The sequence below is a fragment of the Mastacembelus armatus genome, chromosome 21 (genome assembly GCF_900324485.2).
Source record: "Mastacembelus armatus chromosome 21, fMasArm1.2, whole genome shotgun sequence".
NCBI classification, from domain to species: domain Eukaryota; kingdom Metazoa; phylum Chordata; class Actinopteri; order Synbranchiformes; family Mastacembelidae; genus Mastacembelus; species Mastacembelus armatus.
In genome coordinates this window covers 3724090-3853973 of record NC_046653.1, presented here as the reverse complement: position 1 = coordinate 3853973, position 129884 = coordinate 3724090, and the positions used below count along the sequence as shown (strand labels likewise).

Sequence of the window (129884 nt, the reverse complement as noted above, 5' to 3'; positions counted from 1 at the left end):
GTCACAGATCCTATGTTATAGGCAAGCGTGGTAAATGATGCAATGTTTGTTTTAAGGGTACTTTGAAACATAATATAGTTTATAGTTAGGAAATGTTTGTGCAGTGGGTGGGTAAACTTTTTAGCAGACAGGAAGCAGGTTTAAGTGACCATGTCATGAGGTGGATTTCTTAGTTCTGGTTTTGGACTCTTATTTTGGTCAATTTCCTGTGTTCCTTGTGTATTGTGCTTAGGTGGCTTTATGTGATTAGGCTTTATCATTGTCACCTGTGTTAATTAGTCCTTGGTTCTCTGTCTATTTATACCTCATGTCTTTCCTTTGTTCTGCGTCGGGGCATTAAAGTAATGTTTGTTTGTTTGGTTAGAGTAGTGAGGGGTTTTTCTGCCTGTCCGCTGAGTGGTGGAGATCTACCCGTACGCCGAGTGGCATTTCCGTCTGTCTGTCTGCCTGTCTGCCGAATGGCGGAGATAATTTGTGTTTTGTGCCCGTACCCTGGTAAAATAAACCTGCTTTGTCCTGCACTTGGGTCCTACCTCTCCTCCTTCACCATCACACACCATCCTGTTCATGACAGATGAAGGGGATTCCAACATGGAAGACAATGTTACAGCAATGTTTTTATGAGTTAAAATCAATCAATATGTGATTAGACAGAGTAAGGAAACATCTACTCAAAGTTATGAGGGTATATTTGAAAACATTCAACTGAATATGAGAAGACAAACAGCTGAACTGAGAAAGCTTGTTTATCTTGTTCTCTCATAAACATAAACACGGAATTTACTACCATTTACTTTGTCACTAGTTTACTTGCCAAGAGGTTGATTTGAGCCATGCGACTCTGGCCCAGCAATCTAATTTTGTTGTTTGCTCTACCACCAGGACCTGTCATCTTCCTGTGGACTAAATAAACATGAAGACAGTCTTTGTAAGAGGTTAGTTACAGTGTTACTCTTTAAATGTATTAAATTCTAGTGGGCACATCTGAACACACTGCACAGTATTTATATGTACTGATACAGAGAGAATGAAGGTAGAGCTAGACTTGTATGCAGAGTGGGATCCTGCTTACCAAAATAACCTTTGGTATTACAAAAAACAGTGATTGCTCAGTTTAGGCAAATGTTTGCTTTATAGTGTCCGAGCTCAAATAAATAGGGGACTCAAATGCAGTACTCAGAGACACTATGTACAAGTTGAAACAGCTCACCTTTATTCAGGCAGGGTGAAAAAACAGGAACAAAGGCTTCACAGGCAGTGACATGAGGCCCTTGATGGCTCAGGAGGCTGTGCAGGTGATACAGATAAAAACTTTCAATGGCTTTGTTCTTGCGGGGACAGGGAATAAAAGTGACCCTTGAATGGAGAGGCATACTCAGGCACAGGGCCTGAGTGATGTGTCATGGAACAGAAAAGTGCAGTACAATATAATATGGTAATTCAGTAGTGCCACACTCCTATAGTACAAGCTCTCCAAAGAAGCAACGCTGCTGGGTCCAGGGAACCTCGGCATGGACAGTGGGCTATCTAGCCATTTCTTTGTAGACTATCCAGTGAGTCCAGCTGCATAGGTTCAGGAGTGAAAGAGACAAAGTAAGTGCCATACAGACAATGTACAGTGGGTACGGAAAGTATTCAGACCCCTTTAAATTTTTCACTCTTTGTGTCATTGCAGCCATTTGCCAAAATCAAAAAAGTTCATTTTATTTCTCATTAATGTACACTCAGCACCCCATCTTGACAGAAAAAAACAGAAATGTAGAAATTTTTGCAAATGTATTAAAAAAGAAAAACTGAAATATCACATGGTCATAAGTATTCAGACCCTGTGCTCAGTATTGAGTAGAAGCACCCTTTTGAGCTAGTACAACCATGAGTCTTCTTGGGAATGATGCAACAAGTTTTTCACACCTGGATTTGGGGATCCTCTGCCATTCTTCCTTGCAGATCCTCTCCAGTTCTGTCAGGTTGGATGGTGAACGTTGGTGGACAGCCATTTTCAGGTCTCTCCAGAGATGCTCAATTGGGTTTAGGTCAGGGCTCTGGCTGGGCCAGTCAAGAACGGTCACAGAGTTGTTCCGAAGCCACTCCTTTGTTATTTTAGCTGTGTGCTTAGGGTCATTGTCCTGTTGAAAGGTGAACCTTCGGCCCAGTCTGAGGTCCTGAGCACTCTGGAAGAGGTTTTCTTCCAGGATATCTCTGTACTTGGCCGCATTCATCTTTCCTTCAATTGCAACCAGTCGCCCTGTCCCTGCAGCTGAAAAACACCCCCACAACATGATGCTCCCACCACCATGTTTCACTGTAGGGATTGTATTGGGCAGGTGATGAGCAGTGCCTGGTTTTCTCCACACATACCGCTTAGAATTAACGCCAAAAAGTTCAATCTTGGTCTCATCAGACCAGAGAATCTTATTTCTCATAGTCTGGGAGTCCTTCATGTGTTTTTTGGCAAACTCTATGCGGGCTTTCATGTGTCTTGCACTGAGGAGAGGCTTCCGTCAGGCCACTCTGCCATAAAGCCCCGACTGGTGGAGGGCTGCAGTGATAGTTGACTTTGTGGAACTTTCTCCCATCTCCCTACTGCATCTCTGGAGCTCAGCCACAGTGATCTTTGGGTTCTTCTTTACCTCTCACCAAGGCTCTTCTCCCACGATTGCTCAGTTTGGCTGGACGGCCAGGTCTAGGAAGAGTTCTGGTCGTCCCAAACTTTTTCCATTTGAGGATTATGGAGGCCACTGTGCTCTTAGGAACCTTGAGTGCTGCAGAAATTCTTTTGTCACCTTGGCCAGATCTGTGCCTTGCCACAATTCTGTCTCTGAGCTCCTTGGGCAGTTCCTTCGACCTCATGATTCTCATTTGCTCTGACATGCACTGTGAGCTGTAAGGTCTTATATAGACAGGTGTGTGCCTTTCCTAATCAAGTCCAATCAGTTTAATTAAACACAGCTGGACTCCAATGAAGGAGCAGAACCATCTCAAGGAGGATCAGAAGAAATGGACAGCATGTGAGTTAAATATGAGTGTCACTGCAAAGGGTCTGAATACTTATGACCATGTGATATTTCAGTTTTTCATTTTTAATAAATTTGCAAAAATTTCTACATTTCTGTTTTTTTTTCTGTCAAGATGGGGTGCTGAGTGTACATTAATGAGAAATAAAATGAACTTTTTTGATTTTGGCAAACGGCTGCAATGACACAAAGAGTGAAAAATTTAAAGGGGTCTGAATACTTTCCGTACCCACTGTATGTTTGACTTACTAACTGCTGCCACTGTTCTACTTCCCTGACACAGATTCAACAGGCCCCATGATATTTTCCTTGACTCAGCTTTGAAAAACCCAACAGACGTTGCAAACCACTTTGCAGCTCCCCAGGCAGTAGCCAGTAACACACAAGAAAAATATTGGCAAAAAGCAAGGAAAGAGCCAAAAGCAGGAAAAACGGACAAGACAAAAAATGGGAACAAAAGCTGGGAAGCAATGATATGATGGCACGATATACAGTCTGAAACAAGTTAAATAGTACTTGACCAGTGAATACATAAACTAAGAGGCTAATGAGGGAATGTGGAACAGTTGAGCAAGTGTGAAATTAGGTGACTTGAAAGGCAGAAAGCCTTGGGAAAACTGCATGTCAGGTAAGAATGGCAGTCTGAACTGAGGAGAGTTAGTGTAATGGAACAGAAAGCAGGGCATGACTAAATGAATGAATAAAAATAAAGTGTGAGTATAAACAGTGGAGAAAGTTTTCACATATTGCACATCTAACTTAAAGGGTTTCCTGCAGAGTATTTGACCATAGCATGTTGTCTGTGAAGATTTTCAGTCATCAGGTGAAGTTATCTGGAGGTTGAGTCATGGTAACTGGACTTCTTGTTTTTAGGTTGAAACATTTCATTACTCATCTGAGTAGCTTCATCAGTCTAAGAGAAAGCTGGTATGGAAACTCCAATTTATCTTCCAGGTTGGTTTCACTCCACCCCTAGTCCTATAGTCTCATTAGGTGAACTATGTAAATCAGGTGAGAGTCGTTAGACTCACACTCCTGAGTTGGTTTCCCTTCACAACTGGTCTGAATAGGCTTGTGATGAACAAAGCATGTGAGCTTAGGTGAGGGTCATTAGGATCTAATGGTGGACTCATGTGACCCCTCTGATTCACCAACTGGCTGCAGAGTGTGTCCTCCCTGGAAAACATTTAATGTGTTCCTTAATTTTCTGGGAACAGATGAAAGAGCAGCCTGGTAGATTGAAGACAGGTTATGTCTGAGTCCTCCACCCCTGTTAAGGGAGGGTTTTTCCAATTGGACATATGTAGCTGTCCTGTTTCCTTTAAATGGAGGTGCACAGCTGATTGTGGTCCTGAGGAGCTGCTCCTCCTGTGCTGGACCATCCTCCTGTTAAGTGGTTGTTAGTTTCTCCAATGTAGAGTTCTGAGCATTCTTCCTGACACTGGGCGGCATATACTACATTGCTCCTCTTTTGTTTTGGTGTCTGGTCTTTAGGGTGAACCAGTCTCTGTCTCAGTGTGTTGGTGGGTTTAAAGTGAACTGGTATCTGATGCTTCCCAAAAATCCTTTTAAGCCTCTCTGAAACACCTGCTACATAGGGAATGACCAGGTTTTTCCACTGTGGATCTCGAGGCTCAGATGTGTCTCTTGTTTTCTTGCCTGATGTGGATGTTGCTTTGTTGAAAGCCCACTTAGGGTAGCCACAGGTTTTGAGGGCTGTCTTCCTTTCCCTTGGCCTCTATGAATGTAGGGATGTTGTTTGCTCTGTGGTGCAAAGTCCTGATGACTCCTTGTTTGTGCTGCAGTGGGTGATTGGGAGTCAAATAGCAGTTATTGGTCTGTGTGTGTGGGTTTCCTGTAGACTTCTATATCTAGATTACCGTCAGACCCGATGACGACCTCACAGTCCCAAAAGGCTAGCCTGTTCTCTTTTGTGTTCTCTCTGGGGAATTTGATGTTTGCATTTATTGCATTGATGTGTGGTCTTGATTTTCACCCAGGTGTCATCCACATATCTGAAACAATGGGTCGGTGCCATCCCTGTGAAGGAGTTGAAAGCTGTCTTTTCCACTTCTTCCATGTACAGACTGGCAACAATGGGTGACACAGGGGAGCCCATGGCACATCCATGTTTCTGTCTGAAAAATTTACCTTTGTATGAGAAGTATGTGATGTTCACACATAGGTCCAGTAGCAAGCAAATTTGGTCTGGGTTGAGGCTGCTCTGCTCCTGGCAGAGAGGATGCTGTCCTCTTCTAGTCTTCTCATAACAGATGTTAAAGCATCGGTGGTGGCGATGCTGGTGAAGAGGGGTGTAACATCAAAGGATACCATAGTTTCATTTCTATCCAGTTTTAGATGTCTGACCTTGGAGGCAAAATTCGTCAGAATTCCAGTTGTGGTGGTCTGTGTGACCTACCAGTGACGCTAAGATGGTGACAAGGTGCTTGGCAATGTTATATGTTTCTGAGTTTATGTTGCTGATGATGGGCCTGAGGGGGGCTCCTTCTTTGTGTATCTTAGGACACCTTTTCCAGGAAAAAGATAATGCCATTGACAGGACTACCTACTACAGCTGTATCCAGGGGAGACCACCCTCTGTCTGTAGGGGTTCCCTAAAATACTGGCCCATTCCATACCAGCTTTCCCTTAGACTGATGAAGATACTTGGATGAGTAGTGAAATGTTTCAACCTAAAAACCTGAAATCCAGTTGCTGTGATTCACCAAAACATATTTTGTTTATATGAGGCTGAACACATGCATGGGTGACATGATACACATTCCTGTAGCTGGTTTCACACTATTTAACTTATTGACAATAATAAAGCACAACAAACTGTGGAAATGAGCATAGAACAGCAGGAAAGAAGATAACATGTATACTGATGTTAACTATGCAGGACTTAAAATACATCTATCCATTATCTATACACGCTTATTCCTGTTTAGGAATCTGGTGGAGCCTATCCCAGCTCTCTTTGGGTGAAAGGCAGGGGTACACCCTGGACAGGTCACCAGTCCATCACAGGGCCACATAAAGACAAACAACCTCACTATTCCCCATCCATGGCGCTATTTAAAAAAAAAAAACGTTTGATGTTATCAGCTCCAAGAATGATTTATGGTGAATGCATTGTTTTGTTCCCTGTACCAACACTGTGGTACAGGGAACTCTTTGGGTGAAAGGCAGGGGTACACCCTGGACAGGTCACCAGTCCATCACAGGGCCACATAAAGACAAACAACCTCACTATTCCCCATCCATGGCGCTATTTAAAAAAAAAAAACGTTCGATGTTATCAGCTCCAAGAATGATTTATGGTGAATGCATTGTTTTGTTCCCTGTACCAACACTGTTGTGCAAGTTATTAATAAAAGAAGAAGGATTTCCTTTTTTTGTGTCCAACCTTTTTAGTTTTGTGGAGTTATCAAAAGATGTATTGTGTATCATTAATGGCATTTTTACTTTTTTACTTACTTTTACTTTACTTTACTCAAAGGAATTGAGTCAGTACTTCTACAGTCTTTTTTCACACTTTTTTCTGTACTTCTACTTAAGTACTGTCATGGAAATTTCTTTAGGTTGTGAGAATTGCTAATTCTTAAGAACAAACACAAATGTGATGAATCATCTCAGTTTAATTCATGCGCATGGAGAGGAGACCTACAGTGTTTCTCTGCTTCTCCCCTACAATTGGTGGACTCAGCTGCAAAAGACCCCAAAGGTTTTCATAGCTGTTATCTAACTTCAGGCATTTAATGGTACTAAAACAAATGTTGGCAGTTATTTACAGGCATCTAAAACACTAAAACCCCTATACCCTGCATTCTTTACCCCAACACATTTAAGTGACCCTTTGACCACCTGTTATAATGAAACCAAACAGAAGTAAGACCTTCATGCTGTGTAAACAACCACAATATAGAATGTGAGTATTTTTGTCACCTATTTATTTGACAAAGCTTTTAAATTTGATAAGCAAATCAATGCTGTCAATAAATCCAGCTTTTTCCACTTGAGACTTTTGGCTAAAGTCAAGATAAAGTATGTCTCTCTTTTAAAGACCTTGAGAAAGTCATCCATGCCCATATATTTTCAAGACTTGCCTATTGTAATTCCTTTTTATATAGGGGTCTGCCAGAAAGCGCTGTCATGTCTGTAGGCAGTCCAAAATGCAGCAGCTATAATGCTGGCAGGTACTCAAAAAACAAGAGCACAATTCTATTTTCCCTTCATTGGTTTCCAGTATGTTTCCAAATAGAATTCAAGCTTTATTGTTAGTTTTTAAATCACTAAATGGTTTGGCACCTCCTTACCTTGCAGATTTTCTTAAATGAGACACGCCTGCTAGATCTCTTAGGTCCTCTGATCAGCTGCTTCTAATTGTTCCTAGGTCTAGATTAAAATTTAGGGGTGACCGTGCTGTTTCAGTAGTTGCACCTAGACTGTGGAATCTTTTACCCCTGTATGATAGGGCAGATCCCACTATATTTACATTTAAAACTCTGTTAAAAATAAATTTCTCTTAGACTTTCAATTCTACTAGATATTGAGGGCTGTCATTGAATCTTTTGTGTTTACCTTGAATTTATCTCTGTATGTTATTGTTTTTATTTACTTTACCTTTTTGTACAATCCCACTTCAATTCAATTTTATTTGTCCATCCATCCATCTTCCACCGCTTATCCGGGGCCGGGTCGCGGGGGCAGTAGCCGAATCAGGGATACCCAGACTTCCTTCTCCCTGGACACTTCCTCCAGCTCTTCCGGGGGGACACCGAGGCGTTCCCAGGCCAGCCGGGAGACATAGTCCCTCCAGCGTGTCCTGGGTCTTCCCCGGGGCCTCCTCCCGGTGGGACATGCCCGGAACACCTCCCCAGGAAGGCGCTCAGGAGGCATCCGAAACAGATGCCCGAGCCACCTCAACTGACTCCTCTCGATGTGGAGGAGCAGCGGCTCTACTCCGAGCTCCTCCCGGGTGACCAAGCTCCTCACCCTATCTCTAAGGGAGCGCCCGGCCACCCTGCGGAGGAAGCTCATTTCAGCCGCTTGTATCCGCGATCTCGTTCTTTCGGTCATGACCCAGAGCTCATGACCATAGGTGAGAGTAGGAACGTAGATTGACCGGTAAATCGAGAGCTTCGCCTTCTGGCTCAGCTCCTTCTTCACCACAACAGACCGGTACACCGACCGCATTACTGCTGCCGATGCCCCGATCCGTCTGTCAATCTCACGTTCCGTCCTTCCCTCACTCGTGAACAAGACCCCGAGATACTTAAACTCCTCCACTTGAGGCAGGATCTCTCCCCTGGCCTGGAGATGGCACACCACCTTTTTCCGGTTGAGTACCATGGCCTCGGACTTGGAGGTGCTGATTCTCATCCCAGCCGCTTCCCACTTGGTTGCAAACCGCCCCAGCGCACGCTGGAGATCCTGGCTCGATGGAGCCAACAGGACAACATCATCTGCAAAAAGCAGAGATGAAATCCTTTGGTCCCCGAACTGGACCCCCTCTGGCCCCTGGCTGCGCCTAGAAATTTTGTCCATGAAAGTAATGAACAGAACCGGTGACAAAGGGCAGCCCTGACGGAGTCCAACGTGTACTGGGAACAGGTCTGACTTACTACCGGCAATGCGAACCAAGCTCCTGCTCCGTTTGTACAGAGACCGGATAGCCCCCAGCAAAGGGCCCCGGACCCCATACTCCTGGAGCACCTCCCACAGGATGTCACGAGGGACCCGGTTGAATGCCTTCTCCAAGTCCACAAAACACTTGTGGACTGGTTGGGCAAACTCCCATGAACCCTCGAGCACCCTCTAGAGTGTGTAGAGCTGGTCCAGTGTTTCACGCCCAGGACGGAAACCACATTGTTCCTCCTGGATCCGAGGTTTGACCACCGGCCGGATCCTCCTCTCCAGCACCCAGGCATAGACCTTCCCCGGGAGGCTGAGGAGTGTGATCCCTCTGTAGTTGGAACACACCCTCCGGTCCCCCTTCTTAAAAAGAGGAACCACCACCCCAGTCTGCCAATCCAGGGATACTGTCCCTGAATGCCACGCGATGTTGCACAGGCGTGTCAGCCATGACAGCCCAACAACATCCAGAGACTTGAGGTACTAGGGACGGATCTCATCCATCCCCGGTGCTTTGCCACCGAGGAGCTGCCGAACTACCTCAGTGACTTCAGCTTGGGTGATGGATGGATCAGCCTCCGAATCCCCAGCCCCTGCTTCCCTTATGGAAGACGTGTTGACGGGATTGAGGAGATCCTCGAAGTATTCCTTCCACCGTCCGACAATATCCCCAGTCGAGGTCAGCAGCTCACCACTTCCACTGTAAACAGCATTGGTAGAGCACGGCTTCCCCCTCCTGAGGCGCCGGACGGTTTGCCAGAATTTCTTCGGGGCCGACAGGTAGTCCTTCTCCATGGCCTCACCAAACTCCTCCCATACCCGAGTTTTTACCTCCATCACCGCTTGGGCTGCAGCACGCTTGGCCCTGCGGTACCTGTCAGCTGCTTCGGAAGTCCCACAAACCAACCAAGCTCGGTAGGACTCCTTCTTCAGCTTGATGGCATCCCTTACCTCCGGTGTCCTCCACCGGGTTAGGGGATTGCCGCCACGACAGGCACCCGAAACCTTAGGGCCACAGCTCCTAGCCGCCGCGTCGACAATGGAGGTGGAAAACATGGTCCATTTGGACTCAATGTCCCCAGCCTCCCCCAGGATCTGGTAGAAGCTCTCTCGGAGGTTGTTATTCACGTCGGCAGCAATGACACCCGATTACGCCAATCGGAGGTCACTAAAATTAATGTTGAGTCGGTGTGTAACTTTGCTAAATTAATGTCGGACTCCGTAGTTTTCTCTGGACCCCTCCCCAATCTGACCAGCGATGACATGTTTAGCCGCATGTCGTCGTTCCGTCGCTGGCTGTCTAGGTGGTGTCCAGCAAACGATGTGGGCTTCATAGACAATTGGGCCACTTTCTGGGGAAAACCCGGTCTGAGAGATGGCATCCATCCCACTTTGAATGGTGCAGCTCTCATCTCTAGGAATTTGGCCGAGTTTCTTAGCCGACCTAAAGCCTGACAATCCAGGGTGGGGACCGGGATGCAGAGACTCAGTCTAAAACGCTTCTCTGCAGTTTCCTTAGAGCCGCCGCCCCCTTCAAACCACATAGAGACTGTGTCTGCCCCTCGAACATATAAATCAAACAAATCAGAAGTTAACAGAAGAGGAGTTATTCATAAAAACTTAATAAAAATTAAGACCACTCCTCTTATTGAACAGAAAAACAGAACTGTCAAATGTGGATTATTAAATATTAGGTCCCTTTCTTCTAAATCTCTATTAGTAAATGATTTGATAACTGATCACCAAATTGACCTACTTTATCTTACTGAAACCTGGTTACAGCAGGATGAATATGTCAGTCTGAATGAATCAACCCCCCTCAGTCATAAAAATTATCATGTTCCTCGAAGCACAGGTCGAGGTGGAGGAGTAGCTGCAATCTTCCAGTCAAACTTATTATTAAACTTTCATCCTCAGAACAGTTATAACTCATTTGAGAGCCTCACTCTTAGTCTCTCACATACAAACTGGAAAACACAAAAACCAGTTCTACTTGTCATTTTGTACCGTCCACCTGTTCCTTACTCAGAGTTTTTAACTGAATTCCCTGACTTCCTGTCTGATTTAGTGCTTAGATCAGATAAAGTCATTATAGTGGGAGATTTTAACATTCATGTAGATGTTGAAAATAACAGCCTCAGCATTGCATTTAATTCTATATTAGATTCAATTGGTTTCATTCAAAACGTTAATAAACCCACCCACTGTTTTAATCACACCCTTGATCTTGTTCTGACCTATGGCATCGAAATTGAACATCTAATAATTTTCCCCCCAAATCCTGTTTTGTCAGATCATTCTTTAATAACTTTCGAATTTAAAATGATGGATCATGCAGCGTCTGGAAGAAAATTCCACTACAGCAGATGTTTATCTGACAACGCTGTTAATAAATTTAAGAAAATGATTCCATCTTTATTTACATCTATGCCAAGTATAAACATAATGGAGGGCAGCTGCCTTAATCCTACTCCCTACCAAATTGATCATGTTGTTGACAGCGCTGTAACCTCACTGCGTGAAACGCTTGATTCTGTAGCCCCTCTGAAAAAGAAGTTAGTGATTCAGAGAAGACTAGCCCCATGGTATAATTTACATGTTCGTACCTTAAAGCAGGCATCACGAAGGCTGGAAAGGAAGTGGCGTTCCACAAACTTAGAGGAAATTTTTCTAGCCTGGAAAAACAGTCTACTAACATATAAAAAAGCTCTCCGTAAAGCCAGAACTGCATACTATTCATCACTAATAGAGGAAAATAAGAACAATCCCAGGTTTCTTTTCAGCACTGTAGCCAGGCTGACAAAAAGTCACAGCTCCGTTGAGCCCAGTGTTCCCTTAGCTCTCAGCAGTGATGAATTTATGAGTTTCTTTACAAATAAAATCACAACTATTAGAGATAAAATTCAGCAGATGCTTCCTATACCTGCAATAAATGAATCTTTTACTACAGTAGCTCTTGAATCATCTGTAGGACCTCAGTTATGTTTAGACTGCTTCTCTCCTATAGATCTCTCTGAATTTACATCAGTAGTTGCTTCATCGAAATCATCAACGTGTCTCTTGGACCCCATCCCGACTAGACTGCTTAAAGGCACCCTGCCATTAATGAACTCATCTTTATTGGACTTGGTAAATTTATCTCTAGTATCAGGCTACGTACCACAGGCCTTTAAGACTGCAGTAATCAAACCTTTACTCAAAAAGCCTAGTCTTGATCCAGGTGTCTTGGCTAATTATAGACCAATATCCAACCTGCCATTTATTTCTAAAATCCTAGAAAAAGCTGTTGCTAAGCAGCTATCAGACCACTTACACAGGAATGAACTATTTGAAGATTTCCAATCAGGATTTAGAGCACATCATAGTACAGAAACAGCACTGTTGAAAGTTACCAACGATCTTCTCTTAGCCTCAGATAATGGACTTGTTTCGATACTTGTCCTCCTAGACCTTAGTGCAGCATTCGACACCATTGACCACAACATCTTATTACAGAGACTGGAGCATGTGATTGGTATCAGAGGAACAGCGTTAAAGTGGTTCCAATCCTATTTATCGGACAGATTCCAGTTTGTTCATGTCCATGATGAACCTTCCACACGAACAAAAGTTAGTTATGGAGTTCCACAAGGTTCTGTGCTAGGACCGATTCTGTTCACCCTGTACATGCTTCCTTTAGGATATATCATTAGGAAGCACTCTATTAATTACCACTGCTATGCGGATGACACTCAGTTATATCAATCTATTAAACCTGTTAACACAAACCAGTTAACCAGACTTCAAGCCTGTCTAACTGACATAAAGGCCTGGATGACCAGTAACTTTTTACTTTTAAACTCGGAGAAAACAGAAGTCATTATATTTGGGCCTAAAAATCTCAGAAATAACTTTTCTAAAATTATAGCTACTCTAGATGGCATAGCCCTGGCCTCCAGCACTACTGTAAAAAACCTTGGAGTTATTTTTGACCAGGACATGTCCTTTAACTCACACATAAAACAAATTTCTAGAACTGCATTCTTTCACCTGCGCAACATTTCCAAAATTAGGAACATCCTGTCTCAAAATGATGCAGAAAAACTAGTCCATGCGTTTGTTTCCTCAAGGCTAGATTAGCAAGAGAGATCATATTTCTCCTATATTGGCTTCTCTTCATTGGCTCCCTGTAAAATATAGAATAGAATTTAAAATCCTTCTTCTCACATACAAATCCCTTCATAATCAAGCTCCTTCATACCTTAAAGACCTCATAGTACCATATTATCCCAATAGACCACTTCGCTCTCAGAGTGCAGGCCTACTTGTGGTTCCCAGAGTTCTCAAAAGCAGAATGGGAGGCAGAGCCTTTAGCTATCAAGCTCCTCTCCTGTGGAACCAGCTCTCAGCCTGGGTTCAGGAGGCAGACACTCTCTGTACTTTTAAGGCTAGACTTAAAACCTTCCTCTTTGACAAAGCATATAGTTAGGGCTGGCTTCAGGCAACCCTGAACCATCCCTTAGTTAGTTATGCTGCTATAGGCCTAGACTGCCCGAGGACCATTGGTGCACTGAGCTCCCCTACCCTACCCGCCCCCCCCCTCCCCCTTCTCTCCGACCTCATGTATATTCCACCATTGAATGTTACTAACCTTGTGCTCTCTCTCTCCCCTAGTTTGTGCTCTCTCCTTCCCTCTCTCTCTCTCTCTCTCTCTCTCTGTACCTTCTGCAGGTGTCCCTGGTCCTGGAGCTGTTTATCGCTGATGTGCAGTTACTGGCCCCACCAACTTGCAGTGTCTATTTGTTGTTTATTGTTGCTGTTCTTTTCTCTCTGCTCTATCCACTCACCCCAACCGGTCGAGGCAGATGGCCGCCCAAACTGAGCCCGGTTCTGCTGGAGGTTTTTTTCTTCCGTTAAAGGGAGTTTTTTCCTCTCCACTGTCGCCAAGTGCTTGCTCATAAGGGAATTGTTGGGTTTTTAGTTTTAGTTTTTGTAAAGTGCTTTGAGATGATTTGTATTGTGATTTGGCACTATACAAATAAAATTGAATTGAATTGAATTGAATTGAATTGTGAGTTAAAGACCCCTCTGACAGTGGGTTCGGCCAAACATTCCCAACAGACCCTCACAATACGTTTGGGCCTGCCAAGTCTGTCCCGCTTCCTCCTTCGCCAGTGGATCCAACTCACCACCAGGTGGTGATCAGTTGACAGCTCTGCCCCTCTCTTCACCCGAGTGTCCAAGACATACGGCCGAAGGTCCGATGAGACGACTACAAAGTCGATCATTGATCTCCAGCCTAGGGTGTCCTGGTGCCATGTGCACTGATGGACACCCTTATGCTTGAACATGGTGTTCGTTATGGACAAACTGTGACTAGCACAGAAGTCCAACAACAGAACACCACTCGGGTTCGTATCGGGGAGGCCGTTCCTCCCAATCACGCCCCTCCAGGTTTCACTGTCGCTCCCCACATGAGTGTTGAAGTACCCCAACAGAATTATGGAGTCCCCGGTAGGAGCACCTTTCAGCACCCCCCCAAGAGACTCCAAAAAGGCTGGGTACTCTGCACTCTTGTTCGGCCCATAGGCCGAAACAACAGTGAGAGACCTATCCCCGACCCTAAGGCGCAGGGAAACGACCCTTTCACTCTGGGGGGAAAACTCCAACACGTTGCGGCTGAGCTGGGGAGCTATGAGCAAGCCCACACCAGCTCGCCGCCGCTCACCGCAAGCAACTCCAGAGTAGAAGAGAGTCCAGCCTTTCTCAAGGAGCTGGGTTCCAGAGCCCAGGCTGTGCGTGGAGGTGAGCCCGACTATCTCTAGTCGGTTCCGCTCAACCTCCCGCACAAGCTCAGGCTCCTTCCCCCCCAGTGAGGTGACATTCCATGTCCCTAGAGCCAGTTTCAGCATCCAGGGATCGGGTCGCCGAGGTCCCCGTCCTCGACCACTGTCACTATGCACCGGCCCCTTATGGATCCTCCTGAGGGTGGTGGTTCCACAGCAGGGCGGCCCCACGTCACTCTTTCGGGCTTTGCCCTGGCTGGGCCCCATGGGGGGAGACCCAGCCACCAGGCGCTCGCCTACGGGCCCGAACCCCAGGGTGGGGCCCCGGCTTCACCATGCCCTGCGACGTCACGGTCCTTGTTTGTCTTTCCATGAGAGGTCACTGAACCGCTCTTAGTCTGGTCCGTCACCTAGGACCTGTTTGCCTTGGGAGACCCTACCAGGGGCATATAGCCCCAGACAACATAGCTCCTAGGATCATATGGGCACTCAAACCCCTCCACCACGATAAGGTGGCGGTTCAAGGAGGGGAATTTTATTTGTATATCGTCAAATCACAATACAATCATCTCAAGGCACTTTACGAAAAAACAAACAAAAAAACAACAAATCCCTTATGAGCAAGCACTTGGCGACAGTGGAGAGGAAAAACTCCCTTTAATGGAAGAAAAAACCTCCAACAGAACCAGCTCAGTTTGGGCGGCCATCTGCTTTGACGGGTTGGAGTGAGTGGATAGAGGAGAGAAAAAAGAACAGCAACAATAAACAACAAATAGACACTGCAGGTTGGTGGGGCCAGTAACTGCACATCAGGAATATACAGCTCCAGGACCAGGGACACCAGCAGAAGGTACAGAGAGAGAGGACAGAGAGAGAGGGAGAGAGCACAAACTAGGGGAGAGAGAGAGAACAAAGTTAGTGACATTCAATGGTGGAATATACATGTGAGGAGGGAGGAGGGAGGAGAGGAGGAGAGGGGAAGGGAAGGGAGGGCAGGGTTAGGGTTAGGGGAGCTCAGTGCACCAATGGCCCTCAGGCAGTCTAGGCCTATAGCAGCGTAACTAAGGGATGGTTCAGGGTTACCTTTATGGAGATACTGGGACATCCAGATAGTAGTAAGTGCAGTTACAGTTACAGTACTCTAGCCTTCAGGTAACAAATGCATGGACTAGTTTTTCTGCATCATTTTGAGACAGGATGTTCCTAATTTTGGCAATGTTTTGCAAGTGAAAGAAGGCAGTTCTAGAGATTTGTTCTATGTGTGAGTTAAAGGACATGTCCTAGTCAAAAATAATTCCAAAGTTTTTCACAGTAGTGCTGGAGGCCAGGGCTATGCCATCTAAAGTAGCTATAATTTTAGAAAAGCTGTTTCTGAGGTTTTTAGGCCCAAATACAATAAGTTCTGTTTTCTCTGAGTTTAAAAGTATAAGTTACTGGTCATCCAGGCCTTTATGCCTGTTAGGCACGCTTGAAGTCTGGTTAACTGGTTTGTGTTATCAGGTTTCATAGATAGATACAGCTGAGTGTCATCTGCATAGCAGTGGTAATTAATAGAGTGCTTCCTAATAACATTGCCTAAAGGAAGCATGTACAAGGTGAACAGAATCAGTCCTAGCACAGAACCTTGTGGAACTCCATAACTAACTTTTGTGGGCATCGAAGGTTCATCGTGGACATGAATAAACTGAAATCTGTCCAATAAATAGGATTGGAACCATTTTAACGCTGTTCCTCTGATACCAATCACATGCTCCAGTCTCTGTAATAAGATGCTGTGGTCGACAGTGTCAAATGCAGCATTAAGGTCTAGCAGGACATGCATTCGAGTCCATTATCTGAGGCTAAGAGAAGATCATTGAAAGTGACTTATATGGTGAAGTATGGTGGCCCATTTGTGCTCTGCATTTAACCCACCCATGTGCACACGTAGGACCCACATGCTGGACAATCACAAAGTCTTCATTTTCATATGTCAGTTTGGCTGCAATGCTAAAAAAAATAATTTTGTATGTTGACAACTAGCAGAGATAAGGTTGGAGTAGTAGGAAATATGCATAGAATGCAAATATTTAGAAAGAATGGGTGAAATAGTTTAACCCAACCACAATTTAGATCAGAATTTTTATTGACCAGTCATCATTATGTGGTTTTGGCTACTCCTTGTCTGGCCTGATTTTCTTCCCCTATAGACGATTAGGCCCTTCTAGTGTAAGCGTTTGCTATGATAAGGGCATGCTGATTATCCCTTCCTGGTCTATCATGGGTGCTGGCCCTCTTCTCCGGGAATCACTGCAAAACAGGAAGAGGGCATGTTTTAAAGGTTATAATGAAGCCATAACAGGAGGAAATGGTCACATTCCCCACCACTCCAAAAACCAGCACAAATAGCCAAACCATCCAGCAGCTTTTTCACTACACAGTCCATCCCAGTGTTCATTCAGTATATACAAATTCCTTTTTTCATAATCCTAACAGTTTGTGTTTCATTACATGGTAGGTGGAGACTGGTTTCTTCCATAAAATTTTCGAAATTATTGTACTCGTATAATGCTTTAAAGTGAAATAAGGCTGTGGGCTAGAACATAAGTGTTACATGCAAAGGTTCTTTGTATGTTGTGTATTGGGCATTATAGTGCCAGTAGTTTTCTGCAAATCCCCTAATTATACAGAAAAAGTTTCCTTTCCCACTTCCAGCTGGGCACTGCTGGCTGTCAGTGCATTTTCTTTCTGATGTGAAAGCTGGACCAATGGACAAAACATATCATATAAGATAGTTTTATTGATATTTTTAGAGCTGAGACTTACTTTATAAATTCTAACTTGTTCCATACAACAGTTGAAAAACAACTAAAACTTTTTGCATTACAAAGACTGAAAAAGCAACAGGGAGTCTTCATTAGCCCTCATAACTTGAAACAGCCTCATCAGTTGACGCTGAGCCGTATGATGCTGTTTCCTGGTAAGTGAATTCACTTCCTGTTGCAAATGTCACAGTGTTATGCTGTGTGTGTCATATAGCTTGTCTATGGATTAGCAACAGACTAGTTTTAGTCTAACACACCTAAAAACTAAACTCTCTGAACAATTCCTTAACTGTTACATATTCCTGTACTAGTCAAGTACCTTTCTATTTTGTCTGGTATTTCTTGCTATTTCCAGACTTAATGCTCGTTAGCTTACCAGTTAGCTTACCTAGCTAGTAGCATGGCTTCTTTGTCTCCCTCTCTCTCCTGCTTGGTGTGCCACATGTTTACTTATTTCTCTGCCTCCTTTAGTGATAATGATACCTGTAATGAGTGCAAGGTTCTGGTAGCTTTGGAGGCGAAGATCACAGAATTGGAAGCATGGCTCCACATCTATGAACAAAAGCCAGCTAGCCTAGTCCCATTAGCAGGTGTGGAGCCACCGAGCTCAGGGTCTGTCTCATAAATCTAACAGTTTGTGTTTCATTACATGGTAGGTGGAGCCTGGTTTCTTCATTAAAATTTTCAAAATTATTGTACTCGCATAATGCTTTAAAGTGAAGTAAGGCTGTGGGCTGGAACAGAAGTGTTATATGCAAAGGTTCTTTGTGTGTTCTGTATTGGGCATTATAGTGCCAGTGCCAGTAGTTGCCAATGACGGACTGTAATATTCTCTGGGCTCCCTCCCCAATCTGACCAGCTATGACATGTTTAACTACATGTCGTCATTCCATCTCTGGCTGTCTAGGTGGTGTCCTGCAAACGATGTGGGCTTTATAGACAATTGAGCCACTTTCTGGTAGCGAGGGTCAGCATCCATCCCACTTTGGATGGTGCAGCCCTCATCTCTAGAAACCTGGCCGAGTTTATTAGCCAACCTAAAGTTTGACAATCCAGAGTGGGGACTGGGATGCAGAGATTCAGTCTAAAACGCCTCTCTGCAGTTTCCTTAGAGCCGCACCCCCAAACCACATAGACTGTTTCTACTCCTCGAACATCTAAATCATATACAGTGGTGTGAAAAAATGTTGGCCCCCTTCCTCATTTCTTATTTTTTTGCATGTTTGTCACACTTTGTTTCAGATCATCAAACAAATTAAAATATTAGTCAAAGATAACACAAGTCAACACATCATGCAATTTTTAAATGAAGGTTTTTATTATTAAGGGAAAACAAAATCCAAAACTACATGGATTTTCACACCTGTGAGAAAAAGTGTTTGCCTCCCTGTTAAAACATAACTGTGGTTTATCACACCTGAGTTCAATTCCTCTAGCCACACCCAGGCCTGATTACTGCTACACCTGTTCACAATCAAGAAATCACTTAAATAGGACCTGCCTGACAAAGTGAAGTAGACCAAAAGATCCTCAAAAGCTAGACATCATGCTGAGAGCCAAAGAAATTCAAAAACAAAGAAAAAGTAATTGAGCTCTAAACAGCTTCTCTAAACATAACTTAACTGTGGTTTATCACACCTGAGTTCAATTCCTCTAGCCACACCCAGGCCTGATTACTGCTACACCTGTTCACAATCAAGAAATCACTTAAATAGGACCTGTCTGACAAAGTGAAGTAGACCAAAAGATCCTCAAAAGCTAGACATCATGCCGAGAGCCAAAGAAATTCAAAAACAAAGAAAAGGTAAATGAGCTCTATCAGTCCGGAAAAGGTTATAAATCCATCTCTAAAGTTTTGGGACTGCAGCAAACCACAGTGAGAGCCATTATTCACAAATGGCGAAAACATGGAACAGTGGAGAACCTTCCCAGGAGTGGCCGGCCGACCAAAATTACCCCAAGAGTGCAGCGACGACTCATCCAAGAGGTCACAAAAGACCCCAGAACAACATCCAAAGAACTGCAGGCCTCACTTGCCTTAGTTAAGGTCACTGTTCATGACTCCACCATAAGAAAGAGACTGGGCAAAAATGGTCTGCATGGCAGAGTTCCAAGACGAAAACCGCTGCTGAGCAAAAAGAACATCAAGGCTTGTCTCAGTTTTGCCAGAAAACATCATGATGATCCCCAATACATTTGGGAAAATACTCTGTGGACTGACGAGACAAAAGTTGAACTTTTTGGAATGTGTGTGTCCCATTACGTCTGGCGTAAAAAAAAGTAACACTGCATTTCATACCAACAGTAAAATATGGTGGTGGTAGTGTGATGGTCTGGGGCTGTTTTGCTGCTTCAGGACCTGGAAGACTTGCTGTGATAAATGGAACCATGAATTCTGCTGTCTACCAAAAAATCCTGAAGGAGAATGTCTGGCCATCTCTTCGTGACCTCAAGCTAAAGCGAACTTGGGTTCTGCAGCAGGACAATGATCCAAAACACACCAACAAGTCCACCTCTGAATGGCTGAAGAAAAACAAAATGAAGACTTTGGAGTGGCCTAGTCAAAGTCCTGATCTGAATCAGATTGAGATGCTGTGGCATGACCTTAAAAAGGCGGTTCATGCTCGAAAAACAATTTTGCAAAGATGAGTGGGCTAAAATTCCTCCACAGCACTGTAACAGACTCAATGCAAGTTATCGCAAACGCTTGATTGCAATTGTTGCTGCTAAGGGTGGCCCAACCAGATATTAGGTTTAGGGGGCAAACACTTTTTCACACAGGGCCATGTAGTTTTGGATTTTGTTTTCCTTTAATATTATAGAAAGAAAACAGAAAAATAAATACTCAAGTAAAGTACAGATACCTGAAAAATCTACTTAAGTACAGTAAATAAATCTTCTACTACTGTAGCTCTTAAATCATCTTTAAGACTTCACTCATGTTTAGACTGTTTCTCTCCCATAGATTTCTCTGAATTCACGTCAGCAGTTGCTTCATCTAAATCCTCAACGTCTCGTAGACCTCATCCTGACTAGACTGCTCAAAGACACCCTGCCAGTTGTCTCATATTCATCTCAGACTTAGTAAATTTATCTCTAGTAACAACCTACATACCTCAGGCTTTTAAGACTGCAAGTAATCAAACCCTTACTCAAGTCTTGATCCAGGAGTCTTGGCTAATTATAGACCAATATCAAACCTACCATTTATTTCTAAAATCCTTGAAAAAGCTGTTGCTAAGCAGCTATCAGACCACTTACACAGAAATGAACTATTTGAAGATTTTCAAATCAGGATTTAGAGCACATCATAGTACAGAAACAGCACTGTTAAAAGTCATAAACGATCTTCTCTTACCCTCAGATAATGGACCCGTTTCTATACTTGTCCTGCAAGAACACTACTGACCACAGCATCAAACAATGATGACACTCAGCTGTATCTATCTACGAAACCTATACTAGCTTCTCTTCATATCAAGCTCCTCTCCTGTGGAACCAGCTCCCAGTCTGGGTTCAGGAGGCAGACACTCTCTGTACTTCTAAGGCTAGACTTAAAACCTTCCTTTTTGACAAAGCTTATAGTTAGTTATGCTGCTATAGGCCTAGACTGCCTGAGGACTCTCCATCGCTGCACTGAGCTTCCCTGCCCTGCCCTAACCCTCCTCTACTACCTCCTCACATGTATATTCCACCATTCAATGTCACTAACTTTGTGCTCTCTCTCTCTCCTAGTTTGTGCTCTCTGCTTCTCTCTCTCTGTTCTGTCTCTCTGTACCTTCTGCAGGTGTCCCTGGTCCTGGAGCTGTATATTGCTGATGTGCAGTTACTGGCCCCGCCAACCTTCAGTGTCTATTTGTTGTTTATTGTTGTTGTTCTTTTCTCTCTGTTCTATCCACTCACCCCAACCGGTCGAGGCAGATGAGCCTGGTTCTGTTGGAGGTTTCTTCCATTAAAGGGAGCTTTTCCTCTCCACTGTCGCCAAGTGCTTGCTTATAAGGGATTTGTTGGGGCTTTTTTTTGTTTTTTGTAAAGTGCCTTGTATTGTATTGTGATTGTGACTTTACAAATAAAACTGAATTGAATGGAATTGAATCAGTCATTTAAACGTATGCCCACTAAGTGATCATAGACATTATTGCTGTTCACTACCTACCAACAGTCATCATTAGTTTCTCTGGGCAATTATTTAACCAAAGTGATGACACACTCTGTTCTGTGATATGGTATGATAGAAAATCTGAAGCTTTTTAATTTATTTTCCACTGGGCCATGTGAAAAAATGGCAGTACTAGCTCACACAAGATAGGAAAGGGATTTTTGATAGTAACAGAATGCATCTGGAATAAGGGAGAGGAGGCAGTGAAGACAACACAAACAAGATTGATTGTGTAATGGATTTGCAGTGACACACTTAAGAGTCAATTAGGAAAATCGTTTATATGGCACAGAGTGGCCAAAGTACAATCATTGAAATCCAGTTATCCTAATTAAATGGTGACCTGCTGACCTGATGTCAAAACACCCTGGTGAAGTTGCTGTACTTTGTTAAATACAAAACTGAGCACAAAGTCAAATGTAGTGCTGCAATATAGCAATCCTTTCAAAGTGGTGTTTGCTTTCCTCCCATGTTGAAGTGTTTGTCATGCCACTGCCATTACGTAACAACTGCTCCCCCAAGTGAACCTGTAAAGCAGAACATTCAAAGTCTTAAACATTATTCCACTCTGTCAGACACATCCCCTCTACCACACTGTAAACTCTGCTGCACTGTTATGGCTTTTTTATCATTACGTTACAGCTTATAAGATATCGTTTGTGTCATGACACTGAGTTGGATGCTCTTTTTTAAAATAAGTCATGTTTTACTGCAAATGCTGTCCACTTGCAAATACTTGGTTTAGTATCCATGTTCCCTTAAGTTTAATCTGATTTAAAGCACGAGTATGAAGGCACACACCATATTTTGCACATCAGCGAAGTCACATGGGGGAACAAAGTCTCTAATGCTGCAGATAGTTTCATAACTTCCAATCTTATACAGTACATGTCAGCAGTAATGTCTTGTTAAATAGCTCCCCTTAACAATTCCCTTGTAAAACAGCCCTGTATGTGACATTAAGAGAGATGCAAGAACAAAACTGTGAGCCTAAAATTATTTCCAGATGTCAAGCAACTCATTTATCCAGATTGTGGAAATTATAACTTCTCAAGGTAAATACCACTCATGGAGGGGTGGAAAAGGCAACAGTGTAGTGAGTCAGTTCCTAAACATCTGCAAGTCAGAAAGTCCTTTTCAGAACAACTGAGGACTAAGACAGTCCATTTTGAGTCCTGTTGAAATATATTCTTATTCACGAATATGTATGTATGTAATTTATTGTGTAGTCATGGCTACTGGCTACACTATTAATAGATTCCAGTTGTCAATTAAAGACGCCCATTGAGAGTTCAATGGTTTGCATTGTTCAGTTTGACTTGTGAGTCAGAGAAGCAATGGAGGGGGGACTATGTGGCTGCACTTGGCAGCGTGAGACGGAGATGTGATACACCAGTAGCGAGTTACAGCAACAGTTAAATTTTGGACAGACATTTAGTCCCTGCCTCTATTGTGGATCTGGGCAGAAGCCAAAAACTGCATTTTTTTTCTTGCAGAATAAACATTTTGCAGCTTGCATAAAAACCCTTGATTTATCAGAGCTATAACTTTTTCTCTGAATGCAAATATACTACTGAAGAACTCCTGATAATGCTTCAAAGCATAAGCAGTCTTGAGAGAAACTTTGTTCTTAATTATATCTGGTTTGTGTTCCTATTTTGAGTTTACCTCCTAGTGAGCTTGGATGGGTGGTGTGAAGGGTATGTTATTCCATTGTTGTCATGTAGGAGGAGGTGTAACAGGGGCCTGAGGTTGGCCATGGGAAAACTAAGGGAGGAATATTCCAGAATGACTTTCCAAACCCAAAATGGGTATGGAAATATGTGTGCATCATGTGACTGCCCATGTTAGTGAGCACTTTTTGCTCAAAGCAGCCTGTAAAAAAAAGTAATGACACTTGGATAGAAATGTTCCTCCACATTTAGTATTTTCTACACCATTAGTAGTTTTCTCATCCAATTGAAAGTCCACACAAAAGACATATAAAACTGAATTACTATTTTAGATCATGGCTTCAGTTTTGATATTGATGGTTTTGTTTTTTGCATACATATGTAGTTACTGAACTGTTGCAATGTTCTAAATGGGTAAGTGTCATATACAGTAAGTGCTAATCATGGGGTTGCTTCATATGTCCTTGAAAACATGTGATTATTATTTTAACTAATAGTAATATTAATATTACCAATATTACTAATACTAATTATTTGCTGTGTAATGCACTAGCACCACAGTCATAAAAGAATCTGTTGTGAATATGTGCATCGACTAAAATCGACTTAATTTGTTACACGTGCTTTCAACAAAATCCCAGTGATGATATTTGAGCTTAAGATGATGACATAACATTGTTTGGTTTGGCCTTCAGACAACCAGAGGTGGACACATAGGTTTTGGTGTTTCTTTTTCAAAGGCTGAATGGACTGTTTGCAGTATCTGCACAAATCAGCCAGACCAGATGAAGCTCCAGGTATGAAACTAAAAGGCCACATCACTGTAATGTCCACTAGTGGTGTCATTCCTCAGTGTCAGTGTTTAATCTTGATAAAACTGAAGAAAATCAAAGGAAATAGGTTTACTGCAGGATGGTATGCAGCTGTGTTCATCACGTGTGCAACACATTTCCATTTTATAACTCCTTCTGGGCCTCCTTCTTTTGCTTTATTCCATTTTGGCCAGCTGCTATGCCTGTCTGCTTCCTATTTAGCTTTTCTCTTGCAAAATCCCCCTTTTGTTATTGTCCAAATATAGAGTGTCAAGATGAATGGAAGAAATCATTAGGTTAGGCTCAAATGACAGATACACATTTATTCCTCTACGTCATATAAAGAACATTCTTAAATATTGTAGTTCTCAGTGGTGAACTATACTTTTTCCTTTTATTCTGCTTGACTGAACTACATCTGTGAGTTGTTCAGTTTGTTAATTAAATAATACAATATAATTTAATAGATAATGCAGTACTGATGCCAGTTTCTTTTAAATTATGCTTATCTCCTCCGATACATCAAATTAAGACCATTTAGCCACCAAAAACATGGGCCTCTTTCAAATTATGGTTATCTTAGTTTATTACACAAAGAAAACAACAGACCCAAATAACAGACATTATAGCCCCAAAAAGGAGGAGCCTCCCACTGTGCAGAAATAGCTAAATAAAAGGCTTTCCACCTACCTTAGTAATGACTTCATGTTCAGTGTTTGTCTGTGACTTCCTCAGAAAAGCTGAGCTTTGAAACTCCAGATGAATCAGAGGAAAAGAACCAATCATAGGCTCCTTTGCCTCGTGCTGATGGTCACCACTGATCTGAAGTAACACAAATAGTGGTGATAAAGAACAGCTTTTGGAGGATATGTGATTAAACAGATGCACAGTGTGATGAGTACGTCTACAGCAAAATCAAGTTTATTTAGTTAGAGTTAAGGGGCTGGGTTCATCCCTGTGGAGGAAATGGTCTGTATAAATAGTTTGGCCTTGTTTCTGGACTTGTCCCTTAGCAACATCTCACACAACACGACCACTCATCCAGATGCATAGCATGCAAAAAGTACACAAATTATGCACCTACACAGATGGCTTTACAAACACTTAAACATGCTTGTACTTGTATGCTTGTTAGGACCATGACTAACATAATGCATTCTCTGTCACTAACATTAAAGGGATAGTTTGACAATTTGGGAAAAAATGCAAACGTTTTTTTTCTTTCCAGAGAAAATTAATACCACTTTCATGTCTGTTCGCCAGAAGCCTGTTAGTTTAACACAAACACTGGAAACTCCTGCCTGACTATATACAATAAGCCTGACTCTGTCAAGAGAACAGCCCATTTACAATATAAATTCAAATTAAATACAATTTTGCTGAGCCTGCACATGAATGTGAAGTGTTTACTTTCACATCATAGTTTAAATGACATGGGCCTCATCCCAGTTGGGATGACAAATCAAGACTATTAAGTTTTACTTAATTCAGGACTTCCTAAACCAAAAGTATTTATCTTTACTTACAAGGTTCCTAAAGGAGTGGTAATAACCATAGGTATTAATCCACAGTTTCTGAACAGCCTTTTAGTGACATTTATCTTGATATGTCTTATAGTTTCATTTTCAACCCTAACACCACACCAAAACCTAATGCCTGGCCAGAATGACCTCACCTAACAAAAATTTTTATGGTCTAAATTTCCAATTGGTTTACACAAGGACAGAAGATGTTCATATAAGGTTCAGTGCAGTGTAACATAAACAAACAGCCTTATTTGCACTCACAAGCACATACTACAGTTTAAGAAAAACAAAACAAGAATGCAGTGGACTGTGAAAAGCAAGCTTTCAACAAATGCGTTTGGCAGGAGAGATAAGTTTCTGTTTCCTCGCTCTGTGAGGACGAGTGCGTTCCACTGCCTTCCTCCCCCAATCCCCACGCCGCTCCTCCTAAAAATGTAAGCAGTTTACACCTGAACACACATGCACACACACACACGCGCACACGCACGCACACACACACACACATGCACGCACGCACGCACGCACGCGCGCGCACACACACACACACACACACACACACACACACACACACACATCTGGTACATCTGTCAGACTTAAGAAGTAAACCTAATTCTGTATGAAATGCATAATGAGGATAGCAGCTCCAAATTCTGCAGCAGCATGGGATAACTGAGACCGCATTAAGAACATTGATCTAATAACACTAATAATTTATTAATACTACTATTTCCATTACTACTACTAGTAATAATAATGATAGTCATTTGTACTTTATAGCACTATTTTCTGGTTTTATTCACATTATTACAATTTTATAATGTGTATTGCGATTATTTGAGTCTCTCTTGTATGAGAAGTTTGTTTTGTTTGTTATTTAAATTGATTCCCAACCAAGCCCTAAAATAAAAATGGTTGCACCTTATATCCATTAATTTTTGTGGCAAACATCTCAGGGAGAAGGTCTTAGAATAGAAAAACAGATGTCAGTACTGTATATTAGTTTGGCTTTTCCGTGAAGACAACTGAGGACAACATTGAGGGCAGTAGATTGAGGGTAGTTTGTGGCATCTAAACAACAGATTGAAACTTTCTGGCCCCCGAACTTTTGTTTTCTGTCTCTTCATTCATTTTGAAATCCTAACTTCATAATGTAGGCTCATCTTTTGTTGTATTTTTGTCAACTTCTAATTACAATTGTTTGAAGAAAAAAAAAACATTTTTGAGAGTGAAAAATACCCTGACACTATTAGCTAACATTATTAGCTAATATTAAAATAGACACTGTGTAGTGACCCAGTGCTAGGGATATCTGTTCCTCAGGTGAGAGTGAGGATTATGAGTTTTGTTGGTCTGCCTGTGTGTTTTCTCTCTCTGCCTCCCTCTACAAATAGGGGTGAGAGAGAGTGGGCTGAGCTGCTGATGAGGCAGCTGCACCTGGTCTCTAATGAGCAGCTCTATTTAAGGCTACACTTTCTGGTTCTTGTTTATCAGAAGATTGTTTGTTTTCCACTAGATTAATTCAGTCTTCATGGTGCTTGTTGCAGTTTTGTGTTCTAGCTCAGTGTTTTCATGTGTCATGTGTTTCATGATAGATTTCTCAGTTTCCTGTGATTCTCAGTTCCTCTGTTTTTTGTAAATAAATCATTTTTGTTCTTACTTGATTCTTGTTGTCTCTGCATTTGCAAACCCAAACAGGGAGACCAAGTAAGGTTACACACACATATGCCTATCTGGGGGAAAAATCACTTCTTGGTGAAAGTATATGAAGCTGGTTAAACTTTCCATTGTTTTCTGGTCACATTGGGGTTTGTAGCCACTAAAATACTACTTTTTCCAGTTCAGTCCCACACTGAATTCATGTGATACATATCACCTGACATTCCATAACATTCCTTGCTCTCCCTGCACCGGACTTGCATGTCATGGACCAGTTTGCACAGAGAGGAGATGACTATCAACACTCCAGCTCAGCTCACATATTTGTTAATGAAATAGCCTGCTGGTTTGAAAGATAAGAAATGACATGAAAGTTGTTATACTTTATTAAATCTTGGAAAAGAAATGGATGTTTTCCATGTTTGTGTAATGGAATGTTTCCTTCATATCTCTCAGTGCATCAACATGTTTCAAAAGCTGACCAGATGACTCCAGATGTGACAACATAGTAGCTGAAATTCTATGATTTGATATAAAGCAATAATTGCACTTTACCGGGAAAACATTACAATGACTACATAAATCATCATAGGGTACTTGTCATTGCACATTATACTTGAATTGTGTTATTAAAGTGTGGTAGATAAAGTGTTATTCTATTTGCAATGGCAACAATGCAAATTTGTCTTGGTACATTTAAACATTTTTTGGTACATTTAAATCTTAATGATGTGTACAAGCCTGTAATAATGTGTAAAATAATATTCATAGAAATACGACACAAATTCTGTAGAGGGTGAGAATCGCAGCTTTAATGTCTCTCAAACTGCCAACAACTAGAACGTTTCTAAGCATCAGTTTGTCTTTCATTACCCTGTCAGGCAAACCTGGAACAGTGACACAGCATAGCACTGTGGAATAATAAACCTATAATCTATGTATTTATGCCAGAACTCAAGAATTGTCTTTAGAAAAGTTCCATATTTAGGCTTATGCTTTGGCTTGTATGTCCAGATATGATCTTTATATTCCACTTCAGGGAATGGTACCTTGGCTTTTGGAGATGACTTGCTGGAAACACAGGAAAAAAACTCTTTAAGTCTCACCCTATCTGCTTGTTTATAGTGCAGATATGTACCAGAACAGGGAATGCTACTGACTATACTTTTGTAATACACTGGAAATCATGTTGGCTTGAAGAGAACGTGGAGCCTTGTGTAAAATAACAGAAAATGCTTATTTCATAGGACTCATGTTCATGAGTCATTGTGTGGTACTGAATGAAAGTTGTTCCAAGTGGAAAGTACAGCATATTTGCCAGTCAGTGAATCTTCTGTGAAGCACAACAAAACAGTATGATTACCCACACAGTTAATAAAGCCATTGTAAACTATTTTTGGTTGAAGCAGACATAAGGCAGTGCCTGGTATCTCAAACACTGTCACCTTATAGGAGACTTTATAGTAATTCTATGATCCAGCTCAAAAGGTCTCTGTCACTTCACTTATTTTGATTTACATTCACTTTTGAACTTGACCAAGCCTAAAACTGAATATTAGGCACTTTGACCCCCTGTTCTGAAATCTGTTAACTCCTCACTACATTCCTCTTGTTTCCATTGCATGCCAACTTGTTAGTCATGAATGGTTTAGTCAGGCTGTTCAGTGGATCTTGGATTACAGAGGTCTATCAAATAACCATAATATTCTTTCTGAACTGAATTAGATATGCAGTAAATTCAAACCTTTAACATGCAGAACGTCTAGTCTCAGATTAATACAAAACACTGTTGCACATGATAGCTGGTAAAGTAGTGTGCATTGTTTTAATTTAATAACAAAACTAGAATAACAGCTTAATTTACAGTATTTTATACATTTTAAGTGTAACTTGCAGAAGTTATTTTCATGCTTGATTTTAATGGAGATTAATCAAATTGATATAACTTTAATTAACTTTAGAGGTGCTAGTAACTGGATTTTGGTAGCTCTATCGATCTATCTATCTATCTATCTATCTATCTATCTATCTATCTATCTATCTATCTATCTATCTATCTATCTATCTATCTATCTATCTATCTATCTATCTATCTATCATCTATCTATCTATCTATCTATCTATCTATCTTTTGTATATCTTCTGTATATATTACTTCCCTATTTGTGCCTACTTATGTTGGACAGCTACTGTTATTGTGAACATAAATACATCAGACATGGTAGGCCTGAGTTAAGTCCCATTCATCTACACCCATGCTTATGTTCCAGTGGAAATAAGTGTGTTGGTGGAATTACATCTTCCTCTCAAGCTGGCTAGTCAACAGTTTGTTCCTAACTGTAACGTCTTCACAGGCGAAAACAACTTCCAAAAACAAAGTGAATACTCTAGTTTTGTGGAGGGGAGTCCCATGCTTTTCTATGACATCACAGTTTTACATGGCTGAAAAACACATTTCCTGTTTTATGTTTTCCACGTACTGTACAAACTTGATGACACTACAGCTACGCCCAAAACATCATCTCTGTGCAGACGAAAATGGCCATTTGTTCCAGTTTATATGTTTAATCAAAAGTTTAATTACTTTTATTTGTTCTGTATCACATTTCAGTGTTCAGCTTCAGTGTTACAAAAACTGACAGTTATCAGTGAGATAATCAAGATCAAAGCATCACAGGAAACCAATTGTTACAAGCAGTGAGTGTAACATTTACATAACCCAACAATATAAATAGTAGTCCTTCTAATACGAAAGGTTCTAATTTCAAAAGGTTAGTTCTTACTCATAAGACAGTGTATGTAAGACATGTTTCCTATGTCTATCTGGTGGGCCTGATTCTTTTGATTTAATGTCAACTCACAGCATAAATAAATAGTTTCAATAAAAACTGATTTACACAGTTAATATAACTATCTATTTTGTCTGGTTGCTTATGAGATTTTTTCTCTGTGAACATACAGTGTAACAACTTGTACTGTATGTGAATGGACATTACAACTGTGGTTGCCTAGCACTGTCATAACATGCAGCAATGCTGGAAATATTGGTGGTGTCAGGAATGAATAACAGACAATGGAGCACTGATGCATTGGGCCAGTGCTTTAAGTACTTCCATATGGCGTATTTTGAAGTCCCTTGTACTTTGCATTTGATGTATTAAGAAATAGAACAGAGGTACCTCAATGGAAAGCATATATTACCAGACTTTCGACTGCTGTTAGAGCTCAACTTCCGGCTCACACAGATGTAAGGGAGTGAAGTTCATTTCATAGTATTTTGACCTCTAGGAACAAAGCCTGTTTTAACTCACTGACAAAAAAGAATGCTGCAGAAATCCTCCCTCCATTTGGCTTGGAGCTTGGCATTTTTTTTAGAGTACAACAGCAAAGTGCTGCTGAAGGATCTTTCCTGTTGACATTTAGTGCATTTGTGTAGTTCATTGTATTAGGCTATTATAAAACATCCAATGCTATATACTAATGGTTTAAAACATTTTTATACATTCATACATAGCAAAATCTATGTTAATCTGGAGACTGTTTCTGACAAATGTATGTCCATATTCATTCAACTTTCATTTAACTTTTTTTTAAGTTCAGCAGCTAGTTCCAAACATTGCATTGAATCTGGACTGGTTTAGTACAGTAAGTTGATCAGAAAGTTTTTCACTGAAACTGGTCTGGCTTTTATTCAATCAGAAACAGAAAATCTAAATAATGGCAAAGCTACAGTTGTAGTAAAGTTGTAGGGCTGCAGGGAACTGCAGTTAGGTGTTAATATTGTCTGAGTTTGTCCATACAAGCAACATCAGATATAGCCATTTGATTAATTGTTGAAGTGGAATTTTTTCGCCATTTGGAGGCAGTGAAACATGCTGTAAACCTTAACATGGTAAATGATATATATGGTATTACTTCATCAATTTTTTTTGGTGATTGCTTTAGAAAGCAGTTACTTACCACCACATGTAGAAAGCATGTTGGTCCAGTTTGTATAAGTGGTAGCTAGAGGAAGGAATATACCCCATCAAGCAAATTTCAGGTGAATGAAATGGGTGTCATTTTATCAACACTGACAAGGTTTTTCACATGCATATTCATTTTCCGTTTAGACTTGAAGTGAGGTTGATGAGAGCAGTGAAATTAAACCAAAACAGGAAAGTTGTTAGCCATAAAAAAACAAAACAAACAAACACAGAAACAGTAAGGTACTAACACCGCCCTTGGAGCAGTGGGGGGCTGCAGAGTTACTGTAGTTAATTCTTACTATAAGGAAAACTTTAACATCACACAGCCATCATGATATCCATTGCGTTTATAATAATACTTAGTACAGCTTTCAAACATATTGCTATTTTATTTTACATACTGTAACAAGAGCTGTCTACAACAAGATACCAATGATACAATTAATACTCAGCTATTTTTAAAATAATAGATCTTGCAATTTTAATTATACTTACACAGTTTAAAGTTTTGCTTTTCTCCAATGCGAAAGTATTTTATTTTTGTAATATCCAGCCAGGACGCAGAAACATTTCTCAGGAAATCCTACAAACATAAAGAATGTATTTCTTCCATTTGCTACATCCACTGTACATTCGGTTTGTGTGCCTCTGTGGAGAGCTCAGAATTTGAAAAATAACTCATAAGCATTATCTTTATAGGCTACAATTGCTGTGCAACTTTATGGTTTCATTTTTTTTTTGTTTCCATGGAACAATTAAATCCATGGCACTGTGACACTGCTCTTCTTTACAGCACATCTGCCAGAACACTGTCTTGCACATTCCTTTGTAGGAGATTTGTGAGTTTATTTGTGTTATTTTATGAGACTACATTTCAAGCTTGCCGCTGCACAATACATCACATTTATTAATTGCTGAGATAGGGGGATCTAAATTGACACAGTATAAAGTCATAGTCATTAAATCATCAACTTATTAATTAACAAACTAGCTGATTAACACATTTTCTTTATCTAAATCACTTTACTAATGGATTTTACAGTAGTTACTCAAACTATATTATGCTTTTTTTCAAGGCTGAGAAAAATATTGTCTACCATTTCGACAAAGGGTCCTACAAAGGTCGAGAGAGAAATGGCAAAATGTAGGCAAAGGTAAGGATTTAATCCTCCAGTTTTGTGACATCATTCTCACCACTGCTCACATCCAGACCAAACAGGGCTATGTGTCTGGTTTTCATTTATTTCTCTCTCCCCCTCCTTGCTCACACTCTTCTCTCTTCCCCCCTTTCTTTAGAGAAAGTGGGAGGAGGAAGAGAGTGGTGGCAGAACTCCAGGACTTTGGAAGTTTGTCCCATCCTAGCCTTGAACCCAGCACCACAGCTTCTCTGGTTTGAGACTGGGAGGTTGTCTGTTTCTTGTCTGCCTCTTTGTCTCAACCATTTCCCTTTTCACTCAGGACCTTTCTCTCTCTATCTTTCACTGCACTCTCTTATTTCTCACCACTGCCCTGTTCAGCCACCTTCCTTCGGGAGGTGCTGGAAAAGGAAGCAAGGAGAATTTAACAGGACGATAATGACCAAACGTCCAGCTTGCACATAATTGAAACTATCATTTTTCTTCAAAAACAAATACAGTGGAGTACAGCTGATTCAGTTCAGGGTAAGTTTTAACTTTTGAATCTGCTATATTGGTGAATGTTGCACAAAAAAGTTGCTTCTTGCATACTTGTTTCATTTCTTAGTTTTTGTCATACAATGTATCCTTATGTTGTAATCATTGGATTCTACAGAGTTTTTGCCTTATAGCTCACAAATATCAGACAGGCTGTGTTTAGCAGCATGACTGAAACCTATACTTTAGTGGTGAAAGTACTGCAAGCGCAAGAAGTAAGCCACAGTTACAATGAAGGAAGAGACCTCAGAAATGTTATGTATGATGCATGTGAGTGGAGAGGGGTGTGTGTGTGCTTTTTTTATTTGCAAAAGTCTTGTATGACACGCTTGGTTCCTGCTAAAGCACCATAAATGCTGCTAAAACACTATCAAAATGCTACTGTTCTTTTCAACAATGTCAGTCTAGTTAAACTGAATTTATAGGTGTCATAATTGTGGTTAGAAAGAAAAATCCTTGAGATACTGCATCTGAGGTCTGAGGCTCAGTGTTAGAGTAGTGAAGTTGTGAAGAGTTGATTTGCACTAAATAGTTTGAGTTTTGTAATATACTTTCTACGGCTGAATGCATGATGGAAAAAGCAGGTTACGTCTCTTTTAGCAGTCACCTATTAAATATTTTGTAACTTATGTAAAAAGGAGAGATATGTAGTGAAGGGGGACATGAGGATAGTTGGTGTGGGTGAGGAGGATACAGAGGATAGGGTTAAATGGAGGCAGATGATTCGCTGTGGCGACCCCTGAAGGGAGCAGCTGAAAGGAGAAGAAGATGTTAAAAGGAAAGATGTCATCAGTAATTGTTTGATAGAAAATTTTTTGCATTGCAACTATTTTGATGTACCTTACAAATTCACAACATGGTAAAACATACACATATTTAAATTTCCACACCCGCAGAGAGAGCTCTAAAGAGGAGTAAGTGGATGGGTACATGTTTCCACTGCAGCGGTGGCTCAAAACCACACCCTCTCTGAAATGAATGCAAGAGCGGAAAAGTGTGAAGAAAATATTTTCCAAACTGTGGGCCAGATGAACCGGCAGAACCAAGGAAGAGGCTCTATCCATTGGACAAAAGAGATGGGGTGGTGCGAGTGGTGGTGCGGGTGGTGGGCTTCAGGGTTTTGTGGACCAGGTGCAAGTCATTAATATTGTGCATCTCTTACATGAATGTCCAGGCAAAAACAGAGGAATTCAACACTTTGTTGTGTGCATGTGGGATATGATGCACAAATTCCATTATTTTTCTTTTTTGAGTCATAATATAATACAATTCCAGTGGAAATTTGTCATAACTAATTCTCATGAGCTACTGCTTCCACGTAGCTCATGTTTGCATGTAATTCGTTGCTATGACAGATCCAGAAAGAACTTGGTCACTGTTCAAAGCGAGAGGAAACTTGGTGTGCACTCCACATTTGGCTTCATGTGTTTGAAGCATTTTCACATAAATTACTACCAGCATTATGACAATACTAGAGCTCCTCTTGGAAGTCTGAATTCGTTACTGGCAGGGTTGTGTCAGGAAGATTCGTAATAAGGAATTACAGCATAATTCAATGTTAGTATGTTTAATGACTGCACCACTTTCTGCACATTGTTGTCTTTTTTCATGTCTGGAAGGGTGGTATATTTTTCAGAAAAATTATGTTTCAGGGTACTTTTGCTCCAATGTTTTTTTAAGGCGATACAGTACAAGCAAACAACAATTACTGCAAAGGTTATAAAGTTCTTACAAATGAAGTCACTAAGTGTCCATCATTTGTTGAAAATAGATGTATAGATTCTTGCCACTTTGTCACATATATCTCTTCTCATTCTAACCAGTGCTGCATGGGTGTCAGGCTTAGTATTTGAACTCTACATTGGCCAACAATGCTTGAAAATACATCTGCTAGATGTCAGACAGGCTAATACACTCCAGCTGTGTGGAACTGGCCGCATAGCCTGCCTCCTCCTCTCTCTCTTTTAACTTAATCGATCCTCCTCTCATCTGTGCCACACATGGCATGTCATGAGAGATGGGTTGGGTTTGTAGGTCCACAGAGCTTGATTCATACATGTGGAGGTGTGATGGAACGTGTATGGAGAAAGGATATTTCCTCATGTGATGCCACTGAGTGGCAGTGTAGAGTTTCCATAAACTCCAAAGCAGATCTATTGGTCTGAAATTAGTCCTTGCTCTCTAACTCAGATTTGTCAGCAGTTTGTTAAAAAGATGTTGTTTACACAAACTGGTCTTTAGTATTAATATATGCATATTGGCATAAATAATTGTTGTTGACAGTATAATTGATATGTAATTTGTTTTTAGCCTGTAATAAAGTGTTACGGGAGCTGAGCCAGTTTTAAATGCAACCCATTAGGCCCAGAGGATGATTGTGCGGTTTCTTAATAGATGCATATAATCTTGGACAAATTTATAATGCCTAGTGCAAACTAAGCAAGGCCCTCTATTTATGCATATTGGTGTATGTTTGATTTGCAACAGTATTTATAAATAATGATAGAATTGAGACTAAAATGAAATACAGCCACTGCAAGTGGGTGGGTGGTGGGTGATGAAATTGAGTCGTGCGGAGTGGGATTTATAACTGCTGATACACTGTGGCTAAATGGTTAGTTGCTAAAAGAAATACAGCTGTGCCAGCGTGGCAGGATGTACAAGCAGTTACATGCAACTTTTTTGCATTGGAAAATTTATTTATTCATCCATCCATCATCCATACCTGCTTATTCCTAACCAGGGTCACAGGGATCTCCTGGAGCCTATCCCAGCTCTCTTTGGGTGAAAGGCAGGGGTACACCCTGGACAGGTCACCAGTCCATCACAGGGACACATAGAGACAAACAACCTCACACACTCACAATATTTTTGTAACTGCCCTAATGTTAGATACTTTTTTCAAAGTATCAGATATATTAGATTGGTTATAGTCTACATGTCAGTTTTGACAAAACATTCACTATATGCAAAAATAGGTTTAAACAATGAGTTTATATTTTTTAATGAATGAATTCATAGAATCTGGGCCACTTGAGGGCAGTAGTAACAAGCTGGACAGATTGCAGTGAGATCAACCTCTAGGGTGATATGGTTTTAGCATTCATTTAGAGTCATGTGCCCTCCTGATAAATGTAAGTCCATAATTAGCTTTCATTAAACTTTGCTGTCCACTAACTTCTGAATGAAATATCTCTAGCTCCAGCAGTTCTAGTTACTGAATGCGCTATCATGGTCACCAGCTACATGCTAACTTTGTCTGTCAGATAATGTAAAATGCTTTTTAAAGGACCTTTTAATATCTCTTGCTTGTGTGAAGTGATTGAGGTCTGTATGTGTTGAGGGTAAGAGTGCAGTTGATGACAATGCTATCTGTTGCTGGCAGCTGATGGATCCGTGTTACATTGAGCTTATGTATGTTTACATACATGCATATGGGTGTGTGGTCTTTTTTAAATATGAATGTGTGAGGTCTAGCCTGCAAATGTGTTAACTCTAAACAATGCCAATGAGAGAGGCATACAGAGCAGTATGTTCTGCTCACTGGATAATATAAACTGATCTCGACGTTTTTGGTGGTGACTGAATTACACATTTAGCTGAAGTGATGACTCAGCTCATCACAGAGACACATTTAACAAACATCACAACAGGTCAAAACTTGTCAACTTTTTTTAGTAGACAACGATGGTGTTCAATTATGGATGAATAAAGCTTTTAGCAACATTGATGCACCTGGTGAATTAATGAGAAATTAAATTAAATTCCTATAAAAGAGAAATGTGTAGGTTTTGAAAATTTTAGACTCATAGCAGTGGTGAGGCAGGAACTTTCTTGTTGTGAGGCAACATTGCTAACCGCCATGCCACCCTGCTGCTCTTTGCTTTATGCAATCAGACTTAATTTGAAATCAGATAGGGGGTTTTAAACTTAAGTTCTACGCACAGTCTTTCCACCACCAAACAGCAGGCTGAACATTGTGAGTAGCTGGTGAACATAACACTGCATTCAGCAGTTAAATAGACAATATTTCCTTCATGAGTTAGTGAAGAACAGTTATTGCAAAGATCCATCCATCCATCCATCTTCTATACCCGCTTTTCCTGGCGTTATTGCAAAGATACATTTCCCAATTAGGTAATCCAGTGTTGCTTATTTTGTGTCCAGTATTTTCTAGCTTAAATGGCAAGAACCAAAAAAACAAACAAAAACAAAACAAAAAAAGATTAATATTCTCTACTTATTAATATTTTTTATTTATTAATATTTTTATTAATATGTCTTTCTAAATATGCCCTTAAAATAATTTACCTTGCTGCCATTGTTTTGTCTTGTATCAGAGAAAACAGGACAGGGGAAAAGCTACAATGTTGACACATTAGCTGGGCTTGGTAAATAGAGAAAGAAAGCAGAGAAGTGGCTTCTGGGTGACTGAGTGACCTGAAATCACATGAGCATGAGTGAAGAACACAAAAATCTCTCCAAAAGAGTCTAGATTTCCCTAAAAAAGGAACTCACTGGTTTAGGCCCCTTGTGTGGACAGTGACACCATTGGGGGACCCCAGATATATATACACTTCTCACTGTGTTCTTTTTTTCCATACATGTTTACACACAGGGCACACAACAAACTATGAACATGGTAATTCCAGTGCTGTCCATGCTTGCTGTGTTTTATTAAATTCTGTACAATAGCCATGTTTCTATTAATTCATTATAGACAGTGAAATTTTAGCTGTGTTTTAGTGATGCAGTCTATGTGCCAGAACAGATTTTTCAGTGCTGCTGTTTGTGCTTTTTGGTTCATATCATCTTTTTTAAAATTTTTGTTTCTTGTTTCGCAGGTTTCCCCTTTGTTTCTTCTGAAAATGAGGAGGCATTGGTTGTTACCGCTATGCGCCCTTTTGGGTGTCCTGTTTACAGGACTCCTCCCTAAACTTAATGCTCAGGAAGGTAAGTTGAACTACATTTCAGCTGCAAAAAGCAGTCACTTTGCTTATTCTGTCATGATTTTTCCAGTTTTCAGCAATGCTCAGTGGAATATGAGGTTTTTTTCATACATTTTTGTTCTCCCAAAAATACATAATCTACTATGTAATCTACATTTGAACCTGTGGGATACATATGCTCATGATGCTCTAACAAAACCAAAAATGTAAGTAGCTTATATAGAATATTTTCCATCCTAATGAGCATTGTTGAGCCATTTTCCAATACTATTTTTACATAATATTGTTTTTAAAAACATCTGACTTGAAAATCTCAAAATAAAAAAAAACTCAAGACCTCAAAAGTGTGAAAGTGCCAAGTTCGATCTGAAGCTTTAAAGGTAGAATGATGCTGTCAAACTTAGAATTACATTAACAGCTGTATTGTGCAAAAGTATTATAGTTTGGTACCAAAACAATACACTTTGATGCCAGCTATCAAGCATCATTTCACTGGTCTTCACTTCTGTCCCCTAAATGCTCTCTTCTGAAGACTGTGCACAAGGGTTGGCAGCTGATATGTACTTTCTAGTGGATTCATCCTGGAGTATGGGAGAGGAGAACTTTGAGCATGTCAGACAATTTCTATACAGCTTGATACAATCACTGCACCAGGTTGGAGGGGGCAAGTTTAAATTTGCCCTTCTGCAGTACAATAGCAGGCCTAAAACTGAGTTCCAGCTCAACAGCTACCCAACAACGCAGGGAGTCCTGGCACACATCAAGGCTATGTCTTATCGTGGTGGGGGCACTCGGACTGGCCTGGGCTTGGAATTCCTGATACGTACACATCTGACCACTGCTTCGGGCAGTCGTGCTGTGGATGGAGTGGCCCAGGTAGTGGTGGTGCTAACAGATGGGCGCTCCCAGGATGACGTGTCCGAGCCAGCTCAGGTGCTGCGACTGGCAGGAGTCGAGGTGTTTGCAGTTGGAGTTCAGGATGCAGTGGACTGGGAGCTCAGGGAGATGGCTAGCCTGCCCCATGACACTCATGTGTTCAGTGTAGACTCTTTCCTGGCCTTGCGGGATATAATCCAAGATTTAGTAGTGGGGCTTTGCGGCGCAGTGACTCGGTCAGGGGGTGCTTCTATGGCAAATGAGGCCCCTGTGACTGGAGGAGGGACAGGTAATGAAATGGGACCAGTGTCTCTACTATACTAATATGTCTACATGTGCAGAAAGAAGCTGCTGCATATGTGGTCGTGACTGGTATTTATTTATTAACACAAATATTTTTAACCACAATAACCTTTTACTATTCACCTGCAAAATTAACATCACTTTTTGTCCATATTAAATAGATCAGTAATGCTTTAAAAATCTAAAAATGATTTGCATGTGATTTACACCCTTAGTGCATCTCAGATTAAGGGTGTTCAGGTCATATATGGCACAAATATGTTTGTGCACTAAAGATGTGAATTAAGTGAAAGCTATTTAAGCAATGTGAACATTCTGTCCCTGGGGCTGATAATTTAAGACATATTTTAAGTCATTATTTAATACACTATTATAATGACTGTCTTTATTAGACATGGTTATAAGTGAGCGGACACACAGTGTTAAAATTCATATAATGGCACCTTAGTTTAAAACCATATGTCTATAACACTTTGGAAAAAAATCATGGTCTTGATGATCCCATACCTTTTAAAACATTGCATCTAAAAACAATCACTGAGCTTTTAACAATAGCTAACCATGCACCATTGCTTATGTGTTTGCATATAGTGTTTGTCTTAGAATTTGTGCAATATTCTGTATTTGATACAGTGATGAACCTGCCTGGACCCATCCTTGACCTGCAGAAGAAGTATACTGACAATGTTTTAATATGTGGACGTCTATAAATCGGTCACAGTATCCTGCTGAAATCAAAAATATGAATTCCAGTAAAAAGTAGTTCATTCAAAAAAAGAAATAGTCAAAATAGAAAAAAATTCAAAAACAAATATTCAATGAAGAAATTTTTATTATTGTTCACATTACTGTTATAAATGTAGGCTACATGATTCAAAATTAAGTTGAATTATCACCAAAACATCACTTTACTTTTTTAATATGGAGTTCCATTTATTATATTCTCAAGTACTGGAAATCTATAAGCACCAAGGATGGGCACAGGGTCATGACTGGTCACTTGATCTGAGGTCTGTAACAAGAGTCTGCATGGGATGGCTGAACTCAGTGGAGTTTCTCTAAGGCATATAAATAGTTATTCATCATTACTGTATTAGACTCAGTCCTTTAGTTTTTACATATATCCATTTTCCAACTTTCCCATCTTATGTCCAAAACCATTTGCAAAACTGTATGTTTTTCTCAGTTTGAGTACCAGTCACATTAATTGCCCGGTACTGTGCCTGATCAGGCATCCTCATTTCCCTGTAATCTCTATGCAATCCAAATAACCATTCTATAATAGAGGAAAAACATGTTTCACTTATACAATAATGTTTGAACATTGCAAAGCTAATTGTAGGAGAAAAAACAAGTCACAACATTTTAGGAAATCTCCTTGATTCAGCCTACATGCAGTATGGTGTTTTAGCAATGTTGTTATTGATTTGTTCACTGTGAATGTTACTGGACACATGCAATCATATGCTAGCACGAGTTCTTTGATTAAATCTCCTCTCTACCTCACTATGTTAACACTTTCACAAGTTCCATTTTGTTTGTTCTCTTTCTCTCTCTTTAAAGCTCAAGAGTCAGCTGACCTAGTATTCTTAATTGATGGATCGCAGAACGTTGGAGCAGCAAACTTCGCCGTTGTGCGTGATTTCGTGTTGAAAATCATTGAGCGCCTTGAGGTGGGCAGGGACACTGTTCAGGTGTCCTTGGTCCTGTACAACACCAGCCCAGAGATAAAGTTCTATCTGAATAGCTATGACAGCAAATCATCAGTGCTGGAAGCTGTCAAGGGCATCACCTACTCAGGGGGCGACAAATCTAACTTGGGGGCCGCCTTGGAGGAAGTGGCTGCGAGCATTTTCAGCCAAAGAGCTGGGGGCAGGGCAGATGAGGGTGTGCCCCAGACGTTGGTGGTTATCAGTGCTGGCCCATCCACTGATGATACTGGTGCTGGTGACCAGGCCCTTAAGAGGGCTGGTGTTATTACATTCGGTGTGGTGATTGGTGACACTGCCACTGCAGATCTGGAAGCAGTTGCCACAGATAAAAGTTTTGTCCTGTCAGCCCCTGATTTCAGTGCAGTAGCAGAAATGAGTGACCAGCTGCTCCCATACATTAATGGGGTGATTCAACGCACCATTACAGTTGAAAATGAAATCATAGAAGGTATGTAACTTCTCCGTAAATGTTGGTGGGCTATTGGGATTTTGGAAAGGGATTTCATAAATAAACAGCTTATACAGAATCTAATACATTGTACAAGGTAAGGTATGCTTGTGAAATTGCTGTATTTCCAATTGTAATGAGTTTTTAACAGAGGGAAAAACACTACACTAAAAGAATTAAATCTTGTTAGTGTTCTTTATTTAGAGTGAATTTGACTCAGCTGACAAATCTGTAGCAAATTTATAGATCCATAAAGTTACATTCATTTATTGTAAAGGTAAATAGCCAAGTGGCCAACCTTCTTTTGTACTAGGAGAAGAGGCTTCATCACCTCAGGCTGGGTACACACTAGACCATTCTTAAATCTGTTTAAAAATGTGGGAGACCACAGACATAAGGACAGTTTCAGATGATTTCTAATATGATAGTAATTTTGAATGCACAAACTAGATCATCTGACCAGACCACAAGACCACACACCTGCTGTTCGTAGTAAAAAATTCACTTTGGCAATTCCACAAACATAAGATCTCACAGAAACTAATGTGATCATCATCAGACAGTACAAACACTTCAGACAGAACGACCTGATGCATCCAGTTGGAGTTCATTTTTTCATCATTTGCCCAAAAATCAATAATCACAAAAGCTGCATATCATTGCAGTATTGGTTGTGCCCATATTATATCTTATATCAAGTGTCACTTTCAGGCTAGACTCTGCAATGTGTTTCATTTTAATAAAATTACATAATATCCATACTGGGCATTGTTATACTTTAGTACTTACTTACTTTAGTACTTCCTTTAGTACTTATGTGATTTCTCACAATTAGCTTTTATACTCATATGAATGTTTTTGTTATCCTTTCAGTTGTAGCATCAAGTCGAGACATCATTTTCCTAATTGACAGCACAATGGGTGCAACGCTCATCAACTCCATACGAGAGTTCATAAAGAAGTTTGTTGAAACCATGCCAATTGGGCCAGATTCAGTCCAAGTGGGTGTGGCCCAGTTCAGCAGTACCCCTCGGCTTGAGATGGATCTCAACTCCCATGGATCCAAAGAGGAATTAATTGCTGCTTTGGGTGCTATCAAACCAAGACCTGGACAGACAGTCAATATTGGAGCAGCCTTGGACTTTGTACGTTCTAACATGCTGCGTCCTGAGAAGGGAAGTCGTATTCAGCAAAAAGTACCTCAGATTTTACTCTTATTAACTAGTAAAAAATCCAGCGACAGTGTGGAAGAACCTGCTAATGCACTGCTGAATATGGGAGTATTGATTCTAGCTGCAGGCTCTAAGAGTGCTGATGAGGAGGAGCTGAAGCAGATTGCTTTTGACAGCAGTGTTGTGCACATGCTGAAGGACTTCCGCAGTTTGGCCCGCAACCCAATGACAATTGTCAATGCATTATCTACTCTAGCTGGAGTGGTGGTGACCGAAACACCCACTGAACCAGGTGATTCTTTGTCTTCTAGCAGTCAAAACATGTATTAATTGAACTTTAATGATATAAAATAGATAAGTGACAAATTAAAGGAAAACTTTGATTAAACAAGTGGAAAATCAAGAAGTGCAGAAACAAGTGTGCTTAATTTACTTCTAATGTGAACCAAATTTTCAGTCAATTATTCACAACCCAACTCACGAGTATCTCCTTCTACCATACACACCTAAAATGGACATAGTGCAGCATACTGATTCTGTTTTTTATTTGTCTGTCTACTATCTAAACTTCATAGCACTTAAAGATAACAGTTTAAATGCAAATCATGTAACCTGTAATTTTTTGCTAAGTAGTTGATTTTTGTTTGAGATCCTGGTAGTACCTGATACTATGTGTGGGTAATTTTTTTTTGTTTTTGTGCTTTTCCTTAGTGGTGGAGATAACCACTGTGCAGACTCAAAAAGTGGTCCGAGACATTGTGTTTCTTGTGGATGGCTCAAACTACATTGGCAGCACTAACTTACCCTATGTGAGAGACTTCATTATTAACGTGGTCAACCAGCTGGATGTACGTCCTGATAGGGTACAAATTGGCCTCCTGCAGTTTGCTGAACGTCCAAAGATTGAATTTTATCTCAACACTTACCAAAACAGGCAAGATGTTGTGAATGCAATTTCTCAACTCAGGCTGACCGGAGGCTCAGTTTTGAATACTGGAGCTGCAATGAACCATGCCTTCACTACAATGTTCCTGCCATCAGCTGGGTCACGCAGGATGCAGGGAATCCAGCAGGTGCTGATTCTGATCACAGGTGGTCCAGCCCAAGATGAAGTCAAAAATGTAGCAGATCAGTTGGCCCTGGGTGGGGTTTTGACCTTCACAGTCAGTTCTGGGCAAGCAGATGCAGAACTCCTTAAATCAGTTGCCTTTGTTAAGGATTTGGCCTACCATGAAACACGCTTCTCAGATTTGCCAGCTATGGCTGAAGTAATCATGCCAAAGTTGACAACAGTGGTTGGTGATACAGATGTGACAGTATTCCCTGAAGGTACAGGTACATTTTATGTTTCTCTTTTTCTGTTAATTAATATCAAACTATAATGAGGAATTTCTTTAGTAACAGCTAATTTTGTTTATTGTTTCTCCTCAGTTGTTGGGGGAAATGAAAGGGATGTTGCCTTCCTCATTGATGGCACAGACAGTGTTCGAGGAGATTTTGGATACATCCGGGATTTTATTATTAAAGTAATTGAACCACTTGATGTTGGAATTGACAAAGTCCGAATTTCTGTGGTTCAGCACAGTGAGAGACCAACACCAGTTTTCTACCTTAACACCTATCAAACCAAAGATGAGGTGAAAAGAGCTATCAATGGTATGACACTGGCTGGTGGACGAAGTCTGAACACAGGATCTGCTCTAAGATTCATGAAGGACACGATCTTATCTGAAAGGCATGGTAGCCGGGCTGCCCAGAAGGTCCCTCAGTTTCTGATTGTTTTGACTGGTGGCAGGTCCAGGGATAATGTGAAGGAACCTGCTGGTGCACTGAAGACAGAAGGAGTTGTACCATTTGGTGTTGGTGTCAAGGATGCAGACCCCAAGCAGATTGAGGCCATTTCACACAACCCTTCCTTTGCCTTCACTGTGAAGGAATTCAGTGAGCTTAGTACACTACCACAAAGGCTGAACAACTACGTGAGCCTTCCTAGAGAAGAGCTAACCACTGTTCTACATCAAGGTAAGAAAAATCTTCATTTCATTGGTGTGTTAGACCTGTTCTAAGAAAAACACTTGTCTGTGGGAATTTATCACAGAAACAGATTTTTTGTGTTGAATTTATTGTGTTTTAGTACAAAGTGAAGGTATAGATATTGTGTTCCTACTTAATGGCTCTGAAAACACAACAAACAAATTCCAAGAGATAAGCTGTTTGTTAAGAGCATAGTGGAGACCCTCTCACTCAGTGAGGACCAAGACAAAGTGTCAGTGGTTCAGTTTGCTTATAACTCTGAGGTCAGCTTTTATCTAAATTCTCACAAGACAAAGGATGACATTATAAAGGCCATAGATATTTAAAGCACAAGGGTAGGAGAGGCCTTAATGTTGGAGGAGCTCTCCAGTTTGTGAGACACAGTGTCTTCACTTCCTCCATGGGCAGTACAAGACTAGCAGGAGTGCCCCAAATTTGAAATTTTCTATATAGCAAACCATCCACTAATGATGTAAGAAGCCCAGCTTTTGCTTAAGGAGAATGAAATTGTGTCAGTGGGAGTTGGAGTGGGAGAAGCCAATTTTTCAGAGTTGGAGCTGGTTGCCTTTGAACCTAGTTTTACATACAAGTTCACTGATTTCTTCAAGTTGCCCTCAATCCAATCACAACTTATTGCTACACTTAAACAAAGACACAGGGGAAACCATGACGAATCTTAGATTCAGTAGGTAAGAATTACTCATTTGAATCCACATTTGAATTTTTGCATAGGGTTGAAAAACAGCATTACATTGATTCAGAATAACTCTTTCTCAACATGCAGTAAATTTTTAATGATTGATGATGAATTGATAAATGAGTCTGAATTGTTTTGCTACATTTATTTTGCATGACTTTTATTGTTGGGTTTTTTAAAGTGCCTTGGGATGATTGTATTGTGATTTGGTGCTATACAAATCAATAAGAATTTAATTATGTAGAATCTATCTATCTATCTATCTATCTAAAACCTATTCTGTTTTTCAACTGGTCTCTATTAATGTGGCTTTCCAGAAGGTAGCTCTCCTTTATACTTATTTCCCATTGCCCATTTAGATGATACTTCGAAAATTCATTGACAGTCTTTCATACATCTTTTTGATAAAAAGATGGCTCCTTAGCAGTTCTGCTTGAAATAATTCTTTCAGAGCAACTGTCTTTTTTCTTTGAGCTTCTAACTTGCTCATGCTGATGAAGCCGCATAAGTGTGAAAGGAAATTCTTCAATGTGCAGTCCATGAATTCTCTTTTTATCTATCCATGTGTCACCTTGTGATGCAGGGAGCAGTAAGAGGGACATAGTGTTTCTCCTTGATGGGTCGGATGGCACCCGAATTGGACTTCCAGCTATTCGCGTGTTCATCAGGAGAATGGCCGAAGAGCTGGACATTGACCAAGATAGGGTTCGAGTGGCTGTTGCAATGTATAGTAATGACACCACAAATTACTTCAACCTAAAAACTCACAACTCCAAAAAGGCTATCATCGATGCTGTAAAAAGTCTTCGCCATAAAGGAGGAAGACCTCGGAACACAGGAGCTGCTTTACAGTTTGTACGAAATCACATTTTTACACCTTCATTTGGAAGTAGACACCTCGAAGGAGTCCCTCAGATTTTGTTGATACTGACTGCAGGCAGATCCAGCGATGATGTTTCTGGACCTGCATTAGATCTGAAACAAATAGGTGTTATTTCTTTTGCCATTGGAATGAAATATGCTGACCAGGAGCAACTTGAAAAAATTGCCTTTTCCTCCAGATTTCTTTACAAATTGCGTGTCTTTGGTGAACTTCTGTCAATTCAGCCAGAGATAGCGGCATTTGTCCGGACGGAAATACAGACTGAGCCTCCTACTTTTGTAGGTAAGAAGTGTAATGGATTGGTTTAACCTGATTATATTTTTGCACATTTTCTCTTTGATAGTTTGACCTGCAATGAAACTGCATTATCTTCTGAAGAATGTCAGGTGATCAGTTTCTCAAACTATCACTAGATCACTAGATCTAAGTTATACTTGGTTGATTATACTGTTTCTTGTTTGGCTTTCAACATTTTCCTTTTGTCCCTTGGAGAATTTTTTCTTGACAGCCCCACATCAGCAAATGTCATTTTGTTCTATTATTCTTCAGCTCTTCCTTGAGCCAATGATATCCCCTCATTGACTGTACATTTAAGTTAAAACATTCTGAAATCTTCTTTTTATAGGTTCACCTTCATCTTTCATTTGTGAAAGAGGAAAATGTCCTTTTTCTTATATTTTTTCCATGTTTATCAATAGTCTCTTCATCTACCAGTTTTCTTAAGTGTTCTGACATCTAACAGCTTGTTTATTGTCATGATTAGTGTGTAATGAATATATTTCATTGTACTACATGTATGATGCTTAAATAAGGTTTTCCTATTCTTTTCTAGTTGAATTAGAGTCAATTCAAAGAGACATAGTGTTTCTATTGGATGGGTCAGATGACACACGGCGTGGCTTCCCAGCAATGAAAGATTTTGTCCAAAGAGTGATAGAAAAACTCAGTGTTGATGAGAACAAAGACCGTGTTTCTGTGGTCCAGTATAGCAGAGAACCACAGACCCATTTCAGTTTGAAAACCTACACAGAAAAACAAGATGTTCTTAATGCTGTCCAGGAGTTGAACCATCAAGGGGGAAAACCCCTCCACACTGGGGCAGCTCTGGACTATGTGAGAAATAATGCTTTTGCTGACTCCTCAGGGAGTCGGCATCAAGAAGGTGTCCCTCAGATTTTGATTCTCTTGAGTGGGGGAAGATCTCAAGATGATGTTGCAAGTGCAGCTGTGGCTTTAAAACAGGACAAAATAATCCCATTCTGTGTAGGCATGAGAAATGCAGACATACTTGAGCTCCAAATGATTGCACATAACCCTTCCTATGCTTTCACTGTGCTGCGATTTGATGATATTGGGAATGTTTCTGAACAACTTGTGTCATTTATGAGAAGGGTGCCTCAACAGCAACCAAGACTAAAACCACAAACCGTTTTAGGTAAGACTCTATCTATCTATCTATCTATCTATCTATCTATCTATCTATCTATCTATCTATCTATCTATCTATCTATCTATCTATCTATCTAGGAGATTTAATGTGTAACTCTAACTGAGCATCATCCTTGTGTCTGCAGATCAAACTGAATCCATTCAACGTGATGTTGTGTTTTTACTGGATTCCTCAGATGACATGCAAAATGAATTTCAGGCAGTGCTTGGCTTTGTTGAAAGAATGGTAGAGAAACTCAATGTGGATGAGAACAAAGATCGTGTTGCAGTGGTGCAGTACAGCAGAGAACCTTATGTTGAATTTTTTCTGAACACACACAAAACACATCACAATGTTGCAGACAATTTGCGACGTCTGAGGCATAAAGGAGGCACACTGCTGAATACTGGTGCAGCCCTGCAGTATGTCAAGAATTATGTTTTCACTGCCTCTTCTGGAAGCAGGCATCAGCAGGGTGTCCCTCAGATTTTACTTCTGTTAACTGGCGGACGGTCCAGTGATGATGTCAGTAATGCTGTAGAAAACTTGAAAGGAATTGGTGTAATGCTCTTTGTGGTGGGAACAAAGAATGCAGATGCCTTTGAGATGCAGTCTGTTTCACAGGAAAGAAGTCAAGCTTTCTATGCAGCAGATCCCAGTGATTTGGCAGGCATTGAACAACAAATATTATCAGCCATCGACCAGGGTGAAACTCCTGCTGTCACACTATCATCAAATGGTAAGACTGTGATGACAGGATTTTACACTGCGTGCGCAGCATTGTAGATTGTCAGACTGAGATGCTCTAGACTAGTACTCATTCATTTCAGTTGAAAGTGAATGATGCGCAGTAACTGACCTGACCCCCTCTTGATGCTGTTGGATCCATTGCACATTAGATCACAGATATGTTGGATTTTTCCAAATGAAATGATTCACAGGATTCCCATTGTAAACAAAATATTTTAGATGCACCTAGACAAAAGAAACAATCTTTAGTTTTTTGTTTTTTTTTACCAGGGAAAATGTTATTCCCATAGAAATGTAGCAATGTAAGGGGGCTTTGCCACTTACGATCACATAAATACTCAATGTTAAATTCACCAGTACACTAACAATGAGACCCAAGCTGTAACAGCTGTAGAATTTGCTTCACGTTGTTTTGGTGGCATCATCCAATTCTGCAATGCAAAGATTCACTGGTTTCATGAAGGTTCACTGTGCTGTTCTCAGGGTATACATGCAGTGTTAGTGATCTGTGGCAACAAAACACTTTATCACAAATGTCATCATCCACCCATTTGCTAAAATGTGTGCGTGATTACAGATAAACGAGATGTTTTTTTTTACTTAACTCTGATGATTCTAAGATATTAAGTACTTTGTGCAGAGAATAGTAGCAGACCTAAACATTGGTGCAAACAAAGATCGTGTGGCTGTAGTTCAGTACAGCAGCACAGCTGAAATGATTTCTAATTTGAGACGTTACTCAACAGAGGATGATATTCTTGATGATGTATATGTCAAAAAGATGGTTATCCCCCACAACATTGGCGCAGCTCTCCAGTTTGTGAGGTACCATGTATTTATTTTTGAGGCTGGAAGTAGATTCCTGGAGGGAGTTCAAAAGATACTCATGATACTGACTGATGGAAGATTTGGGGATAACATAAGAACCCCAGTCACAATGCTGAAAGAGATGGGTGTCATCTCAATTGCCATTGGAACAGTTCATGCTGACACACTAGAGCTACAAACAATATCTCATGCAATCAATTATGCACTGACTAAAACTGATTATCAGGAAATACATACTACTAAGCACTATGTATTGTCACTGTTAAGTGAGGCTCCTCACCAGGTAGAGCAAACTACTCCAATTAAGGGCTTTGGTAACTAACCAAAAAAGAGTATTTAGAAAATAGAAGAGAATGGGAAGTTATAGATCACTGTCACTGTAGCTGCTTACCTGCTGCATGCAGAAAATCACACTGACGTTTTATTTTTATTGCAGATTCCCAGAAAAACGATGTAGTGTTTCTTATTGATGGATCAAATGACTCACAAAATGGCTTTGAAGTGATTCGAAGCTTTATCGAAAAAGTTGTTGAAAGTTTAAATGTTGGTGAAAACAGAGACCAAGTGGCTGTTGTTCAATACAGCCGTGATGCCACAGCCAATTTCTACTTGAATTCCTATTCATCCAAGAATGATGTGCTCAATTCCATTAGAACAATGAAACATAAGCTAGGGCGTCCGCTCAACATTGGCAAAGCATTGGCATTTGTCAGAGACAATGTCTTTGCTGCTTCAGTTGGAGGCAGACATGCAGAAGGAGTCCCTCAATATCTGTATGTATTTAGCGGTGGAAGATCAGGGGACGATGTCAGAGGACCAGCACAGTCACTCAAAGAAAATGGAATAAAGACTTTTAGTATTGGAACAAATACTGCGGATACCTTGGAAATGCAAACCATCTCTTTCACGCCAGCACATTATTTTCATCTCACAAACTTTAGCAATCTGCAAAGCATTCATCCATCGGTTGAAGCCACATTGAGGGGTGCTCATGAAATATCTACTTTTCCAACTGTTATTGGTAAGCAATAGAACAAGCTGCATTTTAACATTTTAGAGATGTCTTCTTTATGGACATAAAAATATAATTTTTATACCATGTATATTTTACACTAACAATGTTGAACTATCTTGGTTTTGTACAATTTTTGTTTGTTTGCAGAATTAGAACTCCAGAGTGCTGATATTGTGTTTCTCCTTGATGGATCTGATGATATGCGAGCAAGTGAAAGCAAAATTTTGGATTTTGTCAGAGAGTTTGTCAAGCGAATAGAAATTGGGCCAAGCAGAATACAAGTAGCTTTGATTCAGTACAGCACAGAGCAGACTACTGAATTTATCCTGAACACATACTCTCTGAAAGATGATGTTTTGAGTCATTTGAACAACATAAAACTGAAAGGAGGCTTTACTGTGAACACTGGTGTAGCTCTTGACTATGTGAAGAACAATGTGTTCACTGCTTTATCTGGAAGCAGAGCCAAGCAGGGAGTCCCACAGATACTGATTCTTCTAAGTGGGAGAAAGTCAGAAGATGATGTTATAGGCCCAGTGGGCAGACTGAGAGATGCTGGAATTGTCCTTTTCAGTGTTGGCATGAATGATGCAGATATGTCAGAGGTGGAACAAATAGCACACAATCCTAGAGCACAGTATTTTATCAAAGAAATGTCGGACTTTCCTCTTGTGAGAGAACAGTTGCTATCATCCATTGCATCTCAAAAAGATGCTGTCATCCCTGATTTGGGTAAGTAAAAAGAAGTATTAATTAATATGAACATCTTTAATAAATGTTGGTACTTAACAAAATTCATGGAATATGGAATTTTCTAGGGTCTTTCTCCAGTGTGAACAGAGATATTGTCTTTGTCATTGATGGATCTGACGATGTCATCAGTAGATTCACTGCTATACGTGAATTTGTTGCCAAAATGGTTGAAAGCTTTGAGCTGGACGAAGGAAAAGATAAAGTCGCTGTTGTACAATACAGCAACAATGCTGAAGTCAATTTCAATCTGAATACATACATCAGAAAAGATGATGTTCTCAAGCATGTTGCAGGCCTAAAACCGAAAGGCGGAAAGCCACAGTACATTGGAGAAGCACTGCAGTTTGTGAAGAAAAATGTCTTGGTTTCAAATGCTGGAAGTCGACATCATAAAGGTGCAAAACAGATACTTGTCATATTGGCTGGTGGAAGGTCAAGAGATTCTCCAAGAGGCCCAGCAAGTATGCTCAAGGCTGCAGGAGTTGTAACATTTGCAGTTGGAACAAGAATGTCAAATTCAGCTGAGATACAATTCATGTCCTCTGACCCAAACTATGCTTACTCTGTCCCTGACTTTGTAAATCTCCCACGTATACAAAAAAATCTGATGAGACAACTTACTCAAATAAGAGTTGAGGAGGAATATAAAGCAGGTAAGAATGTATAATGTTTGAAATATTATTAAAGAAAATCAGATTTACCTTCTGACTCTAAATATACTTAAGATAAATGAGATGCAAATCAGAATATGACATATAGACTTTTAAAATGTGTGTCTTTTGGACGGATTTATTTGGAAATTTAATATTGACTTAACGATTTTTGATAAGATTAGAAAATGAAGTGTTTAGATATCTCACCAAATGAAATCAGAGTTGTTGAAGTCATCTCCAATAAACAATGTGTATTTTTTTGAAGTACTGACTTTCAAAACTACACTGAGTGTTATGAGTAATGCTCATTGCACCAATACTCGAATTTCAAGGTGAAAAGCACTTGATTAGAAAAATTTGTCAAAATGAGAGCAAATACTGTTACTGACTGCTTTCAATTGATAGTGTTTGAAATCACAGTAGCTAGTACTAGATGCTTTGAAAAATAGAAAACAAAAGCCTGGCCAGATTGATGGTTAGTTCACAGGTGTACTTCAAGTGTCCGACACCTACTTAAGTCCACTCCAGATATTTTCTTTATGGAAATCACCCCAGAATCACCAACTATACCTGGTATGTTACTTTAACAGATCTGAAATGTTACCTGGTTTGTTAAATCTGCACTGATGTGAAGAATTTAAGTGTATACTAGTTTAGCTTTGCCTGTTGGAATTATAAGTGTTGTACTACTAAAGCAGTGTTTGAAATCACAGTAGCTAGTACTAGATGCTTTGAAAAATAGAAAACAAAAGCCTGGCCAGATTGATGGTTAGTTCACAGGTGTACTTCAAAGGTTCTCAATTGTTGTTTTCCTGTCTGTTTTCAGTTGACACTGCCAAAAAAGATATCGTTTTCCTTCTGGATGGTTCTGATGGCACAAGGAATGGATTTCCTGCCATGCTTGATTTTGTCGAGAGAGTGGTAGAGAAACTGAATGTGGGAGAAAACAAAGACCGTGTCTCTGTGGTCCAGTACAGCATAGATGCAGAGGCCCATTTTTATCTGAACACTTACACCACAAAAGACGATATTGTGGGTTCGGTCAGAGGGTTGAGACACAGAGGAGGCAGAGCCCCGAACACCGGGGCAGCCCTCCAGTACGTCAGGGACAATGTCCTTACAAGCTCCGCTGGGAGCAGGCACCTGCAAGGTGTTCCACAGATTCTGATCCTGCTAAATGGTGGAAGGTCTTCTGACAATGTAGATACCCCAGCCTCTACTCTCAAACAGCTGGGTGTCTTGACCTTTGCAATTGGAACAAGGGGCTCTGACAGCGCAGAGCTGCAGAGGTTATCATCTGACCCTAGTCACGCTCTATCAGTGTCTGACTTCACTGACCTCCCCAGTGTCCAAGAACAGCTCTCCTCTGTAATGAGCAGAGTTCTAGTGAGATCCACGCCCCGGACACCAACAGTAACTGGTAAGAAAGTGACTGATTTTTACATTCCAAAATCATGATAGGACATCAACTGGACCATAGTAAAATGTGTTGTACCAAGTTCAGTGCCAGTTGTGCCTGCATTGATAGAGTAGTTATGAAAAAGCTGAGATTAGCTATCAACATCTGACTTTGACATGGGAAACCTTTGAAAAATGAAGTTAAATATGTCTCAAACTTTATATTTCCTAGCGGAGAAAAAGCCTGCAGGACGAGATTTTGTGTTTTTGTTGGATGGATCTGATGCTACTAGAAGTGGATTTCCAGCAATGCGAGACTTTGTGCAAAGCGTAGTACAGACACTCAGTGTGGATGACAGCAAAGATCGTGTCTCAGTGGTTCAGTATAGCAGAGAGCCAGCTGTTCAGTTCTATCTGAATACGTACACGACACAAGGCGAAATTCTTGACAGTGTCAGAGGTTTAAGGCACAAAGGTGGGAGACCCCTCAACACTGGAGCAGCTCTCCAGTACTTGAGTGATAATGTTTTCACGGTCTCTGCCGGAAGCAGGCGCCTGGAAGGAGTTCCACAGGTCCTAATATTGCTAAGTGGTGGAAGGTCTGCGGACAATGTGGATGCCCAAGCCGCTGCTCTCAAACAACTGGGTGTCTTGACCTTTGCAATTGGAACCAGGAACTCTGATAGTAAAGAACTGCAGAAGATAGCCCACAGTCCCACTTATGCCCTATCTGTGTCTGAATTCAATGACCTTCCAAGTGTCCGACACCTACTTAAGTCCACTCCAGATATTTTCTTTATGGAAATCACCCCAGAATCACCAACTATACCTGGTATGTTACTTTAACAGATCTGAAATGTTACCTGGTTTGTTAAATCTGCACTGATGTGAAGAATTCAAAAACCTGGCCAGATTGATGGTTAGTTCACAGGTGTACTTCAAATGTTCTCAATTGTTGTTTTCCTGTCTGTTTTCAGTTGACACTGCCAAAAAAGATATCGTTTTCCTTCTGGATGGTTCTGATGGCACAAGGAATGGATTTCCTGCCATGCTTGATTTTGTCGAGAGAGTGGTAGAGAAACTGAATGTGGGAGAAAACAAAGACCGTGTCTCTGTGGTCCAGTACAGCATAGATGCAGAGGCCCATTTTTATCTGTAACACTTACACCACAAAAGACGATATTGTGGGTTCGGTCAGAGGGTTGAGACACAGAGGAGGCAGAGCCCCGAACACCGGGGCAGCCCTCCAGTACGTCAGGGACAATGTCCTTACAAGCTCCGCTGGGAGCAGGCACCTGCAAGGTGTTCCACAGATTCTGATCCTGCTAAATGGTGGAAGGTCTTCTGACAATGTAGATACCCCAGCCTCTACTCTCAAACAGCTGGGTGTCTTGACCTTTGCAATTGGAACAAGGGGCTCTGACAGCGCAGAGCTGCAGAGGTTATCATCTGACCCTAGTCACGCTCTATCAGTGTCTGACTTCACTGACCTCCCCAGTGTCCAAGAACAGCTCTCCTCTGTAATGAGCAGAGTTCTAGTGAGATCCACGCCCCGGACACCAACAGTAACGGGTAAGAAAGTGACTGATTTTTACATTCCAAAATCATGATAGGACATCAACTGGACCATAGTAAAATGTGTTGTACCAAGTTCAGTGCCAGTTGTGCCTGCATTGATAGAGTAGTTATGAAAAAGCTGAGATTAGCTATCAACATCTGACTTTGACATGGGAAACCTTTGAAAAATGAAGTTAAATATGTCTCAAACTTTATATTTCCTAGCGGAGAAAAAGCCTGCAGGACGAGATTTTGTGTTTTTGTTGGATGGATCTGATGCTACTAGAAGTGGATTTCCAGCAATGCGAGACTTTGTGCAAAGCGTAGTACAGACACTCAGTGTGGATGACAGCAAAGATCGTGTCTCAGTGGTTCAGTATAGCAGAGAGCCAGCTGTTCAGTTCTATCTGAATACGTACACGACACAAGGCGAAATTCTTGACAGTGTCAGAGGTTTAAGGCACAAAGGTGGGAGACCCCTCAACACTGGAGCAGCTCTCCAGTACTTGAGTGATAATGTTTTCACGGTCTCTGCCGGAAGCAGGCGCCTGGAAGGAGTTCCACAGGTCCTAATATTGCTAAGTGGTGGAAGGTCTGCGGACAATGTGGATGCCCAAGCCGCTGCTCTCAAACAACTGGGTGTCTTGACCTTTGCAATTGGAACCAGGAACTCTGATAGTAAAGAACTGCAGAAGATAGCCCACAGTCCCACTTATGCCCTATCTGTGTCTGAATTCAATGACCTTCCAAGTGTCCGACACCTACTTAAGTCCACTCCAGATATTTTCTTTATGGAAATCACCCCAGAATCACCAACTATACCTGGTATGTTACTTTAACAGATCTGAAATGTTACCTGGTTTGTTAAATCTGCACTGATGTGAAGAATTCAAAAACCTGGCCAGATTGATGGTTAGTTCACAGGTGTACTTCAAATGTTCTCAATTGTTGTTTTCCTGTCTGTTTTCAGTTGACACTGCCAAAAAAGATATCGTTTTCCTTCTGGATGGTTCTGATGGCACAAGGAATGGATTTCCTGCCATGCTTGATTTTGTCGAGAGAGTGGTAGAGAAACTGAATGTGGGAGAAAACAAAGACCGTGTCTCTGTGGTCCAGTACAGCATAGATGCAGAGGCCCATTTTTATCTGAACACTTACACCACAAAAGACGATATTGTGGGTTCGGTCAGAGGGTTGAGACACAGAGGAGGCAGAGCCCCGAACACCGGGGCAGCCCTCCAGTACGTCAGGGACAATGTCCTTACAAGCTCCGCTGGGAGCAGGCACCTGCAAGGTGTTCCACAGATTCTGATCCTGCTAAATGGTGGAAGGTCTTCTGACAATGTAGATACCCCAGCCTCTACTCTCAAACAGCTGGGTGTCTTGACCTTTGCAATTGGAACAAGGGGCTCTGACAGCGCAGAGCTGCAGAGGTTATCATCTGACCCTAGTCACGCTCTATCAGTGTCTGACTTCACTGACCTCCCCAGTGTCCAAGAACAGCTCTCCTCTGTAATGAGCAGAGTTCTAGTGAGATCCACGCCCCGGACACCAACAGTAACGGGTAAGAAAGTGACTGATTTTTACATTCCAAAATCATGATAGGACATCAACTGGACCATAGTAAAATGTGTTGTACCAAGTTCAGTGCCAGTTGTGCCTGCATTGATAGAGTAGTTATGAAAAAGCTGAGATTAGCTATCAACATCTGACTTTGACATGGGAAACCTTTGAAAAATGAAGTTAAATATGTCTCAAACTTTATATTTCCTAGCGGAGAAAAAGCCTGCAGGACGAGATTTTGTGTTTTTGTTGGATGGATCTGATGCTACTAGAAGTGGATTTCCAGCAATGCGAGACTTTGTGCAAAGCGTAGTACAGACACTCAGTGTGGATGACAGCAAAGATCGTGTCTCAGTGGTTCAGTATAGCAGAGAGCCAGCTGTTCAGTTCTATCTGAATACGTACACGACACAAGGCGAAATTCTTGACAGTGTCAGAGGTTTAAGGCACAAAGGTGGGAGACCCCTCAACACTGGAGCAGCTCTCCAGTACTTGAGTGATAATGTTTTCACGGTCTCTGCCGGAAGCAGGCGCCTGGAAGGAGTTCCACAGGTCCTAATATTGCTAAGTGGTGGAAGGTCTGCGGACAATGTGGATGCCCAAGCCGCTGCTCTCAAACAACTGGGTGTCTTGACCTTTGCAATTGGAACCAGGAACTCTGATAGTAAAGAACTGCAGAAGATAGCCCACAGTCCCACTTATGCCCTATCTGTGTCTGAATTCAATGACCTTCCAAGTGTCCGACACCTACTTAAGTCCACTCCAGATATTTTCTTTATGGAAATCACCCCAGAATCACCAACTATACCTGGTATGTTACTTTAACAGATCTGAAATGTTACCTGGTTTGTTAAATCTGCACTGATGTGAAGAATTCAAAAACCTGGCCAGATTGATGGTTAGTTCACAGGTGTACTTCAAAGGTTCTCAATTGTTGTTTTCCTGTCTGTTTTCAGTTGACACTGCCAAAAAAGATATCGTTTTCCTTCTGGATGGTTCTGATGGCACAAGGAATGGATTTCCTGCCATGCTTGATTTTGTCGAGAGAGTGGTAGAGAAACTGAATGTGGGAGAAAACAAAGACCGTGTCTCTGTGGTCCAGTACAGCATAGATGCAGAGGCCCATTTTTATCTGAACACTTACACCACAAAAGACGATATTGTGGGTTCGGTCAGAGGGTTGAGACACAGAGGAGGCAGAGCCCCGAACACCGGGGCAGCCCTCCAGTACGTCAGGGACAATGTCCTTACAAGCTCCGCTGGGAGCAGGCACCTGCAAGGTGTTCCACAGATTCTGATCCTGCTAAATGGTGGAAGGTCTTCTGACAATGTAGATACCCCAGCCTCTACTCTCAAACAGCTGGGTGTCTTGACCTTTGCAATTGGAACAAGGGGCTCTGACAGCGCAGAGCTGCAGAGGTTATCATCTGACCCTAGTCACGCTCTATCAGTGTCTGACTTCACTGACCTCCCCAGTGTCCAAGAACAGCTCTCCTCTGTAATGAGCAGAGTTCTAGTGAGATCCACGCCCCGGACACAAACAGTAACGGGTAAGAAAGTGACTGATTTTTACATTCCAAAATCATGATAGGACATCAACTGGACCATAGTAAAATGTGTTGTACCAAGTTCAGTGCCAGTTGTGCCTGCATTGATAGAGTAGTTATGAAAAAGCTGAGATTAGCTATCAACATCTGACTTTGACATGGGAAACCTTTGAAAAATGAAGTTAAATATGTCTCAAACTTTATATTTCCTAGCGGAGAAAAAGCCTGCAGGACGAGATTTTGTGTTTTTGTTGGATGGATCTGATGCTACTAGAAGTGGATTTCCAGCAATGCGAGACTTTGTGCAAAGCGTAGTACAGACACTCAGTGTGGATGACAGCAAAGATCGTGTCTCAGTGGTTCAGTATAGCAGAGAGCCAGCTGTTCAGTTCTATCTGAATACGTACACGACACAAGGCGAAATTCTTGACAGTGTCAGAGGTTTAAGGCACAAAGGTGGGAGACCCCTCAACACTGGAGCAGCTCTCCAGTACTTGAGTGATAATGTTTTCACGGTCTCTGCCGGAAGCAGGCGCCTGGAAGGAGTTCCACAGGTCCTAATATTGCTAAGTGGTGGAAGGTCTGCGGACAATGTGGATGCCCAAGCCGCTGCTCTCAAACAACTGGGTGTCTTGACCTTTGCAATTGGAACCAGGAACTCTGATAGTAAAGAACTGCAGAAGATAGCCCACAGTCCCACTTATGCCCTATCTGTGTCTGAATTCAATGACCTTCCAAGTGTCCGACACCTACTTAAGTCCACTCCAGATATTTTCTTTATGGAAATCACCCCAGAATCACCAACTATACCTGGTATGTTACTTTAACAGATCTGAAATGTTACCTGGTTTGTTAAATCTGCACTGATGTGAAGAATTCAAAAACCTGGCCAGATTGATGGTTAGTTCACAGGTGTACTTCAAATGTTCTCAATTGTTGTTTTCCTGTCTGTTTTCAGTTGACACTGCCAAAAAAGATATCGTTTTCCTTCTGGATGGTTCTGATGGCACAAGGAATGGATTTCCTGCCATGCTTGATTTTGTCGAGAGAGTGGTAGAGAAACTGAATGTGGGAGAAAACAAAGACCGTGTCTCTGTGGTCCAGTACAGCATAGATGCAGAGGCCCATTTTTATCTGAACACTTACACCACAAAAGACGATATTGTGGGTTCGGTCAGAGGGTTGAGACACAGAGGAGGCAGAGCCCCGAACACCGGGGCAGCCCTCCAGTACGTCAGGGACAATGTCCTTACAAGCTCCGCTGGGAGCAGGCACCTGCAAGGTGTTCCACAGATTCTGATCCTGCTAAATGGTGGAAGGTCTTCTGACAATGTAGATACCCCAGCCTCTACTCTCAAACAGCTGGGTGTCTTGACCTTTGCAATTGGAACAAGGGGCTCTGACAGCGCAGAGCTGCAGAGGTTATCATCTGACCCTAGTCACGCTCTATCAGTGTCTGACTTCACTGACCTCCCCAGTGTCCAAGAACAGCTCTCCTCTGTAATGAGCAGAGTTCTAGTGAGATCCACGCCCCGGACACCAACAGTAACGGGTAAGAAAGTGACTGATTTTTACATTCCAAAATCATGATAGGACATCAACTGGACCATAGTAAAATGTGTTGTACCAAGTTCAGTGCCAGTTGTGCCTGCATTGATAGAGTAGTTATGAAAAAGCTGAGATTAGCTATCAACATCTGACTTTGACATGGGAAACCTTTGAAAAATGAAGTTAAATATGTCTCAAACTTTATATTTCCTAGCGGAGAAAAAGCCTGCAGGACGAGATTTTGTGTTTTTGTTGGATGGATCTGATGCTACTAGAAGTGGATTTCCAGCAATGCGAGACTTTGTGCAAAGCGTAGTACAGGCACTCAGTGTGGATGACAGCAAAAATCGTGTCTCAGTGGTTCAGTATAGCAGAGAGCCAGCTGTTCAGTTCTATCTGAATACGTACATGACACAAGGCGAAATTCTTGACAGTGTCAGAGGTTTAAGGCACAAAGGTGGGAGACCCCTCAACACTGGAGCAGCTCTCCAGTACTTGAGTGATAATGTTTTCACGGTCTCTGCCGGAAGCAGGCGCCTGGAAGGAGTTCCACAGGTCCTAATATTGCTAAGTGGTGGAAGGTCTGCGGACAATGTAGATACCCCAGCCTCTGCTCTCAAACAACTGGGTGTCTTGACCTTTGCAATTGGAACAAGGGGCTCTGACAGCGCAGAGCTGCAGAGGTTATCATCTGACCCTAGTCACGCTCTATCAGTGTCTGACTTCACTGACCTCCCCAGTGTCCAAGAACAGCTCTCCTCTGTAATGAGCAGAGTTCTAGTGAGATCCACGCCCCGGACACCAACAGTAACGGGTAAGAAAGTGACTGATTTTTACATTCCAAAATCATGATAGGACATCAACTGGACCATAGTAAAATGTGTTGTACCAAGTTCAGTGCCAGTTTTGCCTGCATTGATAGAGTAGTTATGAAAAAGCTGAGATTAGCTATCAACATCTGACTTTGACATGGGAAACCTTTGAAAAATGAAGTTAAATATGTCTCAAACTTTATATTTCCTAGCGGAGAAAAAGCCTGCAGGACGAGATTTTGTGTTTTTGTTGGATGGATCTGATGCTACTAGAAGTGGATTTCCAGCAATGCGAGACTTTGTGCAAAGCGTAGTACAGACACTCAGTGTGGATGACAGCAAAGATCGTGTCTCAGTGGTTCAGTATAGCAGAGAGCCAGCTGTTCAGTTCTATCTGAATACGTACACGACACAAGGCGAAATTCTTGACAGTGTCAGAGGTTTAAGGCACAGAGGTGGGAGACCCCTCAACACTGGAGCAGCTCTCCAGTACTTGAGTGATAATGTTTTCACGGTCTCTGCCGGAAGCAGGCGCCTGGAAGGAGTTCCACAGGTCCTAATATTGCTAAGTGGTGGAAGGTCTGCGGACAATGTGGATGCCCAAGCCGCTGCTCTCAAACAACTGGGTGTCTTGACCTTTGCAATTGGAACCAGGAACTCTGATAGTAAAGAACTGCAGAAGATAGCCCACAGTCCCACTTATGCCCTATCTGTGTCTGAATTCAATGACCTTCCAAGTGTCCGAAAGCCTACTTAAGTCCACTCCAGATATTTTCTTTACGGAAATCACCCCAGAATCACCAACTATACCTGGTATGTTACTTTAACAGATCTGAAATGTTACCTGGTTTGTTAAATCTGCACTGATGTGAAGAATTTAAGTGTATACTAGTTTAGCTTTGCCTGTTGGAATTATAAGTGTTGTACTACTAAAGCAGTGTTTGAAATCACAGTAGCTAGTACTAGATGCTTTGAAAAATAGAAAACAAAAGCCTGGCCAGATTGATTAGTTCACAGGTGTACTTCAAAGGTTCTCAATTGTTGTTTTCCTGTCTGTTTTCAGTTGACACTGCCAAAAAGATATCGTTTCCTTCTGGATGGTTCTGATGGCACAAGGAATGGATTTCCTGCCATGCTTGATTTTGTCGAGAGAGTGGTAGAGAAACTGAATGTGGGAGAAAACAAAGACCGTGTCTCTGTGGTCCAGTACAGCATAGATGCAGAGGCCCATTTTTATCTGAACACTTACACCACAAAAGACGATATTGTGGGTTCGGTCAGAGGGTTGAGACACAGAGGAGGCAGAGCCCCGAACACCGGGGCAGCCCTCCAGTACGTCAGGGACAATGTCCTTACAAGCTCCGCTGGGAGCAGGCACCTGCAAGGTGTTCCACAGATTCTGATCCTGCTAAATGGTGGAAGGTCTTCTGACAATGTAGATACCCCAGCCTCTACTCTCAAACAGCTGGGTGTCTTGACCTTTGCGATTGGAACAAGGGGCTCTGACAGCGCAGAGCTGCAGAGGTTATCATCTGACCCTAGTCACGCTCTATCAGTGTCTGACTTCACTGACCTCCCCAGTGTCCAAGAACAGCTCTCCTCTGTAATGAGCAGAGTTCTAGTGAGATCCACGCCCCGGACACCAACAGTAACGGGTAAGAAAGTGACTGATTTTTACATTCCAAAATCATGATAGGACATCAACTGGACCATAGTAAAATGTGTTGTACCAAGTTCAGTGCCAGTTGTGCCTGCATTGATAGAGTAGTTATGAAAAAGCTGAGATTAGCTATCAACATCTGACTTTGACATGGGAAACCTTTGAAAAATGAAGTTAAATATGCCTCAAACTTTATATTTCCTAGCGGAGAAAAAGCCTGCAGGACGAGATTTTGTGTTTTTGTTGGATGGATCTGATGCTACTAGAAGTGGATTTCCAGCAATGCGAGACTTTGTGCAAAGCGTAGTACAGACACTCAGTGTGGATGACAGCAAAGATCGTGTCTCAGTGGTTCAGTATAGCAGAGAGCCAGCTGTTCAGTTCTATCTGAATACGTACACGACACAAGGCGAAATTCTTGACAGTGTCAGAGGTTTAAGGCACAGAGGTGGGAGACCCCTCAACACTGGAGCAGCTCTCCAGTACTTGAGTGATAATGTTTTCACGGTCTCTGCCGGAAGCAGGCGCCTGGAAGGAGTTACACAGGTCCTAATATTGCTAAGTGGTGGAAGGTCTGCGGACAATGTGGATGCCCAAGCCGCTGCTCTCAAACAACTGGGTGTCTTGACCTTTGCAATTGGAACCAGGAACTCTGATAGTAAAGAACTGCAGAAGATAGCCCACAGTCCCACTTATGCCCTATCTGTGTCTGAATTCAATGACCTTCCAAGTGTCCGAAAGCTACTTAAGTCCACTCCAGATATTTTCTTTACGGAAATCACCCCAGAATCACCAACTATACCTGGTATGTTACTTTAACAGATCTGAAATGTTACCTGGTTTGTTAAATCTGCACTGATGTGAAGAATTCAAAAACCTGGCCTGATTGATGGTTAGTTCACAGGTGTACTTCAAAGGTTCTCAATTGTTGTTTTCCTGTCTGTTTTCAGTTGACACTGCCAAAAAAGATATCGTTTTCCTTCTGGATGGTTCTGATGGCACAAGGAATGGATTTCCTGCCATGCTTGATTTTGTCGAGAGAGTGGTAGAGAAACTGAATGTGGGAGAAAACAAAGACCGTGTCTCTGTGGTCCAGTACAGCATAGATGCAGAGGCCCATTTTTATCTGAACACTTACACCACAAAAGACGATATTGTGGGTTCGGTCAGAGGGTTGAGACACAGAGGAGGCAGAGCCCCGAACACCGGGGCAGCCCTCCAGTACGTCAGGGACAATGTCCTTACAAGCTCCGCTGGGAGCAGGCACCTGCAAGGTGTTCCACAGATTCTGATCCTGCTAAATGGTGGAAGGTCTTCTGACAATGTAGATACCCCAGCCTCTACTCTCAAACAGCTGGGTGTCTTGACCTTTGCAATTGGAACAAGGGGCTCTGACAGCGCAGAGCTGCAGAGGTTATCATCTGACCCTAGTCACGCTCTATCAGTGTCTGACTTCACTGACCTCCCCAGTGTCCAAGAACAGCTCTCCTCTGTAATGAGCAGAGTTCTAGTGAGATCCACGCCCCGGACACCAACAGTAACGGGTAAGAAAGTGACTGATTTTTACATTCCAAAATCATGATAGGACATCAACTGGACCATAGTAAAATGTGTTGTACCAAGTTCAGTGCCAGTTTTGCCTGCATTGATAGAGTAGTTATGAAAAAGCTGAGATTAGCTATCAACATCTGACTTTGACATGGGAAACCTTTGAAAAATGAAGTTAAATATGTCTCAAACTTTATATTTCCTAGCGGAGAAAAAGCCTGCAGGACGAGATTTTGTGTTTTTGTTGGATGGATCTGATGCTACTAGAAGTGGATTTCCAGCAATGCGAGACTTTGTGCAAAGCGTAGTACAGACACTCAGTGGGGATGACAGCAAAAATCGTGTCTCAGTGGTTCAGTATAGCAGAGAGCCAGCTGTTCAGTTCTATCTGAATACGTACATGACACAAGGCGAAATTCTTGACAGTGTCAGAGGTTTAAGGCACAAAGGTGGGAGACCCCTCAACACTGGAGCAGCTCTCCAGTACTTGAGTGATAATGTTTTCACGGTCTCTGCCGGAAGCAGGCGCCTGGAAGGAGTTCCACAGGTCCTAATATTGCTAAGTGGTGGAAGGTCTGCGGACAATGTGGATGCCCAAGCCGCTGTTCTCAAACAACTGGGTGTCTTGACCTTTGCAATTGGAACAAGGGGCTCTGACAGCGCAGAGCTGCAGAGGTTATCATCTGACCCTAGTCACGCTCTATCAGTGTCTGACTTCACTGACCTCCCCAGTGTCCAAGAACAGCTCTCCTCTGTAATGAGCAGAGTACTAGTGAGATCCACGCCCCGGACACCAACAGTAACGGGTAAGAAAGTGACTGATTTTTACATTCCAAAATCATGATAGGACATCAACTGGACCATAGTAAAATGTGTTGTACCAAGTTCAGTGCCAGTTGTGCCTGCATTGATAGAGTAGTTATGAAAAGCTGAGATTAGCTATCAACATCTGACTTTGACATGGGAAACCTTTGAAAATGAAGTTAAATATGTCTCAAACTTTATATTTTCCTAGCGGAGAAAAAGCCTGCAGGACGAGATTTGTGTTTTTGTTGGATGGATCTGATGCTACTAGAAGTGGATTCCAGCAATGCGAGACTTTGTGCAAAGCGTAGTACAGACACTCAGTGGGGATGACAGCAAAGATCGTGTCTCAGTGGTTCAGTATAGCAGAGAGCCAGCTGTTCAGTTCTATCTGAATACGTACACCACAAAAGACGATATTGTGGGTTCGGTCAGAGGGTTGAGACACAGAGGAGGCAGAGCCCCGAACACCGGGGCAGCCCTCCAGTACGTCAGGGACAATGTCCTTACAAGCTCCGCTGGAAGCAGGCACCTGCAAGGTGTTCCACAGATTCTGATCCTGCTAATGGTGGAAGGTCTTCGGACAATGTAGATACCCCAGCCTCTACTCTCAAACAGCTGGGTGTCTTGACCTTTGCAATTGGAACAAGGGGCTCTGACAGCGCAGAGCTGCAGAGGTTATCATCTGACCCTAGTCACGCTCTATCAGTGTCTGACTTCACTGACCTCCCCAGTGTCCAAGAACAGCTCTCCTCTGTAATGAGCAGAGTTCTAGTGAGATCCACGCCCCGGACACCAACAGTAACGGGTAAGAAAGTGACTGATTTTTACATTCCAAAATCATGATAGGACATCAACTGGACCATAGTAAAATGTGTTGTACCAAGTTCAGTGCCAGTTGTGCCTGCATTGATAGAGTAGTTATGAAAAAGCTGAGATTAGCTATCAACATCTGACTTTGACATGGGAAACCTTTGAAAAATGAAGTTAAATATGTCTCAAACTTTATATTTCCTAGCGGAGAAAAAGCCTGCAGGACAAGATTTTGTGTTTTTGTTGGATGGATCTGATGCTACTAGAAGTGGATTTCCAGCAATGCGAGACTTTGTGCAAAGCGTAGTACAGACACTCAGTGTGGATGACAGCAAAGATCGTGTCTCAGTGGTTCAGTATAGCAGAGAGCCAGCTGTTGAGTTCTATCTGAATACGTACACGACACAAGGCGAAATTCTTGACAGTGTCAGAGGTTTAAGGCACAAAGGTGGGAGACCCCTCAACACTGGAGCAGCTCTCCAGTACTTGAGTGATAATGTTTTCACGGTCTCTGCCGGAAGCAGGCGCCTGGAAGGAGTTCCACAGGTCCTAATATTGCTAAGTGGTGGAAGGTCTGCGGACAATGTGGATGCCCAAGCCGCTGCTCTCAAACAACTGGGTGTCTTGACCTTTGCAATTGGAACAAGGGGTCTGACAGCGAAGAGCTGCAGAGATGCGTTACAGTCGACCACTTCAGCCTTATCTGTGTCTGACTTCATGACCTCCCCAGTGTCCAAGAACAGCTCTTCTCTGTATGAGCAGGTTCTAGTGGATCCACGCCCGGACACCAACATAACGGTAAGAAGTGACTGATTTTAATTCAAATATGATAGAATCCACTGGACCATGTAAAATGTGTTGTACCAAGTTCAGTGCCGTGTGCCTGCATTGATAGAGTAGTTAGAAAAAGCTGGATTAGCTATCAACATCTGACTTTGACATGGGCAACCTTTGAAAAATGAGTTTAATCTGTCTCAACTGTATTTCTAGCGGAGACTGCAAAAAGATATTGTTTTTTTTTGTGATGGATCTGATGGCTACTAGAATGGATTTCCTGCCATGCTTGATTTTGTCGAGAGAGTGGTAGAGAAACTGAATGTGGAGAAAACAAAGACCGTGTCTCTGTGGTCCAGTACAGCATAGATGCAGAGGCCATTTTTATCTGAACACTTACACCACAAAAGACGATATTGTGGGTTCGGTCAGAGGGTGAGACACAGAGGAGGCAGAGCCCCGAACACCGGGGCAGCCCTCCAGTACGTCAGGACAATGTCCTTACAAGCTCCGCTGGGAGCAGGCGCCTGCAAGGTGTTCCACAGATTCTGATCCTGCTAAATGGTGGAAGGTCTTCTGACAATGTAGATACCCCAGCCTCTACTCTCAAACAGCTGGGTGTCTTGACCTTTGCAATTGGAACAAGGGGCTCTGACAGCGCAGAGCTGCAGAGGTTATCATCTGACCCTAGTCCACGCTCTAGTCAGTGTCTGACTTCACTGACCTCCCAGTGTCCAAGAACAGCTCTCCTCTGTAATGAGCAGAGTTCTAGTGAGATCCACGCCCCGGACACCAACAGTAACGGGTAAGAAAGTGACTGATTTTTACATTCCAAAATCATGATAGGACATCAACTGGACCATAGTAAAATGTGTTGTACCAAGTTCAGTGCCAGTTGTGCCTGCATTGATAGAGTAGTTATGAAAAAGCTGAGATTAGCTGTCAACATCTGACTTTGACATGGGAAACCTTTGAAAAATGAAGTTAAATATGTCTCAAACTTTATATTTCCTAGCGGAGAAAAAGCCTGCAGGACAAGATTTTGTGTTTTTGTTGGATGGATCTGATGCTACTAGAAGTGGATTTCCAGCAATGCGAGACTTTGTGCAAAGCGTAGTACAGGCACTCAGTGTGGATGACAGCAAAAATCGTGTCTCAGTGGTTCAGTATAGCAGAGAGCCAGCTGTTCAGTTCTATCTGAATACGTACATGACACAAGGCGAAATTCTTGACAGTGTCAGAGGTTTAAGGCACAAAGGTGGGAGACCCCTCAACACTGGAGCAGCTCTCCAGTACTTGAGTGATAATGTTTTCACGGTCTCTGCCGGAAGCAGGCGCCTGGAAGGAGTTCCACAGGTCCTAATATTGCTAAGTGGTGGAAGGTCTGCGGACAATGTGGATGCCCAAGCCGCTGCTCTCAAACAACTGGGTGTCTTGACCTTTGCAATTGGAACAAGGGGCTCTGACAGCGCAGAGCTGCAGAGGTTATCATCTGACCCTAGTCACGCTCTATCAGTGTCTGACTTCACTGACCTCCCCAGTGTCCAAGAACAGCTCTTCTCTGTAATGAGCAGAGTTCTAGTGAGATCCACGCCCCGGACACCAACAGTAACGGGTAAGAAAGTGACTGATTTTTACATTCCAAAATCATGATAGGACATCAACTGGACCATAGTAAAATGTGTTGTACCAAGTTCAGTGCCAGTTGTGCCTGCATTGATAGAGTAGTTATGAAAAAGCTGAGATTAGCTATCAACATCTGACTTTGACATGGGAAACCTTTGAAAAATGAAGTTAAATATGTCTCAAACTTTATATTTCCTAGCGGAGAAAAAGCCTGCAGGACGAGATTTTGTGTTTTTGTTGGATGGATCTGATGCTACTAGAAGTGGATTTCCAGCAATGCGAGACTTTGTGCAAAGCGTAGTACAGACACTCAGTGGGGATGACAGCAAAGATCGTGTCTCAGTGGTTCAGTATAGCAGAGAGCCAGCTGTTCAGTTCTATCTGAATACGTACACGACACAAGGCGAAATTCTTGACAGTGTCAGAGGTTTAAGGCACAAAGGTGGGAGACCCCTCAACACTGGAGCAGCTCTCCAGTACTTGAGTGATAATGTTTTCACGGTCTCTGCCGGAAGCAGGCACCTGGAAGGAGTTCCACAGGTCCTAATATTGCTAAGTGGTGGAAGGTCTGCGGACAATGTAGATACCCCAGCCTCTGCTCTCAAACAACTGGGTGTCTTGACCTTTGCAATTGGAACAAGGGGCTCTGACAGCGCAGAGCTGCAGAGGTTATCATCTGACCCTAGTCACGCTCTATCAGTGTCTGACTTCACCGACCTCCCCAGTGTCCAAGAACAGCTCTCTTCTGTAATGAGCAGTGTTCTAGTGAGATCCACGCCCCGGACACCAACAGTAACGGGTAAGAAAGTTACCGATTTATTCATTCCAAAATCATGATAGGGCAGCAACTGGGCTATAGTAACGTGTTTTACCAAGTTCAGTGCCAGTTGTGCCTGTATTGATCTTACAATCTGAGATTAGCTTTCAACATCTTCAGAGCTAAGTTTTTTTTAACATTCTTTAAGTACTAATATATAATTTTACTTCAGTACTGTAAATATCAGGCAATATATCGTTTGCTTCAGTATTCAAAGTTGTATATTGCTATTTATATTTTCAAATTATTAGACATTAGCAATATGATTTTTAAAAAATTTCTGCTTTTTGCTTATCGCAACCAAATTAGTCAGTTACCTGAAAATTATTAATCTTACTAAATGTAAAAGAACTGCAATATGCAATAAACCTATGGTACAGTATTTATTTTAAAACGTAACAGTTTTCTATGTGAGTTACACAATAATAAACGTAGTGTAACTGGAGCTACGTAACATACTTTCTCGTTTACGTGCGTTGCCAGTGTCATCACTCTCGTCTTCATCATTGCTACTTCCTTCATTCATAACTTCTATATGGTCTTCATTTTCTGAACTGTCTTCAGTAGGAACAAACTCTACATCAGCACAGTATTTTTCCTGGGTCTTCTGATCATCTTCACCATCACTTCCCTCAGCAAGTATAACTTGCTGATACACGTCTTTCAAATTTCACCATTTCATCATTCATGATGCAGTTATTTACTTCTGGTGACTACCTGCTCACAAAATAAATAAGAAAACGTGCCTGTGTGAATTCCTAATAGACTGATGAAATTAAGCAGTGATCATAATTGAGCCATAAATATACAAATTTTTCAGTGAGGAGGTGGATTTCAATCCCCAGGGTTAAATCAAACTATATATTTGAATGCGCAAATATAAGCAAATATAACAAAACGTATATATCTGTATATTGATCATTTTATTTCCAATTTGCAAAAAGTAGATGCATTTTAATATGCATTTCCTTGGAATGTAGAGGATGACCCAGTTATGTACAGAGATATCCTCAATGAAAACCTGCCAGCACCCAGCACCTGATCACCTTCAGAGTAGTTCCTAAACCCAGCACCTTAGAACATGACAACAACCTTAAGTTCACAGCCACAACAACACAGGAGTGGCTACAGGACAAAACTGTGAATGTCTTAGAGTGGCCCAGCCAGAGCCCTTACTTGAACCCTGTTGAACATCTCTGGAGAGATGTGAAAATGGCTGTCCAATGGCAGTCCCCATCCAAGTTGACTGAGCTTGAGAAGATTTGCAAAGGAAAATGGCAGAAAATCCTCCAGTTGAGGTGTATAATACCCCACAAGACTTGAGGCTGTAATTGCTGATAAAGGTGCTTTAAAATAAGTACTGAATAAAGAATCTGAATACTTATGTAAATGTGTTAAATCTGTAAATCTGTTAGTTTGTTTATCTGTTTTCACTTTGTTATTAATTGTTACTGAATATACATTATTGTGAAAATTAATTTTAAATTAATTTAAACAATTGTAGTATCAGGCTGAAACATAACAGAATTGAAAAAAGTGAAGTGGGTCTGAATACTTTCTGAATGCACTATATTTAAGTACATTTTCTAGATCTGCAGTGTTAATATGCCAAGCAACCAAACATTCTCTTTCTTTTCTTTCTATTCTGTTTTCTGTGTAATATTTTTTCATCTACAGTCTTAACTTGGTTATTCTCAACCACCTTAAGGGGTGTTTCCCATTTTGACCTTGGGACCTCCAGCCCATAGCGCAGATGTTCCTGTACACTAAGCCGGCCACTTGGTTATGGCGTTCCATGTATGTCCTGCCTTCTAGCATCTTACAACCTGTTGTTATGTGCTGGATTGTCTCAGGGGCATCTTTGCACAGCCTGCACCTGGGGCCCTGCCTGGTTCGGTAGACCCCAGTCTCTATTGATCTTGTACTTAAGGGCTTGTTCCTGTGCTTCCATGCTGTCTTTCAGTCCAGCTTTGTCCAGCCAGGTAGGTAGGATTTTTTAATATCAGCCACTTCTTCTCTCTGTCGGTGGTACATACCATGCAGGGGTTTGTCCTCAGTTTCTACTGCCTGAAATATTCACTGAGCACATCATAACTTGGGGCCATCTTCTTGATGTACTTATGGATCTTAGCAGTTTCATCCTTGATAGTGTCTCTGACGTTGACTAGTCCTTGGCCTCCTTCCTTCTGCTCAGTGTACAGTCTCAGGGTGGTTGATTTGTGGTGAAACATACACTGTGCATTGTGAGGGGCTTCCTTGTCTTGATGTCAGTAGCCTCTGACTTCTCTTTTGGGCAGATTATTATACCAGCGGGGTATCTGATGACCAGCAGGGTGTGCAGTAGGTGTTGATAGCCTTGATTTTGTGCCGCCCATTCGGCTACTTCTCAGGACTTGTCTTACGCTTTAGGTACGTATTGGAAAGTTGCTGCTCTCCTTGTGGCCTGTTTATGGTTTCCATTTGTCTGTGGTGTTCCAAGGTACTTTTAGCTGTTCTCAACATCTGCTAGGTTGCCTTCTTGTAGTACAATCCAGTCTGAATGATATGTTTCTGTTGTTGCTGTAGATGCTAGTGGTATGGATCAGCTTGATGTTTTTATATATAGACAAAAAGACTATAATCCTGTTCAAATAAAGGATAAATGATCACAATTTTAACATAGCAACACAAGGAAAGAGCAAATATGAATACTGTATTGATACTGTATATTAGCTATGACAAGGCTAAAAACAAGTATCAACACTAAAGCAAAATAGAAGGACACAACAAATATGTTTTATTTCATACAAATATATCCAGCTCACATGGGCTTAAGTCAATTCAATTCAATTCAATTTATCTGTATAGCGCCAAATCACAATGCAAATTTTACAAAAAACAACAAAAAAACAAACAAAAAAACCAGAACAACTCCCTTATGAGCAGCACTTGGTGACAGTGGAGTGGAAAAACTCCCTTTAACAATAAAAAAACCTCCAGCAGAACCAGGCTCAGTTTATGCAGCCATCTGCTTGCTTACAAGACACAAATTACATTCACCTACTGAGGCAAGGAAAAATAAGCTAAATCACAAATATTCATCAAACCTTACACGTTACGAAAAATATAAACAGTAATTTAAGTACATAATGCAGTCACATAGTATGATGATGAAAAGCATTTAACAAAAATTGAACTTTATCAAAAAAATATACATAAACAAATACTGTAGACTACATTCATGCATCATATCAAACTTCCTGTGATTCCTATCAGCCACTTTTCATAACATGATAGTTCATGATAAAAGGGACAATAAAAGGCAAAATAAATTTCATTCTCAACATCAGCCAGATAACACAAAATACACTTTCTGTCCTCCTCTGGAACTGAATGAAAGCACCCAATTTCTAAAGCCAAAAGCGGAATACCAAATCTAAACTGAGCACAGATAGACCTTGGGGCTCTGGTCAGGTTAGAAGTGACATATTGCTCAAGATCATACTGTAGCTTAATAACGCAACATGGTCTTAATTTTGGTTCATTTGGTATTACTTATGACCATTGCTCTTGATAATGTTTGAATAGCAGACCAAAAATTACTCACACTATAAGGCAACTTATTTATAATTATATAGTGAAGACTAAATTTTGAGAACATTTCTTCAATTTCTCTTGGGTAATTTCTGAGACAATCCCAATAAAAAGATATATTTAGCAAATCCAGCATGTTAATAAACCTATTCCAGAGTCATAGGATGTCTCTCATTAATAATACTTAAAAGACATTAAGAATACTTAAAAGATCATTTATAAACATAACTAAAACATATCCATAATATATAATTCATGAGAACTCTTGGATCATTTGCTGTAGAAATTTTATAAATGATATAGACCACACTGAGGGAACCATAATACTTTCAAACAGAATGTAAAAAGATGATACAGGATAGGAAATGCAAGGCAACTTTACACTAGAGATATCAAAATTTGATTTTTTTTTTTCAATTTAGCATTATTGATTGGGTTTTAACCTCTCCTTCTCTTTAAAACTTACATTTAAATGTAAAAAAATGTAAAATGTAAATTACATCAATAATCCTTCTGTTCCACATTAGCTGATAAAGTGTTCTTAATCTTAGTTGTCCATTCCAACACACAATTACTAACAAAGAATATATTACAAATTAAGAAGAAGAAGAAGAAGAAGTACTTTATTAATCTCCAAGGGGAAATTAAATTGTTACAGCAGTTATTCTCATTTAAAGTTATTAAATTTAATATTATTTATATTATATAAATTAATAGTAATTAATAAAGTATTTAATAAAGTAATAAAGCAATTAACTTGTAGGTAGAAAGTAAAGTAATTATTTGTTTTGGGGGGGTTGTGTGTGTGTGTGTGTGTGTGAGGGTGTGTGTGTGCGTGTGTGTGTGTATGTGGTGTGTGTTATTATTTATATTATGGAATTATAGAGTCTTATGGCCGTGGACACAAAAGACTTCCTGAATCTCTCAGTCTTGGTTTTAGGAGGAATTAGTCTGTGGCAGAATGAACTTCCCATTCGCCACAGTTCCTCATGAAGTGGGTGGGCAGGATTGTCCAGTATGGACTTGATTTTGTTCACCATCCTCCTCTCTGCCACAGCCTCTGTCCAGTTCCAGTCCAACAACAGATTTTGCCTTCCTGATCAACTTGTTTAGTCTGGTGGCCTCACCAGCCTTGATGCCACCTCCCCAGCCCACCACTGCAAAGAACAGTGCACTCGCTACTACAGACTGATAGAACGTCTTCAGTAGCTTGTTGCACACACCAAAGGAACACAGTCTCCTGAGGAAGAACAGTTTGCTCTGTCCTTTCTTGAAGAGGGCATCTGTATTGTTTGACCAGTCCGGTTTGTTGTTAATGTGGACTCCAAGGTATTTGTAGGAGTCCACAATCTCTACTTCGTCTCCAAGGTGGAGACAGGGACTGGGGTCTTCCTGCTCCACCTAAAGTCCACCACCAATTCTCTGGTTTTCTTAATATTGAGCTTTAGACAGTTGTTGTTACACCAATCAACAAAGCTTTTTATCAAGTGTCTGTATTCCTCATCGTTACCATTATTGATGCATCCAATTATTGAAGAGTCATCAGAGAATTTCTGGAGGTGACAGGTTCCTGAGTTGTAGCGGAAGTCTGAAGTGTAGAATGTAAACAGGAATGGTGCCAGTACAGTTCCTTGGGGTGCACCGGTGCTGCTCATCACCACATCAGATATGCAGCCATCTAAGCGAACAAACTGTGGCCGCCCAGTGAGGTAGTCTTTGATCCACTCCACCATGTCTGCGGGAACTTCCATATCCTGCATCTTTGCACTTAGCAGGTGGGGGTGAATAATGTTGAAAGCACTTGAAAAGTCAAAGAACATGACTCTCACAGTGTTGCCCTGCCTCTCCAGATGGGAGTATGGTCTGTGCATTAAGAAGATGATGGCATCTTCCACTCCGATGTGTTCCTGATATGCAAACTGCAGGGGGTCCAGAAATTCACACTTAAGACCTCAGGTGTTGCAGAACCAGTCTCTCAAACACTTTCATGACGTGATGTTAGCGCTACTGGTCTGAAGTCACTAAGGGTACTGGGACTGTCTCTTTTTGGTAATGGGACAATACAGGAAGTTTTCCATAACTTAGGCACCATTTTGAGCCTCAGAGAGAGGTTGAAGAGTCTCTGAAAAATCTCTGCAAGCTGTCCAGCACACACCTTAAGTACTCTGGGACTGATCTCATCTGGTCCTTTTGCTTTGTTGGTCTTTAGTTTAGCTAGTTCCTTCCTCACCTATTCTGTGGCAAAGGCTGGGTCTGTGTATTGTGTTGAAAAGGAGTCAGATGATGAGGGCAGGAGAGGAGGTATTGGAGGTGAGGTATACTTCAATGTTGTATGGCTGCTGATAGAGGAGATGGCATCAGTGGGCAATAGGGAGGTAGCATTGGCAGAGATGTTGGGTGGAAGGATGTGAAGAGACCCCAAGGCATCAGCTAAGGTGGTGGAGGGAGAGAGATGGTGTGTGAGGACACTGGGTCGGAGTAAGAAGCAGAGGTGGTGTCAAATCTATTAAAGAACAGGTTAGGTTCATTAGCAGACTTTGAGTCTCCTTCCACAGCAGTGTGTGACTTCTTATAGCCAGTCATTACTTTCATCCCATTCCACACCTCTTTGATATTATTCTGTCTCAACTTGTGCTCTACTCTGTCTCTATAGAGCTGCTTTGCCTCCCTCAGCTTCCTCTTGAGTTCTTTCTGCACAGCCTGGAGTTCCTCCTTGTCTCTTGCCATGAACGCCCTCTTCTTCTTGTTGATCAGGCCTTTAATGTCCTTATTTATCCATGGCTTAATATTGGGGAAACAATAAACTTTTTTGGATGGAACAACATTGTCCTCACAGAAGTGGATGTAATCTGTGATACAGTGAGAGATGCCTTCGATGTCCTCACCATGAGCGTCCATGAAAATGTCCCAGTTTGTAACCCTGAAACACTCCTGCAGGGCCTCCTCAGCATCCTTTGACCAAACCTTCACATACCTCTTGGTAGCAGACTGTTGTGTTACTACGGGCTTGTATGTTGGTACTAGATATATTAAGTTGTGGTCTGATCCACCAAGTGGGGGGAGGGCTGAAGAGCTGTATGCCTCCTTCATATTGGCATAAAGGAGATCAAGAATCTTATTTTCTCATGTTGCACAGTCCACATACTGTTTGAAGTTGGTCAGAGTTCCCGAAATACTGAAATGGTTAAAATCCCCATTAATTAGTATAAGGGCACTGGGATGTTTTGTCTGGAGACCAGGGACAACTGTGTGGATGATGTCACATGCACTCTGTGCTGCAGCTGATGGAGGAATGTAAATAGTCACAACAATGGCGTGTGAAAACTAACGGGGCAGGTAGTATGGTCTCAGTCAAACCACCAACAGCTCAATGTCTGGAGTGCAGATGCAGTCCTTCACTGTTACATGTCCAGGGTTGCACCATTTGGAGTTAACAAAAACAGAGAGACCACCCCCTCTTTTCTTGCTGCTCTGTTTCCCCCCATCCGCTCGCACTAGTGAGAACCCAGGCAGTTCAAGCGAGCTGTCCGGTATATTTTCATGCAGCCATGTCTCAGTGAAGCAAAGCAAGCCACACTCTCTGTACTCTCACTGGCTGCTAGCTAAAGCTGTAAGTTCATCCACTTCGTTGCAGAGTGACCTCACATTCCCCATAATAATTTTTGGGAGAAATGGTTTAAATCTCCTACATTTTTTTTCGATGCTTCACTCCTGCTCTGCAGCCCCTCCTATGCCTCCTCATGTCTTGGGGGATTTCAGGTTTTATTCCAAGAAGCAGTCTTGTTCCCTTCAGAGCTAACAGTTGCTCCCTTGTGTAGATGCCATTGCCATAGAAACATATATTTTCTGATGCAGTTTCCATAATCTCCACATGTCTGTCCACTGGAATTAGAAGATCCCAACTCATCCACTTTCATCCGTTATCAGAGAGAAAGCATAGATCTTGACTTGACTTGGATTAACAGATAAAAACACAGACAAAAAACAAAAAGAGGGGCTGCTGTAACAGGCTACCACCTAACCGGCGCCATTCTAGAATTACAATATATTACAAAATTTCCTGTTTTTTTCAAGACAAAATCTGAATTCCTCACAAAAACCTGCTTACACTGTCACATTGTGGGGACAGTGGATTCCTTGTGGAGACCAGAGCCAGGTCCTCCATCAAGTAAATTAGTGGTTCCCAACTCCAGTCCTTAAAGGCTACTGCTTGTTTTTCAACAATCCCTGATTTACCCACTGCTGATTACTTGGATCAGGTGTGTTCAGCCAATCAGAAGCTGGAAAATACTATCTCAGATGAGGGTGGAAGAAATCTGAGCTATGAGAGCGTGTGAACTAGCTGAATTACGTGACTCACACAGCAAGTGCATGGGACTTGCCAGCCCTGGATTTGAGTTACCTCTTTTTGGTTAACATACCCCTAAAAGATCTGGGGATTTTTTGTTTGTAGATGCTGTATTTTTAAAGATTGTCCCTTGTCACATCTATGCTGACAAACACCCAGTTTTCTCTCAAAAGCATGTTGCTTTTCCTTAAATTCTTGTTTTTCCCACCTTATTTTTTTGCATATTAAAAACCTTTTCTTAGAAACAAGTAGGTATTTCAAGGCAGACAATAGAAGTATGTAATGTCACTGTCAATTCATATTAAGAGAACAGTATTTTGTATTTTGCACTAACTGAAGGTATGAATGCTGGTAATCCACTTTATCCTTTTTCCAAATACATTTTGGGTGAGAAACATGTAATTTTGTCTCCATATAATTCCACCAGGAAGGGGCCATTTAACAATTCATCATGGATATTGGAATTATTGATAATATAATGACATTATATTATATATTTTGATCATTTCTGTACCAGAACATAATACATTATCTTTTCTCTTTGTCTTTCAGCTGAGATGCAGGGCCCCCGAAAGGATATTGTTTTTCTTGTTGATGGATCTGATGGTGTTGGACGGGAATTTCCTATCATCCAAGAGTTTATCCGCAGAGTTGTGGAGAATCTCAATGTGGGCGAGAATAAGATTCGCATTGGTGTGGTCCAGTATGGTGACTTTGCTCAGGCTGACATGTATCTTAACTCACATACAACCAAAGAAGGTGTTTTAAATACAATCAAGGGAATAAGGCAGCGAGGAGGAAGACAACGTAATCTGGGTCAGGCCTTGCAGTTTGTCAATCAGGATGTTCTGACAACAGCACGTGGCAGCAGGAAGCAAGAGGGTGTACCGCAGTTTGTAATTGTTGTCTCCAGTGGATCTTCTACAGATGACATCAGTCGCTCAGCATCTTCCCTCAAACAATCTAGGGTTCTTCCTTTTAGTATTGGGACTAGGGATGTTAACCCTACTGAGCTTCGGGTAGTGTCATATGTTCCTAATTTTGCCTTCACTGTAGATGACCTTCCTGGCCTCTACACAGTCCAAGATAATCTAATCACCACTCTCACTGAGCTGTCAGATGATGACATTGCTAGGATGCAACCAGTATTTCCAAGCTATGATGGTAATTTTCACTCCATTAAATTCTCTCATATTTATTTACATCTTAAATACATTCTCAAACATTTTATTACTACAGTACAGGAAATTGAAATCAAGTTTAAAAATCATACCTTCCACTTACTTTTTACATGATATTGACTTTTTCAGTCATATGTATATATACCCTCTGTATCTATTAGGAACTATAGTTGGTACTCATCCTTTGGTCCTGTTCTTCCTTTCTTTAGGAGCAGAAATCACACCAACTGCAGAAGGAGACAAGAGAGATGTTGTATTTCTAATTGATGGCACTACAGCTGTCCGTAGTGACTTCCCTTCAATCCGTGAAATGATAAGAAGAGTTGTGGATAAGCTGGATGTAGGACTGGATAAGGTCAGAGTTTCAGTGGCACAGTACAGTGATGACCCAAAGTTAGAATTTTTTCTGAATGCATTTTCAACTAAGAAAGAGGTACGCGATGCAGTGGCAAACATTCAAAGCAAAGGTGGGAACCGCCTAAACACAGGTCGAGCTCTTGAGTGGGTCGCCAGAAACATCTATCAAAGGTCAGCGGGAAGTCGCCTTGAAGATGGTGTACCTCAGTTCCTCATTCTGGTGACAGGTGGCAAGTCTACAGATGACATATCCGCTCCAGCTGACCAGCTTAAGAGAAACCAAGTTGCACCTCTTGCCATTGGTTCGAGGAATGCAGACCCTGATGAGTTGAGGCAGATTTCCCTAAAGCCTGAACTTGCATATACAGTTAATAATTTTCAGCAGCTTGCAGGCATGGAGTCGCGGCTTATTAATTCAATCACAACAATATCAACCAGTGATATCAGTACTTATGTTCGTCCCACACCAGGTAATAAAATCTATTATATTCAAAATTTAAATTAATGGAAAGTTTTAAATGCTAAAGGCAATTACTGATTGTTTCCAACATTTACCTTTTAGCATTGTTAGCATTATTATGACCGTTCCTCACATAATTGAAAAAGCTTCATAGTGCACTGCTAATGCAGGACTTAGCTCTAGCCCATCCATGCAAAATCATGGTGATATTATAGTGATAGAATTTAGTAAAGAGTGCACTTTGGTTAACATACTTTGCAATAAAAGATATCTCCTTTTCTGTTGTTGCACAGGTGTTCCAGTGCCCCTAAATCTTGGAAAAAAGGACATTATCTTCCTCATTGATGGCTCAGACAGTACAGGTGCAACTGGCCTTGCTCATATCCGTGACTTTATCCTCCATATTGTCCAACAACTCGATGTGCAGCCTGATCAAGTGCGTGTGGCTGTGGTCCAGTATGCAGACAGAGTTAAAACAGAGTTCTCACTCAAGTCACACAACAACAAGCCAGCAGTTATCTCTGCTATCAAAAGACTTCGTCAGATGGGTGGCCGCTCATCACATCTGGCTGATGCCATTAACTATGTGATACAGAATGAGTTAAAGCCCTCTGCTGGAGTTCGCCAAACTGAGGCCTCCCAGCATCTTGTGGTTCTCACAGGTGGACGTTCTTCCCAAGATGTTTCCATCTATGGACCTCTACTTAAGGGCTCCCGGGTAAACTGTATTGGTGTTGGAGCTGGTAGGGCTGACACAAAGCAGTTAACCCAAATTGCCACCTCTCCAGATGATGTCCTTCAAGTTCCTACATTCCCTGGACTGCCAGCAATCCAGGACAGGGTTATTGCCAGGTTGAGTGGGACTCCTGATGTGGAACCACCCATAGATCCTGGTAAGTTGGACAAGATCTTTTCTGATTATACATAATTAGATAACACATTCTTTACCATAAAACAATTAACAATGTGTCACTTTAACTTTTTTAAACTTATGTATATCTCCTGTTCTTCTGTTGGCAGTCGACCCAATTCTACCTAAAAAGGCAGATATAGTGTTTTTGGTGGATGGCTCCATTAACTTGGGTCGGGACAACTTTAATCAAGTGAAGACATTTATTACAAACTTAATTGACCTGTTCTTCACTGAGAGAGATGACCTGCGAATCGGTTTAGCACATTATGCTGCAGATGTGACTGACGTCTTCTATCTCAATACACACAAGAACAGGCAAGACATTATAGATGCCATTGACCAAGCAGAGTACAAAGGTGGACGTAAAATCAATACTGGTGCAGCCATTCGTCACGTTCAAGATGTTCACTTTACCAAAGAAAAAGGGAGTAGGAAGGGTGAGCAGATTCCACAGATTCTAATGCTTATCACTGGAGGACGGTCAGCTGATGACGGCAAAACAGCAGCCCTTGGTCTTAAACAAAAAGGGGTGAGAGTGTTTGCTGTAGGAGTGGGTGACATTGAGAATGAGCTAGAAAACTTAGCAAGTGATTCCAGTACTGTGGCGCGAGCAAGAACCTTCCAGGAGCTTTCAGAGCTCAATGAGCAAATTTTGGAGACTTTGGATGATGAAGTGAAGGGGAAGCTCTGTCTTCCTGAAAAAGAAGCTCCTAAACGTAAGAGACATATTATTAGCATTTGTTGTTAATGCACTTTATAGTTGAGGATTTTAAAAATTTGATTTGCAACTTCAAATTCAAAGTTTCATTTTCCAGATGTTTTTCATAAATAAAGTCATGTTTTGTTTTACAGCCTGCAATGTGGAGGTGCTGGTGGGTTTTGATGTTTCTGCCCAGAACATCTTTAGTGCTCAGACCAACCTTCAGAACAAGATGGGTGCCATTCTACAGAAGATTACTAAAATGGAATCTATCAGTTGCTCATCTGGGCAGATTCCCTCTGTACAAGTGGGCATGCTGGCCATGGACACCGCCTCTGAGCCTGTCCAGCTAGACTTCACGGACAATGCTGATGAACTCTTTGAGGCATTCAGGGCTCTACGAAATCGTGGCCCCTTTGTCCTTAATGGGAAGACCATCACAAGTTATACCAATAGATTCAAAACCAGACAGGACAATGTTGTCAAGGTTGGTTACTGAAAGTGTTTAAACTAGTTTAAACTGCCCTGAGTTAATCCTAAAGATCAATATCAGGGCAGATATTGTGACTGCACAAAGGATCTATTGTGATGGGTCCTCCACTCTAATGAACAATTGTACAACCTTGAGTGGACCATGTCACAGCAATTTTTCTCATTTAGGACAATATAAGCACAAAATCCACCTTGGTACACTCAGATTAGAGCAAAAATGGGCATCCCTGGTTTAAAATAATGAAGACTCATAAAATGTGACGACGTTTACAAGTGAATTGTTTCTCCCTTCAAGGTTGTCATTCATCTGACTGATGGTCTTGATGCCCCATATGCTGAAATGAAAAGACAAGTTGAGGAGCTTCGACAGTCAGGTAAAATGATAAAATATAAACTGCCCTTGAGGCCATCTATTCTGAAACCTCTGTGAAATCAGAGGTGTCATATTCACACATTTTTAGATAAAACAGAACAATTCCTGAAGCTCTTTTATGTACGTAACAGGAGTGAAAAGCTTCATCTTAGTTGGGTTGGAACGCGTGCCTAAATTTGAGGAGGCTTTACTCTTGGAATTTGGCCGTGGCTTCAGGTACACCAGACCTTTACGAGTCAATATCATGGACTTAGACTATGAGCTTGTGGAAGAACTGGTACGTACTACTGAATTATATCTAAGATTTAAGTTTTTCTGTATCTTTGCATGATTTATGAATACTTGTCTTCTTTTGCTGCCTAGGACAATATTGCAGAAAGAGAGTGCTGTGAAGTGCCATGCAAATGTACTGGTCCCAGAGGAGACAGAGGAGCAGTTGGTTTTCCAGGGTCTAAGGTATCCAATATAAGAACATGGTTTTTTTCTCATGTAATTCCAAACATACATACACTTTTCATTTTACAACTCTTGACCTATGTGTTGGGCAGCATGGTGGTTAAGTGGTTAGCACTGTTGCCTCACAGCAAGAAGGTCGTGGGTTCGCATCCCAGCCTTTCTGTGTGGAGTTTGCATGTTCTCCCTGTGCTTGTGTGGGTTTACTCCGGGTACTCCAGTTTCCTCCCACAGTCCAAAAACATGTATGTCAGGTTGATTGGTGACTCTAAATTGCCCATAGGAGTGAGTGTGAGTGTGTGAGGTTGTTTGTCTCTATGTGGCCCTGTGATGGACTGGTGACCTGTCCAGGGTGTACCCCTGCCTTCCACCCGAGAGAGAGCTGGGATAGGCTCCAGCAGATCCCCGTGACCCTGAGCCAGGAAAAGTGGGTATAGAAAGTGGATGGATGGATAGACCTATGTGTTACTAGAGATTTTTTTTTTTTAAACGCAAGCTAATACTTGGTTGTTTTGCGTTTTAGGGTAGTCCAGGATTACCAGGAAGCCAAGGACATCCTGGAGACGAGGGTGGCCCTGTAAGTTTGAACACTTTGCTTATGTTTGTGGCCACACTATATGTTTCCATAAGAGACCTCTTTGTGTTCTTCCTCCTTCCTGTATTTTGTCAATGTATTTTATACTCATTATTCTGTAATGGCAGGGAGAAAGAGGACCACCTGGCGTGAACGGAACGCAGGGTTTCCAGGGATGTCCTGGGCAGAGAGGTGTTAAGGTAAAAAAAATTACATTAAACTCAAACTTGAACACTAGTTATTGTAAATTACAAATATGGTTTTAATTTATTTAATATTATAGTTAAAACACAATTTCTTCCTACTTTTCAGGGTTCTCGTGGGTACTCCGGAGAAAAGGTGAGTCAGTCCTTCTCAATTTTTTAAAGTCTTCATTATTAGACTATGGTGTTAGAAAAATGGCTAACTAACTGCTGCCATCTTGCAGGGTGAATTTGGAGAAATTGGGCTTGATGGCATCAATGGTGAAGAGGTCAGATTCTGCCATTCAGTCCATTTTTTGTATATAACACATATTACAGAATCATGTGCTCTACAATGGCTTCATGTCTTTAGGTGTGTGGCACTTGAGTTCCACAAGTGTTCATGTGGCAAAAAGCATGATAGTGGACTTTAACTGGCATCTCCTATATGTTTTCAGGGCAAAAGTGGAGTGGCTGGACCCCCAGGAGACAGGGGAAACCCCGGCAGAAGAGTGAGTGACTGGATGCAGATTTAGTTTCACATTTTTGCCCACATATTTTTATCTCAGAGAGTAAGCGATAAAAAAAATACTCAACTTAATTCAATGTATTTTTATAGCACCAAATCAAAGCAAAAATCAGCTTAAGGCACTATATACAGTATTAAGGTAATTATTTTAAAGAATACCGAATCCCCCTTAACCAAGAACAGGGCAACATTATGAAGGAAAAACCCATTTTTGGAAGAAAGAGCCATGCTAATACTAAACATATTTAATGTCTCTAGGGTCCCAAAGGTGCCAAAGGACAAGCAGGAGACAGAGGAGAAATGGGAATCAGAGGCGACCCTGTGAGTATTATGGAAGCTAGTTGCAGTGTAATTTACTGTCCTAATTAATCTAGCTATATATTGTTTTTCAAAAAGCAGTGAATTCCCAGACCAGCTTAGACTTAGTCATCAAGTTATATTAATTAATTCCTTAGTAGACACTGTTGTAATGCCCTTGAGCAAGACTGCTTTGTATAAATAAGACGTTTTTCTTGGTGTGTTTTCATGGGTAAATTTTGCTTTAAGGTTTTAACTAGAGCTATAATGATATTTTTATAATAGGGTACAAGTGGACAAGACAACAACCAGGCAGGACCTAAAGGAGACCCCGGGGATGCTGGAACAGCGGTAACGTTTCCCTGAGCATATTGTACTGCTATAGAAAAGAAAATCCATCAACACATTTCCAACATTATATTCCCAGAGGTTTTAGCAGTTTAACATTACATGGTTGGCTGTATTGATTAGATTTTACTGTTTTGAAACTATAGGGAGAACCTGGTGAGGATGGTAAGAAGGGAGATCCTGGTGAACCTGGAAGAAGGGTAAACCATCTTGCCATGCATTAATTATTTGCAAAATACATACTTGGGACTGTTTTTTTTACTAAGAGTTATTATCTTTACTCATACTTCATTAGGGACCTGACGGCAGAAGAGGCCCGCCTGGACAAGCTGTAAGTCTCCTTTTAGTGATAACATACATTGCTTACTTGCCGTAACTCTTGTAATGACAGTAACTAACATTTTGTTGTTTGACATTAAAGGGAAATCCTGGAAAACCAGGAGCTGATGGTGTGCAGGGAGAACCTGGTATTGGAGGAGCTAGAGTGAGTTTAGGATAATTTACACCCAATTTGGTAGATTATTCAATCTCAAAATTCACTTTGCTATACATTTGTTTATTAGTAAATGTTATCATTACTGTTAATACTTTTTTGGCTGTAGCAGCAGTATGATACATTTTTGACTGGAACGTAACTGCAAGTATTTATATATCTAGAAATCTGTGTTCATGCTCTTCTTCTGTACATCTAATTTAAAGAAAACACAGTCATTGTCTGTCTTTTTGAAGGGTCCACCTGGACCAATGGGTGCCCCAGGACCCAGAGGAGAGGATGGGAACCCCGGACCCAGAGTGAGTGAACCTGTTACATTATGACATAAAATCTAATATAAAATCAAAATAAATCTATGTCTGTAACTGGACTCTGATGTCCTGATATTTTATCTTCTAGGGTCCTGGAGGTAGCCCAGGTCCCCCTGGAGACAAGGGTAGAAGAGGAGCGCTTGGTCGCAAGGTACTGAGGGGAATATCATTTGGTTTAGGTAGTGTTCTTCCATAACATGCCTGTTTGATTTATAAACTCCATGGACTAAGCCTTGCTTGCTCACATTACTAGACACATGTGTAGGCTATTTAAGAAAACATGAAAGCAATATAAAAAATGTCAAAGCTGATTGCCTTTCTCACATGAAAAGAATACTTCACCCTTAATTTAGATTTTTGACGTTCTCCTTGAAACTTTGACTATTTCTCTCTGTCTCATTTTCTGTATCTGGTTATCTCTGTGCCTTTTTAGGGAGAGCCAGGAGATCCAGGACCTAAGGGAATTATTGGACCACTTGGTCCCCGTGGAGAGCCTGTAAGAATGAAACCACATTTTCTTTGCTTGCATGTTATAATAAAACTGGTAAAAAATTTAACAGTCAGAAATTGAGACTTACATGTTTTAATCATATCATTTTGCAACCAAACATATATTAAAATACAGTGGGGGTTAAAGTTTTCCTTATCAAAATCATCTGTTCAGTTTCATTGCTCAGTTCTGCAATTTTTTTTTTCATCAATGTCATGACTAATATTTCTGAGACTTGTATTTGTATCTGATAATAGATGTTTTATGTTATAATTGGGAAATGGTACTTTTTGTTATTTCATGTGTGCTGTCTCGAATGATGGCCATAACATCCTGATTTTTCATTCAGGGATTGATAAAGTTTCTCTCATCTCACCTCATCTCATCTCACCTCACCTCACCTCACCTCATCTTATCTATTAATAAAGCGTAATATCATATGACAACACACTTAAGATGGGACAAAGAATGTCATTTCTTGTTAACTACAAGTGCATATGGAATTGAATTAAGTTCTCTAAAAAGAAAAACAGTGATCAAACAACTTTTTCCCATTATTTTCCTCATAGGGTGAAGATGGTAGAGATGGGTTTGGTGTTTCAGGGCCCAAAGGAAGAAAGGCAAGTGCATTGTGACCCGCCTTGTTGATATATTTTAAACATATTATATTTCAGCTCAAGTGTTTTTGCATTTTTCTCTACAGGGTGATGAAGGCTTCCCAGGATTCCCAGGACCAAAGGTAATAAAAAAACAGTCTGGCCCATGGTGCCAACCATTTGATGGTGGTCATTTGGCTTCATGCTCTTTATGTCTATTGATGTAGGGAGCAGCCGGTGATCCTGGAACCAAGGGTGGACCTGGACCCAGAGGAAATCGTGGACAGAGGGTACGTTTTCATAACCCGGTTGGATTTGGTTATGATGAACATCTGTTCTAAATGCAATGTTACATAATGTGAGGTATGATTTAGTAACATCCTCCAATGCACAGCTTGTTCAAAGCACAGCTGGACCCCTATGTTTGACAAGATACATTAAAGAAAGTTTTTAAGTTTGGATCCTTATATAGTCAAAATACAGTAATTATTCTTTGAGTTAAATGAGCATGCATATTACTGTACTCAATTTTTAGTCAATAAGAAGTGTGAACCTTTAATGTTAAACTATTAACAGATAAGTTTAAAATAAAATTGATATTTTATCTTGGTAATTATTTCCAGGGTGTCTCTGGGAACATTGGTACTCCTGGACAAAAGGGAGAGGTTGGATATCCTGGGCCATATGTGAGCAACTTTATTACAATTCCATACTTTGCTTATAAACTGTGTAAATTCCATATTAATAATATGGCACTACCAGCAGAATATGTTTATCTCTAGTCTGTACTTTTGTTAACAAGGATTTAATTTATATACTGCGCAATGTAATATTGGTTACTTTACTAGGTGCAGGTTCAGACATCAGCTGTTAACACAACTGTTGTTGCCCCAACAGGGTCAGAAAGGACCGAGGGGACCAGGCGTTGTGGTATGTGTTCATTTATTTTTTTGGATAAAATTCTAATAAATGAGCAGAGTAACATACATACTGGTGTTAACATATTTCAGCATTTGTTTATAAATGTGTCTGTACCTTTAGCAATGTGACTTGGTCAAGAAGATCAGAGAAAACTGCCGTGAGTAGAATTACTAACAATGTCATTCCACAACACTGAAAAGTGATGATATTCATGTGTTGTGTGCAACAATATCTAACCACATTTTGTGCCTTTTCTTCTATCAGCTTGCTGTTATGGTAAGTAGAAAAAAATTGTTCTCATTGGATAAACCTTAAATTTCTATGTACGTACTGCATCTTCTGCTATACCGACAATAAAATCTTCTATGTGTATACTATTAGGTCACCAGGAATGCCCGCTCTATCCTACTGAGCTAGCCTTTGCCCTGGATGCCTCTGAGGATGTTAACCGCCAATTCTTTGAGAACATGCGTAACACAACATGGCGCCTGCTCAGAGATATTACCATTTCTCAGAGTAACTGTCCAAGAGGAGCTCGTGTTGCTTTGACCCTATACAACAGTGACGTGATCACTGAGGTCCGGTTTGCTGATGCAATGAAGAAACAGGCTCTGGAAGAGCGTATTAAGGGACTGCAGCCCGCACAGACACGCAAGCAGCGTAGTTTGAATACAGCCATGAGCTTTTTGGCGCAAAATACCTTTAAGAGGGTGCGCAGTGGGTTCCTCATGAGGAAGGTGGCCATCTTCTTTCTTGGTGGGCCAGCTGGTCAGGCACAAGCAATTACTAATGCAGCACTCCGCCTCCATGATGCTGGAATCGCCACTCTGTTCTTGGTCAATCGTGAGGACAGAGCACTCAGCAGAGCGCTGCAGGTAAAACATAATAAACTAATCAGATAAGACAAGTGGAATTCTTTACAGTACATATTACAGTACTATCACTAAGGGTACACATATGGATAAAATTGTTGGTACCTTTCCATTAAAGAAAGAAAAACCCAAAATCGGCACTGGAATAACTTGAAACTGACAAAAGTAATAATAAATAAAAATTTACTGAAAATTAACTAATGAAAATCAGACACTGTTTTTCAATTGTGGCACAACAGAATAATTTTAAAAAATGAACTAATGAAACTGGCCCGAATAAAAATGATGGTAACCCTAGAAAAGATTGACAAGAATTTGACCATAGGGACATGTTAAACTAAAGGTGTGTCCTGTAATTAGCATCACAGGTGTCTTCAAACTTGTAATCAGTCAGTCTACCTATTTAAGGGCTGAAAAGTAGTCACTGTGCTGTTTGGTATCAGGGTGTGTACCACACTGAACATGGACCACAGGAAGCTAAGGAGAGACTTGTCTCAGGAGATTAGAAAGAAAGTTATAGACAAGCATGTTAAAGGTAAAGGCTGTGAGACCATCTCCAGGCAGCTTGATGTTCCTGTGACTACAGTTGCACATATTATTCAGAAGTTTAAGGTCTAAGGGACTGTAGCCAACCTCCCTGGATGTGAGGAGGAAAATTGATGACAAATTGAAGAGATGGATAATACTAATGGTAACCAAAGAGCACATAACAACTTCCAAAGAGATTAGAGGTGAACTCCAGGGTCAAGGTACATCAGTGTCAGATCACACCATCCGTCGCTGTTTGAGCCAATGTGGACTTCTTAAATTCAGAGCCCTCCACCTGGATGAATCTGCTGCCTGCAGCACCATGGTAGCTAAAAAAGCTTCTGGGAGAATGTCCTTTGGACAGATGAGACAAACGAGGAGTGGGCCAAAATACCTGTTGACAGGTGCAGAAGTCTCATTGAGAGTTACAGAAACGTCTTGATTGCAGTGATTGCCTCAAAATATTAAGGGTATTACGGGTACCGTAATTTTTGTCCAGGCCAGTTTTATTAGTTTGTTTTTTTAAATTATTCTGTTGTACCACAATTGAAAAGCAATGTCTGATTTTCATTATTTAATTTTCAGTAATTTTTTATTTATTTTTGCTTTTGTCAGTTTCAAGTTATTTCAGTTACCATTTTGGGTTTTTCTTTCTTTAATGGGAGGGTACCAACAATTTTGTTCACATCTGTTTATCTGTTTCCAATTGAAAAAAACAAAACAAAACAAAAAAAAAAACCATACATACATACATTATAACAATGTATTGCTTTTCTTTGTACACTAGGTCAACAACACAGCACTGGCCCAGGTAATTGTCCTTCCCAGCCCTGGAAGTGCACAGTACAATTCAGTGATCCAAAAGATTAGGAACTGCCATGTCTGCCTAGGTGAGAGCTCTGTTTGTGCACTAATATTTACTGTACACAATACTTCGAGCAAATTGGTTTTTGAAAAAAAAAAAAAAAAAAAACATATATATATATATATATACATATATATATATATATATGTCTTGACAATTGTCTGGATTTGCTACCTGAAACAATCAAAAGTTATATTTCTTGTTCTTGTTCTGAGAAGATTCTTTCTGCTCAACTTTCAAAATTCTGTGCAAATGGAGAGAAATTTGGAGATTTATTTTTTTTTCCATTATTATACTATTTTTATTATTGTTATCCCATTTAAAATGTTAAGAATAAACACATGCTTTTATTTTGAAAAATAAGGTTAATTATGGCATCCCATTATAACCTTGGGTAACAGAGCTACTGTACATAATTTGTTTTCCTTTTTCAGACACCTGCTCTCCAGACCAAATGTGTGACTATGTGCCCCCATTAGTCACCCGAGATAGGCGGTCTTTCAGCACAGATGTCGACATCGACATGGCTTTCATGTTGGACAGCTCTGAGTCTACTTACCCATCTGTCTTTACAGAGATTAAACGCTATATAGCGCACATAGTAGAACAATTACAAGTGTCCTCGAATCCCACATCCTCTGCTCACCATGCCAGAGTGTCTGTGATACAGCAAGCACCTTATGAGTTCCTCCACAACAAAACTGGTTTTCCAATTCAAGTGGATATTGGCTTAACTGAGCACCAGTCCTCTCAGGAAATTGTCAAATTCCTTCTAGAGAAGACACCTCAGTTAGAGGGTGGGCGGGCATTGGCAGCAGCTATCGAATCCACAGTGGAGCAGGTCTTTGAGAAGGCACCTCTGGCACGAAACAGGAAAGTACTGATGCTCTTTGTGACAGGAAGTGTGGAAGAAGAAGAGGAGCATTTGGTGCGCATTGCCACAGAGGTTAAGTGCAGCGGCTACTTCCTTGTCATACTTGGTGTGGGTGACAAGCTGAGTGCTAGGGATGCTCGTGTATTGTCACTCATGGCCAGTGAGCCATCGGATGTTTTCTTCAAGAGGCTCAATAGCATATCACAATTTTATGACAAACCTATCCAGACCTTCGGCCAGCTGCTGCCAAAGTATATCAGCAGTAAGTTCCAGACAGGCATCAGCATTAATCAATTTTTGTATGTTTTTGTTTACTTTAATTATTGATTCATGTCCTTAATTGCTTAAATTCCTGTGGAGTGCCTGTAAGTGAGAAAATGTTTGTTACTTCTCCTTTCAGTTGAAAATGCTTTCTACATGTCGCCTGAAATCTCCAGAAAGTGCAAGTGGTTCCAAAAAGACCATCCTCTAAAAAACCCCTTCACATCATCACAGCAACAGGAGTAAGTTTTGCTACATACTTTTATGTTGTTGTAAAGTAGTGATGTCATTGACTGTTTATTGGCAAATTTATAGGAAACATCAGAAACACCATGAGAATCACCAAGCAGTTCATCAAACCAAGCACAAAGGTAAGATTGTGGAAATACTAAAATGAACTTAAAATACTTTTGCAGGCAATGTCGGTGTAAGTGGTGCTTGATTTGATTTATTTCTGTTTCCTTCACTGAGTTATGCTTACTGTAGCTAACCCTTAACCCTTACTGCCCATAAATAAGCAATCAGCACCATTGTACGGGTTTCTTAGACTTGTGCTCTCACTCTCACTTTACATCAAAATTCCCTCAAAACATATGCCTTGACATCTCCATGTCTTTCATCCTCAGATACAGATGAACTACATGTCTCCAACATCACCTCCAGTAGCTTGAAATTGCGTTGGAGCAGCCCCGATCCCAAACTTTTTGTCTACTTTGAGGTAGCAGTGACAAGACTGCAGGACAGTGCCCTGGTACTGAAGACCAACGTGTCAGGCACTGAGCTCTCCGTAGACAACTTAGAAAGTGCTCAAACATATCATGCTGTAGTCAATGCCTACACTGCAGAGGGTCAAATTGTGTCCACCCGCAAAGGCATCATCACTACAAGTAAGTACAAAAAACACATGCACATAAAAATGTAAATAAATAAAACTAACCAAAATGAAAACTAATCATTACCCACAGCTCACAGACTTTGTAGCTGCCCCTTGACAGCTTGTTTCATTTTGACAGAAGCAACAGAACATAAACCAGGCAGCCAAACGACCATTACTGCTGACACCACACCACTGGATAAACCAGAAACTGGTGAGTGACTCTTATTTTGCTGACCTCTGATCTCATCAGCCAATGTAAGAACAACAGTGCATTGTCATGGGAGCAAAAAGAGTTGAATAATGCACAGTTTTTGATGTTTACACAGAAATTTTGTCTCATCTGTACTTGCCTGATGCATTAATGTTAATGGTATTTATAAAGTTGTGTTCAGTTGGGTTAGTCATATAAACTGAAGCTGATGGTTCAACTTAAAAACATATAATAACATAAATTCTTATACTGTAAAGTAAAAATATTTTGAATGAGTTTTTTTTGTTTTTTGTAAAGTGCCTTGAGATGATTGTATTGTGATTGAGGCACAGGACACAAGTGCAAGACAGTTCTCTTTATTTTAGGGAAAACAGGCTCAGCTACAGTGAAGACACTCTCCACACTCTTGGAAGAAACACAGTCTTTAAGTTCGCCACTCGGTGTCAAACAAAACTTAACATTCCGCCACTCACTTTTAATCAGCGTAAAAACTAAACATGATGATCCCTCACTGGCTCGGGTACAAAACGTATTAACAACAATCCTCCAAGAGAGAACAACAGAACAGAGGAGTTATATATACATTAGAACACAAGACTAATTGAAAACAGGTGAAACTAATCTATACTAATCAACACAAAGCTACCTGGATCTACACAGGTGATACAGGAAATCAGAACCCATCACCAGATGTCCAAAACTTCAAAACTCCAAAACAGAAAAGCGCTATGTTTGTAGGTACGTGAGAGTACCTGTTGGCATTATTTTAACGTGTTAAACGTGTCACCAACCTCAATGTTAAATGACACCATCTGCTAAGCCTCCTTTTCAAAAATGTAGTGTATGTGGTGGATTAATGACAGTTGATTAGAGACTGAAAATTTATCTTCTGAAATGTAGCTAATGAATTTATTAGCATGTGCAGGTGAAACTGCATCTGAGCATCTCCAAAATGGAATGCCTTATAGGCTGTTGCCTGTGTGCAGTGGTCAGTACCTGCCAAAACTGGTCCAAAGAAGGACAGCCAATTAAATGACGACAGGGTTAGGGGTGCCCAAGTCTCAATGATAGGTATCAGGAGGAAAGACCCCAGGAAGCTGCTCCCTTGTTTACCAAATTCTCCAGATGTGTCTCTGTTCAAGCATCTGTGGGGTGTGCTAGAAAAGCAAATTGGATCCATGTAGATTTAACTTAAATGAACTGCTCCTAAAATTTTGATGTCAGATTCATGTGTGATTTGAGCTGTGCAGAGTTTATGTCGGGCCTTGTCACTCCCTTCAAACACACTTTGGAGAATGGAGCAGGAAAGTGTCAGATGATTGGTTTTAGATGTTATTTCTTTCTTTTTTTTGGTGAGATGTCTATATAAGCCCATTTGGACTAGCACAACCGCAGTTGTTTGGGGAATTTGTAAAAAAATTAAACTAAGCAAAATAAAAACTAAACATTGCCCGCAGCTACAGACTTCATAACTGCCCCTTGACAGCTTGTTTCACATTGACAGAAGCAGCAAAGCATAAACCAGCCAGCCAAAGGACCATTACTGCTGACACCACACCACCAGAAACTGGTGAGTGACTCTTATTTTGCTGACCTCTGACCTCATCAGCCAAATGTAACAACAGTGCATTGTCATGCGAGCAAAAATGATTGAATAATGTCCTGTCTTTGATGTCTACTATTGTTTAATATCTACCAATGCTGCCTTTAATGGTAATGGTTTCTATAGGGCTGTGTATTTTTGTATATTTGTCTGAGAACTGAACCACTTAACAGCTGCTACTTGCAATGGAAGATACAAAACTAAAGGGATAATGTTATATAAATGTCAGTGAAGGTGGTATTTTCATACACCAGTGTGATCAATAATACACTTTTTTTCACTAAGGCTTAGCAGTTTTTGTGTTATACAGTGCTGTCCCAGAAAAGAATTAGCAGATGAGACAAGCAAGGCTCAAGTGAATTGTTGTCATTATAGTTGTAGTATATCTGGGGTTGATTTCTGGGAATGATTACCAGTACATGCAGATAACCAGGACCACAGAGCCATGCATATTCTAGATGACTAAAATAAACTAACATTTAACAGTTACTTTAGTTATATAACTAACTTTTCAGCTCACCTATACTGTCATCTTCCATTCTACTGACAGCTTTGCACATACTGACAGCTTCACTTCAGACCCTTTGAACACACCTAATCTTCTAATATGAATTTAATTGCAACATTTTAACAGCACACAGTAACTGCTCTATGCCTTATGTAGTTATATATTTAATCTTAACCCAAAATCATCCTCTCTCTTTGTCTGTCTTCCTCCACTGATATTGTTTTTGCATGTTCTAGTTAATGAATTTGCAGACCCATGCTCACTTGACTATGACCCTGGAATGCCATGCAAAGACTATCAGGCTAAGTGGTTCTTTGACAGAAAGAACGGGATCTGTACACAGTTCTGGTATGGAGGTTGTGGAGGCAATGACAATAGGTTCGACACTGAGACGCTCTGCTTGAAAAACTGCATGAGGTCAGGTAAGTGGTTGTTGCTACCAGGCTGTCTAAGAGGTGTGTCACCACCTGGTGTGATGGCGTAACCTGGTGCAGCATATTAATTTTAACCCCACATACAAAACCTACAACTAATCATTCACAAAACTCGGCTGGTAATGACAAATCTTAGTCCTACCCTTAATACAGTTCACGTTTTGCAAATTTTGATGGTCACACTCCCTCAGTTATTGTAATCCACATAAGTGAAAGCTTGACAGCCTTAGAAACAGTAATGTATGAGTGTCATGCCTGACTAAGTGGCAATTAAATACATGCAATTTATAGGGACTAGAGGCAACTTGCTCTCATTTCTGTTTTCAGATTTTTAACTTATTTGTATTTAGGACATATTAAAATTTTCTTATAACTGACCACTAAAAATATAGATTAAATCTTTATAGATAAGTAGATAATTTTATAGATAATTATATTACAACTGTGCTGAGGAGTTGAAGAAAGCAACCTGCCTGGGTAAAGCAACCTGGGTTTAATTGTTAAAGATAATGAGGCTTTGATCTTAAATGTAAACGACAATGTAAATGTCTTTGGTCAATTATATTCACGTTGCATTTGGCACCATTTTGAAAATCTTCCCAATCATTTAAGTCAGCTATTTCTAAAAGTGTGTTATTTTAAGATGACATCAGTCATTTGAATGTTTCCACAGTGCCAGAACCTCAAGCAAAAGTGCAGCAGGTTGAACAAGTGGAGATCCTCCCGGATACAGGTGAGATCCAAGAATAATGTGCCTTAAATAGACTGAAAAATTTTCTGTATCTATATTATGTAAATGCTCCTCTCCTTCTAATTCACTGTCTTGACAACTTAACTGCCTTTGGTGTGGATGGACATGGATGCTAATGTAAATGCTAGAAAATATGACGTAATGTGAAAAAAGTATAAGATTATAAAACAATATAAAAAGGCACTTCCTTCTTAGTCTAGCTTTAAACAACCAAATCCATACATGATTTGAAATGGACCTTTTCAGACTACGCCAAATGGATGTATATCCTGGACATCAAGTCACCACCATTGTTGCATGTTATATCATGGTTACATAATTCAGTTTCCACAAACTGTGCTCCTTTGTATTCAGTGGCAAACCCACCCATTTTCTACACTGCCCCTCAGATGATCTAAATGACTGACGAAACAAGTAAAAAGCCAAGAAATGAATGGAAAGCTTTGTTCACCAGTACACTGTTTGTTTTGGCAGCAGGTCTCATACAGAGCAAGTTCAATTTGTCCCAAAACTGGCACAATATACTTACAGTAATATGAATTCTAAGCTGAATTTTTCACATGTATGTGCATATAGAGCTGTATAAGTTAATGCATTATTAGCGCACATTAATGCAGTTTTTATTATTGTTTTTATTATTTTGAAAGTCATGTATGTGAATACACATACAGAACCATGGGTGACTGGAGTGTTGGCATCTTGATCAGTACTGGCTTGGGATGAGCGTCATCTCAACCAGCAAGAGCATTTGGGGTGGGCGTAAGACCATAGACATATAAAATACGTAATAATAATAATAATCATAATAGTAATAATAATGTATTTTATATTTTTATGCATAAGACTGCTGCAGCGCTCACAGGAACCGGTAAAGAAAATAACTGGTGGATAAACAAAAATGTTATGATCGTGGCTCTGGATCCTGTGGGTAACTTGTTTTTCTATAACAAACAGGATAAAATGTTAATGCCCTAACAGTGGCAAATAGCTTTGGTTTTATATTTGATTTGATTACATTCATGTCTAAGTTGAGATTTACAACAAATATTTTATTTAACTGCAGCTGTGTAAAGGAAATACTGCTGTAAAAAAGCACATTACTTGTGTCATTATACTTTTGTTCATATAGCAGTACTTTTAAAATAAAAGTGCGCTATACACTACTTTTGGATTCATCATTGAATTTTGCTCATAACAAAATCATGGGAAATCATGTGATTAATTGCGATTAAAAATTGTAATTGTTGCCCTGCACTAATATCTATTGGATCAATAACAGTCTGCTGCAAAAGGGGGTGCTTTTATAGTTTCTTAAAATACAGTAGTTATATGCCTTCATACTGCAACACAAAATCATCTCATCATTATACATAGTGCTAGCAATACATGTACTGCTTGTTGATACTCATACATAAAATCTAATTGAGCACATTTACAGTAAAACCATGCAGTCTTGCCAGAGATTGGCACTCTCACAACTGCAACTGTGTTCTCATACTTTCTTGTTATTGATTATTATTCCTTGTCACTTACCTTACAGTGACCTCTGCAGCTGTGAACATCTGCCAGCTCCCCAAAGAAGAAGGTACTTGTGCCAAATTTGTCCTCAAGTGGTACTATGATGCCCCCAGCAAGAGCTGCACACGCTTCTGGTACGGAGGCTGTGGTGGAAACCAGAATCGCTTCAACACGCATGAGCAGTGTGTGAAGGCCTGTGGAAAACCAGGTACGTAGCTATAAATGATCAGCTAGTCACAATGCACCGCCAAGTGCCAAATGAAGAGAAATCTATTGGTGAAAGCAGCACTTACAGCATGGCCTTTCTTCATTAAAGACTAAATGTAATACATTAAGTTTAGCGAGTAATCTCACATAAAAAATCTTTATCCTATCCTATCCTTATTATAATGGTTGATTTGGCTGTCCAGCCAAACTGACCCAGCATGGAGGGCTTTGGTCAGGGAGTAATCAAAAACTCAATGGTCATTTTAACGAGCTTAAGTATTATTTTATGTATAATTATGGGATCTGTTTTTGCAGGATCATATCATTTTCTTGTGGCCTAGTAGCAAATGTTCTATAGTACTAGTCTGTGTTTCAGGGAATCAGTGATTTAGACAATTTCACCATTTCAAACAGAAGCATTAACATTATAAATATCTCTTGCTGTTTGAATGCTCATACTGTATCCATAGCAACCCATGCAATGACACTGTAATGGAAGAATTATTTTTAATGATTTATTATTCTTACTGATTATGATTTGTATTATTTCTCACTGTATTCTTGATATTTACTTATATTCACAGGTTTTCATTTACAGATAGTAGAATAGGGAAGTAAAGACTTAACTATCTGATTATGTGAGTGATTATTTGCATTTACTTTGCAATGTCTGTATAAGCATAAGCATAAGCATATAAGCAGCGGCCTCAGCCCAGTAGGAGCTGTGTCACTGTGGAAGACTCTCCGTTCCAATCTGTTCTGCTCTTTTCTTTGCAAGAAAAAATCTAAAAAAGACAGTCTGTGTACGCTCTCTTTATTACTTACTCAACGGATTTTGCCACAACAGAAACAGATGGAACCAGTCACATGTGCTAACTTCAAAATTATGAAACTCAATTAGCATTTGGCTATCACTCATTGTTTCCCCTTTTTTTTATCTGACCCACCACCACAACAACCTACATGAGCTTCTATGGCTACAGATCTTTTTATAGTAACAAGATCTGCATCGCTTATTATCTCTCAAGTATGCGATACAGAATTACAAAAATCTTATAACTATGATCCCATAACAAGGACGTAATAACTGTGAGATAGTGAGATATAGAAACTATTATTATAAAATCAGAATTTTTAGGTAAATACAGTTTCTATAATTTTCTGCCTGAGATTATAGATTTTTTAAAAACTGTCCCTTGTAAGTCTGACAATGATGTGATACTAAATCATTGGAGAACTCTTTCAATATATACCTTGACTAAGGGGCTAACCAACTTTTTCTTCTCTATTTATGAACAGCACACATCAACCAAGGAGTCATCGCTGCAATAAGAACATAGGACAAAAGGAACAAACATGGCCAGCTTTTACCTCTGTTTTGGGGATTCTGAGGAGAACCATCCAAAATGGCCATACACAAAGGATGAAATGCCAAAGTAATGGTGGCTGCACTGGATCCCACAAAAATGGACTTTATCTCCAAAATTCTTGAAGTAGTCTTTTTCACAACTAGAGAGAAGCAACACAATTTGCTGCATGATATGTTTTTATTTACTGGTGCTACATGGTATGTGTTTCTACCGAAGGAGTAAAGTCAAATTTTCTGGAACATCATAAGAGCTATTGTTTTTTTAAATGCAGGTTTAAAATTAAATAACCATATATGAATATATTGGACAGTGATTAGCAATAAATCAGCACATGCAGGACTGGCATTATTCAGTGCAGTAATCTTTTTTATATATTGTGGGTTTTTTTTTTATACATTCCACATTCACGTAAAAGACAACATTGGCTTCTATTGATCTGTATTGTTTTCTAACACACTTGATCTCTGTGGAATTATTCCATCACTATGTTAAAGTCACACAATTCACAACAGTATTTACACTTGTAAAGTCTTGTAAAGTAGTGTGTACTTAAATAACAGTGACCAAGTGCTCTGATGCAAAAAATGTAATGCTGAATATACTTTTGGATCCACTGCTTCAAACACATAAGTTCCAGCATTTGATAAACGGAATGTACCTGTCAAACTGTTGTTATTTTGTTTCATTTTGTTTTACTGAAATTTGTGTTTCTTCTGGTTATAGGGGAAATAAAAATTAATTAGACTTTCTAATAAACATGAGCAACTGATTATTTTCTTTCTTGTTTTGAATTAAGTCTGATAAGAAGTTGTTACAAAGATTCAGAACCAACATATGAAACCACATCTACTTCCAATTATACTCTCTTTAGCATGGTAAACAGGGTGAGTGGTAATAAAAATCAGGCTGGGAGTCCACAAAACCATCTCATACCCCACACTAATGTAATGTAGTAAACACATTAAATTATTTAGAGGAATATGTAGGAGAAATTCCACCACATCATTTCTATTGATATAATAAATGTTATTTAAAGTTTTCAATTACAAATTCTATAATTTTGTTTCTGTAATTTGTAAATGAAAACTGTATCAGAGACATATTTACATTTTACAATACAGAATTACAACAACATACCTCATTTACAGGGTGGGAGTCATGCTCAGGCAGGGATATTAGATTGGCTAACATCCCCCTGTCTCCCACCACCTCCACTCATTCCAGGGACCTCCCAGTACATAGCTGGCTTCTTAATCAGCTTAAAGTCTTTTCCTGTCTGCAGTCAAGATGCTAATGCCCCAGCAGACCACTCTGTAAAAGATGGCTGATGCCACAACTGTGTCAAAAAAGGCCCTCAGGAGTGCCCTCTGCACTTCAAAAAACCATAGACTCCCCAGCAGGGAGAGGCTGATCGGCCCTTTGCTTTGAAGTGCACCAGAGCATCATTTGACCTGTCCAACTTATTGTTCCATCCATCCATTATCTATACCCATCCATGCATCCATTAACTATATCCATCTGTACATCGATTATCTTATTCCTATTTAGGGTTCCAGGGATCTGCTGGAGCCTATCCCAGCTCTCTCTGGGTGAAAGGCAGGGATACACCCTGGACAGGTCACCAGTCCATCACAGGGCCACATAGAGACAAACAATCTCACACACTCACACTCACTCCTATGGGCAATTTAGAGTCACCAATCAACCTGACATACATGTTTTTGGACTTTGGGTACCTGGAGAAAACCCACGCAAGGACAGGGAGAACATGCAAACTCCATACAGTTTCAACCCAGGAATCTTCTTGCTGTGAGGCAACAGTGGTAAATGGTCACACTAAACACTATTATACACTCATCCACTCATTCATACACCTGTGGCCACCAAGGGAAACTTAGGGTTCAGTGTCTTGCTCAAGGACACTTCAGCCTCTGGACCAGGGAAGCCAAGGATCAAACCACCAACCCTCATGGTCGACCTGCTCTACCTCCTGAGCCACAGTCGCCACCAACCAACTGTACTGCACAATTTATTGTTGAGATGAACAATGTCTCGATATCCATTCCCTGGATGTTCACTGGTGTCAGCACGGGGTGTCTGCGCCTGCAGAAGTTCACCACCAGCACTTTCGCCCTCCCTGTAGATCAATGCATTGGAGAAATACTACTTAAAACTATTCTAACAAAAGTGCTGCAGCTCTATTTAACCTAGAAGACGCAGCCACAACAGAGCTTGTTTGCACTGGGTTCTATGCAGTGATGTCATTACGTGGCTCTGTACTCTACTCTACTACTAATTGATGAAATAGACCTTTTAGATCAAAGATACATCACTAAACACATAAGAAATAACATAATTTTGCCAGTGTACTATGAATTTCTGGTCATAGTTCAGTATTTTGTAGTTATTTCTTGATTTACTTTCCTCAGTACTTTGTGTTCACCTGTGTCTCATTAGTTTTTCCCTGTATATTTATATCCACCTCAGTTGCTGAATCATTTGGATATTCTGCCTGGTCATCCACAGTAGTTATACTTCCCTGTTCGTGCCTGTATGAGCTGTATTTTCCCTGTAGCCTCTTTGCGTGTTCTCCTAGTATTTATTCTAATTGGTTTTTTGTTTGCTATTGTTCCTGAGTTGCCTTGGGTCTGGTTTATTTCCAGATTCTTATCCCTGAGTATGGTTTGGTTTTGTATTGTTTTCCCATTCCCTGGACACTTTTAGTTTTACCATTTTTTTGGTATTTGAGCTCTCTGTTTTATTACTTTGCTTGGTCCGCATGTTTTGTCTGCATCTTTGAGCCCTAGCTTGTGTGTTTTTAAAAACATGACAAATTTTGAACAAAGATGTGCCAAAAGCTGTGCCAATATGGAGACACTTCTGTCGCGGGGGCAACAGCCTAAGCAGACATGCCCAGACTCCCTTTTTCCTGGACACTTCCTCCAGCTCTTCTGGGGGGACACTGAGGCGTTCCCAGGCCAGCTGAGACATAGTCCCTCCACCATGTCCTGGGTCTTTCCCGGGGTCTCACTCCAGTGGGACATTCTCAGAACAACTCCCCAGGGGGTGTCCAGGAAGCATCCAGAACAGATACCCGAGTCACCTCGGCTAGCTCCTCTTGACGTGGAGGAGCAGCAGCTCTACTCCAAGCTCCTCCTGGGTGACCGAGCTCCTCACCCTATCTCTACAGGAGCGCCAAGCCACCCTGCGAAGGAAGCTCATTTTGGCCGCTTGTATCTGAGATCCTGTCCTTTTTCGGTCATGACTCAAACCTCATGACCATATATAAGAGTAGGAACATATATTGACCGGAAAAATCGAGAGCTTTGCATTTCAGCTCAGCTCCTTCCTCACCACAATGGACCGATACATCGCTGCAGCTTATGCACCGATCCATCTGTCAATCTCACGCTCCATTCTTCCCTCACATGACCCCAAAATACTTAAACTCCACCACCTGAGGCAGGGTCTCTCCCCTGACCTGGAGATGGCAAGCCACCTTTTTCCAGTTGAGAACCATGGCCTCAGATTTGGAGGTGCTGATTCTCATTCTCATTCTTCACACTTCCGCTGAAGGTCTTGGCTCAAGAGAGCCAACAGGCCAACATCATCTGCAAAAAGCAGGGATGAAATCCTGTGGTCCCTGAACTGGACTCCCTCCAGCCACTGGCTGTACCTAGAAATTCTGTCCATAAAAATAATAAACAGAACCAGTGACAAAGGGCAGCCCTGCTGGAGTCCAACATGCACTGGGAACAAGTCTGACTTACTACCAGCAATGCGAACCAATCTCCTGCTCCGGTTGTACAGAGACTGGATAGCCCTTAGCAAAAGACCCTGGACCCTATAATCCCGGAGTACTTCCCACAGGATGATGAGGGACATGGTCGAATGCCTTCTTCAAGTCCACAAAACACTTGTGAAATGGCTGGGCAAACTCCCATGAACACTTGAGCACTCTGAAGAGGATACAGAGTTGGTCCAGTCTTCTATGACCAGGACGAAAACCGCATTGTTCCTCCTGGATTCAAGGTTCTACCATCGGCCGGATTCTCCTCTCCAGCACCCTTGCATAGACTTTCCCAGGGAGGCTGAGGAGTGTGATCCAGCTTGGGTGATGGACGGATCAGCCTCCAACCTTTTTTATGAAGCAGCCGATCACTGACCCCTCGCCTTGATTTCACCACGCCAAGCTAAGTAACATTACCCTTTGGTTCAAGGAAGGAATGTTTTGCCCCAAGAGGAGTTTTCTGTCTTGTCTCTCTCACGTGACAATCAGGGGATTCATGTTAAGTTAAGTCTGCCTACCCCCTGCTTATGTTTCTGGAAAGAGGAAAACTGTTTTGTGTAATAGCCCAAGCTTATCATGCCCTGTTATGTACTTTGTTTCATGTTTCCATGTTTTTCATGAAAATCTTGTTAGTCAAAGTTAAGGGACCAAGATCTCCATGCCAAGTCATGCACCTTGTTCCTTGTTTTCTTGATTAGTGAAGAGGATTTTTGTTTTCCCCTGAGTTGTCCAAGGAGATGTCCCCTGACCAAGGAAACCCATACCGCCAGATATTGCTCTTGCTCTTTGTCTGTTATCTTGCAGAAATAAAATCAGACTTTTATACCTGAGTTACCAGAGTGGGCGAATTATTGGTCCTCAATTCCCTCAGTCCATGACACATTGACTATGGACAATGCACATACAAGGCCCAATCACGCATATGATCTGTGTCGCGACTAAGGGTGCATACTTCATAGTGATAGTTCCATGCACACAAACGCAGATCTCAAGTTCACAGAGATAACATTCCGATGTCATTGCTGTAGAGCCTGGTGGTGTGGATCAGTGAGTCAGTCTCTGTTACTCCTGGCATACAGCTTGATGTCATCCATGTACAGGAGGTGGCTGATGGTTGCTTCAATTTATAGTTGGTATCTGTAGCCAGTCTTTAGTGCTGACCTGGCTGCAGAACAGCAGTGGGGACAGAGCATCTCCTTGGTAGATGACGTACGTGATGAAGACTTGTGCAATTGGCTTCAAGTTGTTGAATGTCACTAACCTTGTGCTCTCTCTCTCTCGCCCCTAGTTTGTGCTCTCTCTCATGCTCTCTCTGTTCTCTCTCTGTACCTTCTGCAGGTGTCCCTGGTCCTGGAGCTGTATATTGCTGATGTGCAGTTACTGGCCCCACCAACCTGTAGTGTCTATTTGTTGCTTATTGTTGCTGTGCTTTTCTATCTCCTCTATCCACTCACCCCAACTGCCCAAACTGAGCCCGGTTCTGCTGGAGGTTTTTTCTTCTGTTAAAGGGAGTTTTTCCTCTCCACTGTCGCCAGGTGCTGCTCATAAGGGATTTTGTTGGGTTTTTTGTTTTTGTAAAGTGCCTTGAGATAATTTGTATTGTGATTTGGCGCTATACAAATACATTGAATTGAAGTTGGCCACTAGGGTTGTTTTCCACAGTCCCATTGAGCTCCTTCTAAAGATTCTTAGAGTCCTATTGATGTATAGGTTCAAGCATTCCAGGATCCATGTGTGAGGCATTGAGTCGTAGGTTTTCTTGTAGTCAGTCCAGGCGGTGCACAGGTTGGTCTGTCTGGTCTTACAGTTTTGAGTGACTGCTTTATCTACCAGTAGTTGATGTTTTGCTGCCCTGGTGTTCTTAGCTATTCCTTTCTTTCTCATGTATTGAGCCATGTGCTTACTCATCTTAGCCGTTAAGATGCCTGACAGGAGCTTCCATGTTGTGCAGAGACAGGTTATTGGATGGTAGTTGGATGGGACTGCTCCAATTCGGGGGTCCTTCAGGATCAGGACTTTCCTGCCTTCAGTTACCCATTCAGGGTGAGTCCCATCCATTAGCAGCTGGTTCATTTGAGCTGCCAGGCGCTCATGGAGCACAATTAGCTTTTTTAGCCAGTGGATCATGTCAAGTCCCGGTCCTGTCCCGTTTTTCATGCTTGAGACCCTTTGTTGGATATCCGCTATTGTGACAGTTACTGGGTCCTGTTCAGGTCCACCAGCTACTGAGCATTGGTGTTATGTGATGCCTCCTTCTCCCATATGTTTTTCCAGTATTGTTCTGTCTGCTCTCATGTTATTACCCTATTACCCTGGGGCTATTATTACCCTATTATTGGGGCTTGGTACCCCAGTAATAACAAGATGAGGGAACTGGTGTTTTACTTCATAATTACTTCTCAGAAACGTAGTCTTTAAGCTCGTCCAGAATGATAATTCATCCATCCACCCATTATCTATACCCATTTATTCCTAACCAGGGTCACAGGGATCTGCTGGAGCCTATTCCAGTTCTCTTTGGGTGAAAGGCAGGGATACTCGCTGGACAGGTCACCGGTCCATCACAATGTTGATAACCTCTCCTTCTTTCATGCCATCTCACCTCACTCTCTGCTCACGCTGACATAACACTTATAATAGGAAGTGACTTCAACATGGTATGTAACCCACAGGTTGACAGGCTCAGTTCAGCAGATGATCACCTTATCTGGAAGTCTGTAGACATTCTAAAATAATATATGAGTGATTTCGGTCTCTATTATGCTTGACATTCTTGTCAACCTGATGTTAGGGAATAGACATTCTTCCCACCAGTTCATCACTCATATTCATGTCTAGATTATTTCTTAGTAATTCAATCATAATAAATTTCACAGACACTCTGATTCACCCTATCATTATCAGTGATAATGCACCAGTCTTTATTTCTGTGACCAGAAACAGAACCGCACCATTGAATAGCTCTTGGAGATTTAATACATCATTATATAGAGACCAAGATTTTATTAAGTATCTCCAAAGGGAGTGGGCAATATTTCTGGAAACAAATGACATGCCAGAATTCTCAGTATGTGTTCTCTGGGAAACTACTCACAGTTGAAACAGAGATCATTAGAAATGGAGCTGGAACAAAGAACAAAAATTAAAATCTTAGAGACTGCATATGATGCTTCTACAGAAGAGAAAACACTGATTAATCTGAAAAAGTTACAATTTTAATTACCATATTATAAGGCTATAAGTCGCAATTACTTTTTCAATGGTACAGTATTCAGTTGAGTCAAGAGTGCCATGTAACGCTAGTGATTACTCGACAAAATTACTGTAAATATACACATATAAGTTGCAGGACAAGCCAGAGGAGTAAAAAAGTGTGACAAATGCAAAGATTATTCCTACAGAATTTTGAACATGACAACAAATTTGGCAGATTCTTAGCTAATAAACTAAAGTTAAAGAAAAAAAGAAATTTCACATATGACCTTATAGAAATAAATAACACCTTTAGAAACATTTATAGTAACCTGTATTCGCAGATTAATCCAACTGAGGCAGACATTGTTTCATTCCTGAACAGTCTAGATTTGCCAAGACTAAATGATGAACAAATGATGACTCTGGATTCACCCATCACAGTCGCTAAACTCCATGAAGACCTCTAACTAATTCTAAACAAAAAATCTCCAGGGCCAGATGGTTTCCCAGCTGAATTCTATAAAGAATTAAGGATATTAATAAATCAGAAACTACTATTATCTCTTTAGATGCAGAGAAAGTACGCTGACAGACTGGGTTTCCTGTTTCCTCTCTGATGAAACTACATGGTAATTGGATAATGAGATGTTCCTGACAATCATCTGGTAGAGGGACACCTCAGGGACATACTTTTTCTGTGCAGCCCCCTTATCAAAACCACTTACCATGAGTCTCAGTAGCTGGTGTTTCTCCATGTCTCTCATGGACCTCTGCCTTATAATGTGTTAATATTTTAAACATTGCTGCTTGATTCAGGTGCAAAGGGTAATTTCCTAGACACAGAACTGGCATAAAAACTAAACTACTCTCTCTGGAAAATCAAGTACTGTAAAAGCAGTAAATGGACAATTTTTGATGCACATATCTCACAAGACAGAACTGTTAGTTACTCCTTTTTGGAAAATCACAGAGAAATTTCTTTTTTTAATATCTAAGATTCATTCTCTCCTCTTCTGGGTCATCCATGGTTAAAATGTCATAACCCTTACAATGATTGGAATACAAACTCAGTGATTACTGGAGCCCATACTGTCTTTCCTCCTGTTTGTTATTAGCTCTTCACTTCTGCAGAGACTTCCTCAACGGACTTAACCAACATACCAGCAGAATATTCTTATTTAGCAGATGTTTAAAGTGAACACCAGGCTCTTGTTTCCTCCCCATAGACCCTATGATTGTGCCACAGACCTGTTTCCAAAAGCCATCTTACCATCTAGTCAACAGTACCACCTTTCTCATCCAGAACGAGCAACGACATACATCAAAGAATCCCTTGGTGCATGAATAATTAGACCATCTTTATCTTCTTTAGCAGCTGGTCTCTTTTTTGTAGAAAAGAAAGACCCTATGTCCTTGTATTAATTATCATGGCCTATACAGCATCACCATTAAGAACAAATATCCAGTGCCTCTCATGACCTCTGCTTTTCAGGTTTTGTCCCATTATCTTCTCTAAACTGGATCTATGCCTACCATCTGGTCTGTGTCCCGAAGGCAAAGAGTGGAAATCAACATTTAATACTCCACGAGGACATTTCAAATATCTGGCCAAGCTTTTTGGTCTCACAAATGTCCTGCTGTTTTTTAAGTCCTCATTAAAAGTAATCTCTGTGTGTCAGGTTAGCCCAGGGTTCTGGCCAGAGAAAAGCCAGGGGTCCCAGTCCCGCAGCCTCGGTGCCGACAACACTGCTGCCCGAGCAGGCAGTCCCAGTCTCCAGTGCCCCAGTCTCAGTCTCCAACGCCCCAATCTCAGTCTCCAGCACCCCGGTCTCAGTCTCCAGCGCCCCTGTCTCAGTTTCCAGTGGTCCCAGTACCAGTCTCCAGTACCCCCTACCTGTCTTTTCCTTCTCCCCGGACCTCAGCATGGTCTTGTTCGTCAAAGTTACCCAACCCAGACCCCGAACCCCCCCAAACACCCCCCCCGGGTCAGGTCCTCCTAAGAGACTGGACATGGAGTCTAATGATTGTGCCCATGTGCCTGAGCTTCGCCCTGGTGGGTTGGCCAGTTCCACCAACGCCACCACTTCTCCAACACCTAACCTGCATCCCAGTCCCCTTGGTTATCTCCAGTGATCTTCTGTTTAAAAATAAACTCTTTTTTGCCTGAATGTGAGTGTCTGCATTTGGGTCCTGCTTCTAATACATAACATGTATTTTCCTAGCATATGGATGAACATCAACATGTCAGACCGGTGCTCCAACATCTCCTGGAAAATAAACTGTGAAAAATATGAGTTCATTGAGAAAGGACAGCTCAAGATGGATCCAAGCAAGGTTCAAGTGGTTACACACTGGCCCACTGTCATGAACCAAGCCGCATGGCCATGACACAACAAAGGGAGATGCACACAAAAGGCCAATTAGTATGTTTATTCGTAGCCCACAAACATCAAACCCCCATTGCCCAAACGCCGGGTAGGTGCTTCTGGAAGAGGAGAGAGCCCCACTAGCTAAAGAAGGAGATGCAATGTCATTAACAGAAAGCAACTGCAAAGTTTTCTGGGCTTCACTAATTTCTATAGACAGTTTAAGAACTTCTCTGGAGTAAGTGCCTCTCTACACAGACACATGTACTACACAGTGTGGCCGAGAGATATGTTTTATGCTTTCCAGAGAGTAGTTCAGATTAAGGAAAATCCACAACATAGAATTATAATTTAAACAGGACTGTGCCAGTTCCAGTTTTGTGGCAAGACTTTGTGTTTGGCCTTTTCCTATTACAGCATAACAATGTCACAAAGCCAAATCTACAAGACATTATTTTACCAATTTGGTGTGGAAGAATTTCACTGCTGGGAACTTGCATTTGGAACTGGAGCTGGAATGAGAGCTGGGCCTAGCACCCAACTTCAGTACTGGGCCTCCCTGATGCTCTTGTGGCTGAATAGACCCCCGCAGCCAGGTTGCAACATATGGTTGAAGTAAAGAAAAGAGTAATATTAATGTCCATAATTTTAGAATGAAATATTAACTATTACATATCTATGTAATGTTAATATGTCAAAAAACCTTTAACTATAGTCTAAATACAGATTGCTATAATTCTAATAGAATAGATTTTGAGTAGCACTAGAGCCAGTTCCTGTCATTATCTATAATTAGTGAAAAACCTCACACTCTGATCCAGTCATTTTGGTTTTGCACACTTGATTTTCCACATCACACCACAGTATAATCTCATTAGCATGTTGTAACATTACACTAGATGACAAGTATTCCAGTCTAAAATCCTAACTGAAAACAACTGCTCACAATTAGTGGTGCAATTTCATATATTGACACCAGTGCTGTCTTTTTCTCTACGTGGGTGGGAATATGTTCTTTTGAGCAGATGTGTTAAAGACTCAAACAGCTGTATCTTGCTTCCCAGTGAGTGGAACAGCACACATGCAATCCTTAGCTTATACACTGAATATACACCAACATGATGTACTGTAGACTAGTGTTTCGAGTTGGAGTTGATCCATGACACACTTGTCTCAGCAGCCATTTGTCTCTGTTAATCCATCACAGCATCAAACTGTGCAAATTGATTAATTATGCCTAAACTGATATAGTAAATAACAAACTGGTGCTGCCAGCAGTGCTTCTAAAACACATTATGATAATGTTGAAGAGGTTATACAGTTCATTTAAACTTTTTTCAAATGTGTTTCAGATATTTTCCTGAACATCACAGGAATGTGATTGATTTTGAGGAGTTGTTCCGGCTGATGAGAGAGATTTTTTTCACCATTTTAGGAATTTTCTTTCATGAGCAGAGTTAGATGAAGATGGATACGCTACATCTGTCTGTTCATTATGAAGCTGGATCCAGCAGCTGCTTAGTTTAGCATAAACACTGAAAATAAAAGAAAATAGCTAATTCATCATGTGGCTTCATAGTGAATGACAGATAACACATTGGTAAAATTCTCAAAGTATTCCTTTAAGAAATGCAGCTCTTCATTCATTGCAATGAGGCCTTTGTACTGATGTAGTGGATGTACGGCTGGAAAAACAAAACAAAACAAAACATTGCACCAAACCAATAAAAGTTTTCTCAATTTCTTCAAACACTCTAGACCAATTATTTAAATTGAACTTTGCGGATTTTATTTCATCTTCACGCACATACCTGTAGAAATTAGTATCTGAGCAAAAGAAGTAAGGAAAACACTTTTGCCAGTCCTCGATGCACAACAAATAACAAAGGCCATAGCAGCTGGTAATTCTCTGTCAGAATTTCCACAATGAGCAGAAAGAGACTAACAGCAGCTCACTGTGGTACACTGCTGAGACACTGAGCTCATGCCAAGGCTAACCAGCCTGTCTTTTCCAACATGCAACCACACAGCTGAATATGAAATAAAACAACCTCAGGACTGTTAAATGGTGTTAATCATTTTGGTTTCCATAAGGTGGTGAATGACTGAATAAAAAACCTGTTAAAAGCAGGGTTCATTCTATCCTCTTTTATTCTTTTCTATCACTAATATTCTTCCCTTTCACTGCCTTCAAAGTAACATGAATAAAAAAGTGATTCTAGTAACAAACCTTACATATGAATATTAGAATGTATCCCTCTACTGCAGCTTGGTAAGAAATGCCTTTCCAGGAAACAAAAAGAGGGAAAGTCTGGAAAGACTGTAACTTTGAAAGATACTAATGTGTATTAGCTTTATGGGATAGCCCTCAGAAAAACTTGGCATTGGAGAGGAGCGGAGTGGAGAGGAAAGGAGAGGAGGGGAGAGGAGAGGATATGTGGTTATTGCCACAAGCTGATGATTCATATAGGGCCAGTGGAGTGCCAGTGTAAACACGGTTGGAGAAAAGTCCATCACTGAGCTTTGTGCCACAAAGACACTGTTTAAAAATGTCTGAAGAAACTTTGAAACCCAGAGACACTGGTTTCATCAGCATGAACTTTTGTGGAGTAAAATAATAGCTGCAGGCCCTAACTGTTTTAATGTTAGAGAACCTAAGCAAACAAGCATTTAATGCGGTTTTCAAGTTGAAGTGATCCTTCTGGTGAACAGTCCTGTAACTGTGGTTTGCTCAACTACTTTCCAGCTGATGAACTTGGCAGGGTTAAGCCATGAGCGTGGGAGCTATGCTTCATCCCTGGTGTCTTTATACTGTTTGTGGCCAAAAGAACAAGGGGAGGGGAGAGGAAGGAGAACTTTTTTTTTTACTGCTGTAGTAGCACACATGCAGCTGCCCCATCGATGATTCATACTGCTGGCTCTCCTTCTTTCCACAACAGTCATAAAAGTCAGGAGCCTGTAATGACTTTCACATTGAGCAGCAGAGCTGTAAATGCACTCCCACAATCTGCTGTTCCTGAGTCACAGCAGAAATAACCAGCAGACTCAGCTTTTCCCTCTACTGCTGTTTCCTTTGGTTCTCTTGGCACAAACTGGTCATTCTGTGGCACACCCTACCTATATGCTTGTCTGCTATTGCCAATTAATGCTTAGGTGAAATGGTCAGGTTAAATTTTGTACACAATGTTCATGAAATGGTAAATATTGTGCCCTGCCGAGGTTAATGTCCTGCATGAAAGGACAAATGCAACTTAGAGAACAAAATTATGTTGCAACAAAAAAGTCCACAGGGCGTTCAAGGTTCTCAAACAGTCACAAAACCAATGACATGAGAACCAGTCATGTTATTATATGTCTCTTGACTTTTTGTGGACCAGAGATGCAGTAGTATTAGCCAATTTTAGCCAGTATTAGCAAATATTTGCCTACAATTGTCTTGTGATTAACTTCTGTTCAGGAAGAAGAAGATGTTAAATATTAGGTCTCTTTCATCTAAATCTCTGTTAGTAAATGATTTGATAACTGATCACCAAATTGACCTACTTTATCTTACTGAAACCTGGTTACAGCAGGATGAATATGTCAGTCTGAATGAATCAACCCCCCTCAGTCATAAAAATTATCATGTTCCTTGAAGCACAGGTCGAGGTGGAGGAGTAGCTGCAATCTTCCAGTCAAACTTATTAAACTTTCATCCTCAGAACAGTTATAACTCATTTGAGAGCCTCACTCTTAGTCTCTCACATCCAAACTGGAAAACACAAAAACCAGTTCTACTTGTCACTGTGTACCGTCCACCTGTCCCTTACTCAGAGTTTTTAACTGAATTCCCTGACTTCCTGTCTGATTTAGTGCTTAGATCAGATAAAGTCATTATAGTGGGAGATTTTAACATTCATGTAGATGTTGAAAATAACAGCCTCAGCACTGCATTTAATTCAATATTAGATTCAACTGGTTTCACTCAAAATGTTAATAAACCCACCCACTGTTTCAATCACACCCTTGATCTTGTTCTGACCTATGGTGTTGAAATTGAACATCTAATAGTTTTTTCCCCAAATCCTGTTTTGTCAGATCATTCTTTAATAACTTTTGAATTTAAAATGATGGATCATGCAGCGTTTGGAAGAAAATTCCACTACAGCAGATGTTTATCTGACATTGTTGTTAATAAATTTAAGAAAATGATTCCATCTTTATTTACATCTATGCCATGTGCCAACACAGTGGAGGGCAGCTGCCTCAATCCTACTCCCTACCAAACTGATCATATTGTTGACAGTGCTGTAGCCTCACTGCGTGAAACGCTTGATACTGTGGCCCCTCTGAAAAGGAAGTTAGTGAATCAGAGAAGACTAGCCCCATGGTATAATTTACATATTCGTACCTTAAAGCAGGCATCACGAAGGCTGGAAAGGAAGTGGCGTTCCACAAATTTAGAAACATTTTATCTAGCCTCCGTAAAGCCAGAACTGCATACTATTCATCACTAATAGAGGAAAATAAGAACAATCCCAGGTTTCTTTTCAGCACTGTAGCCAGGCTGACAAAAAGTCACAGCTCTGTTGAGCCCAGTGTTCCCTTAGCTCTCAGCAGTGATGAATTTATGAGTTTCTTTACAAATAAAATCACAACTGTTAGAGATAAAATTCAGCAGATGCTTCCTATAGCTGCCATAAATGAATCTTCTACTACAGTAGACCTCATAACTGAGGTCTGTAAGTCTGTAAGACCTCAGTTATGTTTAGACTGCTTCTCTCCCATAGATCTCTCTGAATTCACTTCAGCAGTTGCTTCATCTAAATCATCAACATGTCTTTTAGACCCCATGCTGACTAGACTGCTTAAAGACAACCTGCCATTAGTTGCTTCATCTTTATTAGACTAAAATTTATCTCTAGTATCAGGCTACGTACCACAGGCTTTTAAGACTGCAGTAATCAAACCCCCTACTCAAAAAGCCTAGTCTTGATCCAGAAGTCTTGGCTAAATATAGACCAATATCCAATCTACCATTTATTTCTAAAATCCTTGAAAAAGCTGTTACTAAGCAGCTATCAGACCACTTACACAGAAATGAACTATTTGAAGATTTAACCAATGATCTTCTCTTAGCCTCAGGTAATGGACTCATCTCTGTACCTGCCCTGCTAGGCCTTAGTGCTGCATTTGACACTATCAACCACAGCATCTTATTACAGAGACTGGAGACTGTGAGTGGGATCAAAGGAACAGCAATAAAATGGTTCCAATCCTATTTATCGGATAGATTCCAATTTGTTCATGTTCATGATAAACCTTCCACGAGCACAAAAGTTAGTTATGGAGTTCCACACTGTGCTAGAACCGATTCTGTTCACCTTAGACATGCTTTCTTTAGGCAATGTTATAAGGAAGCACTCTAGTAATTACCACTGCTATGCAGATGACGCTCAGCTTTATCTATCTATGAAACCTGACACCCCAAACCAGACTTTAGGCGTGTCTAAAGCTTATTGCAGAAAAGTATTCCATGACAAATGTTTCTGCAAGCTCTGGCAGGAAAAGTGAAAACAAACTGAGGACATTTTCTTGTGAGGTTTGTGGGGATAGTCTAGGCTAGTAGGCCTTGCTTGGCTTCTGGCCAGGTAGGCACATTTAAGATATATTTTATACTCTAAAAGGTGGATGAGAAGACTATTACACCGTCCACAATGGCAAAGCAAATAATTATTGCATTTGACTTTGTCTCCCCAGATCGTAGCCCTCTGTGATGTATCCATGTGTGATGTTAATTATAATACACAATATATGAAACAAATTTTTAACATTGGCTTTTATTGTGAAATACATGTGGACATTCTCCAGAATAAAAGCACAGGAGTAAATAATATCCTGAGTAGTGACCGCTTCAGTTTCAGGGTCCTATTGTGCATGCACACTCACTTTCACACCGTCATGACTTACTGTGACACTTTGAACAGAACAAAGCCATGGTTGATGCTATTAATTAAACCTGTGCTTTTCTTACTATAAAAAGTTACAATGGTACTATGATAAGATTATATGAAACACTGTGGGTACATCTTTATTCCCTTAATTGCATTCACATTTCCCTCACTTATTTCTTTTCCTCATGTTTAGTTCCACCCACATCAGAAGCAGGTAACTGAGGAAACTCATTTTAGAGACATGATATGTCCTTTCCTCTATTCCTTCCTCTGAAGCATCCAACTGCCAACTGATATCGATTGAGAGGTTTGTTGGTCCAGAACAGACATCCGTAAAGGATGTTCTCCTGTGTCCTTGATCATGTCTCCTTCAAGAAATCCTTACTCCTGGCAGCTGGGAAAAGAGCTTTGGGACTGTCATCAAGATGGCAAGCTGGAACAACTTTGGGTCAAGGAGTGAGGAACAGACAGTTAGAATTGGCATGTGAGAAATCAACTATGAAATGCCAAACAGGAAACACTCAGAGAGAGAGCCTGTTCTCAGTTTCTCAGTCAGTAAACATGAATCACTAGGGCAACACTCCACCTAGATCCCTAGCATAATACACAAAGCTTCTTACAGGTCAACGCAAGGCTGGCCTAGGTCTAAGCACGGTTAGTAGCTAAGACAATCTGCTACTGAATACAGGAAGTACAATAATTGCAAGAGCAGGCTGAAGACAGAAGCAGTAGTGGCAATCAGCCATAGCAAAAACATAAACAAAGGTAAGGCCAGGCAAGACCTGTAAAGGGGGTATACATATATAAAAAAAAAATTAAACCTTTGAACGGGCATGACACTTTAATGGCTTTAGAATGAGAGAAAAGAAACACAAGGATGAGTTATGTCAAGCATCCCACTGATTTTTCCAATAGAGAGTTTTACGCCACTCACAGTTGGAGCACTGACGGGTTTGAATGGGCAATCTGTTCAATCATCAATTTAAATGATTAGCAACAGCATCACAAAAATCTGTTCCTTTGACAAAATCTCCCAAAGGCACAAACCCATGTGCACAAAACCATCAGGACAAAATCAATAACATAATAATAATTATTATTATTATGAAATCAATAACAGCTAAATAAAAAAGTGGAATGTGAAATGGGGAAAAACATTTATGGAGCCAGCAGAGCCTCACACTTTCCAACACTACTAAGACAGCCTAATTCCACAGAAGATCTGTTGCAAATGTTGAAAAAACCTACTTGGCAAGTACCTTAAAGTTTCTGCAAGTATACTGAGAACTGGTACTGTTTTAAGGCAAAGGCTTGTCACAGCAAATAGGGTCCAGTTTAGTTTAGTATTTAGTTTAGTATGGTATACTATAATTAAAACCTACATTTGGCCAAACCACCACAAAACTGAATCTTGAGGAAAATAAAAAATAATCATAATTGACCTCAAATTCATAGGAAAAGCAGGTCCAAGTTATTTGCAATCAAACTGACTCCTCATGGCCAGTAGAATTCAGAGTGATCTTCAGAGTGAGAGTGTAAGATTAAAAACACAAGAGGAAGCTCTTCCAATGCAGTCTTCTCTCAGCAGATGTTTTTAGCCTCATGCCTTTAAAGTATGTGTAACATGTACTGAAACTAGACTATAGCATAGACCGTTCAGCTATAACATTATTACCACTGACAGATAAAGTGAATAACATTGATTATCTTATTACTGTGGCACCTGCCACCGTGTTGGGTATGATAGATAGATAGATAGATAGATAGATAGATAGATAGATAGATAGATAGATAGATAGATAGATAGATAGATAAATACTTTATTCATCTCCCATGCAGGAAATTCAGATTGTCCTGTAGCTCTTATATTAACTTTAACATAGAAATTTAACTATAAAATATAAAATAAACTATGAAATATAATTAACAGATAAAGGCACCCAGTCAATAACATATAACATAAATAGCATAAATAACATATCAACAATTGCTATTAAAAAGTCTAATGGCTGTGGGGACAAAGGATCTCCTCAACCTCTCAGTTCTGCAGCACAGTGAGATGAGCCTCCCACTGCAGCTGCCACTCTGTTTAGTCAGTATATCGTATATTCAATATAGAAAGCAGCTTCCTCCACATCTGCTACTCCACCACAGTTCTGAGAGGGTCCCACCCCCTGTCTAGCACAGAACTGGTCCTTTTCACCAGTTTGTCCAGGCGCCTACAGTTCCTGCCTGTAATGCGACTCCCCCAACAGACAGCAGCATCGAACAGTGTACTTGCCATGACAGGGTGGTAGAACATGCACAGCATGTCATTAAAGACACTGTACGAACCGAGTCGTCTCAAGAAGAAAAGGCGACTCTGCCCTTTGCTGAACACTGCATCCACATTGGCAGACCACTTCAGATTTTCATCCAGGTAAGTACCTGGGGGTGCTACTGGATGAAAATCTGATGGATGAAGGTCTGCACGGTCTCTATCTCCTGTCCATCAATGCAGACTGACTGGCATGATGCTTTTGATCTCCTAAAATCAACCACCAGCTCCTTAGTCTTGGTGGTGTTCAGGAGAAAATTGTTTCTTTTTGCTCCAGTTAGTGAAGGCCTCCAGTAGGTCCCTGTACAGCTCCTCCCGTTCACCGCGCACACATGCCACAACAGCGATATCATCAGAACATTTCTGTATGTGGCAAGACTCTGAGTTATATCTAAAGTTCGATGTGTAGACCGTAAACAGAAAGGAGCAAGAACAGTCCCCTGTGGAGCCCCAGTGCTGCATTCCAGTGTCTCAGAAACACATCTCCCCAGCCTGACATACTGCGGTCCGGATGTCATATAGTCCATAATCTATGATGTCAGGGAGGGGAAAACCCCCATACATAGAAGATTGTCTCTCAGTATGGGAGGCCATATAGTATTGAAAGCACTGGAGAAGTCAAAGAACATAATCCTCACATATGAACCAGGCACATCCAGATAGGCATATGCCTGGTGCAGCATGTAAAGCCACTGCATCTTCCATTCCCATGTGTTTCTGATAGGCAAACTCAAGGGGATCAAGATCCTCCTCAACCTGCAGCCTCATGTGATGGACAAGGAGCTGCTCCAAGGACTTCATTATATGGGATGTCAAAGCCACCAGTCTAGAGTAATTTAGCTCCACTGGCCACCCTGTTTTGGGCACTGGTATTAGACAAGAAGTCTTCCACAGCACCGCGAGTGTTTCCAGCCAAAGACTCATATTAAAGAGCCACTGAAGAGGGACAGCTTAAATAAATAAATAAATGCATTATTATAATTTAATAACTAAATAACAATTAAGCATCAGATGAACATTAAGTCCTCAAAGTTGATGTGTTGGAAGCAGGAAAAACAGTGTGAGGATCTGAGGGGCTCTGGCAGAGGCCAAAGTGTGGTGGCTAGATGACTTGGTCAGATCTTGTTGGGTGTTCCTGGTCTCCAGTGGTTAGTATCGACTAAAGGTTGTCTAAGGAAGGACAAACAGTGAACAGACGACAGGGTCATAGGTGTACAAGGCTCACTGATGATGAGGCTAACCTACTGTGGATTAAACTTTTAAATTTCATTTATACTTTTCAACATCCCATTTTGTTTGAATTTTTGTTGCAATGTTTGAAATAATGAACACTGGTCTCTATGAAGAGAAACACTCAGTGGCTGTAGTGGTGATATCACAACTAGAGTGGGGACAATGTTGAATTTGTTTTAAAAAAATGATCTCTAACTTGTCATGATTGAAGTTTTGTCTCCTATTAATATATTTTTCGCTGAATGGTGGACAAATGTGTGTTTCTCTTCCTGACAGTAGAACTATGAAAGCAAACATATTCACAGAAGATGCACAGTGAAATGCAGAGTGACACAAGTGCCAACCTACTGCTGCATTGACTCCTGTGTACACAGTGTTAGGCAGGTGGTCATAATGTCATGGCTGATCTATAAGCAGACTGAGCATTGTGTCCTAACTTGGTTTAACAAATTTGAAAACCTCAAACAGCTTATGAAGATAAGAGTGGATTTATAATCTCCACAACTGCAGAAAACATAGCCCAAATGTTTGTGGAAACCTTAAGGCTGTTTTGAAATGTGTAAGTTTATTCATTCAAACTTTTTTCCTGCTGTGACAGGTTAGTATACATAAAAGGTCTCCAATATCCAAGAACACCATTTAGGTTAGGGTTAAGTCTGTGTTGAGAAACTGAAACCATAGTGTTACAACAGAAGGTGATGTTTTCTAATCAGTCTAAAAAGATTGCGTTGGAATCATATCAATTAAAAAAAATGCCACGTTTAGATATATTTTACTGGACCCGAGGTCCGCAGTCTTTATTGAAATTTGTACAAAACTAAAACTGAAGTATTAGAATCTTATATACAAGGTGACTCTCCAGGCACACGAAGAAACAGGTGAGTGGTGATCTCAGGAGTTAATGATCCAGGAAGTGACCATGGGGCAAGTGAGTTACACACACACAGGAACAGGTGAGTTCAGGAGGCGATGTTGAATGTGGAAAACATGGTGAATTTTCTTAGGGAACTGTAGGCTAACAGCAGTTGGGTTAATAATCCTTAATAAGCCAGGTAATGATGAAGTAAACCTGCGGGGATCTGGTTGTCGCTCTTGTTGCGTGCACACCTGGCAAGCTGTGATATAACCCTTTGCAACTGAGGTCATAGGTGGCCACCAAAAGTGACCTGGATCGGGTCTCTGCTGCTGGGCATCCTATATGGCTCTTTCCACATCCCAGGTGAGCATGCCTAGGATACAGGATGAAGGGAGAATAGTTGTATGTTCAGATGCAGGCTCATAAGTCTGGAAAGGGTATCTGGCTTGGTATTGACTATGGGTGATAGGAAATTGTTATAACTGGCTCAAGAGGTCATAATATAAAGGAGGACAACACATCACAAAATGTAAAGAACAATGTGTTTTTTAAAAGAAAAGTGTCAAAAAGGGCAACTATGGCCCCAAACAAAAGTCAGGCCAGGCAGAGAGCTGAGAGAGCTGAGCAGAGCAAGGCACCACTTATATAGGCCCAGCCCACACCTGGAGACAGGTAACCTGCAAAAGATAACATAGATATAGGATACAAAAACATGCACATACACAAAAACAAGCCACAAAACAAGCAGGATGGAACTGTCCCAGACTCCAATGCATCACTTATCCATAAAATAAACTGATGCGTAACAAACACTGAAATTAAACATAGCAAAAAACATGGCCCACCTCGCTTGTCTTGAGTTGATACATAAGCAGATTGAATGTATTCAAGATTTTTGTGGTCTGTGTACACCAGAAAAGGATGTTCTGCCCCCTCCAGTCTCCATTCCTTCAATGCCATTTATTATGCTAACACCATAATTGTGCTGTGCAGCAGCAAACATGCAGAAATGCATAGGGATGTAGTTTATTGGGTTCTTTAGATTAGAGAGTGTAGCTCCTACTCCGCCATCAGATTTGTCTACCTCCAAAACGAACTGATGGGAGGCGTCTGGTTGAATGAGTGCTGGTGCTGAGATAAAACTTTCCTTTACCTTCAGTAAAGTGCTATCTGCTCAGGGGTACCAGGAGAAATTTACCTTAATGGAGGTGAGACATGTGAAAGGGGCACTTACTCTTTGTTTTCTTCTATCTTGACAACATTCTCACCACCATCATCCACAGTATCATTGATACATCATTGATATGTCAAGCAGGTGCTCCAACATCTGAACATCCTTCTCTAACTTCCAGAAAGCGGCAAAGGAGCAGGTGAGTTACACACACACATGAAGGAATGTGCTCGGAAAGGGACAGAGATCCAGGAGACACGAAGAAACAGTTTGATGCTGAGGCTGCTGAGGCTCGAGGTAAGTAAGCTCAACGTCGAGACTGCACAGGAGAACAGAGAATATGATTACAATTAAAGCTATATACAAACATGAACACTACTAGGAGCATAACTGGATAGAGCGTGGATCTGGCACCGAGGTGTTGTAGAGCGCCAACCTAAATAGTTGATGATCGTAAGGTGCGTCTCATTATCCACTTGTCACATAGTCTCCGCAAGAATACACATACACACACACACAAAGAACAGAGAAAGGGGAGGGGAAACATGAAACCCAGCCTGACAGGGAGCTTGAGTAGATGTCTGACAAAAGAGACATCACTAATACTTCAGTTTGGCCTTATTGATATCTCTTATTTCAACACTTTTTGTCAATTTACTTAAAGTAAAGATACTTTAACTATGAAACACAGCAGCTAAGTAAAAGAGTGTGTTGAGCCTGTCCACAATAAAATATTTAACACAAATAAAACAAATGTCTGCATAATGGGTTTTGTCACCACTGAATGGTTCTCAAAAAAAATCTGAAAACATCAAATTGATAAATTATTTATCTGCCTCTATTTTAACCTTTTCTCCACGTCATGCTGTGGCAGTTTAATTGGACAGAAGCAAGTCCATTTGCTGTCTGATGGGGAAACATTCTTTCCTGTCTGGGTCAGCAGTGTGAAAAGTGCTGGCAGAAAAGATTATTCATTTAAAAGATTCATGTAACATTTGTCTAGTCAGATATAGAGAACAGGAAGGAATACACAAGGGACATACTTTCTATCAAAAATGTTGTCCCAGTCTATATATTTCACCAACCAGTAAGAGAATAGAGTGATATCCTGAATGTGATTCCATATAAATATACAAGTCCTGCTTTACAGATTACACTGAATTTTTCTTACTAACCTTCTGTTAATCAGAGAGAGCAGAGAACAACAGCTTTCTTTTGAATAGCTACTCATGTCGGTCGAAGTTTTCAGTTTTAAATTATTAATGCCAGATTGCCAACCAGTGCAAAGTCACATGTCTACAGACCGTTTGAGTTTGCTGTGCCCAGTGGACAAAATGCCTCCATGTTTAGAATACATCCAAAAGGAGTATTATCTGTGAGAAAAAACCCATAAAACAACATCCTTCACTTTTCAGTCCTCATTAAAAAGCTTTAATTCTGCTTGTTCTCTGGTTGTTTTTGCCATTTCTTTACCACCAATAGACAAACAGCCAGTAGGTTTACATTCTGCATTCAGTTTCATAAAATCCAAAATGTCTCCAAACTGTATCTTTTAATGAAGGAGGCGTTGTTGCATAATTTTCGGTTGTTCTACCATTTTCTCATGTAGTTCATGCACCTAAACATACGTGCCTCAACGTGCTTGACAAGCGTGCAACCACGCATGCATGTAGGCCATTTGTAGTGCGGTAGTCTGACTGGCAGACTTTATTCATTCATTCATTCATTCATTCATTATCTATACCCACTTATCCCTAATTAGGGTCAGGACTTTACTCAATCAAATATTAAAATCAATTATTAACCTTTTTTGCATTGATTCAGAATTGTTTTGAAGTGAACAATGATGCATTGAAAAAATTATTATTTTTCCCACCCCTGGTAGGCATGAGTGTGCGGCAAGGAATAAAAATGCTTGAAATCAAAATTATGATCTTCCTGGTTCTGTTGCATTTGATCTTTTAACGGTCCATCTTGAGTCTGGCAATGTTATAGGAGTGCAATTCTACCCCACCACAGTGCTCATTTAACACAGAAGTTTCAATCACAGGGGCAAATGGAACACTACTTTTCAGCATCATGTTATGTTTTTTGTTAACTCACATCTACATCTACATACATACACATCTATCATCTACATCTACACTACATCTGGTATCTTCAGGTTTGCTCTATAACACAATAAGAGGATTAAGCAGTGAAACAAACAATACGTAGCAACCTGAACAAATTTTAATATTAGCCAACAGTCTAACATTTTCTTCTCCTTTGGAACCAGTGACACATTTATGTGTATTAAGTGTGCATGTATATCAGTGTAATTGCTGACCAGCATTTTGATTGAGATAAGCATTTAACCAATTATCAATCTGGTACATACAGTAGTACTAGATCTCAAAAGCTGTACAAACAAGTTTACCAACAAAAATCCCAAAGCACATTTTAATTAAAAAGAAATTACATAAAAATCTGTTTTGCAGCATGCAGTTGTGTTTCCTTTTTGTCTTTTAAAGAGACTGCATGACTTTTTGCAGGGATGCTGTCATGTACAAATGATTCGCCCACTCTGGTACTCAGGTATCAAGATCTGACTTTATTTGAGCAGGAAAACAGATTTAATGCAAGGAATGGATGACCAGTCAGTAGAAGTGAATCCGGGGAGAGTCTCCGGTGAAGATGGTTACTGACAGGGCTAGGCTTGGTAACACCGAAGGTAGTCGTGGCAGATGGGTGACTTGATCCGGGGGGTTCCACAGAGCAATATCTGGCGGAGCGGGGTTCCTTGGTCAGAGGATCCGGGTTATCTGGTTTGACAGCTCAGAAGAGACAGATCAGTCAATCAGAAACCACAAAGAACCTTCCTCTAACACAGGAGGTATCTTCACGTCTCCAGGAAGAAAAGCATGAATCAAAAAATGAGGTGTCTTAGCGGGGTGGGTTGACAGTTTAGTGGTTCCGAAATCCTTGGGTGGGCGTGGATCCTAGACCATTTTGAGGAGGCAGGTCCAGGAATCATCGGCCAAGGAGGCTCTAGCCTTTCAGTGCTGGACCCGGGTTCTCGGTCTGGCTCCTCAGCACAGGACTCCGGCTTGGGTTCCAGCTGCTCTGGTACGGGTGGTTTGGGCTGTAGTACCAGTAACTGTGGGAACTCTGGCGACCGTGGGCACTCTGGCAGCTCTGGGCACTGTCTTAGTTGAATTGAACAAAAATTTAATCCCACTTGGGCACACAAACTCCTCAGTGTCAGTTCATCAAACAAAACTTAATCAGAATTTGCTCCTCTCACCCAAAAACATAATTCCTTCCAAGAAACAAAGAAAGCTACTTAGCTTAGCACGGAGAGACGAGACAGTCAGTGATCAGCGATTCTCCTGGTGTATTCAACACCATGGAGTATCGAGGTAGAGACAATAGAAGCAGTTTGGGTCATGGCAGCAAGGAGACAATAGATAACCTGGAGGCATGTCAATGGCAGAGGGATGGTATTTATCTGAAACCTAAGAAAAGAGCACAGGTAAATTCAATCATGCAATTAGATCAAGCACAGTTAGCGGAGAAGAGACGGATCCTGTTTGACTCTTCAGAATAAAAGCATGGAACCGGTAGTCAAGCTGCTGACCATGACAGATGCATTGTGTAAGGCAGGAAATCTACGTGTGCCAGGTCAGCAGCTACCCTTCAACACTTTTTTGAATTTGTATTTTTTTTGTATTGTTATACTTGTTAAGCAGCACCACTGCACATTTTCTAAGCTGTAGAGTTTCACAACAGCGTTATATGACTGTATCTTGAAGAGCTGTGCCTGTTTAGTGTTGACAAAGAACTCAAGTATGAAATCCAAAGACTTAAGGGCAAACAATTTGGTACTTGCCATACTGGTTTGTTAATGCATGTTATGAAGACAATATTATCGTATAAGCTCCATTGGAAAAATAGGAACTACAGTCTGGTCGAATTGCTGATATTTTTGTCACGTCAGTCACATGGTGACTTGAATAAAGTTAATTATACCAAATCATCTTTATTACATTTTTATTTTAGCTAGTTAATTTTCACTTGTAATATTATCATTTGTGAGCCTGTATGATAAAGATATTGCTCTCTTAGCATGCACAGTAGCTAATAAAGTGCTCTGAGTTGATATAGCACACAGATTAGACTAACAGTAACAGTCAGCTTCCTGCAGAGGGATGCTGGATTTGTGTCGCTGCTCCTCATTGTGCACTCTGCAGTGGTAAGAAAAAGCAGAAAAACTCTATAACCACAAAATTACAGAACTGGCAGAACATTAACAGTTTCAGCTTTCCAATATCCTTGAGGAGTTGAGAGAGAGAGAGAGAGTAAAAACATGACAACCTACAGAGACACTAAACCTTGGAGAGAAGAATTTTGTAACTATATATAGCTAACTGTATGAAAACATTCAAAATGTAAGTTGGGGTGCTATAATGTGACTTAACACAGAGTGTCATGTTCCTGAACCTTCCAGGGTGACTCATACCTCCTAATATCCAGAGAACTGAGGGAAAGTGAAAAGTAATATGTGAAATGTGGAACAGGAGCCTGTGGCTTCCTTTAAACCACAATAAAATGTTTGGATTGATCCTCTGGAAACACAAGCTCATACGGAGTAGTATGGCGAGTTAATTAAAGAAAGCCTTCTTGCGCCAACTGACAAATATTTATTCTATTAATTCATTTAGAGTGGTAGAGCTTCTTTATGTGTTATTAAACCTTGGGTGTTATTTTTGTACCTATCCAGCAGCTATTAATGGTAATTACAAATACATCGGTTAGTGGTTATCTGGCAAAACTACCAGCTTCTTTACAACCTCATAGTCTTGCAATTCATGTTTCTTGCCCCATTGCACTTTTATGTGATGTTACTCAAGTATGGGATCTCAGCAGTTGACCATTTTTTTTAGCAAGCAACATCACATGAACTTTTAATTTTGGTTTATGATCAAACACCTGCAGAACAATTTCCCAGCAGACTTAGCTCTACTAGGAGCTTATGGTCTTATGGTAATTAGCAAATGCTAATATGCTAAATTGATCTGGTAACCAGCTAAACACTAGTGTGTCTACAGAAGCAGGATGGTGTGTGTGCAATTATATCCAAATAACTTACAGTATATGAGTTCATGGTGATGAAGGAACACACTGAAATTCACAAACGTGTTTTTAATAGTTTTAGGAAGACAGTAATGTGTTGCCGATGGTGATATATGCCACGTTAGAGTTTCTTGTCTTTACTTTGGAAGCTTTGTCTTGGTGAAGACTCATCTTCTCCTGTAAGGATACTGGGAGCCCTCTCACAAACTTGTCCATGTTATGTTAGTAGTGCTCAAACATGCCTCGCATTCCCCCACTTTGGGAACTACTGCAACAAAGAATATTAGCAAACAGGTATTGTTTGTTATCTCTGAAAGCATATACAAATAAAATGTCTCAGATTTAGAATCATTCTTTATAACAAAACCGACACTAAGGAATAAATTAGACAGCTGGTGAAGAAGAATAAAATCAATATTCCAGTCGGCCTTAGACCTACAGTATATAGTGAAAAAGCCATCTCTGCCCTGTTCCTATTGCCACCTCCCTCAGCTTAAAACTTTCCAAAAAGTATGATGTAAGACTGAAGGAGTCTTAATTTGAGAAAATGTATATTTAATTTTTTTTTTTGCCAAATAAGAGCAGACTTTTAAAGCTGTATAAAATGGAAACATGCTTCTGTGTCGTCCCTGTACTCTGTCAGTGATCTGTGTTCATTTTCCTCACTTAATTTCCTCTGAAATTACACAAAGTCTAAAGGTGATGGCCCCAGGCGCTGGACATGAATGAAGGGTAAATAGTGGACTTATAAAAGACCCATTCAGTTCTGGCTGGCAGCAGGATCCTATAAGCCAAATTAAGTCCTGCTGGATACCTCCACTTTTAATAGATAGGAAATGTCCTTGATGAGAGATGTCAGGCCTTGGCCATTATCTGGGAACACTTACAGAGTACACATGGCTTATGATAGCGAAATAAAGGGTGCTCTGTTTGCAAGGATTTATATTAGTTAAGCATTTATGGCACCTCTGAAACTTAGATGACTTTTAGTCCTAGGATAACCTTTGACCCTGGGAGGATTTCCTAGAGAATGCAAAGGGATGCATTGATGACTTTATGATTGTATTTGTAAATCAGACCTTATCTGTAAATACTCCCCCTAAAAGGTTCCCACATTCTTCTAACCTATAAAATGTTGTAAGTGAAGGAGAGTTGTTCATTCTCCTTGCTCTCCTGTTCCTACTGAACTAAGGTGCACTCATTACCATTAAAGGAGGCTTCTGACTGGACTCTATGTTTCATTTATTGTTGAGTTCATCTGAGAAGAATTGATTTAAAAAGAAAACTTATCCAACAACTTGGAAAACAGCTGCATAAAAAACTCTCTGTTTGTAAGAATGAATCCTTCAAATTGTGTTGGCCCTCATGAGTTTACTCAGGACATATAGAGTGGACAAGGAGTGTTTTCTCTACATGTCAGAAATGTACTTTCTTAGAAAACATTTTTTTTTCATGCTGAGCTAGGAGAAGTGTAGATAATTGTAACTCAACAAGGATTTAAATTTTTAGAGATGTGGCTTATAATGATACAAACTGTATTGCGTGTTAATAAGCTGCCTCAAATTTATATATTTTCAGTTTGTTTGCATAAACAGATCTTTTAAGTGCAATATTTTAAAAAAAACATAATATTTTTAATAAAACTATATTCAATTTCTGGTCTTGATTTTTCTCTTTCGTCCTCTGTGCAGGAAAACATTTGCCCACTTGGCTCAAAATGCCTCTGGTGTACATTGTTTCTTTCATTCTCCATTTCCTTACTTTTCCTCCCACAACTTCTTTCACTTTGGCTCCTACTACCCCCACATACATACACACACACACACATATCATCTCCTCCTCCTCTCTGATCCTCCTGCTATCCCGCTTCTCATCACCATTAGTCTCCCACATCCTCTTGGAGTCTTCTCTTGGTCTCATGCTCATGACTCATTGTCCCACATGGAAACATTTTCCCTGTGAATGTGAGGGAGCTTTTACTGCTGTTAATGAAAATTTAAACAACCCCCTTCCTTCCATCCAAAGTGGACCAATGGCAAAACATGAAATCTGCTTTTTCTTCTCTTATCCAAATATTGCTACTTTTGATGAAAGTTTCATAAACTTGTCTCTGATGCATTTCACTGTAATAGCAAACAATATGTGTCATGTCAGACATTTATACACTCTCTTTCATATCACACCATCTGTCGGTAAAGACTGACCCCTGTTGGCACAACCCTTCACTTATGTAACCTCTTCCCCTTTCCAAGACATTGTGTTAGGTTACATGTCTCATAAGACTGCTGCACAGATCATCTCCACCTGAGATAAACACTGCCAGAAATGCAGAATTATGCCATCAAAATATCCAAGAGCAATTCCAGGCTCAAACTACTAATAAACTAGACCATATATGTGGCGCTATACAAATAAAATTGAATTGAATTGAGTATACATACTGTACACTTATGCACCAATATTAACAATCAGATAATGTCATATATAATAATCTGCACTCAGTGTCTGCACATTTGTTTTGCAAACCACATTTTTCCTGCAATAGTGCAAAAATGAAAGATGATCATGTGAAAAGAACCAGAAAGTTGGTAGATATCCATTTAAATCAATGGAGAAAATGTAGAATTGTGTTTATATACCACCTGAGTGGTGTTAAGTCATCTACAAGATCTGCGTCATATTCTGAGGCAAAGGTCATTTCAAACACCATGCAAGAACAGTTTTCAACAAAAAGAGCTCCCTGCTCTTAGTGAACATCTGAGCAAAAGACACTGATGCATTGAAGATCTCATGAGTTTAGTTTTTTCACTATAACTCACACACACACACACACGCACACACACACACACAAAAATAATATGTGCAAATAATTCCAAAATTTTACCCTTCATGTCATTTGTTTCTGCTATCTGTCTGGAGTTGCACTATAAACAAAGATAAGCAGATTTCACAAACAATCCAAAAACAACCATCTCAACTACTGAACAGGAAAGAGACTTCTGCAGTGTCAAGGCTGCTTGCAAATAAATTTAAGACTTACTGATTTTTCATCAGTGGTGACAACTATTTTTGTAACAAGTGTAGTAATTAATTACAGAATAGTTGCATTGAAAAGCACAATGCCATGTTGGTATTCATAATGCAAAGAGCAAGACTGGAATAAAAAAAAAGTACAATTAATACTGATATTTTTAGAGGTGAACTGCGTGTAGTTGTGAACTTTAACCCTTTCTGAAGCAAGTGGTTATTGCTATTTGCCTTTACTTTAAAACTACAGGCCATGCATGCACAGGATGAACAGAACCATTGAAGATAACCATTTAAGAAAACTCTAAATCCTTGTTGGCCTTCTTCATTAATTAACAGACTATTAAACTTTGTAGCTGGACCCACAGAAGTTAAAATCCTTGCACCCTATTTTTAAAACACAGTATGACCTCACTTCTCCAAGCTGCGCCCAGCATTGCCTTGACATATTTTATGTATCATATGAATCTGGGAAGCTGTGCTGGTTACCCATATGCATCACGTTACTTAGCATTAATGGTCGGCTAGAGTTTAAGAGAGCACCAAAACTGTGCTGCAGACAAATTTAGTATCCACATGCAAGATACAAAACAGGTTTTTTCAAATCAGGCCATTTCATTTTTTTGACTGCTTTAAAAAGATGTCGAAGCATCATGCTTCCTTGTCTGTAAGAAACCTATCAATATAAATACAATTTACATAAAATTTTCAGTCCTCAAAGTACATTTGAAAAACTGAGGAATATTTTTTTCCAAAGCATTTCATTACATGCCATTCAGACACAGTGGTGCACAGTGCACTGCAAGGCACCAGCTAGCCGTTTGAACTGAATTATGTTCAGTTATGGAGAACATATGAAAAAAAATGCCACTAAAATATAAAAAAATAGTTGCAACTCATTCCACATGCCTTTTCTCCTTAATGTTTGGGTTTACATGTTAGGCACAGGTGGTACTGTCTGTAAAGCATGACTGTAATTGATTCTGCTTCATTTGCTAATACAAAGGAATAAGTCACTGAATTGAATAAATATGAATTTGTAGAATTTAAATTGTTTTATTATTAATATTAGTTTGGTTATTTATTAAATCTGTAATTTATGTATGTATGAACTGAACATTTTGAATTTTGTATGTCTGAAATAAACCCTATAAGGCTTATTGTGGAATAAATCAATAAGAGAGAGAATCAATTATGTAATAATAGTTCACCTTTGGCCCATACGTGGATTGAACCCAAAACCTTAACATTATTAGCACCACACTCTAACCAAATAAGCTAATCAGCCACAAAACTCCAAAACACCCAACCCAGACACATGCTTCATGAATCAAATTTAATGCTTATTAGGGATACTCATTTCAACTACTTTCTTTACAGCAAGCAGCTTGGCAAACAGTAAGTTAAAACACGTATTTTGGGTTTTATACTTTAGATTGGACACATATTGATGCAGTCCATGTTACAACAGTTAAAATGTTGTTTTGCACTGTGATCTGCTACTTCGCCAAAGCATTTCATCAGCGTAGTAGATTTGTGTAGGTGCATGTGCCAACATGTACAAACTTAGTGCTGTTGTGACAGGTTCGAGGTCAGCAGCCTCACAGAGGAGTGATCGGGGTCAGTCACACTGACTGCTGACTGATTCTGGCACATGCTGCATGGCCACAATGCCAGTGCTGGTTCAACACATGCCTTACACATCAGTTTGAGTCAACACGGCTTTATGTGCAGCTTAGGCATAAACACATAGGCCTCTAAAACATTTCTATAGAACAAACTAACACAGACCAGTAGGATGCATTAATATTTTCAGCGCAAGGAATGAACACATTGCCACATTTAATTATGGAGCCAATTCGATGTCTTTAAGTTTTCGCATTGTAAATAAAGTTTGGCATTGAAAAAGTAAGGGATTGGCATTGAAAATAAAGTTTTGGCATTGTAAATAAAATTTTGGCATTGAAAAAAGAAGCACTGGCATTGAAAAACCTTTTTTGCAAATCGGCATTAAAAATATATTTTATTTTTGTATCTTTTTACATTATGGTGTGTTTTCAGTGATAATCTTTTGATACTTTTTTTTTTTCAATGACAATTCTTTTTTTCGATGACGTTCTTTCTTGTATAATGCCTCTCCTTTTTTTTTTTTCATGATTTGCGTATCATTTGCATACTGCGGAAACGCAGTCCGCCGAGCAACCAAAGGAGAAGCGGTCAACTCGCACTCCACTGACTCAGCCTGTTGCTCACTATGGACATAAATTAACATACAAGTTCTCCTGGAGCTCCTAAACAATGTTTTTTTTTAATTCCAAAACTTAAAGATCGAATTGGCTCCATACACATTTACTAGACATATGTGTTTTTAAAGGCCAGAAAAGACTATATAGAAAAATTGTACTTGCATATACCATGGCCTCTACGACTGCTCCCTCCTCCATTATTACCTCTGAGGCTTCCCCCCTCCATATATTCAGCTGCCTCCTCTACCTCTGCGGCTACTCCCTCCATCTCCACCTTTGAGGCTGCTCCCTCAAACTCCACCTCTGCAGCTTCTTACTCCACTCATCCTCTATGACTGCTACCTCCATCTCCACCTCAGTGGCTGCTCCCTCTACCTCCAACATCCCTCCATTACAATCTGAACTGATGCTTATGTCTTTAACAACAGAAGAGGTTGGAGCTGAGCTTAGGAGACTTTGGCCAGGGAAGGCAGCAGGACCTGATGGAGTGTGTCCAAGGCTTCTGAAGGACAGTGCAGGACAACTTGCTATCCCTCTTCAGAGGCTCCTTATTATGAGCCTTCGGTTGGAAAAAGACTTCTCGTCTAATACCAGTGCCCAAAACAGGGTGGCTGGTAGAGCTGAATGACTATAGACTGGTGGCTTTGACATCCCACATCATGAAGACCTTGGAGCGGCTCCTTGTCCATCACATGAGGCTGCAGGTTGAGGAGAATCACGATCCCCTTCAGTTTGCAGATCAGAAACACATGGGAATGGAAGATGCAGTGCTGTACATGTTGCGCCAGGCATATGCCTACCTGGGTGTGCCTAATTCGTATGTGAAGATTATGTTCTTCGACTTCTACAATGCTTTCAACACTACATGGCCTTCTACACTGAGAGACAACTTTCTATGTATGAGGGTGGCCCCATCCCTGACATCATGTATTATGGACTATTTGACATCCAGTATATCAGGCTGGGGAGATGTGTTTCTGGGACACTGAAATGCAGCACTGGGGCTCCACAGGGGACTGTTCTTGCTCCTTTTCTGTTTACGGTCTACACATCGAACTTTAGGTATAACTCAGAGTCTTGCCACTTACAGAGATATTCTGATGATACGGCTGTTGTGGCATGTGCGGTGAACGGGAGGGGGGGTACAGGGACCTAGTGAAGGCTTTCACTGACTGGACCAAAAAGAAACTATTTTCTCCTGAACACCACCAAGACAAAGGAGGTGGTGGTTGATTTTAAGAGATCAAAAGCATCATGCCAGTCAGTCTGTATTGATGGACAGGAGATAGAGACTGTGCAGACCTTCAAGTACCTGGGGGTGGTACTGGATGAAAATCTGAAGTGGTCTGCCAATGTGGATGCAGTGTACAGCAAAGGGTAGAGTCGCCTCTTCTTCTTGAGACGACTTGGTTCATACCGTGTCTGCAGTGACATGCTGTGCATGTTTTACCACACTGTCATGGCAAGTACAGTGTTCGATGCTGCTGTCTGTTGGGGGAGTGGCATTACGGACAGGAACTGTAAGCGACTGGACAAATTGGTGAAAAAGGACAGTTCTGTGCTAGGCAGGGGGTGGGACCCTGTCAGAACTGTGGTGGAGCAGCAGATACGGAGGAAGCTGCTTTCTATAACGAACAATAATAAACACCCCCTCCATAACTTCCTGAGTAAACAGAGTAGCAGCTGCTGTGGGAGGCTCATCTCACTGCGCTGCAGAACTGAGAGATTGAGGAGATCCTTTGGACCCACAGCCATTAGACTTTTTAACATTAACTGTTGATATGGTATACAGTGAAAGTTCTGTATAAAGTAAATATAAGAGAATCTGAATTTTCCCTATGGGGGATAAATAAACTATCTATCTATCTATCTATCTATCTATCTATCTATCTATCTATCTATGAACCCTTACTAAGCCTGCTATTGGAATACCCAAGAGGTAAGTAGTGAATTTTCAAACCATGTTACTGCCACTAGCTTGCAAGAATGTACGTGATTTCACACAAAATCACTCAGAATGTCTTTAAATACCAAGCTACACTTTAAATCAAATAACTATAAAGTAATGTAGGAGTGTGCTTAAAGTTTTTCATCAACACAGGATGATGAAAAATCAAATAACTTATTTTGTAGCAAAGGCAATTCTGGGATCAGATTTTTGGGGTGTTCAGCTCCAAGCAGACTATGACATTTATACAGGGCCTTATACCCAATGCTCTTTCTGCTAACTCCATCGTCCTCTTTCCCTCTTTGTGCTGTCAACCAAATAGCAAGCATAATGTTCAATCACAGAATCTGATCCATCTTCTTCTTTTCCTGTCAGCTGCTCCTTCAGGGGTCGCCACAGCGAATCATCTGCCTCCATTTAACCCTATCCTCTGAATCCTCAGCACCCACACCAAGTATCCTCATGTCCTCCTTCACTACATCCAAGAACCTCCTCTTTGGTCTTCCTCTAGGCCTCCTTCCTGGCAGCTCTAACCTCAGCATCCTTTTACCAATGTATTCA

The 129884-nt window shown here is 40.8% G+C and overlaps 2 protein-coding genes and 1 long non-coding RNA gene across 3 annotated transcripts; 2 read left to right on the top strand and 1 right to left on the bottom strand.

The window, feature by feature from the left end:
* Window positions 1-21641: 21641 nt before the first annotated feature.
* Window positions 21642-24686, bottom strand: LOC113123964 (uncharacterized). Its single transcript, XR_003294986.1, has 2 exons — window positions 24555-24686; window positions 21642-21906 (listed from the first exon to the last, which is right to left on the bottom strand). It is a non-coding gene; the product is annotated as an uncharacterized LOC113123964 (long non-coding RNA).
* Window positions 24687-32382: 7696 nt separating this feature from the next.
* Window positions 32383-48059, top strand: LOC113123071 (collagen alpha-3(VI) chain-like). The gene is made up of 10 exons (XM_026294837.1): window positions 32383-32675; window positions 37532-37640; window positions 38169-38801; window positions 40379-40975; window positions 41849-42439; window positions 42859-43482; window positions 43579-44169; window positions 45462-46043; window positions 46594-47196; window positions 47336-48059. The coding sequence occupies exons 2-10, from the start codon at window positions 37556-37558 to the stop codon at window positions 47974-47976; spliced, it is 4947 nt and encodes a 1648-aa protein (XP_026150622.1). The 5' UTR covers window positions 32383-32675; window positions 37532-37555; the 3' UTR covers window positions 47977-48059.
* Window positions 48060-51771: 3712 nt separating this feature from the next.
* col6a3 (collagen, type VI, alpha 3) lies at window positions 51772-96896 on the top strand. The gene is given in 65 exon segments (XM_026294838.1): window positions 51772-52609; window positions 52820-53419; window positions 53565-53743; window positions 53745-54159; window positions 54370-54969; window positions 55115-55708; window positions 55919-56518; window positions 56664-57257; window positions 57468-58067; window positions 58213-58806; window positions 59017-59616; window positions 59827-60355; window positions 60357-60427; window positions 60678-60693; window positions 60695-61269; window positions 61480-62079; window positions 62225-62818; window positions 63029-63628; window positions 63843-63905; window positions 63908-64189; window positions 64192-64434; window positions 64645-65011; window positions 65785-66026; window positions 66229-66828; window positions 67039-67638; window positions 76130-76741; window positions 76968-77585; window positions 77869-78468; window positions 78596-79204; window positions 79341-79675; window positions 79976-80054; window positions 80185-80330; window positions 80417-80509; window positions 81030-81083; window positions 81209-81280; window positions 81393-81419; window positions 81508-81552; window positions 81721-81774; window positions 82050-82112; window positions 82374-82439; window positions 82583-82636; window positions 82732-82767; window positions 82858-82920; window positions 83166-83228; window positions 83329-83391; window positions 83674-83736; window positions 84300-84350; window positions 84434-84469; window positions 84554-84616; window positions 84950-85012; window positions 85224-85256; window positions 85368-85404; window positions 85512-85523; window positions 85629-86122; window positions 87435-87537; window positions 87947-88648; window positions 88787-88889; window positions 88963-89018; window positions 89274-89534; window positions 89661-89735; window positions 91240-91305; window positions 92083-92268; window positions 92954-93013; window positions 94572-94757; window positions 96056-96896. Coding segments are annotated over 65 exon segments (17856 nt in total). The 5' UTR covers window positions 51772-51954; the 3' UTR covers window positions 96097-96896.
* The last annotated feature ends 32988 nt before the right edge of the window (window positions 96897-129884 follow it).

What these genes read in the sequence shown, in the direction of transcription:
- LOC113123071 (XM_026294837.1), top strand. Translation starts at nt 37,556, where the DNA reads ATGAGGAGGCATTGGTTGTTACCGCTATGCGCCCTTTTGGGTGTCCTG. An exon ending in TGTGACTGGAGGAGGGACAG is followed by an intron (nt 38,802 to 40,378) that starts GTAATGAAATGG and finishes CTCTCTTTAAAG; the next exon opens with CTCAAGAGTCAGCTGACCTA. An exon ending in AACCACTGTTCTACATCAAG is followed by an intron (nt 44,170 to 45,461) that starts GTAAGAAAAATC and finishes CTTGTGATGCAG; the next exon opens with GGAGCAGTAAGAGGGACATA.